Consider the following 144,179-nt stretch of genomic DNA (forward strand, 5'->3'; position numbering starts at 1 on the left):
CATCACCTACAGCTGCGCTTCGTAATAAGCAAACAGTATAATGTATAATGACATGATCTACACATGAAATCGCGGTCACCTTGTGGCGTGCTGTTTATCAGAACTCGGTAAATAATTTTACTAACAGCTATAAGGTTCACTAAAAATGTGAGCGACAAGTTAAACAAACAATAGCATTAATTAATGTAACAAAACATTTACAATAAATAGCATGTATCATTTTGTTCCATACTAAGCGCAAATTACATAACATCGCGAAAAACCAAAGCCGAGTAACAGGCAAATTTAAAAAAAAAAAGTAGCAGTCGTGCTCTTCATAACCTTTTTTCAATGTACCGCCTCAACAGTCGGGCCGACGCATTGCCGTGGTTTACTAGCCGACTAAGTAGGCTGCCGACCATTTTCCGAACGTCGGCCACAGGTAAATGGTCGGCCAAGGATGCTTGGGGAGGTGCTCGACGATGGCGGGCCTGCGCGTTTACGTGAATGGGCTTTCGGCACGCCGATCCGTGCTGTACGTTGGGCGGAATGACGTTGATAATGGCGACGACCTGCGGGAGATCGCAAGCACCGTCAAGGTAAGTATAAATTGCGCAAAATTATCTCGCATTTTGCTTATTTATAAGTGCTGTGTCGCTTATCTCTCCCCACGTGCTTCTAGGACCTCGTGCAGCAGCAGCTCGTGGCATGGACGCTCCTCGTGTTCAAAAAAAAAAAGAAAAATCTGCCACGGCTATGGAGACCTCCACGAAAACATCCGCCGTCGGCAACTAACCGCTGCCTGACTGCTATGCTGAGGCGCACGTCTGCCGTGCGCATTCTCAACCCTGATTGTGATACAAGAACGCAGATTTCTTTGTCGAAAGTTTTGTAATATGTTGCGCATTCATCAAATCGCTATGTTCATAATGCAACTTTTTTCTACTCGTTTACAGCACCGTTTCCTGTATGCTGCGAAGATGCCGAGGATTTTCTTTGTACGCAGCAGCCCATGTAAGGGATCGCGGCAACCCTCGTAAATGTCTACAGTGGAAGCATCGCTACAGCATCCAGGGCAGCATATAACCAGGCACGAAGAGTCGGACACGACTGAACGCCTGAACTGAACTGAACTGTGTACGACGTAGTGCACCACTGTTGACGGTGCACGGCAAAAGGCCACGGACGAGTGCAGAGCGTTGTGTTCGCCACGCCGTCACGTCGCTGCGCATCCAAACGGCCCTTTTCAGGGCCGCCCCAATGTTTCCTGGCAGACCGCAGACCTGAACATCCCGTACTCCTCTTCCCTCTCTACGTTGCATATGGCTTCGTATCAATCGTCGCGGCGACCAAAATAACTTGCGCGCTAGGCCTCTTTACCAGGCTATACGTAAATACACGCATGCATAATCGTGTCAAATTGATTTAATAAAGTGCTACAGTGCTTATTACCTGCTTCCCTCATGCATTCTTCCGAGTCTTCGTGCAGCAGCTGCAGAACACGTGGCAAGCGTCACTCTGCTGCCGCGACGAACGCTAACTAAGCCCATACAACAGGGTTAACAGCTAGAGTATTCTCAGTGTGGTGCGGCTTTGTTCAGCGATGTTAATGGAAGTATCGACATTTTATATAACAACTGCATAATCATCTTGAATGTTGCTTCATAAAGTACTGTACTGCTTGATTCTCACTTACCTCGTGCATTCCACAGCTGCTGGAGCTAGCACGTGGCCAGCGTCGTTCTTTCCAGTGCTGCAGTGACGACAAACTATAGGCCTCGCGATAGGCTACAATATACACCGCGGCTTTGTGCCGCTGTGTATTTTTCTTTATAAATGCATCACATTTCGAAGGTTATAGTCGCCATCCAAGGATCACTTAACTCGAGAGCACGGCAAAAGGCAGAAGTGTACGCACCTGGATTCGATGCTGTGTACAACACCGTGTTCTTTTTTTTTTTTTTTTACGAAAGCATCCTACGCGCTATTCGTCCTAGACAAGGTTCAAGTGCAGTGTGCCTTTGTATAGTAACCATGTATGGGGTGAGGGGCTGTCATGTTTTCAGTTCACTTTTGTAGACTGTTTCTTAAATAAAAATTGTCATTGGTCTCTGTGTCTGTCACTGTGTCTAAAGAGCTGCTCTAGCCGAACCACGTACCGATGGGTTGCACCTCGGCAGTATGGCTTTGTTCCAAGTTTAACAAAACAGTTGAGGCCAAATCAAAATCAGAAATGACCATTTCCAACTTGGATATTGGCCCCCAGTCAACAATTTGGAGTCCAATTCAATGGCAACAGTTCAGCTCTGTGCCAACATTTCGTACATTAAGGGAGTCGAAATTATGGAAATGGCATGCAAAATTTGTGAACATCAAACATGATTCACATTAAGTAATGCCGAAAGTTGGGCGAGTTGGTTAACATTCATGATGGAAAATAGCGCGAAAGTACACGAAGGACGGAAGGAAGTAAGACCGTCCTTCGTGTACTTTCGCGCTATTTTCCATCATGATTCACATCCAATTAACATGCAATGCTAATATAAAAGTTCAATATTCTATCAGGGAACTCTATGAAATCTGCTAGAGCATAGAGCACACGTTCGTAGATATATTTTCTTGAATTACCAGCACTCGCAAAGGTATTGGAAATAATTGAATCAAGTCCCATTCAGGGAATCAGATGAACAGTAACAAAAACAATCATCCTTTAAATATTTTGTTTAGTACCTCAATGAAAAGAGTATTAGGTACACTTTTGCTGAATTTGTACATAAAAGACATAATTCATATTGACAACAGTGTTCAGCTCATCATGTATGCTGATAATAGTGTGTTTATTACTGGCATTTTTTTTCCTTCATTTCTTAAGACTTCAAAGTAACAAGCATACCCCACAACTGATAATAAGCTATATTACGAGGGGCATATGTCATATTTTTTCTTTTCTTAAGAAAGGTGCATTTGTGAAGAACTAAGTAGAGGTTTTTGACATGAATTTCTAGATTGGGACCACTCAAATAAAAGTGCATATAAAAACCACAAGAATTGCAAACTTTCACAGTAACTAAAAAGTGGCAAAGTGTCAGATGCGACCAGGATTATAGCACGGTGCCATTGTGAACAATTTCGTTTACATCAGGCATAGCGCAGTGCCAGCAAAAGCCTTGAGAACTGGCCAATGTGCTGTATTCCAGTTCATATTTTTTATGCTTCCAAAAACTCTTCATGAGGACTGTTGAAAGCTTTGAACATGCACAAGACAACTGCAATTACATCGGCCACAGTGGCAAATAATAAAGTAAATGCGAACCAGCTAGAATGTTTGACTGAGCGTTCATATGCAAATATGGGCGTAGAAATGCCATTTGAGAAGTAAGCATGCTAATAGTGAAAGGACAACTCGAACACACAGAAGAGAACTGAAGTTACAAAAACAAACGAGCAGTCATAATTGAGGCCTTCAACAACTACGCTGTAAAAGACAAATTTTGCAGAGGAACAAGTGCATAATTAAGCCTGCCGCACAAATGAAATAAGCATACCCCTCGATCAATTATAGAAATCGCTTGTGTACAAAAAGTGGGAAACACTGAAGTCATCTTGCTTTGAGCAACTAATTTCAGATATTATAAATCTTGTTTTGAAAGCTGGTGTTGATCTAAAGAGCGTAAAGCAAAAAAAAAAAACCCGACATGCCAACATTTTCATTTTCCAGTCTTTAAGGCTTGAAAGCTACTACTCGGTTTGTCAAAATCAATGTTTTTTGCCAGCTCACTTACGAGAGATGATAATCTGAAAGCGTGCACTGACCCATCATAGGTCCTCTTCCTCACAGGACACAACCTCCTCCTCTCACAGGATACAACAGACACTCATATATTAGGAATAGTTGCAGGCTGGGGAGAGGCTCTAGAAAATTCAGTCTGGGGAACTCCAATACTGCCCAACTGTTGGCCTCTTCGAGTCCAATGCTTTCCACTTTAATTTGAGGTCTCTCCTCAGCCAAGGCATTTCAATGAAATGTGTTCTATCAGACAGCTTGTCGTAGAAGGATGTAAGCTTCGGAATACATACTTTAAGGCTTGAGAGGTCCCTCAGTAGAATAAAGAAATCTCTTCACTTCAAGAGGACAGGCTTCTAAAATCGCTTTTGATTTAATGCACAGCTCGGCATAAAATCTACCAGTGCAGTCAAACATCACCCCTTTTATTTTCTTCCTGCAATGAAAACCCTGAACCTCAGACACATTCCCCTAGCATACTCTTTTTGAACTTCTGGCGCCTGTCTACTGATATTCTGAGCTCATTTGATTTTATGAATTTCTGCTCAATAGCCTTGCACACTGTGGCCACACATCATCTTTGAGAAAGAGCTTTAAATCATCCATCTTTGCCACCACTTTGTCAAGGTATAGGTGCTTTGTCTGCAAATGAAATTGTGCAGCATTTACTACTTCAGATACTGCATGCTATAGGTGTGCAAGCAACATAGAAAAGCAATGGCACAGACTACTGTAGCCTCCATGTAAATAAAAAAGGTACCAATGAGCAGTGATGCCTTGCTAACAGAATACAATAACTCTCAAAGTGGTCTTCAGCAGCGGAGTGATAGTGGGGGTCGTCAGGTTTGATTTCATGATGGACTGACTTGTATCTCTCATTTTAACAATAACCTTCTCTTACAGCAACAAAAGAGAGAAAGCATTCTCTTGAGGAAAAGAACTTAAGGCCCACAGTGTTGCAGCATGTGAATTGCCTTGCATATATTTCTCTAACTGCACTTCCTAAAAAAGCATCCGTGCCTACTCATTTCTCTTTGCATTACCACCCTCTCACCCCCCCATTGCCAGCCACACTTTCCTGAGCACTGCACCCAGTGCAGTCCTCACACCCCTATAGGGTCAGCAAGGTTTCTAACCCCTCCTTTATGCTAAGAAAATGCCTTTTTATATCCTGAAAAGCAATCCCACAATGTCTGGACAGCCCGAAATTAAGCAAATACTCGTTTTACTCATCTCTGCACCTTAGTAATGTATAAGAAAGCTTTTTTTTTTTTTTTGCTGTTGACATATGAGTTGCATAAAAGGTGGCATATGCCCAGAAAATTTTGTTAAAAATTGGCTATAGTGCATGCTACCTTTCTCTTTCATAAGTATTTTGCAAACTGAAGTGGTGGACCACATCAACTTATTCTTCATTGCATTATGCCATCATTGTGCAATTAAAAAAGTGTCCACTTAGATATATTCACAAGTGTTTGATAAATAATTGTCTTTAAACTCTGAGGTTGTGTGAAAGAGATACTAAATGGAAGGAAAAATAGTGTAGCACATATATAACTTTATATGTGTTTGTAAGTGTAAGGTATAGCCAAATAAGAATGTAAAGAATTTCTGGACTGCAAGCAATCAATGTAACGAATGACAAACATTTACTCAAGGCAATGAATGTTATTAAAGCATTTCAATGTCTTTATGAACAAAAATAAATGCAGTGTTTGAATATATAACAAACAAATTTGTGATGGCAGTCAGCAGTCTGTTTCAGGCTACAGGTCCAGTTAAAAATCACAATTGACACATATGACGGATGCAAAACTTGTTGCTGTGAAAGAAATGCAGAAGACGTAAGATGCTGTTTATTAAATATTAGACATGCGAAGGCATGACAAGCTGAAATGGTCCATGCATTGCATTAGAACAAGCACTAAGTCATTAAAATATGCATGCATCACATGGATCTCAATTTGACAGCAAACATATGCTGACACAAAACATACGATGCCATTACTCTTCATGTGATATACGCTGCAATATTTTCATGTTTTTTAAAGGCTACGCACAGTTCTGTACTACTTAAAAAGTATACATCTTATAATGCTCCTATAGTTACCCATATATAACATGACCTCCTTAGTAACAATGTACAACATTTCTTCTTGTTAGCCTGAAATCCTGAGGCTGAATGTTCTGAAATCTGGTTGTATTAATTGCGACTTTATGGGGATTTGCTTTATTAAACTTAATCTAAAACAAGCCCTGATCAATGTAAAATGACTTACATAGTTTTATAATAATCATAGCCCAAATGAGAATAGGATATTCTTAGGCACCTAATTGTTTTTAACAACAGGGTAACCAAAACAGTGAGAGGTCATCCTTTAATACTACAGCTTATATAGATTTTTTTTCCTAATCAGCATATCACTCCCAGCATCACAATTCTCACCTAAAAAATTTGTAGAGTCGAATGACCTAGTACGTATCTCTATTCCCTTTGTCCTCAAAACTTTTTTTTTTTGCCCCCTACAGTCATCGACTAGCTAGCTATTGCAGCTAGGATGTGCTTATAATAGCGCCGGCGCCGCGGTGTTGCCGGCCGGCATCATATGCATTCGCGGGCGCATTAGTTTGGAGTGAGGAAATTAGGCCCTTTTTAGCCAATAAGAGCGGTCACCGAGCGCATTTCTGGTTAAAACAATTCATAATGAACTGTTTCGCTTAGAAAAAGACCGAATTATATTGGGACGCGTGGCAACGCGACGGACGACCATTGCCGACAGCCTGCACGCCTGAAAGACGTCGCACCTAGAAAGCTATTTTGCAAGGAGACGTTTTGCAAATATACGAAATGGGCAGAAGCTTCGGAATCACCGCAAACATGGTGTGCAGTTGTAACTGCAAAATTCGCCCGGCCGGCCTACGAACAGGTCACACTGCGTTGGCGAACCTCGATTGTTTTTGTCGCCGAAAGGTCTCACACAGATCTAGATAAAGGAAAAGCAATTAAACTGTGATTTCCCCCGGCAATTCGTGTGGTGTGACAAGCTGGTTCGGAAACCTCTTCGCGGCTCGAAGCGTGCATATGTTATTTGACGTCGCTGCCGTTTCCACGGTGTCCGCACTGCATGCAAGCTAGGCCTCGTGCCTCTCCGCCGACGGCCATCGACTGGGCAGCTGCCGTTTGCTTGCGGAGCCACTGTGCCGTTGTCAGATGGGAGGAGGTTTGGCACCAGAAGGCGCCGCACCTCAAGGTCTCACATAACCTATCTGGAGCCACTGTACTTGCGGCGCGCCGCCGACACCGCCTGCCATGCCGCCGGGTCGCGCCTCTGAAAAGCATGGGGAATCCAGGGACAGTCTAGGGAAAACACGTGCGCCCTACATCCGGACATGACATCATAAAATATCACGTGACACATGACGTTGCTTGTGACGTCACAAATTTTGGGCCAATCAGCGTTTTCAGCCGAGCTACCCCTAAACGCTTGTTTTCTTTCGCGCCGCTAGAAAGTATTCTAGTTCACTATACCTGCAAAGTCCTCTCGATTTCAATGAGCTCCGCGATACTACGTTGCACAAAGTCGCCGCTATGTGACGGTATAAAATTGTCACTAGTAGATAACGCTAGTCACCAGCTTCTGTCTTTTTTATATCTTGATTTCTTTTATTAATGCATCAACTGCCTCATAATTTTATTTACTATATGTTTACTTTATACTTCTAATCTTATTCGTTTTTATGCGTTCCAGCCATCAATTCCAACTTTTGCCTGGGTGTCTGTTAGCGCCACGTAGCGGCGACTTAGCGCAACGCAGAGCCCATTGAAATTGAGGAGACGTTGCAGGCAAGTTCTTCCACGGCCGGTCTCGAGGGAGAGCGCGCGCTCTTTCTTACGGCCTTCTCAATCGCCGCGGGAACAATGGGAACTTTTCTCATGTAGTTACGCTCTCCGCCGCCGCAAGGGGCGCGACCTGCTCACTGTTCGCTCCGCGTCTGCTTCAGCGGCGGCAGGGGGGCTTCTGCCTGGTTTCGCGCTGTCGCTCGCGGGTTTCGTGGCGAGTACAGCCCCGAAATGAAAGCACACAGGTAGATGCTGCAGCGGCATGTAGTCATTTACTACACATGTGAACGGAGTCTTTATTATATTTACACTATAGCTCAGCAAACGTTCGACAAGCATATGACATACATTGTGGCATATGGTAGCTACTTTTGTCCATTTTAGTCCGAATCTTCCGCAAGCCTGTACAAGAATCGGAATATCAAAAAAACTGAATGGGCAGTGAAGCTTCTTGAAGGCTAACATAACAACTCGTCTGCAACAGCAAAACCGTCTTTCAGCGCTAGATGCGAAACCATCCATGTAACATCAAAGATGAAAATAATTTCATAAAAATGTAATGTAAATTGCAAAATTCTCGCATGATATAAAGTATTAGTATAACAGTCAAAGTAAACGTTGTAGGGTTGAGTGTTAAATGTTATTACAATTAATATATTAACCAATGTGTTGTTTTAATTTTGCAAACAAACCTTGTTTTACTGAGATTTTTACATGATAGTTAGCTTATTATGAAAACAATCAAAAATAGTTTGATATTCATGACACCACTTGTGCTGGAAGTGGTAAAAGGAGGCCAATAAATGATGGTGATTGCAGTGACTTACTAATGAGTTCATCTGCTATATCGAAAGTATGCAAGAAATTTCTAAAGCGTTAAAGAAGGACATTCTCATTGAAGGCACATTTCAAGCCATATATAGCGACCCATTGAAGACTCTTCGGGACAGTAAGGCTAATGTGCGGAAGGGAACGACATTCTAGATACGAGGGCCGTAACAGCTAGCGGCACATGACTACATTGTCAAGACGGACGTTTCATCTGAGAGCAAAATCAAGGCACCTTGCGTCGATGCCAAAAAAAAAAAGTCATTTCTGCTGTGCCGCAATCAGTAACCGAGGAATTGAAGGAAGTGATGGCATCTCCTGCCATATCCCATTTCCCACTTTAGCTTACATCGGTTAATATATTGTTAAGTTAATCCACTTCGGGAGTGACGCTTGCGCTATTCTTCTTGAAACTAGCGAAAGAAGCAGCCCCATATGTAAGTACACTCTTCTACGAGAACAATATTCTAGTGGACTGCATTATCCGAAACCAGAGCTTGTCCTGTACGTTGGACAAGCTCTTTTTTTTTTTTTTTTTTTTTTTGAAAAAGCTGCCGTACACCTACTACAAACGTTATCGAAGTACTTAAGATACTGATTCAATCAGCACTCGAGAATTCAACACTGAGTTGCCCGAGAGAAATTGACAACAGCCATGTTATTAGGTCCGCTTCTTTGATATTTGAAAATTTTCTCAGAATTCTTCTTCTCAATTAATTATACCAAGAAAGTGACGGAGAAGAACGAGAGGCCAATTAACTCCTTGTGTGCACAAGCCGCGTAGGAAGATTTTGAGACTGAATTTTCTAGACGCAGGTACCATTTTGATGAATTGGTGAATATGAAGTGCAATTTTATTGTTTGCCGCTCTTTTCAATGCTGCTTAACTGTTTATGCCCATTTCCTTGACTGAAAGTAGTCGCGGGACTACTTATATACATCTTCGGTCTTTTAACCGACTGATATGTTTTGAACGAAGCTAGAACAGCCCACTCCACCACCAAGTGAAATTATAACTATATGAGTAAATTTTTGTTCTTTACTCTGAATTTGAGACGCGCCATGAATTTTCGCCGGTGCCTCTTTTGATCTAAACGGAAACGGTAGCGGTTGACAGAATCTCCACCCAGCAGTTCACCACGCACTCACGTCAGGCCGCGCTACACCTGCTTACAACATTCAAAGTCACATTGCATAGCCTGGTAAATTTATTTTCTGTACAAAACTTAGGGGCAAAAAATGTTGAAGTGTACCCGAATCTTCATTCGACCTTGCACGGCCGCACTGACGAAGGCGCGCGCGCGCGTGAGCGGATTGTTGACTGTAGATTATTCCTCGTACACGATAAATGCTCGATGCTGATTACGGCCTTTGTATAAACCATAAGGGGCGAAATGTTAGGACCATGCCGGTTGCAACTGACGCGGGCGGAGCTAAGAGCGAGCGTGCGTTTCCCTTGCGCGTGAACGGCTGTAGCGGAGGAGCAGCAGTGGGGCGGTGGCGACCCCACCGAGGCGCGGCGGGCGGTGGAAACAGACCCCATTGGAGAGGCCGTAAGAGAAGAGAAGCGCGCTCTCCCTCGAGACCGGCCGTGGTTCCGTGGTTCTTCAAGGGGGCCTCGGTTAAAAAGTATTTTGGCGCGATCAGGGCGAGATCGTTGTTGTTTCTTCATTTTGCATTTGGAGAAATTTTGGCTCTTAGAACCAGAGTTTGACAGAGTGGCCTGAAGCAGAGTGAAAACTTGTCGTGTCGTATAAGCGGCAGAACTACAATGTGAGAGAGGCTGACAACGGTCTTCAAAAACGGCCTGCATGCTCCCAGGAAGCAGCGCGGAGAGAACATCGACGAGAGAAAAAAGTTGACCGTAAGGAGAGAACCCGAATGACAGTGGCGTAGATGTCTCGTCCTGGCCCCGACGTGTCCCCTGTGTCCACGTTGAGACAGCACTGCGACTGCATGTCTCTGCCGTCAAGCCAGCTGATTACGCCTTCCATGGTTTTGCCTGCGCTTTGTGTTTCATCGTGAGTAGCCACCTCGACATTGGTCTGTATTATGATAGTTTCAGGTCGCTTTAGCCTGTCAGGTAGCTCTTAAAGAGTACGTTTTATCAAAGAACGGGCAGTGCATCGGTGTAAGCGGCACTGCTGCCTAATATTCACTTGACTTTTCACAAGTTCATAACAGACAACAATGCACTGTTGAAAACGATGCTGCGGAGTTGTAGGATCACGAACTGGAAAATTGATCATGTGGGTTCCCAGCGATGCAGTAGCGATGCAGACAAAAAAAAAAAAAAAAAAAAAAAGGTTGCCATTCTGTCTAAGGTTTGTGAAACTAGAAAAATGATTGTTCTCAATTACTGGAGCTTTGTGAACATAAATCATTTCACCTTAGAAAGGTCTGCATGGATATAGGAGTGTTGAATAAATTGACCGTTTTTAATATACTTTTGTCTTGTAGGTGCTTGTGTTCACTACGAACAGCATTTCTGCCCCAAGTGCTTGCTCACCATGTCTCTTTGTGCCTCTCGTTGCATATTGACCGAGGCCTTGTGTTGGTGTTCTTTTGCGGTTTGTCCATGCTATCAATCTCCTTCGTGTGTCATTCCGGTGGGAACGCATTTCTTCAACTAGCTGTATTTACGAAAGTTTGCTGCGGGGTAGCTTTGAGTAGGGGGTGTGTATGGAGTTGGGACGCCAGCATGGGGCTGAGAGACTGGCAGTCTTGAGTAGTCTGCAAATTTTGTTTTTTCTCCCCTTAGGGGCCCCCATCGCCGTGCTTCCTCTCACTGAGTATATTCACGTTGAGGTTCAGCACATGTGTCTCGCAGGGAGATGGAAACTGTGCATTGGTGCTTTGCATATACATTTTACTTGTGATTTCTGTTTCTGCTTTGTTTACTTTTTCTGTGTTTGGTGCGTCTGCTCTGCTTAGTTCCTTTCCTGCCTGCAAATAAACTTAATTTGTAGGCTCTGCTTAATGCTGTGTACCTTTAGCAGCTCCACGTGTTGGCCACCAAATAACTCCAGATTCCCAGATTCCTGGTGATACAACTGAAATGAAGCTTTGGAATAACATGCAGATGTAGCTCCACACTGTCCTCGACATGTTCTTTGCTCATACAGTTAGACTTGTGCGGTTACTGGTACAGAAAGGGCTAAAGTCATCTATTATAATGCCCGGCATTTAATAATTAGAAAACAAATTGCTATAGGCAGCGATTAATGCCTTTGTGTGGGCGAGTCGGTGAAGCATCGTGCAGAACAGGAGCGCAAAAAACAAGGACACAAGGAACACATAGAAGCAGGACTAGTCCTGTTTCTATGTGCAATTAATGTGCAATTAATGTGTGGTTTAGGCTTTTATTGATGAAGCTATCACTATAGCAGAGATGAAACCATCACCAAATTGCTGAGAACACAACTTTGGATATCTGAAGCAAATGAAATGCAGCTTCTTTAACCAGTCAAGCAAAGGTAAATGTCATACCTCTTACTTTGTGCTTCGGCCCTGGAATGACATCCACAAAGTGTTGTTCAAGTTAGATCTTTTTGAATAAGCAGTGAAAGACCTCACTATTGGGATTGTTTTCCTTAACTCCCAGGCAGGCTTATTTCCTAAGTCATCATAAACTTGTGGGCTTGGCTTGGCGGCACTGTATTGATGATTTGCGTTGGGTCTGCAATTAAATGTTTCCTGCACACTTTTGTGAGGACGGCAGGAATGGTTTCTAGTTACAGCAAGTCCACCCAATTGGACCAATTGTCATTATGACTTTAAAACACAGTTGTTTTTTCTGCCTTATGCTTTACACATACTCTGTGTATGGCAACACTTCAAAGGTATATATCATACAATTGTGAAGATATCATAATATGCATCATTTCATTGTCATATCATAATATCACGAACTTAATATACATTATATGTCTATAAGGATCTTTGTTGCAGAACAGCTCTGAAGTATTCGCTGCTGTGCTTGGCACTCAAAGCTTGTTTCACCAGATAAGTTGCCGCAACCTGTGGTATTCTAAGTGCATTTTTGCCATAACAGGAGGTTGTCCATTTCAAAACTCTGTGGCACGCTTGTGGCTGTGTAGTGCGGACTTTGCTGGGGCTGCTTGCATGAACATCCGAGACCTGTGGGCTTCTTGCCTTGTTTATACTTGTGTGCAGAGGATGACCTTGGCGGCATGCCTTGCTCAGTGCAAATGAGGAAGTGGGCTCCCACTGCGTCATGGACGACCACCTGGCATCGACATCTGCCAAGTGAGTAATTTATAGTTGAATCCGCCTCTTTAGCTCACGGTTTGGTTTCAACTGCCAAACAATGGCTGTGATGTTGGGTTGGGTTTCGATCTCATGAGGAAGGTGGCTTTGTGGTAGAGCTTCTGCCTTGTTTTCAGGAGGTACCAGGTTTGATCCCTGGTGCCGGCATGTATCCACTGGGGGGGGCATTGAAGAGTGGGGTGGTTTGCACCCCTCTTGCCTCCTCACGAGAGGGACACTGTTGGGGAGCTATGCTTGGGGGAGGGGAGTATTATTAATAAAAAAAAAAAAAAGTAATAATAATAATAATAAAAAAATTATAATAATAATAACATTGATAGGATAGGGGGAGGGAGGCGGGTCTGTTTGTGGCAGGGGGCACCTGAGCAAGGAGATGGAGGGGGCGAGGTCGATGAGGAGAAGCGGTACAGTGCCCACAGCGCGGAAAGTCAATCGGCGGCGGCACCCGAGGCAGTAGTCCGCGTGCCCGTTCCCAGGGCGAGGTGGTGGCGGCGAACTCCAGCAGTATCCAGGGTTTTTTAAGGACGGGTGGTTCAGCGGGGTACCTCGCCGCTCACTTGGCGCCCCGGCAATCCTTTCCCCTCCCCGGTGCCGGAATCCTGCAGCCAGCCCCGAGCACAGACACCACACCACCACAGTACCGTTGTCAGATGGGAGGAGGTTTGGCTCCAGAAGGAGCCGCACCTCAAGGTCTCACATAACCTATCTGCCCGTCATCATTCATACATCATCCCCGGTACCTCCCCCTCCTCCCGGATGTCCGGGGGGAGGAGGATTTTGATTCGGGATGACGGCCGTACCCTGGCAAGGGGGCAGTCGTGTGGTGACACGCACACAGCAGTCACCGAACACTATGCCAACTGCGTTTAAGGTCCCCGCTGTGACAGCAGGCCAAACACAGGGAGACCGGACCTTCTTTGGACTTCGGATGTCCTGAAGGACGACTGTAACATTAAAGGGCTTCATATTGACACTGTTACGGTACGCCCAGAAACCTCGCAAATAATCGGTGGCCTGCTCCACGTGTCTATGAACTCTTGCACGCTGCTTGGTCAATTGAGTAGCAGTGGCAAATAGTTCGAACTCACTGTTCCATGAACTCACGGCTTAGGTGAAACCAGACCTCCCTGCGGACTCGTGCGAGCACCTCATGAAGGCCCGGAACACTGCGCGAAAATGCAGCGGCCCACCTGGCAGAACAGACCTGGTACATGCACTCAATGAGCAAGGGCACAAACTGTTTCACAGCATGCCTGGGTAACGGGTTGAGGTAACTGACAGTTTGATATGGCACTCCTGGAATGCTAAAAGGTAGCCACTCGTCGAAGGAGGGCTGCTGGGAGAAGACATTGTGTAAAGATGTGCACAATGTCTTCACGACTACCACAGAACGGGCAAACTGGATGCAAGCTCGCTCGTGTGAATGCCTTGCTGCGGATGGGGAGCTGTCCGTGTGCAAAGCGATACATGAACGTTGCTCTGCTTGCATCCAAAAAGTTTGCCAGTATCAGATTCCAGCTTGGACGCATATTGGACAGATCTGTTTGAATATACCTAGGGGGGAGCTTCAGCGTCAAAAGATTGGCTAGATCTTTTAACGGTACTGCCAGAATATCTATGTCGGCCTGGAGGCCTCTGAGTCGCTCCAAGCAGTTAGCTGCTTGGGCGTAAAAGGGCGAAGGAGAGCCAGAACGGGGAACACAGTGGGAAAACGTGCTTTGCGAAAAAAGACGAAGGTGGGTGCTCAGGAAGAACGAGGTCAAGCTTTGAGTCAGGGACATGTCTGAATTCAGGGCTGTCTGGGTCCATCTGACGTGTAGCACTGCGGCTACTATGCCCAGGTCGGGGAGGCCAAGGCCTCCCTTGTCCCGAGGCTGTTTCACCACAGGCCTCCCGATTTGATCTATCATTCCGTTCCACAGGAAACGGAAGAGGATTCTTTCAAGCTGCAGCTTGGTACATGCCGGCAGAGGTGTTATGCAGGCAACATACGTGAGGAACGAGAACAGAATTGACCAAACGACAGTAGCCCGCGCCGTGAGAGGGCACGCCAACGTCCCATATTCTCCAACTCTCTTCTCAAGCTCCTCTTTAGCAAGAGGCCAGTTGGTCTCTGATAACCCGTCGGAACGGAAGTGGAATCCTAGTATACGAACTTCATCCCTCACAGGAAGGCCATGAGAGGGGTTTGGACTGGACGGTGCTTGCCTTATATACAGGGTGGCACTCTTGGATTTATTCAGCCTAGCCCCACTACCCTGCAGTACCCTTCTATGACGTTAAGGACGGAGCACACAGATGCCTCGTTCGGAACGACGATAGTCAGGTCGTCTGCATAGGCAAACATGGGGACAGGCGGAGAGCCTGGCGGTAACGGGAACCTGCCTATCTGGGAGTCTTTTGCTAGTCTTTGGAGGAGAGATTCGATTGCAAGCACATAGAGAGCAGGTGATAGGGGACATCCCTGTCGAACTCCACGGCCTACATCGAAAGCCTGCGAAACCATACCTTGAACTGTTACCGCAGAGGTAGGCCTTGAGTAGAAGACTCTGACCATGCTCTGAAAATCAGAGTGAAGGCCAGCCTCCTCTAACACTCTGAACAATTAGGCATGACTAATGATGTCGGATGCCTTTTCTTGGTCAAAAGAACAAAGAATGCCTGATACATTACGTGCCTGCGCCCAAAGAAAGAGGTCTCTAAGGGCGAAACCATGAAGCTGGGTGGAGCGGCCTGGAACGCAACAAGCCTGATACGGACCTAATAGGTAGCTAATGAACAATGTTAACCGTTTGGACAGGCATCTCGCGATGAGCTTGTAGTCGCAGTTTAGGAGCGTGATGGGACGCCAGGCTCTCAGGTCAGTGCGTCTCGACTCGTCCTTACACAGGAGAGTGATCAGCCCCTTCCTTTGAGTATCTGACAAAGCCCCCTCACTAAGGAGCGTATTCACTAATGAGGTGAAAGGACCCCCCAGTTGCCCCCAAAATTTGACGTAAAACTCAACGGGGAGGCCGTCTGTCCCTGGACTACGATTTCGATTGGAAGCCTTAATGGCTGCTAAAATTTCCTCTGCCTCTGAAGGACCACCTGGGACATCTACCATTTTTGACGGCCTCTCAAAGGGAAAAGAGGTCGCTGACGGAGGAGGAGCTGTGTACAAATTTACATAAAACTGCCTTGCCAATTTCAAAATGCCCTCAAGTGCATTTTTGCCATAACAGGAGGTTGTCCATTTCAAAACTCTGTGGCACGCTTGTGGCTGTGTAGTGCGGACTTTGCTGGGGCTGCTTGCATGAACATCCGAGACCTGTGGGCTTCTTGCCTTGTTTATACTTGTGTGCAGAGGATGACCTTGGCGGCATGCCTTGCTCAGTGCAAATGAGGAAGTGGGCTCCCACTGCGTCATGGACGACCACCTGGCATCGACATCTGCCAAGTGAGTAATTTATAGTTGAATCCGCCTCTTTAGCTCACGGTTTGGTTTCAACTGCCAAACAATGGCTGTGATGTTGGGTTGGGTTTCGATCTCATGAGGAAGGTGGCTTTGTGGTAGAGCTTCTGCCTTGTTTTCAGGAGGTACCAGGTTTGATCCCTGGTGCCGGCATGTATCCACTGGGGGGGCATTGAAGAGTGGGGTGGTTTGCACCCCTCTTGCCTCCTCACGAGAGGGACACTGTTGGGGAGCTATGCTTGGGGGAGGGGAGTATTATTAATAAAAAAAAAAAAAAAAGTAATAATAATAATAATAAAAAAAATTATAATAATAATAACATTGATAGGATAGGGGGAGGGAGGCGGGTCTGTTTGTGGCAGGGGGCACCTGAGCAAGGAGATGGAGGGGGCGAGGTCGATGAGGAGAAGCGGTACAGTGCCCACAGCGCGGAAAGTCAATCGGCGGCGGCACCCGAGGCAGTAGTCCGCGTGCCCGTTCCCAGGGCGAGGTGGTGGCGGCGAACTCCAGCAGTATCCAGGGTTTTTTAAGGACGGGTGGTTCAGCGGGGTACCTCGCCGCTCACTTGGCGCCCCGGCAATCCTTTCCCCTCCCCGGTGCCGGAATCCTGCAGCCAGCCCCGAGCACAGACACCACACCACCACAGTACCGTTGTCAGATGGGAGGAGGTTTGGCTCCAGAAGGAGCCGCACCTCAAGGTCTCACATAACCTATCTGCCCGTCATCATTCATACATCATCCCCGGTACCTCCCCCTCCTCCCGGATGTCCGGGGGGAGGAGGATTTTGATTCGGGATGACGGCCGTACCCTGGCAAGGGGGCAGTCGTGTGGTGACACGCACACAGCAGTCACCGAACACTATGCCAACTGCGTTTAAGGTCCCCGCTGTGACAGCAGGCCAAACACAGGGAGACCGGACCTTCTTTGGACTTCGGATGTCCTGAAGGACGACTGTAACATTAAAGGGCTTCATATTGACACTGTTACGGTACGCCCAGAAACCTCGCAAATAATCGGTGGCCTGCTCCACGTGTCTATGAACTCTTGCACGCTGCTTGGTCAATTGAGTAGCAGTGGCAAATAGTTCGAACTCACTGTTCCATGAACTCACGGCTTAGGTGAAACCAGACCTCCCTGCGGACTCGTGCGAGCACCTCATGAAGGCCCGGAACACTGCGCGAAAATGCAGCGGCCCACCTGGCAGAACAGACCTGGTACATGCACTCAATGAGCAAGGGCACAAACTGTTTCACAGCATGCCTGGGTAACGGGTTGAGGTAACTGACAGTTTGATATGGCACTCCTGGAATGCTAAAAGGTAGCCACTCGTCGAAGGAGGGCTGCTGGGAGAAGACATTGTGTAAAGATGTGCACAATGTCTTCACGACTACCACAGAACGGGCAAACTGGATGCAAGCTCGCTCGTGTGAATGCCTTGCTGCGGATGGGGAGCTGTCCGTGTGCAAAGCGATACATGAACGTTGCTCTGCTTGCATCCAAAAAGTTTGCCAGTATCAGATTCCAGCTTGGACGCATATTGGACAGATCTGTTTGAATATACCTAGGGGGGAGCTTCAGCGTCAAAAGATTGGCTAGATCTTTTAACGGTACTGCCAGAATATCTATGTCGGCCTGGAGGCCTCTGAGTCGCTCCAAGCAGTTAGCTGCTTGGGCGTAAAAGGGCGAAGGAGAGCCAGAACGGGGAACACAGTGGGAAAACGTGCTTTGCGAAAAAAGACGAAGGTGGGTGCTCAGGAAGAACGAGGTCAAGCTTTGAGTCAGGGACATGTCTGAATTCAGGGCTGTCTGGGTCCATCTGACGTGTAGCACTGCGGCTACTATGCCCAGGTCGGGGAGGCCAAGGCCTCCCTTGTCCCGAGGCTGTTTCACCACAGGCCTCCCGATTTGATCTATCATTCCGTTCCACAGGAAACGGAAGAGGATTCTTTCAAGCTGCAGCTTGGTACATGCCGGCAGAGGTGTTATGCAGGCAACATACGTGAGGAACGAGAACAGAATTGACCAAACGACAGTAGCCCGCGCCGTGAGAGGGCACGCCAACGTCCCATATTCTCCAACTCTCTTCTCAAGCTCCTCTTTAGCAAGAGGCCAGTTGGTCTCTGATAACCCGTCGGAACGGAAGTGGAATCCTAGTATACGAACTTCATCCCTCACAGGAAGGCCATGAGAGGGGTTTGGACTGGACGGTGCTTGCCTTATATACAGGGTGGCACTCTTGGATTTATTCAGCCTAGCCCCACTACCCTGCAGTACCCTTCTATGACGTTAAGGACGGAGCACACAGATGCCTCGTTCGGAACGACGATAGTCAGGTCGTCTGCATAGGCAAACATGGGGACAGGCGGAGAGCCTGGCGGTAACGGGAACCTGCCTATCTGGGAGTCTTTTGCTAGTCTTTGGAGGAGAGATTCGATTGCAAGCACATAGAGAGCAGGTGATAGGGGACATCCCTGTCGAACTCCACGGCCTACATCGAAAGCCTGCGAAACCATACCTTGAACTGTTACCGCAGAGGTAGGCCTTGAGTAGAAGACTCTGACCATGCTCTGAAAATCAGAGTGAAGGCCAGCCTCCTCTAACACTCTGAACAATTAGGCATGACTAATGATGTCGGATGCCTTTTCTTGGTCAAAAGAACAAAGAATGCCTGATACATTACGTGCCTGCGCCCAAAGAAAGAGGTCTCTAAGGGCGAAACCATGAAGCTGGGTGGAGCGGCCTGGAACGCAACAAGCCTGATACGGACCTAATAGGTCGCTAATGAACAATGTTAACCGTTTGGACAGGCATCTCGCGATGAGCTTGTAGTCGCAGTTTAGGAGCGTGATGGGACGCCAGGCTCTCAGGTCAGTGCGTCTCGACTCGTCCTTACACAGGAGAGTGATCAGCCCCTTCCTTTGAGTATCTGACAAAGCCCCCTCACTAAGGAGCGTATTCACTAATGAGGTGAAAGGACCCCCCATTTGCCCCCAAAATTTGACGTAAAACTCAACGGGGAGGCCGTCTGTCCCTGGACTACGATTTCGATTGGAAGCCTTAATGGCTGCTAAAATTTCCTCTGCCTCTGAAGGACCACCTGGGACATCTACCATTTTTGACGGCCTCTCAAAGGGAAAAGAGGTCGCTGACGGAGGAGGAGCTGTGTACAAATTTACATAAAACTGCCTTGCCAATTTCAAAATGCCCTCAAGTGCATTTTTGCCATAACAGGAGGTTGTCCATTTCAAAACTCTGTGGCACGCTTGTGGCTGTGTAGTGCGGACTTTGCTGGGGCTGCTTGCATGAACATCCGAGACCTGTGGGCTTCTTGCCCTGTTTATACTTGTGTGCAGAGGATGACCTTGGCGGCATGCCTTGCTCAGTGCAAATGAGGAAGTGGGCTCCCACTGCGTCATGGACGACCACCTGGCATCGACATCTGCCAAGTGAGTAATTTATAGTTGAATCCGCCTCTTTAGCTCACGGTTTGGTTTCAACTGCCAAACAATGGCTGTGATGTTGGGTTGGGTTTCGATCTCATGAGGAAGGTGGCTTTGTGGTAGAGCTTCTGCCTTGTTTTCAGGAGGTACCAGGTTTGATCCCTGGTGCCGGCATGTATCCACTGGGGGGGGCATTGAAGAGTGGGGTGGTTTGCACCCCTCTTGCCTCCTCACGAGAGGGACACTGTTGGGGAGCTATGCTTGGGGGAGGGGAGTATTATTAATAAAAAAAAAAAAAAGTAATAATAATAATAATAAAAAAAAATATAATAATAATAACATTGATAGGATAGGGGGAGGGAGGCGGGTCTGTTTGTGGCAGGGGGCACCTGAGCAAGGAGATGGAGGGGGCGAGGTCGATGAGGAGAAGCGGTACAGTGCCCACAGCGCGGAAAGTCAATCGGCGGCGGCACCCGAGGCAGTAGTCCGCGTGCCCGTTTCCAGGGCGAGGTGGTGGCGGCGAACTCCAGCAGTATCCAGGGTTTTTTAAGGACGGGTGGTTCAGCGGGGTACCTCGCCGCTCACTTGGCGCCCCGGCAATCCTTTCCCCTCCCCGGTGCCGGAATCCTGCAGCCAGCCCCGAGCACAGACACCACACCACCACAGTACCGTTGTCAGATGGGAGGAGGTTTGGCTCCAGAAGGAGCCGCACCTCAAGGTCTCACATAACCTATCTGCCCGTCATCATTCATACATCATCCCCGGTACCTCCCCCTCCTCCCGGATGTCCGGGGGGAGGAGGATTTTGATTCGGGATGACGGCCGTACCCTGGCAAGGGGGCAGTCGTGTGGTGACACGCACACAGCAGTCACCGAACACTATGCCAACTGCGTTTAAGGTCCCCGCTGTGACAGCAGGCCAAACACAGGGAGACCGGACCTTCTTTGGACTTCGGGTGTCCTGAAGGACGACTGTAACTTTAAAGGGCTTCATATTGACACTGTTACGGTACGCCCAGAAACCTCGCAAATAATCGGTGGCCTGCTCCACGTGTCTATGAACTCTTGCACGCTGCTTGGTCAATTGAGTAGCAGTGGCAAATAGTTCGAACTCACTGTTCCATGAACTCACGGCTTAGGTGAAACCAGACCTCCCTGCGGACTCGTGCGAGCACCTCATGAAGGCCCGGAACACTGCGCGAAAATGCAGCGGTCCACCTGGCAGAACAGACCTGGTACATGCACTCAATGAGCAAGGGCACAAACTGTTTCACAGCATGCCTGGGTAACGGGTTGAGGTAACTGACAGTTTGATATGGCACTCCTGGAATGCTAAAAGGTAGCCACTCGTCGAAGGAGGGCTGCTGGGAGAAGACATTGTGTAAAGATGTGCACAATGTCTTCACGACTACCACAGAACGGGCAAACTGGATGCAAGCTCGCTCGTGTGAATGCCTTGCTGCGGATGGGGAGCCGTCCGTGTGCAAACCGATACATGAACGTTGCTCTGCTTGCATCCAAAAAGTTTGCCAGTATCAGATTCCAGCTTGGACGCATATTGGACAGATCTGTTTGAATATACCTAGGGGGGAGCTTCAGCGTCAAAAGATTGGCTAGATCTTTTAACGGTACTGCCAGAATATCTATGTCGGCCTGGAGGCCTCTGAGTCGCTCCAAGCAGTTAGCTGCTTGGGCGTAAAAGGGCGAAGGAGAGCCAGAACGGGGAACACAGTGGGAAAACGTGCTTTGCGAAAAAAGACGAAGGTGGGTGCTCAGGAAGAACGAGGTCAAGCTTTGAGTCAGGGACATGTCTGAATTCAGGGCTGTCTGGGTCCATCTGACGTGTAGCACTGCGGCTACTATGCCCAGGTCGGGGAGGCCAAGGCCTCCCTTGTCCCGAGGCTGTTTCACCACAGGCCTCCCGATTTGATCTATCATTCCGTTCCACAGGAAACGGAAGAGGATTCTTTCAAGCTGCAGCTTGGTACATGCCGGCAGAGGTGTTATGCAGGCAACATACGTGAGGAACGAGAACAGAATTGACCAAACGACAGTAGCCCGCGCCGTGAGAGGGCACGCCAACGTCCCATATTCTCCAACTCTCTTCTCAAGCTCCTCTTTAGCAAGAGGCCAGTTGGTCTCTGATAACCCGTCGGAACGGAAGTGGAATCCTAGTATACGAACTTCATCCCTCACAGGAAGGCCATGAGAGGGGTTTGGACTGGACGGTGCTTGCCTTATATACAGGGTGGCACTCTTGGATTTATTCAGCCTAGCCCCACTACCCTGCAGTACCCTTCTATGACGTTAAGGACGGAGCACACAGATGCCTCGTTCGGAACGACGATAGTCAGGTCGTCTGCATAGGCAAACATGGGGACAGGCGGAGAGCCTGGCGGTAACGGGAACCTGCCTATCTGGGAGTCTTTTGCTAGTCTTTGGAGGAGAGATTCGATTGCAAGCACATAGAGAGCAGGTGATAGGGGACATCCCTGTCGAACTCCACGGCCTACATCGAAAGCCTGCGAAACCATACCTTGAACTGTTACCGCAGAGGTAGGCCTTGAGTAGAAGACTCTGACCATGCTCTGAAAATCAGAGTGAAGGCCAGCCTCCTCTAACACTCTGAACAATTAGGCATGACTAATGATGTCGGATGCCTTTTCTTGGTCAAAAGAACAAAGAATGCCTGATACATTACGTGCCTGCGCCCAAAGAAAGAGGTCTCTAAGGGCGAAACCATGAAGCTGGGTGGAGCGGCCTGGAACGCAACAAGCCTGATACGGACCTAATAGGTCGCTAATGAACAATGTTAACCGTTTGGACAGGCATCTCGCGATGAGCTTGTAGTCGCAGTTTAGGAGCGTGATGGGACGCCAGGCTCTCAGGTCAGTGCGTCTCGACTCGTCCTTACACAGGAGAGTGATCAGCCCCTTCCTTTGAGTATCTGACAAAGCCCCCTCACTAAGGAGCGTATTCACTAATGAGGTGAAAGGACCCCCCAGTTGCCCCCAAAATTTGACGTAAAACTCAACGGGGAGGCCGTCTGTCCCTGGACTACGATTTCGATTGGAAGCCTTAATGGCTGCTAAAATTTCCTCTGCCTCTGAAGGACCACCTGGGACATCTACCATTTTTGACGGCCTCTCAAAGGGAAAAGAGGTCGCTGACGGAGGAGGAGCTGTGTACAAATTTACATAAAACTGCCTTGCCAATTTCAAAATGCCCTCAGGTGTTTTTTCAATGGAACCTGTATCGAGGTCAGTTACAGCTGAAAGGGTGGACTCTGTGCGTGCTAAGTGGTGTCGGAGCAGATGCCTACTGCACCACGTCTCCCTTTCCCACTTTTCAGCGCGCAGTGTGGCCCTCAAACGATTTCATCTGCGCTGGAGGAGAGCGCGATATTCTTTTCGAAGTGACTGCAGTGCAGCGGTCACCCCCGGTCCCCCGGAGAGAGACGCGGAAACCAGGAGGGTCTCATCAGAGACTATTTTAATCTCCTCGCGCTCCTCACGTGCCCTCCGCATTCCCCAGGACCGGCAGCAATCGCGTACACTAGCCTTCACTCTATCCCAATCAGCACCATCGAGAGAATTATTCAAATCGGAGCTTAAAATAGACTTAATGTCATCTGCTACCTCCTTATCTAATAATAATTGCGGGTTGAAAAGCCACGGTCCCTTGCCGCGAGGAGCTAATGAACCGTGAGCAAAGCGGAGAATGACTAATTTATGATCACTAAGGGCTGTAGAAAATGTCCACGTGGATTGCATGCTGGGCACTAGCGACTGAGAAACGTAGAACCACCACAGTTGCAGCGTCCGCCGGCCGATGACACCGCACCGCTTGCACAGAGCATCCGATCCCGGCGATTCGATTCTCACTCCACCCAGTCTCACCACAGAAGGTCTCTTCGATTTGGCTTGCACTGGCTGCACTAGTTCTGAAAAGTGCTGCAGCGGTGCCAAGTGGTCATGTGACATATAGCGCCAATTCAGCTAGTGCAGATACGGCCCGGACACTAGCGCGCACCGACGACTGGCAAAACGAGGACGCAAGTGCAGGCCTAGCAGCCGCCTAGCTCGGCGAGTCGGCGCGCCCAATGAATGTTCTGCCGCTACACGACCGTGCGATGGCACTCTACGAAGCTGCAATGGAGCTGTTGGACTCTGAAAGTGATGATGACTTCGATTTCAGTGACTCAGAGGAAGAACTGGACGACGTGTGCATCTTGATCGCCTGCGCACTGGTGCGTGAAAATGCCAATCGTATTCCTGGATATGAGAACGTGGTAAGGAGGTACCACGAGTATGAATTTAAGAGATTATTCAGACTGTCTAGAGAGACATTTGACTGGCTGAGTAGCAGATTCAAAGCTTCAGCCTTTCATCCAAAAGCGGTTCAAGGGCGTTGTCAGATATCTGCCGAAAAGGCATGCTTAATTGCACTAGCGTACATCGGCTCGCAGATCTCTATGTACGCTATTGGAGACAAGTTTGATGTCGCCGAATCGTCGGTGCATGCTTGTGTGACTCGAGTAATCTACTTTCTGCATGCAATTAGCGGAGAGGTCATATGCTGGCCTAGTAACGCAGAAATGACTCTTATCAAGGCTGGTTTCCTCGCGAAGAGCGGTGGCAAGGGCCCAAGGAATGCTATCGGATGCATAGACGGGTCGCATATACAGATACTTACCCCAAGTGAATCGGCACAGTCCTACTTCAACAGAAAAAAGTGGCCGTCAATCATTCTGCAAGGAATATGCGATGACAGGAACAAGTTCCTAAACGTATTCATCGGATTTCCCGGATCGGTACACGATGCCCGCATCTTGAGAGAGAGCCCATTCTTCACACGTAGAGCTTTGGATTGCGAGGACAATTACATACTCGGGGACAGTGCGTACCCCTTGATGCCATGGCTCATGACCCTGTTCAGGGATAACGAAAGCACTTTTCCTGCTTGGAAAAAGAACTTTAACAAGAGACACAGTCAGCAAAGAGTGGCGATTGAAAACACTTTTGGACTGCTCAAACAGCGCTTCAGGCGGCTGTACCTTGTTGATGCAAAACGTGTTCCACATTGCTGCTACATAGTTATGGGTGCGTGCGTGCTGCACAACCTGTGAAATGATGAACGAGACTTCCTGCCCGACTTGACATCTTTGCCACAAGAAGAAGATGTGGGTAACGACGACAGTGAAGGTGCTTTTGACAGCAATGCTCCAGGTTACAGCCAGAGCCTGCGAGAATTCATACAAGGAGCAGTGTTAGAAACATACCTTGGCCCTGTGAATGCACACTGTAGTACTCCACACAGAAGTCATGGTTTCATTGAAAATAAATGCAATGTGCTGTGCTTATAAAATAGTTTTATTTGTTTCCCTGTTTTTCGAGGATATTCATAAGGCGGTCAAACCGCTCCATCCGATCATTGTGCCTCTCCTGCTTGGCTTGCTCCCACTTCTCCCTCGCTTTCAATTCTTCCTTTTTTGTCTCTTCTCGATGGTCCTTTTTTTGCTGCAGTTGTTGTAGAGCATCCAAGAGGGGTGTCAGTTGCGACTTGCTGCGCCGTTTTCGCTTTGGTGTGGCATCATTCTCTATTTGTATTGGCACGTTTTCTTTTTCGACAGGTGCTTCTGCAGTGCTTGTCCTATAAAGCATGCACATAAAGGGGCCAGATCAGTTAACGTTTTGTAGAAAATGAGTAATTTTCACTTACTCTGCACTTCCACTGGGCAGAATTACTCTCCCGGGTTCGAGGAGCAACCTCGGGTTCACACTGTGTTCTTTCTCGAGGACTGCAGCGAGTTCTCTGCGTGATACACAATTGATCAGTACCACTGCACAGCTCCAGGAACAACAGCAACTTACCCTTCATGCTCGCAGGTTGCCCGATGGCGCCCGGAAGAGCCGTTGTTTTTCTTTGTTGTCTTATATGCCCGGTCCAGAGACTTCCATTTGTTCTCTACTTGAATTGGTGTTAGTGAACATTGGAACTCAGTATTTATGAGTTCTGTAAGCTTCTGCCACAGCAGCTTTCTTGTGCTAAACAAAATAGACAATAGCAACATTACTGTGTGTCATGTAATTACTTTTTTTTTTTCCAGAAGAGCACCTGAAATACCTTGCATGCAGCCATTGCAAAGCTGCTTTTTTCTTACAGCGCACTAATACAAACAGGTATTATTTATTAAAACATGCATTCACACTTCAGTAGCCATGCATTTGAAGCAAAGTGTATGGGCTTAAATCTGATGTAATATTCAGTATAAGTGCACACTGCGAGGGATTCTTTGAAACATTACTGGAACTATAAACCACAGAGACAATATATTTATATGTATATTACACTGTAATACACATAGGTATTATTACTAGAGCATGCATTCACACCTTTGCTGCCATGCATTTGAAGCAAACTGTATGGGCTTAAATCTGAGGTAATGTTCAGTATAGCACACACTGCGAGGGATGCTTTGAAACATTACTGGAACTATAAACCACAAAGACAATATATTTATATGTATATAGTACACTGTAATACACATAGATATTATTACTAGAGCATGCATTCACACCTTTGCTGCCATGCATTTGAAGCAAACTGTATGGGCTTAAATCTGAGGTAAGGTTCAGTATAGCACACACTGCGAGGGATGCTTTGAAACATTACTGGAACTATAAACCACAAAGACAATATATTTATATGTATATAGTACACTGTAATACACAGAGGTGTTATTTACTAGAGCATGCATTCACACCTTAGCTGCCATGCATTTGAAGCAAACTATATGGGCTTAAACCTGAGGTAATGTTCAGTATAGTGCACACTGCGAGGGATTCTATATGTATATATTTCCAGTATTGTTCCAAAGAATCCCTCGCAGTGTGCACTTATACTGAATATTACATCAGATTTAAGCCCATACAGTTTGCTTCAGATGCATGGCAGCTAAGGTGTGAATGCATGTTCAAGTAAATAATACCTGTTCATATTACAGCGTGCTGCAGTTAAAAAAAAGAAATCTTATTATGCATAAAATATGTCAAGATATGATGCACAACACTTCAGAGACAATATAAGACAACGTACCGGAGTACTCTTGTTTTGCCCACTAAATGTTTCATTTCGGAATACTTCGAAATAAAAAATTTAGTCTCCGGGCACTCCAGAGCTCTGCTGCTTCATCTACAGAAGCGGGTGCCTCTTCCATATCAGGGATGGCATAAAAGTCTGCACCGTCTGCACTGCCTGTATCGCCAGCTGCATCATCGACGTTGGCGGGAGCCGGTGGCGGCGATGGTACCGGAGGGGTAGGAGGGGGCACGGCTTGCCGAGGGGCCTCGAACTGCACCGACACACGCTGACCGTCTGCAGAGGCAAAGACGGTTAGTTAAAATATTTGCACAGCATAGCGCGATGCCAAAGAAGAAAAACTCTGCTCTAAAGCACCCACAGCTACTTGCGGCCGCAACTAACAAAAGACGGGACTGGACTCGCGCTTGTCATGCAAGTTGCCATGCGTGTGTCTATTTGTATGTCTTCTCCCCACATCGTCACCTATCATGATTATCTTCTCCTGAACGTTCCCCTTCCCTAGTGCAGAGTAGCAGGCCAACCTCTATCTGCCATTCCAATCAATAAATTCCCCAGCCACGTGCTTAACGCCATCATGCAGCATTATTTACCTATTGCTTCGTAAATGTACCCATTTTCATCGGTCATGGCTGACCCGTCGGGTCCAAAAGCAGGCGAACTTCTTTTCTCATGCCGTTAACATGAACGTGGAGCGTCGTCTGCTCCGCGCTGGGTGGAACGCACGTCACGCCAGCCATGCTGCACTAATCTCAGCACTACCTTCCGTACAAGTGCAAGGTGTCCGAGAACTCGTGCGGAGCTAGGCTTGCACCTTGACAAAACGAGAAGAGTGCAGATGGCGCGCGCGTCACTGCAAAAACGAGGACGACGGTGCTTTACCATTGAACTAGTGCAGGTGGCTCAGCCAAATCGAAGAGACCTAGAGTGTGAGCGCGTGCAAGGCGCACTCTCGCCGCCCCCGCGCGCCGCGCGGGGGCCAATGATAGTTGCTGCTGTAGTGCGCGGACGGCACAGAGCGAGGCTCCTGTGAGCCAATCCCCTTTGAGGAGCGCCCCAGTCTATGCTTGGTTTCCGCCGCGCGCGGTCGCCGCCAAGAGCCGATGAGGAGCCGTGCAGGTCTTGGGCGCTGGCGAAGCAGGGGCGACATATTCCAGAGTTGTCGTGAGGGGGGTACAGCTGGCCACTCTGGTGCCCACTATGTGACCAGGCGTCCCTACCCTTCCCTGGGTCACGCCCGCTCGGCCAAGTCCTGCACACACACACACATCGGCACAGGTCCATGCGGCCGCGCGCACAGCGGCCACTTAGGTGCTCACATCGGGGATGCCCGCGCTCTGTCCGCGGACTGCTGTCAGCGGCTAATTGCGCCCGCGTTAAAGGCGGGGGCAGAGGTTACTGGCTCCCACGTAAGCCAGCAGGTTTTTGAGAGCTGAAGTTCTGGAGCTGGCTGGTCCGGCTAGGAAAAGGATGTCATCCAGCGTGGCGCTGGGCAGGCCCAGGTCGCGGTAGCTCCGCTGCATATGCGCACGCCGCTGCGCGGTGGCTGGGCACGTACACAGGATGTGTTCAAGTGTGTCCTCGTCACCGCACGATGCACACAACGCGGGGGCACCAGCTGGGAACCGCGTTCGCCGGTCAGCTGACCAGCCGCATCCAATTCGGAGATGCAGGAGAAGAATGTAGTCTCCCCGCGCGAACGTCCGAGTGTTTATGATTGCGAATAATGTTGAATTTGCAATCCGGGAGTCCGGGTGGAGGGCGCGGGTGCGTCTCCTTATGATGAGGCGGGCGCTGTCATGCGGCGTCACCAGCTGAGTTAGCGGCGTGTCCGGGTGGTGCGCGGCCCCCGCGAGGGCGTCGGCCGCCTCGTTGCCGTCGACACCGACATGTGATGGGACCCATTGTAGGGCCAGGTCGGACCCGTTTTCGGAGAGCTGATAGAGCTTGACGGCCACAACCCTTAGCAGCCGTGTGCCTCCCTCGGGGTTGCGCAAAGCCTAGAGGGAGGCCCTGGAGTCGGTGCATATGACAGCCTTTGTTAGGTTGTGCTGGCGGATGAGGTCCGCCGCGAGGGAGATGGCCGTGAGCTCAGAAGTCATGGACGAGGCCGTCATCCGTAGCCTGCACTGCCTCGATGTCCCCAGCTCTGGTGCCGTGCAGGCAGCAGTTGCACTGTTCTCCTCTTGGCGGACGGAGCCATCTGTAAATACCAGTGTACGCCCTGCGTGTTCCTCGTAGAGCACCGCCGCAGTCTCCTGCTGCAGCGCGCAGCGTGGTGTTTTGCGCTTGGAGCGGATTCTCGGTAGCTCGGTTATTATACTGAGCGGGCGAGGGGAATGCGACGGTGGGGGAAGCGGCCCTGGTGGTGGTGGCGGGCCGAGCAGCTGGTCGTAGAGTTGCACCGTTTTCCCGATGTGGGAGAGGGGCTGCGCTCGGAGGTGTCCGATGAGTTCCGTGCAGCTATAGTGGTGCAGCTGGATGGATGGATGATAGTGGCTCTGCCCTCTGTATCGGACGGCAGCTTGCGCCGCCTAGCCAAAAAATTTAAAGAAATATATTTATCTCTTCCCTATTTTTAGCTTCTAATTCGCCCATATCTGCCCCCTCCCTTTTTTTCTTCTCTTTATTCTCTTGACTTTTTCCACCAATCCTCTAACCTCTCTTTTGTTATCAAAACGCGTTCCTCATCCATTCGTCCATCTTCCCCAGCAAATCCCAGCGCTCTCTCCAGATCTGCCGCTTTTCCCGCGGGAAGGGCAGGACGAAGTTTTTGGCACCTTAGAACAACATGTTCCGTTGTTTCCGCCTCAGTTCCGCACGCCGCGCATAATATATCTACTTCCTGGAATTTTTTCCTGTATGTTTTTGTTCTGAGGGCCCCTGTCCTAGCCTCAAACAGCAATGAGCTCCCTCGTGAGTTGTCGAATAAACTTTCTTTCTTTATATCCTGTTTTCGAGTTCTATACATACCCAATGCTGATTTTCCGTTCATTCTTTCCTCCCACATTTTTCTTTCTGCCTCCTTTACCTGCTTTTCAATGCTGCTGTTTTGCTGCGGTGCATCTCCAAACTCTAGGTACTTAAATCTGAGCTTTCGGGTTCTGTTAGTCCATTTCGTATTGAGGCTTTTCATGAAGAGGTGCTTGTACATTTTTCGTGCCCACCTTGATTCCTCCATTTCGGTTAGTCTCTGATCATATTTTAGTTTGCTAATTGCCTCTCTAACCTCAAATGATGCCCAGCCCATATCTCCCTGGACTCCTTCATTAGGTGTGTTGCCATGTGCTCCCAATGCCAATCTACCTACCTTTCTCTGTCTAATTTCAAGGCCTGACTGTACTTCTGATTTCATGCACAGGACTGCATTTCCAAAAGTGAGTCCTGGTACCATAACACCCGTCCATACCCCTCTAACAACCTCATACCTGTTATAATTGCAGAGGGCCCTGTGTTTCATAATATCCGAACTCCTTTTCCCTTTGTCTATCGTAATTCTTTCATGCTTTTGTAGGTAATTTTTTCCTTCATTGATCCATATGCCCAGGTATTTATAGCTCTCCACATGTTCAACCTTGGTGCTTTGTATTTCCAGCACATCCCCCCTTTCATCATTAAATACCATTATTCCTGATTTTTCGCTGCTAAATTGCAGTCCCAGCTTTTCGCCCTCTTCTTCACAGATCTTAAGCAGCTCCTGCAACCCATCCCTCTTATCTGCCAGCTGTGCAATGTCATCCGCGTACATCAATCCTGGTAGAACTTGTGTTACTTTCTGTCCTCCCTGCATATAGCTTGCATCGAATCCCATATTACTTTCCTCCAGGCGCCTTTCCATTTGGCTCATGTATATCATGAAAAGCAGCGGTGACAGTGGGCACCCTTGCCTAAGCCCCCTTTTTATTTTTGCTGGTTTTGTTGTTTCCGTCTTCCATACTATCACTGCCTCATTATCTGCATATACTTCTTGTATGAACTGAACCAGGTTTTTATTCAGGCCATATTCCTTCAACTGGTCCCACAGTTTTTTCTGATCTACACTGTCATATGCCCCTTTAATATCTAAAAACGCTATCCATAATGGTCTCTGACTTGCTGCTGCTGTTTCTATACACTGGGTAACCACAAATAAATTATCCTCTAGTCTTCTGTCCTTGCGGAAACCATTTTGTAGTTCTCCGAGGATATTCCCTCCTGCCCATTCCTCCATCATTACAAAATGTTCCTAACATTTTGCCTGTCGTATCGGTAGCTCCATCAAAAAATTCTATATGGGCATCCATATCCCCTAAGATTATCACTTCCTTATTCTAGCCAAATTCCTCTATGTCTTTAGCTAAACATCTGAAATGTTCTGAATTTTCCTCATTCGAGTCATTTCCTGTTTTTAGGTAAACAAGCCCTAGTACTGTATCTAGGTTTCCCACTCTACCCTGGAGCCATATATGTTCTCTGCAGCTTTCTGTTATCCTTTTCCAATCTTGGCCTTTGATTAGCGCCCCCAGGCCACCTCCTTTTCGGTCCTTCCCTTTTCTATTGCACCCCAGCCATGAGTATCCTTCAATGTGTGGAGGTTCTTCACTGTCTCTAAGGTGGGTTTCTGCTACACCATATACTACAAAATTTCCAGTTTGCAGCTGCTCCTGAATTTCATCCCATTTAATTCTACTTCTACCCCCTTGCATATTAATGAAGGCCAAATTTACGGGTTGTTTCTTTTTCCTCCTCCGTGCCTTCGTCCTGCCCTTCCTCCCTCCATCTTTGTCTCGCAAGGGTGGAAGAACGGGCTAGTTGGTAATTCATCTTGGAAATCAAACTAGCGCACTTCAAAACGAAGACACAGGGAGAGAACGACAACACAGCGCTGACTTCAACTGGTTTTTATTGTGTCACTCTCTAATAAAAACCAGTTGAAGTCAGCGCTGTGTTGTCGTTCTCTCCCTGTGTCTTTGTTTTGAAGTGCGCTAGTTTGATTTCCAAGATCTTTGTCTCCTACTTCTCGGTATGCAGGGGCAATCTGCTCGCCTGTAAAAAAGCTAGCGCCCTTCGCCCCATCCGTAGCCCAAGCTGCCATCCCGCTGGTGCGGTGTAATGGATGCCATCAGGAGTGAAGGGGAGGTAGTTCCTATCCCCATGTATCACCCTGTTCACATCCATGACATCGCACCTGAGGGCCTTCCCTACCTCCCAGATCATCTCATTAGCCCTCAGTACTTGGTGTGCTACGTACGGGCCCTGTCCCTTGACTGCCGGCACTGTGCACAGCACTATGTGCACATTCTCAGCTGTAGCCCGTAGCTTCGCCACCCCTGTTCTTATCTGCCTGCCTAGGTTTTGCCCCCTGTTCTTCAGCACGTCGTTTACTCCGACATGGATGATTACCAGATTGTCTCCTCTATTTTCCCACAGCATATCCTTTGTCCTCTCCACTACCTGCCCAAAACACTCGCCCGGCCTGCTTTCCACTTGCACTTTCTCATTAAACTTCACTGTCTTTAAGACTGCCTTTTTAATTCTCGTGACATTAGAGCTCCCTACCACCCATACCCTCTTGCTGGCGGCTCCTGTCTCCTCTGTCAGTGCTATCCAGTCCCTGCTGCCTCGACCCCTGTGTCACCTCTTCCCTCCGGTTACCATCGGGGCTCGTGTCCCCCAGAATCGCTTCATTCTCCCTGCGCGCCCCCTGTGACGCGTCCGCCCCCCCCCCCCCCCCCCCCCTGTCGTCCAGGGTGGCATTACTGCCTGCATTCTTGTGAAGTGCTTTCCGTCCCTCTGCCTGTCTCTTTGTCCACTCTTCCACCTGTTCTTCCAATCTGGGGCCAGATCCCGCGCCGGTTCCGTTCGGGAACTGGTTCCTTTCACCGCTCCTAATTGGTTGCTGCGTCACGTCCGGCGCGACCCCCAAAACTTCCGGAGGCGGCTCCGCGTTTTTCGCCTACGTCACGGGGCGGGACCACCGCTCCGAAAGGAACCTTTTTGCCGGCCGGCGCAGGAACCGCGACGAGTTGGTCTGCTTCGAGATGGAACCGCTCTGCGCTCGCTGTGGCACCTCATGGCCGTAGTCGAGCGACGGCGCGTGCCGCGCAGCTGCTTGAGTACGGCCGTGGTATCCCTTTTTTTTTTCTGTGTGTGTGTGTGTGTGTGTGTTTTGGGGTAGCGCTTTGCGAGTTTAGTAGACTGACGCAGTAAAAAAAAATAAAAACGAGACGCCTTCTACATGTCTCAGGAGGTTTTGCGGCAACACTGGCTAAGGGTGCGTGCCGATCGCGAAGCGAAGTGGGGATGAAGGGGTATGCCTGGCTGCCGTCAGAAGCAAAGGTGCTCTACGCGCTTCGATCGCTACTTTGCGATCGGAAGCTCTCGGTCAACAGCAGTGCGACCATTTGAATCCGGCAGTCGTAGAGACTAATAATTCGCGTCTGTAAGTGCGGGCTGAGTTTTGCCTCCTACATCAGCGGAAGGGGAGTAACGGTGGCTGACTGGATCGAGTGCGGTCGGATTCCATGTGTCCATCGGCTGCGTCCTACATTGACAGCTATTCACGGAAAGGTCGCGCATACTCACGACGCTTGAGCGGCCGATAAGACTACGGACGCTGCCCCGCTACATAGGCAGGCGCGGACGCGCCGGCGCGGTGCCGGTATCAAGCAGCTCGTTCGTACTCGCAACGGCGGCAGCAACTCCTCCGTCATAGAGCTAGCGTGATTCGGACTGCATACTACGGGCGTTGTAGTCCTCGTCCTTAGGATATTTGCCACTCGGTGTGAAAGGCAGAACTTACAAAAATTTCACAGCGAGCGAGGAAGCAGACGACGCCGCCGCGCGCGCGACACCATCTAGCGGCTAAGAAAGGTACTCATGAGTCAAGACAATTGCTTGGCAGTTGTTAACAGGATGCTTCTAAGAATATTTTAGTCTATTATTCACTAGTTTGCATTACTATGTAATTATTAGACTTATTTCGTGCTTAACACCACTTTGGTACAAGTATTTGGTACCAGAAAAAGCCACATGTTCGTGGTGGACACGCCTACGATCTGGCGCCATCGCTGATTGGCCGCTGTCTTTCCCGTCCTCGCCGTGAGGTGGCGCCCGCTGCCTTGCTGACGTCAAATTGACGTCATCTCAAAGAACGGTTCTTGAAAGGAACCTTCGCTGGATACGGCCCCTGCTTGCCTTATCGTGCACCCTGACGCCCCACTCCTCGACTCTTGTCTCAAACTCTGCCCTTCTCGTCCTTTCCTCCTGAAGCTCCTTCCTCATCCGTTCTACCTCCTTGGTCAGCTCCCCCTCTACTTTCTCCACCGCCGTGCATATTTTGCATTTCAAGCTGGCCTCCTCAGCTTCCATCATGCTCTCAAACCCTGTCTCGTCCAGGAAGCACCAGCGCTCACATGTTCCGCACTGGACGAGATCCCCTGGATCCCCACCCTTTGCTTTCCTGGCCGGCCGCCCCATAGCTTCAACTCTGCGACAGAATTCGCGCTGCTCAGAAGATTTTTCCGAACTAGGCCTAAATACTTTTTACTAGCGCTGTTCTATGTTATTTAAGTCCTATTGGTCGAAATTGTTTTTTGCTTGTTTTCACTTCCCTGTCTGATCTTAAGCTAAATTATAATCTAAACTTGCCGCCACTATACGATTACATAAAAAAACTGGTAAAAGAAAAGTACTCAGCTTCGGCTTCGGTCGTCCTTCGCCATCCGCCATCTCGCCATCGCCAGCTGCGAGATGGCGATGGGGCCGCACCCTTTGGAACGGGCGATCACAGCATCACAGTCTGAGCTGAATCTGGCCAAAAAAAAAAAAAAAAACAAGGAGGGGGGGGGAGAAAGAAAGAAAGAGAAAAAAAGACTCAAAGCGTTTACGGGTTGTCCGCACACACCACTTTTGTCCATCACTATGCCACTCGCTCATGTCTCCCCGGCCGCTGCGCCCACCAACCCTCCAGGCGTCTCTAATACCTTCTTTACACTGGCAGAGTTAACTATGGTTAGCGTAACTGTGGTTACGCGAAACCGTGGTTAGCCCATTTACACGGCAGACCAAACCATGGTTACACCCCTAACCGCGGTTATAGCAAACCGAGTTTGGCGACCTCGGTTTGCGTTGTTAACCGAGGTTATGGCGGCGTCTGTTGACGGAGGCTGCTCGTCGGCAGCCGAGTGCGCAAAGCATACGAGCATGTCTGCTTCAACAGTGTGTACTCCTTTGCCCGTATTGAATAGGCGGTGTCTACTGTACCACCCGGCTTCTTCGGTTACTGCCTACAGCCAAGCGTCTGCGTACTGAAGCACCGTCCTGTGTCTGCAGTATCGTTTGCACGGCTTGGCGCTGAGCGCGCAACGTCAAAAAATGCGCGGTGTTAGCTTTATCATGAAAGTGCACGAGTTTGCAACGCTTACAGCGCGGGATGCTGCTAGCAGGCTGATGTACGTTACACTTACCGCGGCGGTGAAGCGTGCGAGCGCGGCGAACGACGGCGGGTTGTGTAACCCCCTAGTCGTCGATAGGCCTAAATTATTCTCTTCGGCCGCGGCGGTCGGCGCTTTGATCAACGCTGTCGAAATGGTGTGCTCATGAAACTTCCTTATTGTGAATTCTATTCTGCCGCCGTAAAATAACGATATGATTAACTTTGGCGACACAATAATCGCAGAGTTAGTATAAGCAGAGCGGTGAGCCGCAATGCACCGGCGGCAGCTGGCTTGAGCAGAAACTTGATAGTATCGCGGTTATCGGTCTTGCCAGCAATTTGTTGCTGGTCAGTGATCCTCAAGAGTGATTCAATTCAGATATTCGGCTCAGTATTCAAGATGCCAATAAATTTAGCACGCTTTGTTTCTGACGTCAGCGCTAGCGAGCCGCCGTGTCGTTCGCGTACACACTAAACACGAATCCATCCAAACTGGAGTAAATGGCTTGTCCTCTAACGTCCTCCCTAAACGAGGTTCAGTTTAGAACGAAAAGTTGGGGTAAAATTTTACCCCAAAAGAAACGAAGTACTTTTGATAAACGGGGGAGTAGAATTGGGATAGAATTTTACCCCAAAAAAAACGGAGTACTTTTGGTAGACAGGGGAGTAGAATTGGGGTAGATTTTTACCCCAAAATAAACGGAGCACTTTCGGCTTTCAGGGGGAGCTGATTTGGGCTATATTTTCATGCCACAAAAACGGAGCACTTACGGTTGGCAACGGGAGTAGGCTTGGGGTATTTTCATGCCACCAAATACGGAGCACTTACGGTTGTCAACGGGAGCAGATTTGGGGTAGTTTTTCACGCCAGAAAATGCGGAGCCTTTACGGTTGACCACGGGAGTAAACTTTGCATTGAAAAATCGGCGTTTTTGCGGTCAATAAAGGGAGCATTATTTTACCGTCATGTCCGGTATTTTTAAAGTTCCTAAAGGGAGCATTTATTGCAGTTTTTATGGCCAGTTTTAGCGTGGACTTGTCACTAAGTCACGGCCCCCGCAGCCTTGCACCATGCTAGTTTGACATTGCAGGCGCCGAAAGGCAATCGGCCGCAATGTCGTGACAACTTGACACCATAGCTCAAGGGCCTCGCTGAGGCACACGCTTGCCGGTCGTACTCTAGAAACGTCCACTATAGTATGGTTAAGCTTTGAGGAGTTTACACGTCATTTGAGGAACATTCTCGTTCAGTGTTTTCACAGCGGTATCGAAATAAAATGAGTGCAGTCACATACCAGTAGACTTTCATAAGCAAATTGGGAGTACTTTTCCACTAGTTCAGTCACTATAATCACAATGTCTATGCACTGCTTTTTACCAACATGGACGCATAAAGCAACACAGGACCTGTGACACTGAAAAAAATATTCTTGCAGAAAACGCTGCTTTAAAGCTTGAAGCAGCTAGCAGGAAATTATAATTTTATTTCACATACAGTGAACATATTTAACAGATGAATGTCAATAATATTCAACTCAGGTCCGCTATAAAATATCACTCAAACATTATAATCACAGGCACATCATTTGTTTCTGAAATCAAGTGAATCAGTAGCTTTACCTCATATTTAGCTGGACTGAAGGATGCTTGATCAACCAGCAAATAGCACATGGCTATTCATGTATGGTATTTTCCTTACACATCACTACAGGGAATAAATTATGCAACTAAAGTTAGGTAAATATACTCCTTTAAAAATAGCATCAATATTGATACTATCACAGAAAATTTTACTCATAAAATGCAGCATCAACCCCAATACTTTTGTTGGATGCCAAGTACATAACTACGCACATAAAACCGGTTCTATACATTTTAGCAGAGAGGTTTAAAACTTATAGTTCAGGTTATAATTTGTAAGAAAATCACAGCACGTAACAATAACCTGTAATCTTTGCATGTTAGCCTAACCAACAATGCTGGTGAATGACTAGAACAATGCACTGAAGTCTGGTACTAGACTGTCAGTATGTGATGCACAAAAGGAAAAGAAAGCATGTTCAGGATAACCAGGGAACAGAAACAAGTATAAGGAGTCTTCATGATTAAAAGATGTTTCAAGGATAATGTAAATGTAGTTCTCTGAAAACTTCTTGGCAACGAAGCAGCTTAATGTGCACCATATTAAAGAAAATCTTGGATAATGTAAATGCTTCTCCCAGGAAACCTCTATGGCAACAAAGTCGCTTAAGTAATTGAAGTTGCATGCCATATTTAACAAAACTTCAGCAAAAATTCCTTAAATATCGACATTTACATTAGTCAACATTACAACTTATCACTGTACTTTTACAACATATTATTGGATCACATTGCACAAAAAACAGACGAAGCACAAACAGAAACAGCACTGAAAGTGAATACCTTCACCGAAATTGAGATGGTGAGGAGGCAAGCCCTAGACAGAAAATATTGCAGCACTCTGGCCAGTGGGAGTGTTATGTTTTCTTTCATATTGTCTCTGATGCAAACAGACGAGCAGCAACAACCGATTAGGCAGCCTGCAGTTACCAACATACTTCGTTCTCTCCTTCCCATGAGGGAACCACACCGTTGGCAAGAACTCATGCCATTTGCAAGAACTCATGCAGATGAGGTTAAGAAGTTTGCAGGGGTCAAGTGGATGTAGCTAGCACAGGACCAGGTTAAGTGGAGGCGTATGGTAGAGGCCTTCGCTCTGCAGTGGGTATAGTCTGGCTGAAGATGATGACAAGGAATTATTTAACCAAAATTAGGTGCATGTAATTCTTTAAAAACAATGTTAATTGTAAAACTATGACAGCAGCCGAGTTGTGCGTAAAACGCAGCAGAAACTCCAAATGTCCTTTGTGAGACAAAAAAAAACCTGACTAGACATAAAAAGCAGGTCCACAAATTCATTGTATACTGGCCCTGAAAAAATTGATCAATTTAAGGGCCTTGACACGAGGTTTGGTTTGTGTCAGGCCTAGAAATCCGTGTTCCAAGAACGTAAGTATTCGGTGTGCTTTTTGCGGATACTCGATATGGAACACCCAAAATGCTGCAAACAGGCAGCATATGCCTCCCAGACATGATGATGCCTCTGTGATGAGAACTTGGTCCACGTAGAGCGCCACTTTCCCTTCAGTTGTGCGCAGGCATGGCGTCAGTGGCACCTCATCCTGTGTAAGATTAATTATACATCACTACACTGCTCACAGATGCAAAGAATTCTTCCTGCAGTGTTAACATTTCATACATTACATTCATGCAGTAGTCTACACTACCCACATATTTGTACCTAACATTCTGTACACTTCTGAGAAAGGGAATACATTTGTGCTAGACTAACTAAAACACTAATATAGAACACCAATAATTAGTTTTATGCATACATGACTTGCTCACCTCAGCTAAGAGGATGTTTAATGGGCCCCACACCGGTTCGCCAAAGCTTTCAGCAATCCTAAGATGGTTTCCTCTGCAAACATTAAAATGCAAAAGGATGCCTAAAATATAGTTCAGCACAAGCAAAATAGGTCCGTCCACAGCCGTGGTGAGTTGCTCCGCAGCCACTGGGGACTGGAAGTCGGGTTTGTAGAGTATTCATGGATGGTTGTGGCCCATTACTACACAAGGGTGGCCAAATCCTGCTCTTGTGAGGGAATGTATTTTCCTTGAGTGTTCACTGGAATCAGTTCGCACACGACACCTCCTTATGCAATTCCAAAACTAGAAAATGTTTCAAGTCAGCTAGATTTACTTTTAATTTGCATGCATCTAAACCAGCAAGCCAGATTTAAACTGAAATCGCTAACTGAACATATGAGATTATTCTTAGTATGAGCTTTTGATCTTGCACTGCCTGCTATTTTTATTCTTTTCTTCATACATGTTGCATGCATTTTTTTCGTTTTTCTTTTAAATGCACATGTTTGCATTCATGCCTCTTTAAATGGCACTAAGTATGATGTCACTGGGTATCTTAATTACACATCTTGCTATGTAAACTTTTGGAGGACAAAAAACTGGCCGAGCTGGTTTCGATACAGATCAGACATAATCTAACAGCGCAAAAAACATGGACGCAGAGTAGAAGTGAGACAACACACTCAGCGTTGTCTCACTTCTACCCTGTGTCCATGTTTTTTGTGCTGTTAGACCATGTCTGATTTGTGTTGCTATGTAAATGCTGAACCTTGCAATGTCTGGCTCAGCATGAGGTGCACAGATCGTTGTCCTTTTTTCATTTTGATTCTCATTGTTGGCTAGTGTGATAGTCTGTCTTATTGTTTAAGCATGATGCTTGCTGGCATTGCCTTATCCACATTTTCCTTATATCACTCCCTGAGAGATTTATTTCCCTTAATGTACATTTATTGTAACACCCACTGCTACTAAACATCCTTTCTACAAAGACTGGCAGTAATTCCTAAAATAAAATACATAAACTGATGCTTCTTACTTGATCTGTTAGGCTCCTACTCTCAAAATTAAGATAGCCATTTTTTTTACAGCTCAATGCACTGTTAGCACATTGATTTCATTGCTGCTTCTTTATCTCTTAAATCTGTTTATTGATTTTATTTATACATTTTACACATTGGGATAAGAATATGCTATTTAGGTGGTTCGAATCCCAGTGCCCTGCAATTCTCCACTGGATTAAAAAAATATCCACGTGTCGATGGAATTGCTAACAGGTTTGGGGTGCGACCTGATGCCTGTGAATACCTCCAGCAGCGGACTTTCTCACCAGAGCACGTGTTGGCCACTCTGGTGCAGCAATTGGCCACAACCTCCTATTAATAGTCTAATAAACCCCTCGCCCTCAATCACCAGCGGCTGCGGAGCAACTGACCATGGCGGCAGTCATACCCGTGACGCAGCGGGGGGTGGTAAGAATTTCTGGCTCCAGACAGGCCGCCATTGGAAACTGACCTTGGCAATGTTTAATGCTAGAACCCTAGCTAGTGAAGGTAGTTTAGCAGTGTTGTTAGAGGAACTAGAGGGTATGAAATGGGATATCATAAGGGTTAGTGAGGTTAGAAGGCCAAATGAGGCCAGTGGTGCTCTCTTAGGTGGTCATACACACCTTCCAGTTTGGCCAATATATACTTTGCACAGGCAAGCGGGATAGTGTACACGACTCCCGTTCTACATGTCGCAAATTTAGTTTGGTGTTTTTTGCTGCAGCACTATTCCGCTTGCCTGTGGCAAAGCATATATTGGCCAAACTGGAAGGTGTGTGAATGACCGCATAAGAGAGCGCTGTACGGCTGTTCAATCACTGGCCGGAGGGTCGGAATTGGTGAAGCAGTGCTAGAATTGCAAAGATTGTTTTCCAGTATGTGATGCTACGTTCGTGATGTATGTGGGGGCCCAGAAAAAAGAAAGGGAAATTATTGAAGCCTATCAAATTGACAAGGCGGGTGGCGTATGTTAGCACCCCTTCCCTTGTGTTGACAGGAAAAGGAATTATTTATCTTCGCGATTGCATGTCACAAAGGAAAAAGAGTAACGTATGTGTACAGTAAAAACTAGTTGCAGTCTAGCGAGTGTCCCTTGTGTATCGTGTTCTTTGTGTCCGTGTTTTTACCGCTAACAAAATGATTCCTTCAAGGAATTACCAACTAGCCCAACTTGAAGCTTTAATGAGGCATATACTGTACTGAAGGGCGGGCATGTACTGTGTTGTCGAGGTTTACCGGAGATACGAGAACAAGGAGTGGGTTTCCTTGTCAATAAGGATAGCTGGTAATATAAATATGAATTCTACAGCGCTAATGAGAGGCCAGCAGGCATCATAATTAAGCTTAATAAGCGGTATAAACTGAAGATTGTAGAAGTATACGCGCCTACATGTAGTCATGATCATCAGGTAGTCGAAAGCATCTACGAAGATCTAGAATTGGCAATGGGGAAAGTAAAAACACAGTATACTTATACTGATGGGCAACTTCAATGCCAAAGTAAGCATTGGAGACCAGGCAGTGGGCAACTGTGGTGTTGGGTTAAGGAATAGCAGGTGGGAGGTATCACTTAGTTGAATTTTCTGAACGCAATAACTTACGAATCATGAATACCTTCTTCAGTAAATGAAAGAACCGCAAGTGGACATGGAAAAGCCCTAACGGGGAGACTAAGAATGAAATTGACTTCATACTCTGTTCTAACCGTGGAATTGTGGAATTGTATAAAACTGAACTGTAATTTCAGAGACAGCATTACTGAGTACACGGTATACAAGTAGGCGGTAGAATATTTAGATAGGGTACCAGTAAACTATATCTAAGGAGACGAAAGATTTGATTAGAAAACACTAAAGTAGGAAAATCTCCAACCCAACAGACTGGATAGAACTGGCAGAGATATCAAAGCTAATCAATAAGTGCAAGGTGGCCGACATAAGGAAGTATAACAAAGGAGAAATTGAGCATGCTCTAAACAATGGTCACAGCCTGAAAACGGTAGAGGAAATTAGGCATAGGCAAAAATCATGTATTCATTGAGGGAAAAGGCGGGCAATGTCATTAGTAACTGAAGGGAATAACGGCGCAGAAACGCGGGCCAAAGAAGGAAGACAACACGGCCATTTTTTTTAGACAACAGTGCCCGTGTTGTCTTCGTTCTTTGTCTCTCGTCTCTGCGGTTATTCCCTTCAGTATGTACCAACTAGCTCAACTCTCCGTGTCATTACTAACATGGACAAGAAAATCACGGTAGCCGAAGAGTTCTATACAGACCACTTCAGTAGCCAAAGTAGTCGGGAGAAAAATGAGATTGCCTGCAGTGAAGAGCAATCAGACGTTCTGCCAGTAATGAAGGAACAGGTTAAGAAAGCCTTAGAGGACATTAAAAGAGGGAAAGCTGCTGAGGAGGATAAGATAACTACACATTTGTTGAAGGACGGAGGGGGTATCATGCTAGAAAACTGGCCCCCCGTACGCAATTCCTGATGATTCGAAAGTACTGGAATCATGGAAGAATGCTAAGATCATCTTATTTCATAAAAAAGGGGCGCTAAGACTTGAAAAATTACATATCAATCAGATTACTATGTGCTAACTGTATACGTTACGTACAAGGTATTTACTAAAGCAATTGCAAACAGGATCAGGACAACCTTAGACTTTAATCAACCAAATAATCAAGCAGGATTTTGGAAAGGGTATCCTACTATCTATCATATCCAAACCGTCAACAATATCAACCAAGTGATAAAAAATTGCCCAAAATATAAACAGCCCCATACAGCATTCATTGAATACTAGAAATCATTTAGCTCGGTCGAAACCACAACAGACATTGCGAGATCAGAGTGCAGTTGAGGCATATGTGAAAGCACTGGAATGGCTGCACAGCAACCATTGTTTGCATAAAGGAAGTGATAAAATTCCACTTAAGAAATGTGTTAGGCAAGGAGACACAATCTCTGCAGTGTTTAGAGAGTGCATTCAAAGTAATGAAATGGGAGCAGTTAGGCATCAGGGTCAATGGAGAATATCTCAGTAATCTGCGATTTGCTGATGATATTGTATTGTTAAGATCAGGGGAACCACTGCAACTAATGATTAATAATCTAGACAGGAGAAGCAGAAAGGTAGGCCTAAAGATTAATATGCAGAAGAAGGTAATGTTGAACAACAGCCTGGGAGAGGAACAGCAGTCTAAAATAGTTAGCGAAGTACTGGAAGTCATAGGCAAATGTCTACTTAGGAAAGGACCACAGATCCAGACCACGAAAGGGAAATAACAAGGAGAATAAAATTGGGATGGAGCGCAATTAGAAGGTACTCACACATTATGACTAGCAGCTTACCGGTATCACTCAAGAGGAAAGTGTATAACAGTTATTGCATCCTACCAGTACTATATCCCTATGAGGCTGAAACATGGAAGTTAATGAAAAGGGCTGTACTCATGTTGAGGACAACGTAGAGAGCTATGGAATGAAAAATGGTAGGTATGACGTTAAGCATTAGGAAGCGTGCAGAGTGGGTCAGAGAAATAACTTGAGTTACTGACATTCTAGTGGTAATCAAGAAGAAGAAATGGGCATGGGCAGGACATGTAGTGCGAAGAGAGGATAACCAATGGTCGAAACGAGTAACAAATGAGATACCAAGGGAAGGAAAGCATAGCAAGGGACAGCAGAAACTTAGGTGGGTGGATGAGGTTAAGAAGAATGCAGGGGTCAAGTGTATGCAGCTAGCACAGGACCGGAATAATTGGAAGAAAATGGGGAAGGCCTTCGCCCTGCAGTGTGTATAGTCCGGCTGATGATAATAATTTAGGTGTTCTTAAGAGTACTTTAACTTCGCATATCTTATATTCAAAATATTACTGAAAGTTCATCCAATTCCCTATTACAGTGAAACTGATCTTAGCCCAAACGAGGCTCATCTCCTGGGAAAATTTTAAAGTGCGGCGCAATACACCACCCACGATAAAAAGTGGTCCATTACCAGCATTGCTAGAAGCGAAGTATCGACAGGCAGATTATTACCTGGGGGTGTCTGTGTAAATATTGCCACTTCACGTTCATTGCCACACTTGAGGATGGCATTGCAGAGGTTGTTGAAGCCAGTTTGCATGCAATCCTTGATGGATTTTTGAAAAATGATGTCAAATTCCATTAGCAACTGAAAGAGTATGAAAATTTCATTATTGCTACAATGTCAAGATCTGGTAAAGAGAAAGGAGCATGTTTCATTCAGTAAGGATCAGTTTGCATGCAAGTCTGCAAAATACATACCGTTGCCTGAAAACAAAGAAAAGGGAATGTTGAAACTGCTTCCAACAGCGACATTCCCTTTAGCTGCTCATGCCTCTCAATAGCTGTAGCAGGCAGACAGATTTCCAGGGCACGATCATCACATGTGGCCCTTAAAGCAGTATCCATAAGCCACTCCTTGTGACTAGCTAGTGAATCGGGTGTCTCTCCATACACAATCAGGTGTCTGTAGTCCTGCAGTGGGATGGTGCAGTATAAATGCTCTCAGCACAAGAAAATAGTTTCAGCAAGTAGAATTAAGCCAATATAGCTGTGCTCAAGCAATGGATGACTAAACCAGTAAGTGCCATCATCTAACAATATTCACTTGTTTAGTTTCACATATCTTTAATTAAAGAGGAAAAACATATACAGACACAAGATGACATACAAGACTGAGTGTCGCTTACAACTGCTTTATTTGGAGGCAGAGTAAATATATATAGAGTCATCATACCCACAAAAAACACCATCGTGCTGCAGGTATGATACGATGAGATAATGAATGAGTGAAATATAGTTGCTGTCGGTCTTATACAGTGGCATGGATGTGTCACTGATGCACATGCTTCTCTTTCGCTAGCCTTGGTATTTTTACTTAATTTGCTGACGGAATCCTTGCATCAGTAAAACATGGCTCATAGTAGTGTTATGGGCAGGACCTTATATGCTTGAGTAAATTTGGGCCATCTTTTTCTTGCTCAGTATTTCTTTTGTGCCCCCAGATTTGCTCATTCGTGCAGTGACCTAGCTGTTTGTCCTATGTAGGAGTGGCCACAGGAGAGAAAGATTTCATATACACCCTTTTGGTGCACTTAATAGATGGTCGCCGATGCTCGATACTACGAACTTTTTCTTCTCTTCAGATGTGACAGCAAAGGCTTCTGAGCTCCCTTGGGGCTTTAAAGACAGCCATGCCTGCTTGCATGCTTCTTTAAACTGTGGGCCAGTTGCTGTACGGAAGGCACCACCGCAGGTCTCACCCCTTCATCTTGAAGAGCATCTATCTCTTGCTCTTACTGCTTTTCTCATTTTCTGTAGGAGCCTTTCCATGACTCTGGCAACAAGCTAATTGGAGAAGCTACCTGAAGACAGCCTAGCAGCTTGGTTTTGAAAACATAACTGCACCTTGTGAGGGCATAATTTCCTGTGGGTGCATTCTAGACAAAGTGAAGCTATCCCCCTTTTTTTAGGTTTGAATAAGCATAGTCATATGACAGAATTATTCTCCTTTTTTTGCATGCGAAACTTCGTCCATATGACTGCTCATTGCAAGCTAATAAAAATGAGGATTGTATATAATTTGAAAATTAAAACCACAGCAAACACAGGACCGAGTAAGGCGACAACACATATCATTTTGCCTAGAACGCATGCACATGAAATGTGCCCTCACACGATGCAATTAAGTTTTCAAAACCAATCTGCCAGGCTTTCCTCAGGTGGATTCTCTGATTAGCTTGTTGCCAAAGTCATGGAAAGATTCGTACAAAAAATGAGAGAGGCAGTTAGAACAAGGGTCAGATGCTCCTCAAGAGGAGGTGGCAATTGCTGCAGTGGTGCCCTACTTACAACAGTTAGCCCACGGTTTGAGGAAGTGCACAAGCAGTCATGCCTGTCTTTTCAGCCCCAAGGAAGTTCAGAAGCCTTTGCTGTCACATCAGAAGAGGAAGAAGAAAAGAGTGCACCAGAAAAAATTAAGCAACCAAAAGGTTGGTATAGTACATCTTTCTCTTCTGTAGCAACTCATACATGGGACATACAGGGCACTGCATGAATGAGCAAACCAGGGAGTATGAAAGAAACTCTGAGCAAGATAAAAAGGGCCGAATTTAATCAAATATATGAGGTCCTGCTAATCACTCTTTTATGAGCCATGTTTTGCTGATGTACGGATTCCATCAGCAAGTAAAAATACCGAAGGTAGCGAAAGAGAAGCATGTGTGTCAGTGACACATCCACGCCACCGTATAGCACCAACAGAAACTATTTCACCTGCTCATTATCATATCGCATCATACCTGCAGCACGATTGTGTTTCTTGTGTGTACGATATGACTATATATTTGTGCATTACTTTGCCTCCAAATAAAGCAATTGTAAGTGACACTCAGTCCTGTATACGTTCCTTATGTCTGTACATTTTGCACCTCTAATGAAAGTTGAGCAATAACCAACTAGTCGAACAAGGCAGTTTTTGTTTCACAAAACTTGAGCATACATCAACTGCACTTGAAACTACAAAAATGACGAGCCACTTGCCATGGAAGTATATAGTAACTATGGAATTCTTGTCTGTGCACGTAGATTGCAACCTACCTACTGTCCTACCTGCAGTCTGTGCAGATAAATTGCACAGAAAGGTGGCATTATATTATGTACATGATAGAGCTCTGTGATTATTTAATCAACTTTTTAAATTTTGCCTTTAGAGGCCAAAATTATGTCAGATATTGAAGGCTGTCAACATAAAAAGTAGAGTCCAGTTTTTAAGTTTGCTTTATTAGAAGTGGTTTGAAATATTTAACACTGAGCATACAAATTTTTTTAGCTGGTAAAGTCCACTGTCTGCTATGCACTTTATTAAAACAGCATCACTCTGCTTTTTAGTACAATAAATATCGAGGCTGTTTGTCTAATTTATGCTACAGAAACAGTTAGCATAAATTCTGAAACAATACTACAGACAGCAACACCATTTTAAATATGGGCAATCGCCGGAAACCAACTTTATGAGCTAAAAAAGGTTTTTTTTTTTGTTTTTTTTTACATTTTTCAAAATGCGTTGCCGGTAAAAAAAATTTCAGAGCTGGACTCAGCTTCTATGCTGACAGGCTTCAATTTGTTATTATAATGTTTTCTCTTAATGAAAAAGCAAAATGATTGATTACTTAATTTTAACTAATCATTTAATCGCTCAGCTTTATCACATACAACATCCACCTTGCTCTACTGCAGACTGGAGTGACATATCTCTCGCAGGATTTAAAATAATGGCCTCTAAGTAGTTAAAAAACACCTAGCATAAGAAAGCACACTCTTGTACTTGCTATGAAATTTTGCTACAGTGCAACAAGGCAGACAAAGGACCCATTTACAGCTTGATTACTGAAACAATGTACCCAATCTTTCCAGCTAGAAACCATGCCTTTCCAGCTGAAAAAAGCTATTTCAGTTGAAATGACATGTATCTTTAGCTGGATTATTGAGTTGGAAATCATGCCCAGCTGGAATGTTCCGATTTCCTTGGAAAATTTACACCTCTAGGCAAGCTGCTGGAATGGGTACGCTTGAGGAAAGTTTACCGAGTGTCCATTTTCATCTGCGTAAGCATAAGTCTGCCATGTGGAACATATTTTCTTTCTCCACTACGAGAACGCTCTGCCACCATTAATTTCTTCTCCAAGATTTGATTTGCAAACATGAGCAGGACAATTAAGAACTATAGCCTGCCATAAAGGAAAAAAAGCAGGGGTTGTGATAGACAAATATGAAGATAGAGAATACACAAAAGTGATGAAATAATGAAATATTCAACCAAGTACTTTCTGCACTTGACAGCATGCCATGACAGCATACCCTGGAGAAATAGCAATAAGATCAAAAATCCATATTTGCAATGGCAAACAAAATTTCATCAAAAAAGGTAAAAAGCGAAAAACAGCAGTCTTGCATCAGAGTCTATTGAGCAATAACGGATATATATTTTGATTACCAGTATTTAGTTTTTTTGGGTAGCAGTAGTTTTGTTTTCTGTAAATCCGCTTTCTGTTGAACCACCGTGTGCTCGTGTTTGTGTGGGCTCTCGGCATGAAATGAAGCTTTCTAGGAACACTGCAGACTACTGTCAGTGAGTTCATGACCATCAACATTCTGAGCAGATGGCCAACCAGGACTCCCATAGGTGACACAGGTGACAATGCCTGCCTTGGATCTGCCCTTCAAGATAGAAGAACTGACCTCGCTATCTCTTGGTCAAAGAAGTACATGCATATACAGGCCATGGCAAAGCAAGCTATGAGGTTATCACAAAGCTACCTGTAGCTCTCACTTCCGTATATATCTTGACGACTGGTAAGGCACCTGTGGAGCAGAAGCTAATGAAAATTGTGCCGGAAAGCAGCTAACGAGCTTATACACATTTTCATGGTAAATCGCTCTACTGAGTTGTATAAGGTTTTTAGAGTGAATGATCAACAAATGCATCAAATCCAAGACTCCTTGAGAACAGAAATTAGCACTCCTAAGAAATGGGTGTGCCAAAACAGGTCTGCAATTGATAATGTCATCACCCTCATCTCATAACTTCAAGTGAACCATCATGCTGGTCGCATCACGTCAGCTGTCCTTCTTCACCACTTTTGAGAGCTTTTCACCATGCCGTACTTGCAGTGTTTGGCAATCTTGGTTGCAGACAGAAGTTATAAGTAAATTGAAAACTACTGCTGCATCTTCCTATAATTTCACTCAGCCAAGGAAATGGCTGCCTACATGAAAATATTTGCGTGAAGGGCTGCTGCATCAGAAAAAGCCTTTTGTACCACGTAGAAGTATAAATATGAATTAAGACTTGCATGCCACATGCAGTGCTACTGCAAGGTGCGCCGACTTTCTCAGCCTAAAAATACTTGCTCTGAAGACATCCACATGTCTTCATCAATGGCTCAACTTCACAGGAATCTCTCTTATTACCTTTATGTGCTCTCAACAGGCAAGATATATTACCATCACCTCTGGCGGAAAGCATCCTCCACGACAGCGGAGCTTCCTGGGATTCAAGAAGCTGCCTTCTATATCCTATGCTGAATGAAGCCCTATAGTCACTGAATTAACTTCAGCAACTTCAAAACAGTGCTACAGTATCTGTCAAACCTATTGAAGAAAACTAATCACCAGCCCGTTTCTCTTAACACAGGCTACCTACATCACCAGGCTATTATAGCAGGCCATTTATTACACCTCAGTGGATTACAACTCGCCATGGAATCATAGCGAATGACACTAATTAAGCAGCCCATAGATGTCAGAAGAATTGGAATTACACGCCAATTTAGTTCACGAATGCTGAGGCTTCACAAGTGGTTAAAAGTTTGCTTCTTTTGCCGCCAGTAGTGTCGCTAGGGTCACCCGCACCTGGTGCAGAGGCGCGCCCCCCCCCTCTGTCCCTGCGTTGCGCCATACTGAAACTTTCTACCTCCTCTGTCCTCATGGTTCGCTTTCAAATCAAGTTCGCTCTGCATCAGTGCGAGTGAATTGGCATTTTTTTCTTTTTAACACTCATGCAGCGATCGTGCCCCATGACTGATAATTCAGGAAAACATCACATCAAAAGCACATATTTCCATAAAAGGCAGAAACACTAGCACGTGTAAGTTGTAAGGACATTCACTGAGCAAGCGGCTTAATACAGGTGATTGCCCAGTACGTATGAGATCATAAGAACAAAGGGGCCTCCTGAACTATGCATTGCATAAGCATTCCATGCACTTCGTGCCTTTCGGCGTTTTTAAAGTGTGAGGCAGATGTGCAACTAGGCCGAGAAGTGAGAAAAGCACAGGATATAAATGAACAAGACAAAAAGTGCTGGAGAGATACAGCCGGCAGTCCTCTCTTGGGAAAAGAGTGCACTGCACATACACCAAAATAGGCGATGCGGCGGCGCGGCTGCCGGCGGCCGTCGTCTAACGCTCCGGCGCGCAGGGGTTTCCAATGGGTATCGGGTTAATGCTGGTGTTTACAGGGCATACACACACATACAGTCTCGGCCGTAATAATATGTACGGAGCAAACCTCGGAAGTAAGATATTTGTCACACATAACCCAGCCAATATTAAGAAGTACCTTACATACATGTAGCACAAGCTACTGGTGCGCACACATGTGGGCATGAGTAACCACTATATCTTCTCCAAAGAAGGAATGAGAAAATTTCAAACACGAGAAGCGTGCTCCGTAATATTATGGCCGCACCTGTACACAGGCCCGATGCAATGTTAAAATGGCGTGGAGTCTCTGGCATAAACTTAGGAATGTGTCAAGCACTCTCACAACAGAATAATTCATTCCACGAGAAGATCACACTTGCCAATCAGTGATTCAGCAACACCAATGCGCGCCTTTTCGCGTCTTTACACAATAATTCATTTCGCCCCCTGCCCCTTCCTCCCTCTCACTGCCCAGCTGCACCCCCCTGGGCGCTGCACCCGGTGCAGATCGTACCATCCCCTGCTGGGCCTCAGCACTATTTTCTTTTTATTTTTCATCCAAAAGTACAGATGGTGCTCCTGCACCACACGGGCATTGCTATGACTAAGGAGTGAGTCTGCCAGTACTTTTCTCTTTTCAAAGAAACTAGCAGATATTCAGAATGCTTCAAGAGGTTTGACAATGTTGTCAAAAGCTGACACATCATATCTAGTGCAGTTCAGGTTAAGCTGCGTTATTGCCCAAAATCATCCTTTTATTAATTATCAGGTATAATAAAAGGCTATAGCTGAGTCCCTGACAAAAACGGGCTTCTTAGTACTTCTTAGAACTAGTTGGATTGCATTTTTTATTGCGAATATATTTAAGCACCGCCCTAATATAGCCACTCGAACTGGCAACAATCCTTACATCGGGGTCTTTACTATAGTTGTTGGTGATGATATGGCCCTAAAGATGCTGTGTAGTAATTAAATGACTACTTACTAAACAAATCTTCTTGCTTTATGGAAAAAAAAGAACACTCAAAAGTACCTTCCATCCTTCTTACCATATTTTTGTGCATTTTTTTATTTATAAGATTTTTTCGCTTACATCGTGTGGAAGTACCTCTTTAGCATCACTACAATGTGGCTACAAATACAGCTGAATTTGATTTTTGTGTGAAAAGCAATGCTTGCAAGAACATGGCACCAATTTCCACTGTTTAATATGCAGCGAGTTGGGCGTGTTGGTTCATATTTTTCAGAAAAATCAGCGCAGGAAAGACTTGGGCAAAGACTCATTTAAGAGGCAATAGAGAAGTGTGCACAACAGTTGAGCGCCCTCATGCTTCGCACTGCACATGCTGAGAACATTCAGCTGTTTCTTCCTTTTCCTACTTCTCGCTACACTTTTACTTTCTTATACCTTCTGAACGAGTCCTCCACTACAGCATCTCTCATAGCCTGAGTCGCTTTGGGACGTTAAGCCCTACATACCAAACCAAACCATTCTGGACAGACTGTGCCGCCTTCTCACATTCGTAGCTAGCTTTACTTTTTTTCGCTACTCGATGTGTGCTTCGCCTCACAGCTTCAAAGCCCATGTAAAATTGAAATCTTCTCGGAGCTGCCTAGCCTACTTAAGTCATTAAAAAAACACGCGGTGTTATTATTTTTTTTAAATAAAAATTTGCCTCGTGATCCTAGGTTGCGTGCATGCGGTGATGTCATTTCGTGGAAAGAACATCACCGCAATAGGGACTTTACTGTAGCTGATTTTTCATCAAATATGTCTACTTAAAAGGACAAATGTACAGTCCTATTGTGCCACTGGTTTCTGGTTCTACTGTACCAGAAATTCCTGAGCACATTTTTAGAATTCACATTTGCCAACCAGGAATGTGAAATTTTGATTGCAGAACAAAGTATGAATATTTACAATATTTTGCTACAGGCAGTGGTATGTTAATGGCGAAATCAGTGCCCGTGTTTCTTGTAGAAACAGCAAATTTCATAAATATTGCATGCCGAGTATTTATTAAAGGTGTACATGGTATAGGTTACAAAAATAAAAAAATTGCTTTAGTTCAGGCACTAGTCTTTTCATGGTGTGCTTAAATAAAACTGCCTTGATGTGTCATATTTTCTGCTAAATTAGCAACACTAGCCACAAGTCAAACTCAGGACCTCATGTGCAGTTAGTACAGTTTCTTGGCTAATGAGCTATTATAGCCAAAAATCATGAGGTAAGGCATATTCATTGCCAGAATGATTTACCTATAGTAACATGAAAAAGCTAACACAAATCAGAAATGAGAAAACTGGAATCGACTTACAGACAGGCGACATAGCTTTTTGTTTGGCATGACTGGTCTGCTGCTTTCTCCATCTTTCTGCAATGTGTGGCGACTTTTCTTTTTAATAAGTTCCATTTCTTCTGACACAGTTTCTGCTTGTTTGCGGGTATTTTTGAACTTGTTTCGCAGTGCCTGAACCCAGGAATCCTGTGAAGATAGTAAAGGTGCAAAAATAACTGGATAATAAAATGGAGATAGTTATGAGGTAGTTAAGCATATCAGAAGAGGAAGCACCCAAAATTTTCTTCTTGCACTTGTCGTAAGACTAATTTGCCATTCACTTCTTTTACTTGGCATCTCTCATTGTCTGAGTCGCTTTGGGATGTTAAAGCCCACAAATGAACTTGTTTTACCATAAATAAAAGGTAGAGCAGGTTAGCATTGCATGCTGCAATTAAATTTTCCTGTTTGAAGGTGTCAATCTCTTAGTCTATAATCAAGAATCAGTTTTGGAATAACAGGACTCTGCATCAGCAACACAAAAGTTGAAGGTCAGAGTGCTCACCAGGCCACTTCCACACTCAATTCTATCAATGAGGTGTGGGTATTTTGCGACGAGGCACTCTGCCGCCACCCGATACAGATTCCGAGAGGGGTACCTACAATGAAATGAAACAGCAATTCGAAACAGTGACAATTAAGCATAAAAGTGCCTTCAAAGTAGAAAACTAAAATATATGCTAAACTGAAAGAGAACACTGCAAGTAAGCTCATTATCTATAATTGCAGCATTTTTTTTAGTTTCTTTCAAGTTTTACCTTTGAAGGGCAAAAATGCCTTTCCTTGCTTCAAAACCACCCAACAAATATTTCACTTAAATGTGCGCATGGCTTGCATGAGCAGCTTTGTCTCACTCTCTCCTTGGTAAACATACATGAACACAATGCCCCATCCAGTATGTATTCTAAAGTAAGGCAGTGCTACCTAATAAGTTGGGAAATTAACTATGGCTAAACTTGAATATGTCTCAAAGCATGTTCTGAAGCAAATTAGAATGTGAGGTCAGTACATACCATGCAATTCCAAAGCACTGCTGGAACAGCTTGGTGACTATGAATCGTCGCAGCTGTGGGCTGATAGGAGTTCTTCTCTGGAGCACCGACTTGTAAGGTTCAAAGCTGGGCAGCTTGAACTCTAAATAATCATGCGTTTTCTGAAGTGGCACAGTGTGGTATGACACCACTGGCAATCTGCAATGACAGAAAAGGTCATATAAACAATGCTGTAATCATTACGAAAGGCAGTCAAGACTCAACTCACATGACTTTGGACTGTTCCAAATGTGCACCATCAGTTAATTTTAAAGTGGATTCCAGCAAAAATTATCAAGTCAATATTTATGTTTTCCTGGAAATTTAAGCAATAGTGATTGCAGGCAGTGTGGAGCTGTGCAGGAGGTCACCTGTGTTAAAACAGAAACATGCTGTGAACAGGGTGTTAACATGGAAACAGCTGATATAGCTGCCAATGTGGGAGCCATATTAAGTGATTGTGGATATGAAAATGAAAGCGTTCAATTAAATTCTTGCATAAGTGCAAAGGTTATATGAGAATATTGTTAACTGGCATACCCCTGATGATCACCCCATCTGCTTCAATTGTTCCCATGTTGGCCATATCCATCACTGCTGCAACCGCTGGTATGTTGTCCTGCCCATTCTACTATGTCAACCTCAGTGGAGTCTCTGCACCGCACCGTTCCTAGTCCTAGGCGGCCCACCCACATGTTCTGAGAATACTGAATAAATAAAGATGTTTTCAATCAATCGCCTCAACCCGACCCCCGACCCCCCCCCCCCCCCCCCCCCCCCGCTGATCTTGCTGCAACTGGTCATGTTTCCAGCCAGTTGCCTTCCCCGCAAGCCTGACGTTCCCGCTCTCCTCTTCCTTACTACAATTCTTCACCGTCCATGCCGGCCGCTTCTCAGAAAACTAGCCGATGCAGTTCCCACTTGGTTAACCCTGCCTCTGTTCAGCCTGACCCTGATAAGATTCGCGCTATCCATACTTTTCCTATGCCACATTCATCTAGTGACGTTCGAAGTTTTATCAGCTTGTGTTCTTATTTTTCACGCTTCGTCCAGAACTTCGCAGCCCTTGCTTGCCCTCTCACCACCCCGCTGAAAAAAGATGCACCTTTCTCTTAGGGCCCGGACCAAGCTGCAGCATTCTCCGAGCTTATATTGCTGCTGTCAACAATCCACCCGTCTTGGCCCATTTTAACCGTTCCGCCCCTACCAAACTCACACTGACACAAGTGGCCACAGCATTGGAGCTATCCTTGCTCAACAACGCCACGGCCGCACAAGAGTGATTGCGTATATGCCAGCTGCCTATTATCTATGGTGAACAAAATTACTCTAGAGGGCACTTGTTGTGTAGAGGGCACTGCCTGGCACTTGTTTGGGCTATTACGAAATTCTACTCTAATTTGTTTGGGCGACCCTTACTGTCATCACAGACCACCATGCCTTGTGCTAGCTTTCTTCAGTCAAAGACCCTACTGGCCGTTTGGGGCGCTGGGCGTTACAGCTGCAAGAATGCACCTTTCCTGTCGTTTACAAGTCTAGTCGGCTTCACCAAGATGCAGACTGCTTGTCCTGCCACCCTGCCGATCCTCCTAGCTGTACGGATTGTGACATTGACGCATGTGTCGTGTCTTTACCGGTTTTTCCCCACATTACCATTAATCACTGCCATTGACATTATGCTACCATTTGTAACATTTGCCTACAACTCTTCTCATCCTGATGCCGCTGGCTACTCTCCCTTTTACCTGGTCTTTGGCCGACACCCTTTACTCCCCTTCAATACATCATTACCCGGTACTGACGCCACCACCAGCACTTACGCTCTTGAAGCCATTGCCCACGCTAATGAAGCTCGCCAGATTGCTCGCGACAGGCTCTTTGCCTCCCAAGGCTCTCAGGAATCCCGTTACAATAGTCGCCACTGCGATATGTACTACGCTTCCGGCTCTCTCATTCTGCTGTTGCTCCGATCCCATCGAGTGGGCTTGTGTGGAAAACTTCTCCCATGCTACACAACTGCCCTTACCTTATCTTGCGCTGAGTCACCGACATCGTATACAAAATCGCCCCTCTAAATGAGAAGTTTTATGTACCACTAGCCTCGGACATAGCGCACGTGACACACCTCAAGCCGTATCATTCATGCTCTGCTTCGTCCATGAAGAACGCACCGGAACTGTACTTTCACGGAGGGGGTAACGTCAACATGGCATACCATGCTGACATTCAGCAAGTGAAAGATGAAGTCTCTTGGTTGGCTGACGAAGATGACGCAGAGGGGGTAGAGTTAAGCGGTGCCCATCGAGCCTGGACTAGTGTTACACGTACTACTCTGTGATTTTCAGTCGTAACAATATGCTGCAGTTACTTCTCATGCTGGCCATGCCATAAAATTTGCGAGGTAAGCTTTAAAGATGACTCAAACAAATCAAGTACGGATAATACACGCAGAGAAGACTGCTACAGCTGGATTCATTGCTTCTGTCCCTCACTCAGTAATTCATAAATTTTCTAATTTCACTGACTAGATACAATCACGACTTCCCATGCATAGAATAAGCAGACAACTCTTTGCCAAAATTAAGGGTGAATTTCTAACAGTGGACATAACAGACTGCATTATTTCAACAAGTTGAGAAACTGCCTACCTTTCACTGTTCGGCAGGCTTCCACTTTGGTCGTCAGGAACACTGACAGCGGCACTTTGTGTACTTGCACACTGCATTAAATGAATGATAGTATAAATATAACTGCACTGACAAGAATATGGAACTTATGCAGCACGCTCTTTAGTGGTGTAAAATAGAAGCCACCTCCACTGACAGCACTTTATACATTAATGAATCTATGCATCTACCAGCAAAAAAGCATGAAAATTTGTGTTTGCTTGAAATGAGAATAAGATTGCACATGGTAGAAGCCAATTATGATGACTGTCAAAGGCAACAGACAAAAAACTCAAATGCAAAACAGTTGTCACAGGCTCAACAGAATGAGTCTCCTTGTCTTACAGCTATATAATTAATTGGCTCACTTTGATGAATGTGAAGCCTAAGTTGATTTCCATGCATGCTGTCGTCGCAATGTGCCTCTTGACTTGCCCCTGCTGACAGTAGTGGCTCTGTATTCCACTCGAGGCAACACCCTTTGCATTGCCTTCAATAATTTAAAAGATCATGCAGTACCATTATGAAAGTGCTGCTGCAGTCTATCATTGAGATAGCGGCTTTGATCACTGCCACATCTCGGCAGGAATTGCATTAACACCTCTTCTTGGGCTAGTGGGTGCATACTTGAATTAATGAAAAAATTTGTTGTGCCTTACAAATCCGCACACAACTCGAGGAACGTGGGCAACCGGCATGGCGTGAGTGTCATCTTTTCGGCTCATGACAAGCTGGGAAAATTGTGCCCCTGAATCTGCAACTCAAGAAAGGGGGGTTGTCGGATAAACCGGCTCTCCGTTTACAAAGTATTCTGTTGGTGTGGTCTACACTATTCCCTTAACGTGTGGAAGGCTTTATGTTGGCCAGTCGGACTGCTGTATCAATGGGACCATTCCCAAAATGTGTGAGAAGTAAAGGACAAGTATGCAGATTTGGTTGCGCATGCAATCAAGTGCAAGGGATGTGAGGCGCAGTTGAATGAGACAAAGATTCTTAAAAAGAGTAAGAACAAAATGGCACGCGTTAGTTTGGAAGCATTCCACAATAAAAAGTTTGGCAGTGTAGGTGTATCGGCACGCCTTCATTATCTCTTTTTGCTTCTGAATTCAAGTTTTTAGAAGCTGATACCTACTAACCAATATTTTTCTTTTGTTTTTCTGGGCTCATTCCTTGCATCTGCGTTCTTAATGGTTGTCTTTGTTCATCCCTTCTTCTGTTCTACCCTTCTTTCCCCTTGAACTCCACCTTATATAAGTGCGTCCTGAGTTGAATAAAATTTATACGAGTAGTGCGAGTCTGTATTTTTTTTGTCTTCATGGTTCAGTACAATTAGTTCCCCATTTCAAGTATGGCAGGAACTGGTCAAACAAATTCATGGCTCAGCTAGGCACGTACATTGCTGGTCTTACAAGCATCTCTGTGCTTTTTGCAACATGCACAAATAAATCAATTTGCAAGATAAAAACATTGATTGGATACCTTGCTTACTACTCATTAGAGCCTTCAGATTATGGACCAGCTGGTACACAGAGGGCACAAACTCTGGCAAGGCTTCATTCTGAGCGACTCATGGTTCCTGCCTATACACCTTGTAACACAGCTTATACTTCAGTGGCGGATCAGCCACAATATGAGGAAGAGGGGGAGGGGGGGGGATGCAATCAGGTGAAATTTTTACATTTCACATCAAAACTTGTTCCTGTCTTATGTTGATGTGATTCCAAGAGAGCAGACCTTAGGCGGGTCAAAGCTATCCCTCTTAAATAGTTTGGTACGGGAAGGAGACGCCTTCTTTGGATTTTGGTAGAATTCCTCCTTCAGTTCACCAGCCTTACAAAAATTTTGCAAGAAAGTATAAAATGTAAAGGTGAATTCTGAGCAAGATCACCATCAATAGTCTCAGTAAAATACTCGCATCTGTTGCCGGCGCCACCCTTTTCACCAGCTTCAGTTTCGCCTTATTTGGTACTGCTTGTTGTTCAAGGTCGATGTAGTCATCAAGTTCTTCATCATAGATTTGTATCTGCATTCATTGTAGTCAGTGCATAAACAGCTGATTAGGTCCCCTTTCTACAAAATAATAAAATATTTGTCCTACAGCAATGTAATGCATGTATAGACATCAACAATAAGGATTGAAACTGTAGTGCTCTTTTCAGTCTGTTCATGTGGCCTTAATTGTCAGGATATTCAATATATTTACTCGAAACATCAATGCCAAGCAGTGATGCAATGTAATCATGGACTGGCTGCAGTGCTGCATCCTGTTACAGTGAACCTTCTGACATCATAGTTTCTTTATTGCAACCCCAAAGAGTTAAGTGAATAAATGTATGCACTAAATAATAATTTACAAAACAATCTATAATATTTAATTAATATGATGCATTGCCAAGCATCTCAGATTTTTTTTTTATTATTTATGGTTCCAGTGGAGATGGTTCAGCCTTATGGCCACAATTAATGACCCAGGTTCGATTCTGTTCAGGTTGTTTTTAAGAGGCGGAATACAAGGTATTTCAAATAGTCAGCTGCTTGAAAACAATCAGCTGCACTGAATGAAAATTTATGCATTGTGAAGCTACACTTGTCAAACTTTCGTACAATGGGGACAGAATTATAAGCAGTTATCTCACCCAGATCTACAAACATTTTTAATGTGGCAGCTATAAATTTGTCCTTAAATTCAGTGCAATTTTGTTCAAAGTGAAAGGCACAAGTTCCAAAATTCAGTTTCAAATGTTTTATGAAAGCAACTTCAGTGTTCTAAAGCAGGGGCAAGTCGATTCTGCGTTTGGTTATTGCAAGCTAGAGCAGGAAAGCGGCAGGCGCGCGGCAGGGGAGGGTGGGGGGGTATGTGGTTTGGTGACCACGAAAATTCTAGCACTGCATACTGCTGCCCCCGCCCTCCATTCGGCCCTTTTTCGTCATTTTTTTTCTCGATCGGCGACGTATACCCCCTCCGAAATATTAGTCTGATTACGCCATAGAGCTAAACAGGGCAATTAAGTAGGCAAACTGTAGTAGTTCCTTTTTCGCCTAAAATACAATAAAAACATTAAAAAATTATCACGTGACTGAGTTCCCGCGTCGCATGTAAGTGCCCTTGCTAAAGAAAATTGATTGCTCAAAGCCGCAACGAATAAACAAGCGGTGGTACAATGGAGCAGTGGTTCTGCGATAGATGAGTATTCGTGGACCGCGACAACGCTACGGAGACCTTTTCGCAGTTCAAAACGGCGAATCCTGCATAATGATACGTCCGCGCTCATCGCAAAGTGGTTATGACCTTGGTGTAGTTTATTCTTAAAAGCTTTGTGCAGCCGATTTCTTTCGGTCGAGTAACAGCGAGACGCGGAGGACAAACACACCATGTGATAATTTTTAAACTTCGCGGGGTTTATTTTCGGCGCGAAAACAACAACCACCCTGAGAACTACGATAAAGTTACTTTCAGTGAAACGGCTTATACAAACACATCTTTACTTAACTCTTCTACAGTTTTCAGGAATTTTGAGCTAACTTTAATGATTCCAACATTCGATAATTCGTATTTGCGAACTAGTACGAAGTAGCTAAGCGAGGACAAAGCAAATGTACAAAAATTTAACGGCGGGAAAGTTCCGACTCGTTCAAACGGGCTTTAATAGTAATGTCATAGATGTGATGCAAAGCCACTTACCAAAGTGTTGTCGGTGAAGGCGGCAAATGGTGACAAAGAGCTTAGCAACTCTTCGTAAGCGCCCGTTTCCAGTTGTATTTTCTTCCTCTCCCCTGTCGGGAGCACGACAAGGCAGACAAGTCTGTCTGCCATACCTCGAGTTGTGTATAAACTCTATGCCTCGAGTGGAGATTCGTAGTCGCGCTAATAAACAACACAATGGAAGAGATACGTGCTGACCGCGGTTCAGCCTATAGCTCGCTCTGAATGACTGCGCGCCAAAAGTGGCAGACTGTAAAGCGGCGCCGCCTGCTTCCAGGGGAATCTCCATGCGAAATCAAAACCCAAAATCTGAAAACCAGCCTAGGTTTGTGAAAAATATCAGTCAGCAAGTTGAGCTTTGAATTGTTTTTCTCACTCTTCTTTTGAATGCCACATACCTTTCAATTAAGAATGTTGCAAATATTTAGTGAAGAAGAGAAAGGCGCTGTAATTGTCGCTTAGAGATTCAGTTCCAGTTTGCAACAGGCAGCGCCATTTAGCGCCTGCCACTAATTTTGGCGTGCAGTGCAGTCATTCAGAATGAGTCCAAGTATAGTGAACTAGAATACTTTCTAGTGGCGCGAACGACGACGCTCGGGCACGCCGATTTTCATTGACGCCGCCAGACGGCGCCACTGCAACATCAACTAGTCGACTTTTCAATGCCTTCTTGCAATAGTGCGACATAGTACCCATGCTTTTGTGCTCCTATTCAGTAAAAATGGTGATTTTTTCCCTCTGCCGACGTATGTGAACCTCCACCCATGATAGAACGCGTTTCATTCGACATTATTCGGGTTTTCGCCGTTGCACTAGGGTGAAAGCGCTCTTATTTCGCTGGCGTCTGTTACAGCTCATGCGGGACGAGTTATCGCGCACTGTAAATCGTTACAGCACATTCATTTGTACGGGACGGGTATTTTTCTGAGCCCTGCAGAGCCCACTCAACAGAGCCAACTCAACTGTCAGCAGCAGACTGTTAGCAGAGCGGCCAGGCATCGTGCGCAGGCACGGGTTCTCGCATCTCTCCAACCACGCCGCAGTAACTTTCCTTTAGCCAATAATGATGATTATATTACACTGCGCTATTCGGTATCCACTGGTAACCAGGAATGCTCATGTTAGCTTGATATCTGCTTAGCGTTAGGAAATTTGCCAACTGGTAAAGTGAGGAGCAGCTTCAGGCTGTTACATATATATTTTTTTTTTGACAAAGTGGTCATGAAAAAAAAAACAAATTTTACGCTTTGAAACGAATCATCCAGCAATATTCTGTGGCGTCACCATTATTCTCTGTTCACAGCAACAATATCTGTTATAAATCATCGCTGTAAGCCAGGTGCTAAAATCTTTTCATCATCTCATATGCATAACATATATGCCAAAAATACATACATGAGGAGGGCAGAGCAGTTTTGTTTAGGTACTTCACAAGGCTTCTCCACTGCTTTTTTATTTTATTTGAGAGCATGGGACAAAAGCCATCAACAATGAGTTGTTTTGTGAAATTATTGACTGCACAAACAGTCCTAAGAGCATCCATCTGCTCATCTTCAGGTGCTTTGAATCTTGACATTGCGCTGGTTAATGCATTTTGTGAAAAAGTGTATGCGGGTAGTTAAGCAGTGATTTCAGCTGCACCAATTTGACAGTGGTCAGAGCACCCAAGTTAGCAGGCCAGTAGCATACTGAGTACAAGCTGTCTGCTTGAATTTAGGCTGAAGCAGGTTGTAAACACATTCTCAAGGTCAGCCACAAACTGGTATCACGTGAAGGGTACAAAAGGTGTCTGTTGTCCTTAAAATTAGTAAAATTAGCCAAGTTTAATACATGTGACTTATCTTTTTCTTTTCAAAAAAAAAAAAATTAAAGCCTTTATTACAGTTAGTTTGAGGTAGGATTTGAGGTAGGATAGAGAGACCACAATTGTATACAGCTGCCAGCCAACTGGCTCACCCCAGGGAATTTTTAATTTTGAAGTAATTAGTAATTATTTTTTCTAATTGACTAACTATTGCCTTTAGACAATAACTGGGTTTGCAGAATTCGAGAGCGCCTTCTAAAACCTCCATTCCATTTATTTCCTATAAAGAAAGCCTCATCGTTTTTCCAAGCTCTAAAGAAAGACCGCGAAATACAAAAATTGTCAGCCTGTATAGCCAGTATAGCGCTGAGACTGGGCTGTTGAGTCACGGCCGCAGCTAATTTCTGTCACTCAAACCATGCACGGTTGGGAGCACCACAATATCGTAGCACATGAATGCGTCAGTCACGGGATTTTTTTATTTTATTTCGCGGGCTTTCTATAGAGGTGGGAAAAACTATGCACGTGAGGTTTTCTTTATCGGGAATAAATGAAATGGGGTTTCAGAAGGCCCTCCTCAACTTTGCAAATCACATTTATTTGAAAGCAATACTTAGTAAATTAGAATTGCAAAATGAAAAATTGCCTGCATCATTTTTTTTTATTGATATTTATTGTCTTGGGACATCAGTAGGGTATGATATGAAGAATGAATAAATGATTAAATAAATGTTCCAGCTAGAGATCCAAGGACATACCATGACTACACGAAATTGAATTTAATTTAATCTCAGCTGTCTGCTTTATTGAGCCAGTGGTAGTATTCGAGATCACGCAAACAGCCGAAGCTTTCTTCCCCGAAGTCTTCCTTTTGTTCAGACCTGGTGCGCCAGGTGGCTGCCAGCAAGTGGTTTCTCTGGCCTATCTCTAATGGTTTATTTTTAACACTTGGCTGAAGTTAGCTTGGACACGCGGTATAAAATATGTCGGCTATCGTTTGGTGCCACAGACTTAATAGCAAGAATCTGCACTAAGCACAACTCTCTGCAACATCAATATTGCCCACATCCAGCCTTGGCTTCACGGGCTTGACGGTAATATATGCCGGATAACCCGGCAAGAGTGTATAAACAAAGCATCAGGTGCCAGTGATGGATTTCACGCGGTATATCCTCACTTCTGCCATTGATCATATATGTGCGTAGTCACGCAGCAGGATGAGATGCGGCTCGAAATGATGCTCACACACTGCCGATGTTTCTGTGAGAGGCTTTTCCTGCCTTCACAAGCTTCGTTTCCACTTTGTGCGATGTTTGTTGTCCCTCGGAGCAGCAAACAAAGGTGACTGGAGCACTCGGATAGCCGCACTTCGGCATCTCGGAGCAAAACAGTGCGAGTTGGTCTTTTTCCTGGCCATTTCGAACTGCGCATGGTGCTTTTGAAGAGCTGAGATGTCTTAGTTGCTGTGATGAAAGGCAGAACTGAAAGTTCGAGGGCAAAATCGCAAGAATGTGCAGACTGCATGGCGCGCCAAGCCTTGACTTCCCTTTGAGGAGGGGCACGCGGTGCTAGTAAACGTAACTGCAGCGCCACCAGCGGCGGTCAGTGGCGTCCGGCGTGCAAGAGGCGCCCATTTTCCTTCCGTTCGCGCCACTAGAAAGTATTCTAGTTCACTGTAAGTCCAAGTATAGATGCAATATCTCACTCTCGGTAGAAACTTGATATATATATATATATAATTTTTATTTAAAGGAGCGAGCAGTCTACGAGCGCGAGGCAAACGTTGGGGATTTTTTTTCTTGTTATACTGTTAGCATTTTACAGGAATTTGTCTTATGGTGATTATTCGGATAAAGAACATTAAATGCAAAGTGGAAGGAAAAGCAACGCGCCGATGGTGGGGATCGAACCCACGACCTCCGAGCCTTGCGCTCGTAAATTCCCTCTCAATTGTCTCCTATATATATATATTTGAAGGAGCGAGCAGTCTACGAACGCAAGGTAAACGTTGGGGATTTTTTTTTTGTTATACTGTTGGCATTTTACAGGAACTTGTCTTATGGTGATTATTCGGATAAAGAACATTAAATGCAAAGCGGAAGGAAAAACAACGCACCGATGGTGGGGATTGAACCCACGACCTCCGAGCCTTGCGCTCTAAATTCCCTCTCAATTGTCTCCTATATATATATATATATATATATATATTGAAAAAGACCGGGAAACGTCGAAATAAATCCACCGTATGTTTTTAAACTCTTGGTGATTCATTTTACATTTATTAATCAGTTGTCATCAACTCTTTCTGATATATATATAATAACTCAAGTTACTGACATTCTAGTGGAAATCAAGAAGAAATGGGCTTAGGCAAGACATTTAGTGCGAAGAGAGGATAACCGATGGTCGCTTAGGGTAACAAACTGTATTCCAAGGGAAGGAAAGCGTAGCAGGGGCGGCAGGAAGTTAGGTGGGCGGATGAGGTTAAGAAGTTCGCAGGGGTCAAGTGGATGCAGCTAGCGCAGAACCGGGTTAATTGGAGAAATATGGGAGAGGCCTTCACCCTGCAGTGGGTATAATCAGGCTCATGATGATATATATATATATCACGATGAGATTCAAATTTCTATACATTAGATTAGAGCACTGCAGGGGCTGTAATAATTATCGGCCGGGGTCCGGCCCGGCTGCCTTTTACGTTACCCGCCCAAGCCCGGCCCGGCCTTCTCCGATACAAACCCGGGCCCGGCCCGAGCCCGTGGACACTACGACCTACCCCGACCAGCCCGGCCCACCAAGTGGTGGAAAAATACAGCGCAGAGAAGGACGAGGACAAAATGAAGACACATAGGACACACGAGCGCTCTCCGAGCTGCGGGGTAGCCCACACATGTCATTATCAGTGTCGCCGAAACCCTACTTAAACGCTTGTGCTCAAAAGAAACTAGTAAATCACTGCCGCCTACTAACAAGCGGATTGCTGTGATCCTGTACATTCATGGCCTGTCTCATCGCCCGAAGAAGATCGGTGAACGGGGGAATGTGAAAGTTGTCTTTTCTGCCCCCGATAAGCTGTAGAAGTTGTGCAGGCTGACAAGGCCCGGTGGTTCGAGAAACCCTAATTGCAAGAAGAACCACCGTACAAAGTTTGTAGAATGTTCGCGTTCAGTGGTGTACAGCATCCCTTTGAAATGTGGGAAAAGCTATGTAGGGCAAAGCGGTAGGTGCTTGAACGACTGCCTCCGGGAACATTGTAACAATGTGTCTGAAAAGCGAGGAGGGTTTTTGGATGTACACTGCAGGAATTTTAAACTAAACTGTAATGACTAAAATCGAAACCAACATGATCCAGATGAAATGTCCGTGTGCCATCCTGATTATGCTCTGTTATCGCGAAAAACCGATGTCAACTGACTCGTGAGATTATAGAAGCAGAGATGATAGATCGGTTGGGTGGGTCTTGCGTAGCCAAGCCTTCTATTGCTCTTACTCCGTAAGGAGTTGATATACTTAAGACAAGATATGAATGTATCGCCTACCGCGCATGTATGATGTTGGGTGTTTTCATCTGTATATTGCTCCGAGGCTCGAAATAAACTGTTGCAAGTCAGCGCTCGTGTGTCCTGTGTCTTCATTTTGTCTTCATCCTTCTCTGCGCTGTATTTTTCCATCATGAATAACTAACATGCCCGGACTGCTACGGTATTGAACCGCCAAGTGGGCTGGCCCGGTAGAGGCCCAAAAAACGAATTTATGAGCTAAACGCGGATCAGATGCAGATGTTCCTGTTATTTCCTCTTTCCATGAAAAGATGCCCTCTTATTTCTATAAGCGTGGCATGAAACTGGTGGCGTTGGTTATAATGTTTCTGTGTCCGAAGAAAGCACAGGGAATTGGATTCCATGGATGCGAATTTCCCGAACTTAATGCTATCATAAGATGGTTTTAGTTCTGGTACTGCTGGGTACAAATTTCAGAAGAATATGCGAAAAAACTTCTGAGTTTAAAATCGGTTCGCTGCTAGAGATCATGCGATCATGTGATCAAAGAAGCCTGCGAAGCCGCTCCTCAGTCAGGTCAGACGTCTGCACAGTGGATTTCGGTGTGTATTTTTGGGGGGAAGGGGGCGGGGCTCTGCTGGAAGTCCTCGTTTTTATTGATTAACTTACTGAAAAACAAAGACTAAGGGCAAAATCGCAAGAGTGCATCCAACATTCCAGTCACAGCCTCAGTTGCGGTCGGGTAAAAATACTAATAATATAATGTATTCCTCATTTCTACGCGCCTATAGTTGCTGCCTAAGTCCTCTGTTCTTGTGATATGGGCTTCAATTATTCTGTGAGTCAGCAACAATTATCAAAAAGCACAACCTCGTTGATTTCAGCTGTTAATGCGGTCTGCTGCTGCGAAAATATTAAATATGAAGCAGCTCAGTGTCATGCGATGAGCATGAACACGTACCAATTCTCATAAAATTTATTTAGACATCTCCGCTGATCAACAACAAAGCAGCAGTACCTAAGAACACTCTGTCCAAATGGCAGTTATTCAACTGTGGTAACTTGTAAGTGTAGAGGTTTCGTGCTCTGCGCATTCTTATGGCGCAGTTCTTTAAAGCCTCGTGTACACGTATACACCTATGAAGATTTGTGTCTGTCACGGTGTCGTCTTCGTAGGTACTATATGTTGCGCTCAGGAAGTTTGATAGCCTATCATATGTTCAATGGTCGATTACTGCAGACTTTTCTTCAAATCGCTTGCGGATGAACTCAAACGCTGAATGTCGTGCTGTCTTCTGCAGAGCTATATTCAACTGGCACTGCCTTCACCTAGCTGTTAACCACGTAAAAGAAAAGCAGTGGGTAGTCGGTTAAACTAGCCGGACATCTGCAGGCCCAAGCCCGGCCCAGGCCCATCCTTTCACAGGCCCTCGCCCGGCCCGGACCCGCTGCTGTAAAGCCCTTGCCCGGCCCAAGCCCGCCAATAAAGTGGCCCGGCCAGGGCCGGGCCGCGGACTGGGCCCCGCCCTCCATTCGGCCCTTTTTCGTCATTTTTTTATCGATCGGCGACGCATACCCCCTCCGAAATATTAGTCTGATTACGCCATAGAGCTAAACAGGGCAATTAAGTAGGCAAACTGTAGTAGTTCCTTTTTCGCCTAAAATAAAATAAAAACATTAAAAAAATTATCACGTGACTATGAGTTCCCGCGTCGCATGTAAGTGCCCTTGCTAAAGAAAATTGATTGCTCAAAGCCGCAACGAATAAACAAGCGGTGGTACAATGGGGCAGTGGTTCTGCGATAGATGAGTATTCGTGGGCCGCGGCAACGCTACGGAGACCTTTTCGCAGTTCAAAACGGCGAATCCTCCATAATGATACGTCCGCGCTCATCGCAAAGCGGTTATGACCTTGGTGTAGTTTATTCTTAAAAGCTTTGTGCAGCCGATTTCTTTCGGTCGAGTAACAGCGAGACGCGGAGGACAAACACACCACGTGATAATTTTTAAACTTCGCGGGGTTTATTTTCGGCGCGAAAACAACAACCACCCTGAGAACTATGATAAAGTTACTTTCAGTGAAACGGCTTATACAAACACATCTTTACTTAACTTTTCTACAGATTTCAGGAATTTTGAGCTAACTTAAATGATTCAACGTTCGATAATTCGTATTTGCGAACTAGTACGAAGTAGCTAAGCTGAGAAAAATCCTCGTAATGTTTTTTTTTTTTTTTTTTGAACCGGCCTGTTTTCGTCACTGTTAATCCGGCCCTGGTCACGATTGTGCTGATCTCAACCTAGGTTTCAGTGAACGAAATCAGCTGCGGCCTTGGCTCCATGACCCCGTTACAGTAGTTACAGCGGTTTCTTCAGGCAGTCAGTCGGCGCACGTAACAATGCAAGTCGCAGCGAGCTTACCGCGCTGGCTGCAACCATTGCCAACATATCAGCCTACCACTGGGGCTGGGCTGTCGAGTTACGGCCGCAGCTAATTTCGTTCACTCAGACCACTGCGATTGAGAGCGCGCACCACAATCGCGGTGCATGAATGCGTTAGTCACGCGATATTTTTGTATTTCGCGGGCTTTCTTTAGAGGTTGAAAAACCGACACACGTGAGGCTTTCCTTATCAAAAATAAATGTAATGGGGGTTTCAGAAGGTGCTCTCCAACTTTGCAAATAACATTTATTGTCTAAAAGCAAAACCTAAAAAGTTAGAGAAATTATCTTAATTACTGATTAGTTAAATGCAAAATAAAAAAAATTTCTGTGGTTTTTAACCCTTAGCTAAAGGCGTCGCGCCAGTGTGGTGTGGTTTGTTCCCATGCTCGCAGTTGACTCCTGCATGAAGTAGACTGGGATGGTTGGTTGGTTGGTTCACAGGAAGGGAAAGGCGCAGTATCTGTCACACTTGCTCTGTGGACACCTGAACCACGCCCTAAGGGAAGGGAGGAAGGAGGGAGTGAAGGTGGAAAGAGAGAAGGGGGAGCCGTAGTGGAGGGCTACGGAGTAATTTCGACTACCTGGAGATCTTTAACGTGCGCTGACATCGCACAGCACACGGATGCCACTTCGTTTCGCCTCCATCGAAACGCAGCCGCCGAGGTCGGGTTCGAACCCGGGAACTCCGGCACAGTAGTCGGGCGTCTTACCACTGCGCCACCCCAGCGGGGCAGTGGACTGGGAATAGATGGTAATTGTTACTTTAATATTTCGTGTCCACTGCGTATCGCTTCTCCACGTTGTGTGCCGAACCTTTACATTTTGGGCTGCCCGGGCGCTGCCATATTGTTCACTGGAGAGTCGTGTGCACCACGCGGAAGCACTGTGGAAACTGCAGTGAAACCGTTTTCCGACTCTCCAGAGGAGGAATTTCGACAACTCCTTCGCCCGATGCAAAGAAATTCCTCCTCTCTGGACAGTCGGAAACCGGTTTCACTGCAGTTTCCACAGTGCTTGCGCGCGGTGCACACGACTGTCCAGCGAACAATATGGCAGCACCCAGGGAGCCCAAAATGCACCGAGCGAGAGCGTTTCACCCTGCTCCGAGCGTCGTATTTCGATCGTTGTCGGTACCAGCTGTTAGTATAATAATACGTACATACATTGGACAAAGTCAAGGTCCTCTCCATTCGGATGCACCTCTCTCTCTCGCATGTCTGTCCTGCTCGATATCGTGCACATCAGGGTTTTGGTTCAGACCCTGGTCGGTCAGATTTGTTCAATTTTATATGAACTAAGGTCATTTTTCGAAGCTATTACTCCATTCAAGTGAGTTCCCGATAGCCGGTATGTATTATGTTGATGAGGGGTTTATTACTGGAGTACTGGAAACGGCGACCGGTGGCGAAAGGCGATCGAGTGTCGAAGCACAAGACCGGGTCCGACAAAGGCAGCTTGAGTTAAAAGTGCACGCGACAGCTGATCGGAGAAGAACCCAAAAACCTCCATCGTCAATTGTGTCGGCGCATTGTTACCTTCTTTACAATGTGTCATAGGTTCACCTGCATGTTAACTTGAACGACGTAATTCTGCAACTATAAGTTACAAAGAAGCTTTTCTCAAATGGGTGCCCGCGAAGCTATTTTCGGAGGTCCGCGAAGCCCACGCCCACATAAGAATGAAAGGTCGCGCGATCCATGGCAAGATATCAGTTTTGCATGTTTAAAAGCACGGAGGTTGGATGCAGACTTTTGTTTCTGAAGGCGAAAGAAACGCGAGAGTAGTGTGGGAACAGAACGCTCACGAGAAAAGGAGGAAGAGAGCGTCTAATTTTTTGAAGCCAGCATCGGTGAAACTCTAGCTCTGCCTGCACTGATGGACGATCTGCAGGACAAGCGAACGGCGCCGGCGCCTGGTGCCGGAACTGCTGCAGCAGTCGATTCCGCCCCCCCCCCCCCCCCCCCCCCCCCTCTGCGTCTCAAGGCGTCCCGTGCACCACTTCCACTGGTCCACAAGTGGTCACCTGCGCATCCATGGCTGAAAGCCATTGAGTTTAAAGAAATGCAGCTTTGTCTGGTCGCATGCATGCATATGATCTATTGCCATCGTGTTTCTTGCATGCAGGCCGCTGGAATTGGTGTATCAAATTTCTCCCCTTCATCCCTGCCATCTAGGCTGTCTGCTTCTGGCCCTATGGGCCTGGGCTCCCCCGCCGTTTGAGGGGGAGGGGGGGGCTGAGACTGATAACTTTGAGCTGCATAAACAGCTGTTGGACACACCATCGAATGTGGCACGATCTGCGAAAATATGTCCATGCAGTCTAAAACATCACGACATTCCAACCATTTTTTTGGGTAGTCACATTGGGTTCGACTGCTCAGAATGCCATATGCAGGGCTAGCTGTTTAGCAAATGCATAAAGTATCCATACTTTTTAGCACACATCTATTCATTGTTAAAAATAATGGTTAGGTATATGTATGCCATCAGTTGGCATGAATTTTTTATGTTGTACCATGGGGAGAAGAAATTTGAAGTAAGCAGTTTAACACATACTTAACTTGTTCATATGAAAAAGAATCTTGTAGTTTGTAATAAGAGAGAAATTACTCATAAACATCCACCAAAGCGCAGCCAAACGGCTACAAAGAGCTTTCACAGAAACTTCGAACTCAAACCCACTTCGAGTTATAGATCAATTCGCTCTCGCCCTGCCATCTGATCTGCAGACCGTCCTGGTTAGCTCTGTTGGTAGAGCGACTGCCCTGGAAAGCCGATGGTCCCAGATTCGATCCCCGGACCAGGACAAATTTTCTTTAACTACGAAGTTTCTGAGAAAGCTGTATAGCTTTCCTTTGTAGCCGTTTGGCTGTGCTTTGGTGGATGTCAATGAGTAATTTCTCTCCTATTACAAATCTACTCCACCTTTGGGGATTTCCCTAAATATTTGACCAATCTTGTAGTTTATCTGTACTTTGCAAAATGTATTGCTGATTTGCAGTGCTTAGCAGCACGTGCTAACAACGCAGATCATATATTCACTGTTTTTTTCAAGAGCCCCATCTATTTTACTTTTCACACTACTAATATGTCCACATCATCTTTTGTTGTTTGGGGTTTATTACAGTGAAAGGTAGAAAAATAAAATTACCATATCACTAATGTCTACAAGAAGCTTAAGCACAACTCAAAGAGATATCTCGCAGCCATCACAGATAAAAATTTGTTCTTTTTCTTTCAAGAAGAGACATGTGGAGCCAAGATGCAACGTAAACATTGCCAAGAGAGCATGAACTTCAAAGCTAGTTTTTGTTGATGTCGTTCATAATACTTGCATTTTTGCAAGTGCTAGTGCATGCAGTGACTTTTAATTACAAGCACTCAATCTGACGTAGCCGCTTTGAAAACAGATGCTCATTTCGTCATTGTGTGTTTAATTATCTCAGATGGAGGTCACCACATACCAGTGCACGCGGTGTCACCAAAGGACCCCTTCTTTACCTGCACTGCTGCACCATTATTGCACATGGCATGGCACAGAAAGTGACTGGCATTTAAACTTGGAAGGTTGCATGAACACTTACAGACTGTACAACTCATTTCGGAAGCATGTCAGCCGCCATCATGGACACCTGTTTGCATCGGGGAGCAGCAGTACTGCACCTTCTGATAGCCCAGAGCTCACTCAACCACAAGATGAAAGAGAAGGAGCTTCTACGAGTCGAGCTCATCAGATAGATGACCAGGATGCATCAGGAAGCAGCATCACTGCGCTACCTGACAACCGACAGCTCACTCAACCACAAGGTGAAAGAGAAGGACCTTCTACTGGGCGAGCTTATCAGATAGATGACCGTGCTGACATTGATGATGCTGGTGCAGCTGACCCAAGTGATCAGTACGTCAAAAGACTATCTTCACTACTGTTGAAGTGGCAAGAAGGTAGACACCTATCTGAAAACGCAGTCAATGAAATAGCCAATGATGTGATTGACTTTACAGCTGAATTTAAAAACACATTGAGCTCAGTCGACACTTCCAAACTAGAAGTACTGAAGACAAAAAGGAGCCGAGAGAACTTGGAAAAGCATGTACAACTTTGTAGCTCCCATAACAATACGTTGTTCAGATGAAGCATCTGAAACCTACGAATATGTGCCAATCATGGAGACTATCAAGGCTATAGCAGGAGTTCACAACTTACTTGAAGAAAGGGAAGCTCAATGCTCAAACTTACTTGAAGATGTTCATGATGGAGCCTACTTTAAACACCACAGTGTATTTAAAAATGCTGGCCATGAAAAGCTATTGGCTCTTCAACTTTACTTTGATGAGTTTGAAGTCTGCAACCCCCTAGGGAGTAAGCGCAGAAAACATAAAGTTCTTTCTGGATATTTGACAATTTTGAACTCATCACCAAAATTCCGCTCGCAGCTAAGTGAAAAGTATCTAGTTCTTCTCGCAAAAACATCACTTGTGAAGAAATTTGGGCTTCATAAAATCTTCCAGCCTCTCCTTACTGACTTGCAAAAGCTAGAAACAAGTGGGGTAGAGCTAAATGGAGAAATGGTGAAGGGCTCACTTTTATATGTATGTGGTGATAATTTATCAAGTCACCAGATTGGTGGGTTTAGTGAGTGCCTTTCGTCAGGTTCCATTTGTCGGTACTGTATGGCAACTAGAGAGGAGATCAATAACAAATTGCATGAAGAGGAATTTACTTTCCGAACAAGAGAAATGCATGCACGGCATATCGAGCTCATGAAGACTGATCCCAATTTGTCAAAGATATATATGGAATCAACAACAAAACCTGCCTTACTGAACTGAAATCATTTGATGTCACACAAGGCTTTCCCCCTGATGTCATGCATGACATGTATGAAGGTGTAATACCCTTCGTTATGAAACATGTTATTAGTCATCTCATACCCAGCAAAGTAATCATTCTCACTCAGCTAAATGACAAACTGAGATTATTCCCCTTCCAAGGTGCAGACAAAAAATCGAGACTACCTCCTCTTTTAAAAGAAGCAGTGTCTGGGAATGCAACCATGAAAGGTTCAGCCGCTGAGAAACTCTGCTTTTTCCGTTTTTTTCTCTCTCATAGTTGGCAGTGAAATTCCAAAAGACAACGCAGCTTATTTGGTGTACCTTGCTCTACGTTCAGTAATTGACATTGTCGCACCAAAAGTATATATCAGCACGATTGGCTATTTGAAGGCACAGGTTGAGGACTTTTACTGGAAATTTAAGAACACCTTTCCAAATGTAAGTATAATTCCAAAAATGCACTACCTTGTCCACTACCCAAGACTGCTCTCCGTGCATGGCCCATTGTCCAAGCTTTCATGCATGCGTTTCATGCATTCGTCCTATGAGGACATGGCTGCTGGTACAAAGAAAGTTGGTTTGGTTTTATTTTATTGGGCTTAACGTCCCAAAGCCACTGAGGCCATGAGGGACGCCAAAGTGTTGCTAGAAATTTTGACCACATGGGTTTCTTCACAAAGCATGCATGCCCTTGGCCAGTGACATTAAGCCAAGCAAGTTGACCGAGATTGTTCTGAAAATTACTGTATGCCTGGCAAACATGCAGTTACATTCCGTGTGAATTTGAGATATTTTGGAAAAAAAAATGTGTTTGAGGTAAAAGTTAGTGCATTGGTTTTTGAACACCCACTTTTATATGTGTGATTTTATTTTTGTTTCATTGCATACGGCAACCTTGGCAAATAGCAGAAGCAAACAGTGCATGTGTAAAACTGTATCCTCATCGTCCTCCTTTGGAACAGCCATTTGAACAGCTTTTTTATTGTTTTCCAAAATATTGAAAGATGCTGAGTTTTGCAAGTGCCTCAATTATGGGTATGTCATTGCCCTAATGAACATTCTCTTCTTTCGTGGCTGTGCATCTCAGTGTGACAAAGCACCTCATTCTGTTTTGTATTTTCTTGAAATGCAAGTGTTAAAGCTGTCATAGCCTTCAGTTATAATACTGCCATTTGTTTTGTATTTTAATCCACTGGTCAACTGCCTGCTCACCATTCTGCTCATTTTGTGTTATTTTTGCTGCTATTTCAATTTGTTCTGTCATAACTATTCAGTTATTTATTTATTTACAATACTTTACAGGCCTTTGGGAAGGCATTGGTAAGAGGGGGACGCAATATAGATATACTGTATGCATAAATCAGTGCCATAAGAAAAGAACAGCAAATTCCACACAAAATAAACAAGATTATTTTAAGAAAATATTAGTTACTGCATGCCAACAGTTACAGCCAAGCAGGAAGAACAGTGGATCATGGAACAAAATATTTAACGGAAGAAAAGATACATGAAAGTATCCAGGCAGTAAAAAACAAGCATATCTAGCTAATATCTATAGAAATGGAAAAAGCAAGCAAGCCAGCTACAACATGAAAAATGGAAGAAAAAAAAATCTAGGGACAACAAAAGTTACAACTCGTGAATACCGATGTACAATTGTTAAGTGTAGTTGTCAAAGAAATGTTTTGCTAGATGATAAAGTAAAGTTACATGTTTGTGGTGCAAGGCAGTGTGGTTTGGAAGATTATTCCACAGGTGTATAACATGCGAGAGCCCAGAGAAGTTGAAGGCATGAGTGCTGCCATAAGTGCATGTGTAGCCCAAGTCAGTGTTTGAGCTGGTTGACTATAAGAGCGTTGTTGCCGGTGCAGTAATGGCGACTGTCCTCTGCTGTTCCGATTTGCATAGGGATAGCACCATGATATAGCACCAGCACCATGGCACCTATAGATAGCACCAGCGGAATGGCATGAAGAAAAGGGAAGCAAAGCCTATCTTAGACAGGTGCAATGCCTTTTTATGCTACTTCTCACAGCAGTCAAGTGAATAAAATAGAGTGGGAACAGTTTCGCATGAGTCACAACCACTGCAGTGAGGTTTCAAAATGTAGGCTGCATTATAAGAAAAATTACCCTTTGTTGGGGCCTGAAGCAAATTTTTGAGGTGGTAGTGGTGCCTACTCTGCACTGTCTTTTAGCTCAGTAACTGCATCAGTGCTTCCAGCTTTATTGTTATTGTTGTTTCTTCCTCGTGAAAACGATGCGCATTGATATATAAGATGTTTTAGGTCTGTTGTACACTGTTCCTGACAGTGGGTGCGTATGTTGTGTTTGAGTGTTTTGTATCTGCCGAGAAACCACTTGTCAAGTAAATGTGCTGTGGAGGCTGCGTTTGTTATTTGTCGAGAAATATCTCTTGTGATCGAGTGAGCCCTTCAAATAGCAGAAGCATAGTATAGTTTAGAAGTGACACAGCAGTAGTTGAAAGTGGGACCAGGAAAAAGTCTTCAAACTGTATACAAATTGTATATACCATGCATAATTTCTCTCACTACAGTGAATATGTCGGGTATAATATATAAAATGCATGTGGTATATAAGCATGCCATAATGATCCTCATCCCTTGCATGGTGCTTCTCAAATATTCTTCAAATGAACACACTGGAAGTGGACGTGGAAGAGCTAGATTATTGAAACTAAAACTGAAATAGACTTCATTTTGTGTGCATTCTGTTAAGGACGTAAAAGTGGTCACCAAGGTGAGGTGCAGAGAGCATAGAATGGCAAGGTCTCAGACTACATCAGACTTGAGAAGGAAGCGAATGGAGGAAGCTTCTGCGCATTATGAAATGCGCAGAAGTAGTGGGTAGGGCACCAAACAAAATACTGAGAACCATTCTCAGTAGACGAAACATCTGATTACGAATTGCCAAAGCATGAAAGAATCGTGCATCCTCCAAAAAATCTCGGTAGCTTGAAAGCAATCGTGAGGAAATTTGCAAAAGAAAAAATCGGGCGAACAATCAAAGAGACAAGGAGAGCATTGCCAATATGGATAAGAAGGTGAAAGTACCCAAAGATTCAACACAGATTCATTATCATTACCAGCAAACTATACTCGCTGCAGGGCAAAGGCATCTCCCATATTCTTCCAATTAACCCGGTCCCTTGCTAGCTGCATCCACTTGACTCCTGGAAACTTCTTAACCTCATCCACCCACCTGACTTTTTGCCACCCCCTGCTATGCTTTCCTTCCCTTGGTATCCAATTTGTTACCCTTTTCGACCATTCGTTATCCTCTCTTCGCACTACATGCCCTGCCCATGGCCATTTCTTCTTCTTGATTACCACTAGAATGTCAGTATGGAGTTATTTCTCTTACCCACTCTGCATGCTTCCTATCGCTTAACGTTATACCCACCATTTTTCATTCCATAGCTCTCTACGTTGTCCTCAACTTAAGTAGAACCCTGTTGTATACATTCCTCTTGAGCAATACCGGTAAGCTGCTAGTCAATCTGCGAGTACTTGCAAATGTGCTCCATACTGCAGCATTACTCTCCTAGTTATTCCCCTTTTATGGTCCGGATCTGCAGTTACTACCTGTCCTAAGTAGACATATTTGCCTACCACTTCCAGTGCTTCGCTACCTATTGTAAGCTGCTATTCCTTCCCGAGGCTGCTGAACATTATCTTAGTATCTGGTATATTGATTTTTCAGGCCTACCTTTCTACTTTTTCTGTCTAGGTCATAAATCCTTTTTGTGCAGTTCATCACCAGAGTTACTTAGCAAGGTAATGTCATCAGGGAATCGTAGATTACTGAGGTATTCACCATCAACCCTTGTTCTAAGGGCTTGCATTGCAAGTCTGTGAATACTTCTAAGCAAGCTGGTAATAGTACTGAGAAGATTGTAGCTCCTTGCCTAAAGGCCGCTGTAAGGTTGCTTTTTCACCCGCTCCGCACGTATGCTCACTTGCATTCGTCGTCCGCAGAAAAGTTGGCTCAGGTCCGTTCGATTCGCCTGCACTGCCTGAACTAGTTCACTTCGTGCTGCACTTCGCCATTCGTTTCCTGAGTGCAGCTTAGCGCCTTCTGCTCGATGGTATTCGTTTAACGCAAGTGCAGATGTCGTGCAGACCTAGGATGGAGTGAGCATGTTAATGTTGCCAGTGTCGCGCTACGCCTGCACGTCTGAACTGAACTGGCGCTGCATGAGTGTAGCACTTGCATGGCACTTGCTGTGCACTGCATGAACTAGTGTAGATCGTGCAGGGTGAATCGAACGGACCTATCTCAACTTTTTGCCGCGGCTCCTCCTCCTCGATCTCGCCAGGGCAACATGGCCACCAGCGGTGCGAAGCGAAGTGACGAGCGAAGCGTAGATGGTGGTTGTTGCTTTGCCGCAAAAACCAATATACTTAACGCGCATGGCTAATACTATCGACTGTGAACAGTTCCCCTCAAGTCGGATCATCTGCGCCACTGTTATCTGTGCTGAGCTGAAGAGAGTGATCTTCCAACCGACAAAGTGTACGTGGCACCGGTGTCATGATGTGTTTGTGATTATCGCAAGTGTTTCTAATAGCTGCGAATATCTTCACGGCCGACGGCCAGCAACAGTAGTTCACGGTGATTTTCATGCGTACGAATTGGCTCCTTAGCGCATCGAAAACTGCCCGTGCATGTGTTGCGAAAGTGTTTACGATTTGAGCGACTGCCTCCTAGCAAGAAAGAGAACTGTCCATGTTTGTGCACAGTTCGTCACACACTGTGTTTTCCTAATGCTGAAATTAACTTGGTGACAGCTAGTGTGGCACCCGTTCCGCTGGTCGCAGTGACCACAACAGAAACGAGCACACGACGTTGTTTCCGCGACGTGTCGATCACCTGTGTTGATCGTGGTTCGTGCGTGTGCTGTGCTTGAAAAATGCCGTGCGTGCGCCGAGCCGTTCGAAAACGGCATTGTGCACAAAACGACGTTAGCTGCACGGCTTTCGAGCTACTTGCCACTACTCTGCGGTTTGCGCTTTGTGCTGATATGGATGCTCGACGGTACTGTGTAAACTGTGAAAGTACTTGTGTACTTTCACGGCAGCTGTCAGTTCGAGAGTACCTTCCTGTTTCGGTCGAGTGAACATAACTTCTGTATGTGATGGGCTAAACACTTTATCACTACATCGGGTCTTTTTAGAAAAAAAAAATTAATTTGATGCCGTGCAAAAAAAAAAAATAAAAGTACAGTATGGCGGCAGGTTATGCTTATGAAAAAAGGCACACCATATGCAACTGTGCCTCATGATATAGACCTTTGGTGTACCTAAGGCATGTTGAGCATACAAACATAATGGGTTAAAAAGAAAAAAAAAATTAGAAAGTTATTGTAATTACAATCTGCTTTCTTCCTGCATAACTTGGATGAGTTAAGTTCATTGACAACTGCTTAGACAAATGATGTGATGTAGGCTTTATACTGACATAATGCTGTTATGGAGTTGCACACATTACATCCCGTACTTGTCTTTGACAGCTCTACTCTTACCAGACTACATGCCAACTCAATTTTATTGGTATTGAGTAACTATTCAGCTGCATTTCTTTGCCAAGGTGCACTAATTGAGATATTTCCAATGCCATCAAAATCAGATGTCGTCTATGCACATGTAGTTGCCTATTTGCTGCTTTAATTTTGCTGTGACGCCCACAATTACTTGCCTGCTGAGTGATATCGATGGTGGGCATGTGCGAACCTTACGTTTTTCAACAATGTAGGATGCATTACAGATTTCTTTAGTCCTTGTTGCATTTGCTGCTCATCTAAATTTGTTTGCACCTTACACAGTGATCAACTGGGCTGTCTGGTGCACATATCAGTTCACATTTGTTGTATGGTCAACACTGTACATGGTCTCGTATCACATTTGCAAAGATTAATTACCTTATCTTTTCATCGTGTTAAGCATTATCACATGGTTATTGGTTCTATAATGCTGATGTTGATCCATTCTGAAAGCTCTGAGGCATGGATGTAACATCTGACTTGTTGACACTGAGGTCACATGTAACTTAATCTGAATTCCTTCTTTTCCTGCTTGGATTGGATTTGTTGTTTGCATTCACAGATTCACTGCTCTGCTTTGCACCTATGCAGACTGTTACGTTAGCATTGCAGGATAAGGTTATAACAGAATGGTTACAATCTAAGTGGGTAGCTTAATTCATTTTGTGTAATGACTAGCAAATGAGCTGCTAAGCCTTGCAGTGGTGACTTACTGCTAACTATTTTAACGTAAGAAAAAGTGATTTGGGAACCAGGGAGTGTGAGCTGAAGGACTCAATGTGCCTCACAGTTCATGGGTTCACATAAATATTGTGCACAGTGCAATGAATGGTATGATGGCAGTTTCACAGAGGAACAGCCATGTAATTCAGTCTGTTTTACTTTCCTACGCAAATACAAAAAGCCTTAAAAGCCCTCACACACTATAATATAAACCTCCGTACCACAGTGGCAGTTTTGTTTGCTTATTAATGAAAAATACCTGGGTCACAGGGCCCCAATAGGCTTTTGTTTAATGTCCGAACAGCAAACTTCCATGTTAATGAAGTGCAAAGGCATTGCAAGTTTCATTTGCAGAAAATCTTTCCGTAATATGAGTCGTACATGTTCATATTAACAGGGTCCATGTTAACGAGGCATAGCTATGTTAACTTATTTCTTTTTTAGTTATGGTAATGACACAAACAGCCAGGCTGTGTGTTTTTATACTGTGGGAATCAAGGAGTATGTTTCTCTCTGGAAAGTGTGCAAGATAATTATAACACTGTGTTTCATGGAACAAAAATTTGTTGAGTGGAAATTATGTCAGCTTAACCGGCTCTTAAAACTTTTACACAACACATTAAAATGGTCTTGTGGAGCTTGCAAAAACACTGCTAAAGGACAAGGAAAGTAGGAAAGAATAAATGCCATTGTACTAGGTAGCAGTTCTTGTTCTCCTTGTTTCTTCATGCAGTTTCCTCTTTTCTTTTTCCACAAGCTATCCCTACAGTGCACTCGGATCAAGCCCTTTAGAATTTGCGTAAAGTGGCGACAGGACAAAGCGTAGGAAGCAGTGCGTATGTGTACTTGTAATGCATACTATAGTTACCCACTTCATATACATTGGCCTCAAAGTGCTGTTTATTCTCATCATGGTCCCAAAAGCATGCACCCCCTTCCAATACAAAGCATCTGATAAGAGACTACAGGAGTATTTGAGCACTGCATATGACAAACACGTTATTTATACTGACTCTACCTATTAGTCTAAATGCATTACCAACCTGTATAAAGAATGTATTACATTGGCAATTAAGGATGGCACTTCATTTCATATTGAACACAATGTATGTTGTGCAGTAGATTTCTAGAGATAAAATTACAACTGGCATAGCTCTTGAATCCATGTAATAGCAGTGACAAATGCAACATACATTGTTCACGTCACTGAAGAGGCATATTGAACAGAATTCTAAATAGTAATGTTGATGAAGCCAATTTTTGAGGCCTCTCTCTAGAGTGAAAGCAGATGCCGGAAGCAAAGGTTCTGTCGTAGATGAAAATGCTGCAGAATTTCTGCTAGTTTGTTCATGAGAACATTGTTACATGTTGTATGTATTTCCAATGTCCAATGTGACCAAAGTGGACATCTGTTTTCCTTGCATAGCAACCTTAAATCTACACCTCAAGTAAATATGACCTGGCAAAGCATGACACGTTCCATGACATGCAGAACATGTTAATATAATATCTGCCGCGTAATCAATGCTTTGCATATCACGGTGGTGGCAGCCCCAGCATTTGGTTCTAGGGGGAGCAAAAGGGCTTCCTTTTAACCAAAAAAGAATAGCAATGATTTCCTTGCTTACTTTTTATTTGTCAAACAATACCAGGCGCATTGTTGTTGAGCAATAAATGGCAAGCAGAGTAAATGTTTTAACTTAACTCATGCTTTGCGTAGAAGGGTTCTGTGAGCAATATTCATATATAATCATTTTTATATTTAGCTTACAATATTATAGCTTGAATAATAGTGTTCTGCTTCCAAGGTCTTTATATCTTGATTTGAAAAATGACCAGAATTCAGCTTCCACCATATCAATCAAGACCACAGCTGCATTATGACCGTTTCAATTGAAACTGACCCCAAGAGGAAAGCTTACCCGTTCTTATGCCAGCAAACCATGCATACCAAGTATATCGGCTAAATTTAATCAAACTTTAAATTAGGTAGAGTGGTCTAGGCTAGTGAAACCAACCGAGAACTATTCAGAGTTGATTGCCCTAGTCTCCAATGCTTTCCATTTGCCATGGTTTCTCTGCAGTTAGTAAAAACCAATCAGTGACTTCTTTATTTATTGGCCCCAGGAGCAAAGCATTAGTTCTAAAGTTGCAGATAGTGTTGAAAAACAGCTACCCGCAATGTTTGCATCACGGTATGATTTCCAAGCTTTATTCACTGGCTTCCTAATCGAGCTACCATATGGCTAGCTGCTCAAACATATCTCTCACCCACATCATGTAAAGACACTGAAGTGGAATTGCTGTCATGCAGACGCCTCTTTTATTGGGCCTGTTGCCATTTAAGATCGTGAAAAAAAAAAATTATGCAAAATACAAACATGTACAAACATTTCTGTCAGCTGTTTTGGAAGACAGTTTACTACTTCCGTATTGATACTAATTGTTCTTGAAGCCAATAATTTAAATGCTAACTATATAGTCTTAATCATTATAAGGTTCAATAATGAAAACCAAACTAGGCCAGGCAACTTTCAACAGTCCGCAGCTAGATTAACTCACTGGGCTAGGGCAGATCGACTTTTTGAAAGCTAGGACCCCCGTTATATAGCACACTTCATGGTCTCTTTATTTTTTTTTGTTGTTTTAATGTCACAGTCACCTTCTGTCTTAAGTACATCACACAATATGCTAGGATTTGATTTCAGGAACTCTAGGATTAAAAGAATGTGTTTTATTGCACAAGCATTTCTCAAATGAAAATAAACTGCAATCACCAAACATTAATGCTTTCGTAAAGCAGCAGCACAAAGAGAGGCCTGTGGAATAGACATGTAGTAACAACAGGGCAAACTGTAGCTAATGTAACTACCTTAATTGCCGTCCTGGGCAATAATTACCCTGGCTCTATTGCCACATAGCAATACAACAGCTATACATGTTTCATGCCGAAATGTTCATGCTTTAGCTTTTATGTTACAGCCCTGAACTACATCCAAGAAATCAATCAGTTGTGAGTGAGCTGTTTTTCTCTTCAGGTCATGCCGCTGAGTCTCCATTTCCTTTTCACACATCTGTCCCATATTTCATTTTAATTTTCCTTTAGGGGGATGTGGTGGAAGTCGAAAAAGAACTTCCATTTGTTCACACCTGAGGCTATTAATTGCTAGATCCTATTCCATAATTGGTATCTTTCTCGAGTTTCGCTGGTTCAGGCTTCATTACACTTTTTTTTGTAGCCCTTTTCTAAAGTATACATTCCCAAGCCGTTATATAATTCCTTTTTGAATGTTTCTTTCAGCATTTGTGATTTTAACGCCTGGTGAATGTTGCCATTGCAGATTCTCGTCTTTTATCCTCACTGCACACATATACCTTGGCATCAACGGGACCGGTGCATGCTACTTTTGCAACTATAACTCTTTATTGGGCTGACTTGGGCCCACAAAACAATAAAGCAAATCAGTTGTCAAACTATGAATGCACGTTCATTCGACAGCGCTCAATTTAAATTCGGCGTAGAAACATCCAGATAAATCAGTGAAGGCATACTGGAAAAGTCAAAGTGGACAGACGATTGTGGCGGCCGCTACTAACCGTGCGAGCAAAGGCCAATTCAAATTTACGGTGGTGGCCATGTAAGCACTCAAGAACTCTACTGAAGCGCTACTCATTTGACAGCTGACGGGAGCCCATGAGCACAGCAAAATCCATGCCATGATGATCCCGAGGCAAGCGAACTGCGCCGAGGTGCCGAAATCGTAGCACTAGCTTTGAAAGTCATTTGAGGGAGCATGCTACTGGACAGAAGGCGATGCCAGGGCGCACCAATTGGGACACTGGAACCGTCCGGCTGACCGGCAGTTGGCAAAACGATCGTACAACACTCCTTCCGCACCACGTCCTGAAACGGACAGAAAACGTGCGGACCGCAGGCTTGCGGAACTGGGCGAAAAGCGACCGTACAGCGGCCTTAAAACCTTTCTTAATGGGAATTTTATTACTTTTTTATGTAGACCAATGGTTGCTGTGCATCCGCTATAGATATCTACTAGTACCGTCATATATTGCTCACCTACACCCTGATCTCGCAATGCCTACATTACTGCTGAGGTTTTGATTTGGTCAAATGCTTTTTCATAATCAATGAATGCTATGTATAAAGGCTGATTATAATTCCAAGCATTCTTCTATCACCTGGTTGACGGTTTGGATATGACCGACAGTAGAGTACCCTTTCTAAAAACCTGCTTGATCCCTTGCTTGATTGAAGTCTAAAGTTGTCCAGATTCTGTTAGCGATTAACTTAGTGAATACCTTGCATATATAACGGATAGTAAGCTGGTCAGTCTATAATATTTCAAGTCCTTTGTGTCCCCTGTCTTATTTAGGATAATGTTTGCATTCTTTCATAATTCTGGTACCGTCAAGGTCATCAGGAATTGCGTATACAGGGTGGCCACTTTTTCTAGCACAATATATCCCCCCCCCCCTCGAAGGCATATAGGCCAGTCCTTTGCAATGCAGTGGGCTTTTTTAGGTTGATGATAAAACTTGAGTCCCAGCTAGTGTTGTATTGCTCTCATATAATTAACTTCACAATAATCTGTCTCGCGCGTCTATATTGAAAACACCAGAAGTGAGCAGCATCAAATGTGAGATGCTTTCAGCTCTAACACGTTTTCCAGAACAGTCGCATCTCCCCCCCCCCCCCTTAGACACACACACACACAGCAATTGATTCCACTTTCCACACAGCAGATGGTGTGTAATTGCAATGCAGATAACATTACTCTCAGCCGCGAGGAAAATTGGAAGCAAGTCACAATGACTCGGAAATAGTTTGTCATGTTTTCAGCAGTGTACAAAAATGTTCCCTATATGAAAATTAAAAAAAAAAGAAAGCGTTTCCCCAGTTGATTACATAGTAGTCTGGCGAGTGAGATATGCACGAAAAAGTGTAAGGAAACGTTTTATTGCTTTCATGCGTGTACATGATTTGTGAAAGAAGAGAAGAGGAACAGTGTGAAACCTTGCCCAACCATGAAGTTGCGTAAAGTATCGCGTAAAGAGCGGTTCAGTATATTGTTCGTGCTGCGCGATGTTGATACTGCCAGAAGTTTCACGTGAGTTTAGCCTAGTTCAAAACTAGTGCGAAGTACATTTTCTTAAAACCGAAAACCCAATGCGCATATAAACGGTTTGCATTCAAGGCAAGCTGAAATTCGTTCAACATTATCTGTCACCGATAGCAAACACGCTCTAAAGCAGCTAGCGCTTGGCGCTTCCTAACGTAAAAGGAAGTGACGCTAACATTGATATGTCTGGTCTTTAGGAAAAAACGCAGTCCCATCGTGGCATGCTTGCAATGCTATGTATTGTAGAGCGAAATTCTGTAGCATCACTACAACAGTGTCGGGAAAGAATACACATGCTACGAAAGTATGTTTGTACCTTGGCATGAATTAAGGGATGGCCATATCACAAAAACCGTTCAGCAGTTGTGCTTACTTGAAACACTCACGAGGCGCCGAGTACACCATCAAACAGCACACAAATAAAACGATCGCGCACTATAGCAGCTATGTTCTCGCAGCCGTGCATGGGCGAAGCGGGCGAAGCCATGGCGGCCATGGCGACACCGGCTTGACCAGCGCCTCCTTTATTTAACTATGCCTGTCAGTTCCGGCGCAACACAATGGGACCGCCGCGGACGCCTCGGTTCACGCGCCGCTCGCTGCGCGGCGCTGCCAGCTGCCACTACGACGCCGCTCAGAACGCTGCTGGAAGAGACGCGCCGCGCATGATTAGCGCTCCTTATGTTGATAGTTGAGTACGATGCGCAGCATCTTATATAGTTTGTCAAATAGTCTAATGAAGAACTGCTAAAGTGCTCATATCGATTATAATTCAAGTGATATAGCAATATTATTGTGTGCCATAGCCGCCGCGTCAGTAGCAAGCAGTTTTGTTTCCTCGTTCAGGTGTTCTGTTGCCGACTCACTGGAAGAGGCCAAAATGTAAGGCCACGGCCTCCTCTGTTGTAAGGCACAATAATTGCCATTAACGGTACTCCTCCTCGATTTTGTGATTTGCCACGCTTTTGTAAAAGCTGAGCTTGCTGTCCACCTAGGGCGAATATTTCACGACTACTCTAGATAAAAGTTTCTCTCCCAGGGCCTAAATTTTCTGACAAGTCAACCACATGGGGCAGTTAACAATCACTATTTATTGCCATCTCAACATGTCAAGAATGTAACAATTCACATGATTTGCTACAATTTTAGCAGCTTCCGTGACAACGGCTTCTTTGCATACATCTTGGCAACTGAATTCTTGTCAGTAATATTGAAAGCATGATTAGTCAGCAGCGGCTTGATGAATTTGCGGCACAAAATTTCAAGGAACATCTTCCTGTGGCCTGGTTCTTCATTCGTGCACATCAAGATGGGGACATCCATAAGCACGTCAACAGCATGTTGCACACTTGTTTCCAGAGGTTTGGATATGGACTTCCTGTAGAACAACATAATGTCTACAAACCGCTTGAGACCTATTAACACAGAAACCAACTCCTTGGTTGGATACTTCAGTCCGCCACGGTCTTGGTAAGCAATCAGCCCATCAACAGGGGCGTTGCCCTTTGGTTTTTTCCACGAGCTGAATGCAGCTCTCGCAGCTTAGCCTTTCTGACAGGACTCTGGCCAGATATCCGCCAATCAGGGCAATACTAGCCACTTCGGGGTTGGGGAGCCATGGTGTAGTGCAAACGTCCCGCAATCTGTTTTTTGCTGCTGATGGGAAAAATCCTTGCTTGTAGAGCTGCCTTTCTGAGTGTCTGCACTGGAAAGTGCTGCATCAGTACAGAATGAGTTCGAGCTGTTGACGTTGCTTCGAACTGATACAGATACAATGCCAGTCTTCAACATCTTCTCAAGTCCACAGAGTACACTCTTCACATCCATGGCATCATTACAACCTGCTGTCCTTCGAAGGAATCCGAAGAGTGCTTCAATAGGATCACTCGAGAACTTCAGAGTCAAAACAAAGATGAACTTCTTTTCCTTTAGAAAAAAACGAATGCACTCTACATTCGATTTTGTTGTCAGGACTAGTGCCTGGTACGTCTCATTGGTAAAAAAATTGTCAGGTCGGCTGTTTTTTCTCAGCCTTTCGACGTAGTAAAGGAAATCGGCTTCTAGCCACTGCAACCTCACGTCGTCAACATCACTGAAATGCTGGCTGTCAGGGTCGTTCCTGTGGATGTGCTGCTGTGTGTTGCTGACATCCATCAGTGTAAACCATTTGTGCATCATACACAAATTCCACAGTTGGGCCCACTGACCTGAACTACAAATTACAGGTGTGGCCAGCTTGGTCCTTTAGATACTGCAGCGCAGCTGTAACTGGCGGAGAGAAGATTTGCACTGCGTGTCTCACACTCATCTTCTCAATATTTGTTGGATAGAGATGTTTCCGTGTTAAGTATCTTATTGGCTTCACAGTCGATCCTCGCTGCAACCTGTACAATTCTTTCAAAGGTGCTGCCCAAATTTCCTTTTCACCACCTATGTCCTTTGCAAGAAATTGTGATCTGACATTCTTAATAATATGGGATTGATCAAAGGCAAGGTAAAGGCGTCTTGAAGGATCCACTGGATGTGGAGCAGATATTTTGGCTGTTCCCTTGCTTAGAATGTCCATGGCGGCGACGTTTGTTTTGTGGTTGTCGGTGACAAGACGAACTATTTCAAAACCGAGTTCCTCTGTCTTCCTGATGACGTGAACAATGGTCTGCGCCAACTCTGGTCCCGTGCAAGCTTTAGTAAAAAAGTACCCAATAGGTATCTTGAAGCGTGTTGAAAGGCCACAGAGCAAGAAACAAAGCAATGAATTTGCTAACTGGTCACTGTTATCTGGTATCAGATGCTCCAGATCAACGCTCATATTGACATCGCCAACAAAAGCATCTCCTTTATTATATTCAAGCTTTTGCTTGATGTGCATTTCATCAACCACCAAACTGCACGCTTTTGCTTGTGGTGTTGTTAGGCTCTGAAGCTCTGTCTTGAGCCGGCAGCGAACCAGAGGGCTGAAGCCAATTTCTCCAGTAGCTGATCCAATATACTTTTGCAAAGTGTTTCTGCAAGGCAGACGCAGATGTTCAGACCGCACATACTCATAAGCTTTAGTAGAGAGATTCCTCAGAATCACGCAGTATCTCACAGTAGTCTCAGACCATGTTGGCCTCTTTCTACCGTAATTTGAAACCTGATCCACAATGAATACAGCTTTTGCCTTATTTTGGTGCGCATCGGCGACATCAACAAAGGCACTCACATTACAGTCCTCCTTCAGCTTGCGGAGTTCTTCTTTGTACCTATCAACCGTCTGTTGCAACCTGACGATCTGTAACCGAAGGGCTGTTTCTTTGGCTCTCTGTTTTCGGCGATCTACGAAGTTGCTTGAACTTGTGGCCTTGTCTGTCTGCGTTGAAAATGTTCGTTTCGCAAATGCCGCTGTTCTGTCACCTAATGCTTCGATGCGCACTGCCATCGCTACCGCGCATACTGTGTCACTCAAAGTTGTAGTGGTTGTAGCTGCGTTCGAGCATGTTGGGCTGTTGATTGGCGACGGTGCAAAGGCTGGTCGCGGGACAGCAACTGATGCGGTGCCAGGGCAGCTAGGGTCTTCATTATCGTCGAAAGGCCGTGTGTCATCGAAGCTGGCAGCAGTTGCTACTTTCCGTATTTTGCAAGCCTTCTCATGGCCGCATTCGAGCTGTAGAGCGCGCTTTCGACTACTTGCATTACTTCGTACCTTGGCAAGTGCAGGCTTCATGTAGGAGGCCGGGTAGCACGGGAACACGCTGGGCACCGCTCCCTTGTTCAGTTGCCGAATTTTAGTATTCTCCCTGAAATCGGAGGCAAGGAAATGCTTACTGCACACGACGGAGTAATTCGACGTGGTGTTGGACTCCCAGTTCTTTCGCGAGATCACCTTTAACCACCGTTGACGCAGCTCAAGGTCCGCAGGAATCTCGTGGAAAGATACACCCGCGTCTTTCTTCCTTGCGCTTGAAGTGCACATTGGCACGCAACAGTACCTCATGATGGACACTTTCCGTACACAAAACAGAAGTAAATAAAACTTCACGGCATCCTCCTGCGCACGTAGACACCTGCAATTAAAAAGCTGCTTTGTTTACTTCGCGCGAACGCGTCTCGCATGCCAATGCACACCCGGGGTAAATTATCTAAGGTAGCGCACCAAATCCTTTCTTCCACAAGCGAGCCAACAAAACAATGCACTCAAACACTAGTGTGGATTCCGGGGCATGCAGGGGTCACGGGGAATTTGTACGCAGACAGGGTAGCACGAGGACATGCAACCTACCGTGCGCCCAACAGTCTCGGGACAGAGGACCTGATTCCGCTTGACCCTGACTACACCACAATACTACAACACTATAGAGGCTTGCGGAAAGTATATCCGGAGCCGCATAAAAAGCTCAGCAACGAGGAGGCCATAGATCTGAGGCGGCTACAGACGGGCACCTTCATTAATTTACACATATTACACATGATGCATCCCACGACATTCAGAGACGAGTGCCCGTGGTGCGGGAAGACCCCTACCCTGTACCACATAACATTGGAATGCAGCTCACATCAACTACAAAAAATTGAAAACCCAAATGAAAGACAGTGGGAGGCTTTGCTGGCCAGCTCTGACCCGGAGGCTCAGCTCTACCTGGTCACAAGAGCTCGCAAACTGGCGAAAGCCAGTGGTGCCCTGGACTGGGGGCGCCAACCGCTCGTCAGCCTCGGTTGAAGAGGCGAAGAAAAAGATCCCCGAGCAGTTAATAAAGTTCACTCACTCACTCACCCGGGCCGGACGGGACGCTAGTGTTAAAGCCCCTCTATCTGGAAAGTAGCGAAACTCTCCTCCCTTCGGCTGCTTTCCTTCTCAATTCTCCCTGATTTCACTCTCCCACCGGCGGGAGCGCTGCGCACGGCACGCTGAACCTGCCTGCGCTCGAGGGGCGCCGCGGAAGGGTCAATGATAGTGAATGGCGGGGGCTTTTTGTGCTGCCTTTTAAAGCGTTCTTTTAAATCTGCTTTGCACAGGTAACTACTAATCGATTTGAAAATGTTATGTTTGGTTTTAGCGGCACATATTGTTCGCAATAACAAAGAAGGAAGGAGAAGACATGCTCAAAACGGCAAGAAATGTTTGCACTCAGCATCGCGCTCGGGTACTCTGAAGCATCAAGAACGGGAAATAAACTGAGCAGGCAATTATGGTGTCATCTGTGTTGGGTGACAGATAGATGACCCTGAATGAGAGCCAATGGCCCCTTCAAAAATCTTCTGCACCTTTGCGCGTGAGCGGCAAACCGGCGAATTCTAACATCGATCGCTTCTGGCTAACCTATAAGCAAAAGCGTCGATTGTTGTATGCTTTCATTTTCAAATCACATCTGTAAGAAAACGATGAAGCAGTGTTCCTACAGCTGCTAATCAAAGGTAGTGTAGGTGAAAAAAGTGGCTTTTATTTCTTCGCAAAATCAATTGATCGGCAAAGTGACTCAGGCAAAATAGGGTCTTATTTTATTGTCACAATACTGGTTTGCTTTAAAGGTCGTAAGATGTGGCGCATACAAAATACACAGTTCCAAATACAGAAGAAATGTAGCGATAAACACTGTTGCACATTGGAACCAAGTAGCATCTTTGATTTTACTGACACAGCACTGGTCGCTTTGAAAAGGGTCCTAAGACTGGCGCAGGCACATTAATTGAAAACACACATTTTCAAATAAAAATAAATGCACAGAAAAACACTGTTAGGCAATTGGAAGATGCTGAGAAACCTTAACGAAATGAAAAGATATGAAAACGAAGTGCAAGAAAATAATTTTAGTAGAAACATTTTTCACACACGCTACAATCCAATGTTAATTTCAATGATTATAAGCTTCAGATATGCACGAGAATATCTTTAAAAAATGCAAGCAGTTACCAGAAAATTTGAACAATTTACAGATTCATTCAGGCGACAGGCAAAATATTAATTGTATGCAGATTTTCAAACCACAACTTTCACAAATGTTTCAAATTAATAAAACATGAAATTACGAATGCATACTGTCACCGAATCTGAGCTGCAGCGACCCGCATGCCTACGCCTTTGCTACCGCATTTACTACTAGTCACTGGAGATATTTTGGAGGCTTCATCTCGGACAAAAATCTGGATCCGTACTTTCACGAAAATACTCACAATCTCTTTTACAACATCGTGGCAGGCTGGGAAGCAAGATACCAATGAAATGCTATCTTTTATCCGGGCCTGCAGTTGTGCAGTGCTGATTGAATTTTTGAGGAGACCCTCTCTGTTACTGCGGAAAAAGTTCTCAGCAATTTTTACAGTTTCGATTACGGCTGGCGATGGGTTCGTCAGTGACATGTGAGACTGTGAAAAGTTCTTTAACTCAATTAACCTTGCCGGTGCCGTGTTGGTAATCAGCGAAGCGCGGCAGTCGTTCTGTTTTACTATTCTATGCTCTGTTTCTGTTCTACTTGAACACTGAAACGCGCAGCAGCACGGCATCGCGTGCTCGAAACTGCACGCGCGCAAGCCACAGGAACGGTACGACGAGGCAGTTTAATGGCGGCAGCGAGAAAATAAAAAAACAAGCAAAACAAGATTTTGCGCGCTCTGATGACGTATGGTGACGTGTTTGTCACGTCAGGGGGCCTGGCAGCCAACGACAAACCAGAAAACCTGCCCTCACTCTCTCTTTGGAGAGGGGAGCGTAGAGGAGCGAGGAGGAAAGCGCTGGAAAAGGGAAACGGCGGCAAAGATCTTACAATTTCGCTACTTTCCAGAGATAGAGGGGCTTTAGCTAGTGTCAGCCGGCAGCGCCACGAGCGGCAAGCGCTTGCAAATAGGAAAGAGGTGTAGGAAAGGGTGTGATTTGGCGGGAGGGGCTGACGCCAGCGGATGACTTTGTTGACGGCTTGAATCCGTATCAAAATCCAACTTACACTTACATTAATCCAGGGTAAAGAAGGATATAGCGGAATGAGCGACTCGACTGCATTTTCCATGCATTTTTCTTTCGGTATTCATATAGCTGCCGGCGTTTTTACACTCTGCTCACGAAATGCCGTTGAAAACACCGTATCACCTCCGTATGTAACGAACTGCAATCGTCCTGATTCACGACTGCGCTCCGTCGTTTGTCGGCGGGAGGCGTTACGAGGTTTTGTGGACCTCGCGCTCCGTTTTGACGGAGTTCGCATTTTGCTAGGCGTACTTATAACGGCGTCGCATTCCAGAATAACCTCCATCTCGTGCATTTCGTGTTTAAGTGTGTACGGTCTGCGGGAGGAGGGGCCAACGCGGCGGTGTTTACGGTGGTCAAGGAGGTGCTGCCATCGTGCGGGGAATGACCGCGCTGTAGACGCCTTGTCGGACAGCACTCCGGAAACTACGTTATAAATAAGTTATTTGTACATGCTGCTTCGTTCCGCAAATCACCGCGTCGCTTCGGTTATACTTTATGGGCAATGGCGGCCGTAACCGAGAACGGTGGCGAGCTGTGTAAGCACAGCTAACTGCGATTGGTGGTTAACCGTAGTTAAGTTCGGTAACCTCGGTTAAGCGTAACCGTGGTTAAGCCGGCCGTGTAAAGAGGGTATTAGTGACCTCTACCGCTGCCGCCGTACCCGCTCCAACGGAGAAACCCAGTGCCTCTGGAAGCGACGTCGCCCTCGGAACTGGGACGATGTCCTTGCATTGAAGAACCACGTGCTCCATGGATTCGTCCTCAGCCCCGCAGATGGCGCATGCTGTCTGGCATTCAGTGAACCTAGCTCTCCACTGTCGCGTTCTCAGCGCACTACAGCGAGCTTCAGCCAGCAAACCGCTTCCCAGAGAGTTTTCATACCACGGCTCCGGGCGAATCACCAACTTTTGCGAACTGTACAAGGCCAGGGATGACTTTCCACCGACCGCAGCTATCCATTCCGCTGTTTCAGCTGCCCTCACTTCCTCCTTTATTTTCTTCGCCCTGCTCCCGGCCGGTCTCTGGGCCTCCTTCGCATTTGCAAGGCACACCGCTGGCAACTTGTATCGTCGCTGCAGCTTCGCTGTGCGCCTAGTCCACCGTGTAGACTTCTCTGTATAGACCAGGTATGCCCACATTTGATGAGCCAGGTGACTGGCCGGAAGGCGCATTAGCCTGTCCTCAAAACTTGTCTTGGCCACCGCCTCTCTCGCCATGAATGAAGACCATCCCACCTCTCCTTGCACTCCTTCTACCGCTGTGTGCCGTGGCACCCCCAACGCTAATCGGCCAACTGCTCTCTGTTGGCGCTCGAGGAATTCCCTGGTGCCCGTCGACAGGCACAGTACCGCATTGGCATATGTAAGGGCTGGTACTGCCACCATCTTCCAAAGCGCTCTCGTCACTTCGTACCGGTTAAACGACCAAACAGCCTGGCGCCCCAGTACACCCCTGTAACGAGCAGTTTTCCCCCTGAGCTCTCGTTCGTGTTGTCCCAGGTAGTCTGCTCCTGCGGACAATCTGACTCCGAGGTATTTTGCGGTGTCTACTCTAGTGACCGGTCTCCCTTAAATCTGCCACGTGGATCCGCTGTGGTGGTCTCCCTCGCCCCAGGCCATCACTACACATTTCGTGTCACTGAAACTGAGACGTCGCTCCGCCATTCCGGATGCGCAAATGTCCAGGAGCGTCTGTAGTTCTGCGGGTGACCCTGCGAAGTCATCCGCATACACCAGAGCGGGTATATGTCGTACAACCCTTATCCCTTCTTCGAAGTGCTCCAGACGAAAACCAAGCCCCGAGGCCTACAGCTGTGCTGTGACACCTGCGACATAAATCATAAAGAGCAGTGGTGACAACGGGCATCCCTGACGCAGTCCCTTCGGAGTATCCATGAAGCTTGTCACTTGCTCTGCCCACTCCACCCGCGCCTTGACTCCGTCGTATAGAGCTCGAAGGAGGTCAACGCTGTGTTCCTCCAATCCATACTCTCGCAGAAGTCTCCACAGTCGTTCCCGGTCCACATTGTCATATGCCTTGGCTATATCCAGATATGCAACATAGAGAGGGCAATCTGCCTGCAGAGCTGCCTCAATACATTGTGTAAGGACAAATAAATTGTCCTCAATCCGTCTCCCTGACCGAAAACCATTCTGCGGCTCCCCAAGGATTCCACATCTCTCCGCCCACCCCTGAAGGCGAGCCTTCGCTACTTGCGCCGCCACTCTGTATAGGATTGGTGTCACTGCAATAGGTCTGTAGTTTTTCAGGCATCCGCTCAACATGGTTGAGGACGGTGAGCTGCGCGCGGAGCGAGACAGGCCATGAGCGGGTCTCAGCATATGTTCGTGCGCTGTTCGAGCTCCGCGGCAGCCCATACAGCTCTCTGATGGCACAGCGATGCACTGTGTCTATGTTATTCCACTGTGCGGTGGAGAGGCCGAGCAGGGGGAGGGCGTACAACTGCCTTGCTGTCGAGACCGCCTCATGAAGTCTGAGGCAGTGAGCTGGTGAGTAGCCCTCTCCCCTTACCAGGAAGCGTCTTGCGAAGCGCGCTGTTGTTTTAGCTGCCCGGCACTGCCGCTTGACCTCCTGGTGCCACTTGAGGTGTGCGTCGATTCTGACGCCGAGGTAGGTCACTGTCATCTTCCAGGGAAGAGGGCTGCCGTCTATTGTGAGCGGCTTGTTGCTTCTGCGCGCCGCAAAGTTTTTCGGGTGCGTGAGGAGTGCTTCGCACTTGTGTGCTGAGAGCACCAGCCCAAGCGCCCGCAGGTGACCCGCTATCGCATCGAGCGTCGTCTGGAGTGCGCTTCTTGTCTTGCGTGTGTGCCGAGTTGGGCAGCGCGCGAAGACCGCAATATCGTCCGCGTACAGGGCAACGCGCACCACTTTCCTGGCCTTTTTGGGGATAGAATTTGGGAGTTGCGCAAGAGCAACATTAAAGAGGAAGGGACTGAGGACACTTCCCTGCGGCACTCCACAAGGCACTGGGTGGTCTGTGCTTGTCGTCGATCCCACACGCACACACATTGCTCGGTCGGAGAGGAAGGCTTCAATATACTTGTATAGCCTGCCGTGCACACCCATGGCAGCGAGCGCACCCGTGATTGCCCAGTGCGGCAGCATGTCGAATGCACTTTTAACGTCAAGGAGGATCAGGAACCCGGCCTGCCCTGTGTTTCTCGCCTGTTCCAGCGTTGCCACGACGTCCGCAATGCAGTCCGCCGTGGCGCGATTTCGGCGGGTGGTGGTGGTGGTGGTGAAAACTTTATTTCTATAAAGAGAGAGAGAAAAAAAAGAAAGACATTTGCCAAATGATCAATGGGCTTCTTTCCGTTGGCTTCGTGATGTGGCCGTCAGACCGTGTCTTTCGGCGACTTCCAAAGCCCAGCTCACCGCCCGCAGTTGTACCACAGGTTCAGAGCTGGTCACCGCAGCCTCCCATTGCAGTGGGTTAGATAATAGCCATTCGGCTTTGGGTTGGAGCTCAGGGCACATGTGTAAGATATGAGCTAGGTCGGCCTTTTTGGCATCGCAAAGCGTGCATTCGGGGGTGTACAGCCTTGGGTTGACCAGTGATAGTTTGAAAGGGTTAGGGAAGGTATCCGATTGGAGCTGCCTCCACGTCACTTGCTGGATTTTACTGAGGGATTTATCCGGGGCTGGGTATTCTGGTCTGCTATTCCTGAAATACATGGTGATTTCTTGGTATGTTATCATGCGTTCCTTCCCCCCTCGCAGGCACGATTGGTCCACTGCCCGGTTGACGAATCCTCGGGCTATATTGTGTGCCGCTTCGTTCCCCGGGTGGGACGAGTGCGCAGGGACCCAGATAATTTTAATCTGGCGGGGAGAGAAATGTGATTTTTTTAGGATTCTATATGCCGTTTCGTGAATTTTGCCTTTTCCAAAGTTACGCACGGCCGTTTTTGAGCCGCTGAAAATAATTCCACAGGCAGGATTGGCGATTGCAATTGCTATCGCGGATTCCTCCGCTTCTTCCGCGCGTCTGCCGAGGACGGTAGCGGCGGAGAGGTGTTTAAATTGTTGGTCTACGATGGCGACCGCGAAGGCGTCCCGCTCTTCGTGTTCGGCCGCATCTACGTAGACTGCCTCCTCGTAGTTCCCATAATGCTTGTGAAGAGATTTGGCTCTGGCCTGTCTTTTCTCTTTGTGGTACTCCGGGTGCATATTTTTGGGGATCGGGTGCGTTACGAGGTGCTTGAATATATCGCGGGGTACGGATCTCTCGTTCGTTTTAGTTGTTTCAAAACATATTTTTAGTTCCCGGAGAATGTGTCTCCCTGTAGGTGTGTTGGACAACCTCTCGTATTGGCCGATCCTGTGCGCTTCGATTAGCTCTTCGAGCGTGTTATGGATGTCCATTTTCAAGAGTTTCGTGGTTGGTGTGAATCTCGGCAGATGTAGGGCTGCCTTGTACGTTTGTCTTATTAAGCAGTTGATCTTTTCCTTTTCTGCTTTAGAAAGGTTTAGGTACGGAAGAGAGTAGATGAAGCGGCTTAGCACGAAGGCCTGAACCAGTCGTCTGAGGTCCGCCTCCTTCATTCCCGCATGCTTGTTGGCGATGTGTCGAATAAGACGGTTCGTCTGGTTTACGCATGCCGTGAGTTTGTTGATTGTCGCTGTGTTTTTGCCATTGCTTTGAAGGTGCATGCCTAATAATCGAATCGTTTGGACTTCGGGAACTAAGGTGTTGTTTACGTAGATCTCTATGGGGATAGGAGCTGTTCTGGCCGATCCTCTCGGTTTGTAACGCATGACCAAGATCTCCGACTTTGTCGGAGAGCAGGACAGGCCTATCGCCTCCGCCCGCTCCGAGACAATGTCAGCTCCCGCTTGCAGCGTCACTCCCTCTAGTCGTCCATAGCGTGATGACGTCTGCGTAAAGGGAGTGCGAAAGGTTCGGAACTCGCTCTAGGATTCGAGTCATTGGTATGAGTGTGATATTAAAGAGCAGGGGTGAGAGCACTGATTCTTGCGGGGTGCCTTTGCTGCCCAGTTTGAAGGTGTCCGATTTGAGCGGCCCGAAACGTATCTCCGCCGTCCTATTGGATAGGAAGGCTTTGATATAGTTGTGGGTACGCTCGCCTACGTCCAAGTCTGAAAGTGCTGCCGTTATGGCCTTGTGTTCGACATTGTCGAAAGCCTTTGTTAAGACGAGGGCTATGATTGCTCTTGTCCCTTTGTTATACCCTTGGCTTACCACGTCCTCTGACAGCCGGAGCATAATGTCCTGCGTGGAGAGATGTGGTCTGAAGCCTACCATGGTGTTGGGGAAGAGTTCGTGTTTGTCCATATGTGTTTGTATTCGGTTTAGGATGACGTGTTCTAGGAGTTTGCCTAGGCACGATGTGAGGGATATGGGCCTCAGGTTTTGAATTTCCAGGCTCCCGGCTTTGGGATGAAAGTAACTTTCGCGTACCTCCAGGAGGCCGGCAGTTCCCCTTTTTCCCAGCAGTTGTTGAAAAGTTTGGTGATTTCTTCGATCGAGGTGTTGTCGAGATTCCTAATTAGCTTATTGGTTACCCCGTCAGCTCCCGGTGCTGAGGAAGTGCGCAGCTGGAGCAGCGCCGCCCTTACCTCCGCTACGGTGATCTCCTCGTCCATTTCTGGATTTGGCGACCCGTCGTATTTGGGGAGTTTTTTTGGCACGGACGTGACTAGGTACTTGTCTCTGAGCGATTCGAGGAGTTTGTCGTCCTCGAGCGGGTGTGCGTGTATGATTCGGTTAATGTTTTTGTTGTGCGTCGATTTGCAGTTCTCCGGGTCTAGGAGGTGTCTAAGAAGGTGCCACGTGTCTTTGAGTCCGAGCTTGCCGCTCATTTGGTCGCACGTTTGGCCCCATTGTTGTTTAAGCAACTCTTGCGCATGTGATTCCATGTCGTTGACGAGGCGCGCAATTTTAAATTTTAAATGCCTATTATTCTTTTGTTTCGTCCACTTCTTCTGGAGGCTTTCGTGCGCCTGCCACATGTGTAGTGAGTGGTCTGCTGTCCACAGATTGCGTTTCCGCCGTGACCGGTACTGCCTCAGTCGCAGTTTGGACGTCTTTTTCTAGCTGTTTTAACCAATCTTCAAGGTTCTCTATTTTACCCGCTTCGTTTTGAGTTGAACGATTCGGAATTTATTCTAGTCTGTCATTTTGATTTCTTTCCTTCCCTTTTTCTTGAGCGACGTTGCCGGGATTGTAGTTTCGATAATGTAATGGTCGCTGCCTAGGCTACACGCGGTGTTTTTCCACTGCCCGTTTCCCACGTTCTTGCAGAGCGTAAGATCCGGGCTAGTGTCAGCTTGCACGCTGTTGCCTATTCGTGTAGGTTGTAGCGTGTCGTTTAGCAGTGTTAGACCTTCGTCTTGGATGTGGTTCCAGATTGCTGTGCCTTTCTTGTTGTTAATATTGTACCCCCAGGCCATGTGTCTAGCGTTGAAGTCACCCACAATAATCAGTGGTCTGCGTCCATTAATTTTGAGAGCTTTGCTTATGGCTTCCGTTACCGGAGGGTGTTGCGATTTCGGTGCACTATATACGTTTGGAATAAAGAGGCTCGCGTTTCCTCTTTTTGTCGGTATGAGTTCTACGAGGAGGCAGTCTGCGTCCGTCGTATTAATTTCGTGCTCAACGGCTGTTACGTTTCTATGGACCAAACGGCTGCGCGCGAGTTTTCATAGGTTTTATAATTTCTGAGCTTCACTTTGGTGTTGATTTCCGGAAGTGCGATGACGTCCGGGATTTCCGAGACGCTCATATTCTGGATGTGGAGCTGCAGGTTCTCTAGCTTTTGGCGGAAACCCCTGCAGTTCCACTGCCATACTCTGATTTCCTTAAGGTTTCCCGCCATATTGGAGCTGTGCCTGAGAATTAAAGGGGTTGGGTCCTGAAGTTGTTGAGGCTGCAAGAATTTCCGCATGGTTCTTGAGTTGGGTTTGCATAGCAGCCACTCTAGCCTCCGTTTGGCTGAGTCGTGCTTCAAGGGAGTCCGTGCGGCTGTTTAGCTGGGTGGAAAGCCCGCCTATCTGGCCTTTTATATCGGCTCTGTTTTTCTCAGCGGTTTTCGTAATCTTCTCTTCCAAGCTAGCGTTAGAGCTTTGTATGAGTTGAATTATGTCTTTTAGGGTGGGGTTCTCCGACTCAGTTGTCGTTTCCATGGTTCGCTTTTTAGCCGGGGGGCTGTTACGCTGTGGCGAAGTGGCTCGCGAAGAGCTCGCGGATGCGGGTACCGAATTGTTTAGGTTAGCCCGTGGGGCATATTCTATCGGAGGGCTCGGAGTCTCCTTTCGTGGGGGGAGGAGTGGAGACTTCTTTTCTTTCTCGTTTGAAATCATCGTCCTAAGTTCACTGATCGCCTCGTTTTGCCGGTGAATTATTGCCCTGAGCTCTGCCATTCCCCCTCTATCTTGGGAGTTGTGCTGCGGTTTCCGGCTCACCTGTTCAGGAGGGCGCTCTTTGCTCTCGGCTCTCGGTAGGGGCGGGAAAGAGTCGGATCGGCCTCGGCTCCTCCGGTTTCTCTCGTTGTTGGACTTTGATCTGCTCCGGGGCTCGTGTTGTCCCTGGCTGTGTTGAAGTGGTTGTTCGTGCAGCCGCGCGTCGTTGAAATCGGTGGCCGTTTTTTTTCCTCGCGGGGGGTTCCCGGGTCTCTCAAAACGCACCATGCATTTCTTCGTTCCAGTGAAGTGATCTCCGCTGCATATGATGCATATCGGTGTGCAATCTGGTTCTTTTTTTGCCGGGTGCTCCTTACTGCAGCGGTTGCATAAGTTCATCCCAAACGTCAGCCCTGTGGCCAGCTCGTCGGCAATTAAAACAGGCTTCCACTTTGGCTCTGAAAGGGTAGCACGGGTAGAGCCCTCCGTAGAATCGAATTTGCCTGGGCGCTCTTTTGGTCCCTGTGAAGGTAATTAGCAGTGCCGATGTCTTGCCCAGCCCCCTGTTCAGGTCTGTGATGTCCTTGAGGATTTCCTCGTGGGTTTGGTCGTCCAATGCGTTGTAGACGATCCCTTTGATGGCTTCGTCCGGGGCCGCCACGTAAGTGCTGACTTGGTAAATTTGGTCTTGTATTTCCAAGTTCTGAAGGTTCACATATTTGCTGGCTCTCTCTCGCAACGGGGTGCTCACGGTGAATGAATTGTTGGTTGGATTTATGCGTACTTGGTCTTGCTTTCTGGCAGCGGCGAAATCTACTTCGGAGCCCAGGCAGACCTTCTGCAGAAGGTTGTTGGCGGTTTGGGAGCGGAGGTCAAGTCCTCCTTTGGGTCTGAAAACCACTTTATAGTCCTCTGCCGGGAGGCGTGGAAGCGGTTTCCTCTTCCATATTGGTCGACGCTTCGGGGAAGAAGTCTCCAGCTTGACGGTCTTGCCGGGGCCGTCCTTGGGTGTAATATCAGCGTTTGTTTCTTTCGGGTGCACCCGGTCGTGGGCCTTGAAGGCGTGGGTCCATAAATCGGGGTTGTCATATTCTTCCGGAGGAATCTCCTCTCCTTGCACGGTGTACTGCATCTCGCTCGGCTAGACGTAGACCGGCGGTGGGTTCCCTAGTCGTGCTAGGCCTAAAATAGGCCTGGCTCGCCCATATGTGGGTCGAGTGCAAAAGTACCCGAAAACAGGCTAAACTTGGTGGTTCCTCCCAGGAAAGGTGACGGGAGGGTACTAGGCACCCTTACTGACCTCGGTAAGATGTTTCCGGGTCCTTTCGGTCCGTATTTTCGCCCAGTGATGCGCAAATCTCCGGAGCCCATGCGAAACACGTCCGCACTGCTCGGTGGCAAGATGGCGACCGCTCTGCTGGGAGGCGATTGTGTCGCTCAGTGTTGCCACCTCTGGTGGCCAGCATTCCGCCAAAAGGACCCAAAAATCCGCTAAAAACCCGCTAAATATTTTCGAAAAACCACCAAAATAACCGCTAATATGTACTGCGGTGCTGGATGTAAAAATACTTGCACTGGACCTCCTGCATGGCTTACAAATGGAAGGAAATGTAATGATTCGGTGCCACAGCCTTCAGCAGAACACGCTAAGCAAAAGCGAAACCAGAATACGCAGCGCCGTCGGAAGTAGCGTCTGCTTGTGCGTGCATTACAAGCAGCCCCGAGCCGAAGAGCTGGCAAATTGTATCGCATTAATGTGGCTAATAAAGAAAAAAGGTTTTTTTCGAGCGTATATTTGGACTAATTGTAGCGCATATAGTTCCCGGCCAGCGTCCAATGCAGCTCACTACACAGTACTGTTCATGCCTTTCAGCGAGCGTTCTTTCCTCAATTTTTTTTCTCATATGCAAGAGAAACTAAATAGGCTGGCAATTGTACCGTTTTTAAGCGTAGTGCGCAGTAAATTGCTAGAAGGGAGATGTGCATTTTTTCACCGGTTTATTATGAACATCTTGAAATATAAATGAGGATTACACCAGACGGGTACGTATATCATATCACACTGCTCGTAATTACAAACAGAACATGAGGGTGTGTCCAGAGAACATTAGCCAAAAGCAACGCTATGCAAGCCTTGAAGCAGAGTCTAAACCAGTCAAAACACAAACGAATCGGTATCATCATCGGAATCCTCGTCATCCACCTGGAGAACTGGCTGACACACAGCACTTCCTGATGTAGACGGCTCGCTCAGTCCGCTGTAAGTGGTATCAGTCCCAATGAGTCGGGTAACCCTTTCTGGCAGCTGATAATCAAAACATCCTTTGTTCTTCCTCTTCAGCCCCGCTCTGATCACCATAATGGCGTTCACAGTAGCTGGCGCGAGCCTGTTTCGTAGTTTTGTTTTCAGCAAGCTCAATTGGCTGAATGATCTTTCCACTTCCGCGTTGGAGTAGGGTAGCACCAGCATTGATATAGCGAAGTCCGCTAATTGACTGAACGGGTTTTCGCCAGAAGAGTCTCTATAATTTTTTACTTCACACCAGAAGTTCTCAGTCGATGATGTATTCGTCCAAGGGACAGTTGTGATGCTCTTCCATTGGCTTTCGGCCGCATCTATCTTGGCTGGCGGTACACCTACTGCTTCCATGAGTGGTACTAGTGAAGGCTTCAACACAGACAAGGCTTTCTCAACCGCCAACTGTCCCACGTTTTTTAACGTTTCAATGTTCTTAGGAAGCCTCTGGCGTATCTGCTCGATGAGAGAAACCAGGAATTTGATGCATCGCTTTCGCAATATGTCTTCATCTTCGGAATTAAACCCCGCTTCCTTCATTTCCTGCATGTGTTTTTCAAACAAATAGCCTAAGTACGGCTTTGGATCAAGATGTTCCTCTACTTTGGTCGTGATTATGTCGATGTTTACAGTTGGAAGCACCACTTTTTTGATGAGGGCAGACAGAAGTCGTACGAGGTCGTCCAGAAGCTTTGTCTGGTCTGCATTCTTAGCTTCAAAGGACTTGTTCACTCTTTGGATATCCTGAAGTATTGGCTTCAGGAAGAGCAAATAAGCTTTGTTGGCGTTGTCAGAGTACATAGAGTGCAGCACTTCCGCGTTGTAGCATTTTTCCGTCAGCCTAACAGTTTGGAAGTGCACCTTCATCTCATCCCATTGGTCCAACACTCGCTCCACTGCTGTCGCGATCGAAAGCCATCTGGTCGAACAAGCTTGCACGATCTTTAAAGGCGCTTCCCCGCTATTTAGCAGGCCGTAAAGTTTCTTGTAAGCTTGCTGCCGGGACGAAGACCTAGCAAACCAATTGTAAGTCTCACTAACAAGGTAGTCTAAGCTTCTTGGGAGCCCTTCTGCCACGGCGGCTGATGTCGCCAGTTGAAGCGAATGGCAGACGCAGCGAATTAAAACTAGGTGTGGCACATCAGCTTTCAGCAGCTGATGAACGCCGTTGTTCACACCTGTCATCACACTTGCGTTGTCTGTTCCGATTCCAACCAAATTTTCTAGTTTCATATTGTGGTCCTTCAGAGCACATTTTATGGCCTCAACAATGCCGCGCGCATCGCATGTTTCTAGCACGCAAAGGGACAGAAACGTTGTCACTATTGATGACGTTTCTTCACTGTGGTAAATCACACAAACTGACAAATACTTTGTCACCGAAATATCGGTTGATTCATCAACAATGATGCTGTACTTGCTGTTGCCAATATCACATGCAAGGTCTTCTTTAAAGTGGGGGTAGAGAACATTTTTGAGCACTGCAGCACATTTAGTTCTCTTCATTCGGTAGCCTTGGGCAGCCGCACTGTCTGGGAATGATTGCTTGATGAATTCTGCGAGATGGTCAGCAGTGATGATGCTGCAATGTTCAGCTATGAACAACGCCGCCTTGCCTTCTGCTGTGCTCGCTGCATCGCTTTCAGCTCTTTTGGAGAAAGTAATCTGCTTTTGAGACGGGCCAAATATTTTAGCAGCATTCTGGTGCTTTTTTGTGTCCTTGTGCGCCTTCAAATCGTTGTATTTGCATCCAAGTTGGCAACGGCAGAACTTACATTCGGCAACCTTCAGTCCATCGGATGTTACCTTGCAGAGAAGCCAGCTGCGTAGGTCGGGGTCTTTAAGCCATTCGTCTCTAAACTTTTGAGCATACTTCACTTTCGGCGTTTTTGGCATGATGTCCCTTGCACGTGTTCACCGGGTAGCCAAACTGGGACTTCTGGCCAAGAACCACAGACAATGCACGGACTGCTTTTTATTTTGCATCGATCACATATATAACAGTGAGAGCAAGGGAAGGGGAAAACACAGTGAGAGATAGCGTTGAAAGTGGAGTGTTTGAGAACCATTACGGCAGAATAACCTGCGCTTTTACGAAGCAGGCGAAGCTGGTACGCGTGTCAAGTAACTGCGGACCGATCGGCGTCGACGTGTTTGTATCCGCGCGCCTCGCAGGGTCGACGCACTCGGCGCGCTCGGGGCAATGCATGGGATCGTTTGACACCTTAGAGCAGTCGCGCGCAGAGAGGCAGCAGAAGCGAATATATACGCAGGGGGCACTACCCCAGGCGTATCATATAACTGCCCACGCCAACCAAACTGCATCGCGCGAAAGACCAGGCGCGGCTGCCGCTGTTTCAGATCACCCCCGTAATTTCTCGCCCATAACCTGCAGGCATCTTTTAAACCGAGAAGAATAACAGAACTTAACATTTCGTTCAGATCCACTAAAAATCTGCTGAAAAAGCTTGAAATCCACCAAAACAACGAGACCCGCCAAATAAAGATTCATAATCCGCTAAAAAAACCGCTAGCCGCTAAATTCAAAATTTTCCCGCCAAGGCTTCAAAAAAATCGCTAAATTTAGCGGGAAATCCGCTAAAATGGCAACACTGGTGTCGCTTGCTGCGGTGATCCAATCGAGCCGGCGCAGCGCCATGGTCTCCATCGCCTTCCCCGCTGCTGATGTCAGCGAAATCGGGCGGTAGGAAGACAGATGCCCCCTTGGTTTACCTTTTTTAAGGATCGGGATGGCCATAGCTCTGCGCCAGCTCTCCGGGAGGGTGCCGCTCTCCCACGCCTCGTTGTAGGCGGCGAGAGGGGCAGCTCGCTGTGGGGAGTCCAGGTTTCTGAGCATTTGATATGTGATTCCGTCCTCGCCCGGCGCGCTGCGTTTCTTCTTTGAGGCTGCAGCGCCCTGTCCAGCTCTTGGGGGTTGAATTTCGCATCGCACAGGACGCGTACTCGCTCGCGCACCTGCGGCGTGCGATGTAGCGCTGGCAGTGCGAGCGCCGAGGGAGGTGGGCGTGTCGCTGGCGCCGTCGGGAGAAACTGCGCCGCCAAGCGCTCCACCAGCTCCTCCGCTCCGATGCTGAGATGGATGGCCACTGCGAGGACGGGGCACCTTGGTAGAGTGGGCTCCAGAAGTGCTCTGTAAACACGCCATGCGCGCGACTGGTTGTGTGGGTCCTCTAGGGTGCTGCACAGGGCGGCCCAGCTTTGGTTTCGCCGTTGTCGCGCGTGGCGTCGGCAGACAGCATCGATTCTATTATAGACTGTTCTGTGCGGCGCCGTTCGCGTGCGGAGGAACCGTTCCTGTGCGCGCCCCCGGTCGGCCCAGAGGTTTAGAGTCTTTGTATCAGGGACGGGGGTCCCGTACGACATCCTGCAGGTCGTAGTGTCGCGCGCACACTGCGCCACACACCCGAGGAGGTCCGCGCCGGAGTCTATGTTAGCGCATAGTTCACGGAATCGCGACCACTGCACCACCCTGTATGATCTTGTTTTGGGGCGTGTCCCTGGTGAGACGAGGGCGATGGGGTAATGGTCCGATCCGTGTGTATCCGGCGCGATTGTCCACTCGTAGGTGCGTGCGCGGTCCTGTTTTGCGAACGCCACGTCGATTGCGGTGGGCGCCGCTCCCTGCGGGTTGCAGAAAGTGGGGAGCCCCTTGGTTATTGGGAGGAGTCCTGCGGCTAGCGTCGCATTCAGCTCCTTTCCGCGACAGTCGTTGCGGCTAGAGCCCCAGGCGGCATGATGCGCGTTGAAGTCCCCGCATATCACACAGTCCCTGGGGAGCTTGTGTCTTAGCTTGCGCAGGTATGTCACATCCCAGGGTGTGCCCGGGCGAACATATATGCTTGCCACGCCGGTGTCTGTGTCTCCCACGCGCACCGTCACCGCCACACACTCAACGGGTGCACTCGCGATGTCGCTCACATCATGCACGAGGTGCGGTATGTCCGCGCGTACATATAGGGCAACACGAGGTTTTCCAGGGGGTGGCTGCTGTTGCGGCACGGGAAGTCTGTGCAGACTGTCATTCCACATTCGCTTTCACTGCTGTATCCTATGTACCCTGGCAGTTTTGCGTCCTCTCCTCGACAGTAAGCTTCTTGTAGGGCGAGGACGTCAAAGGGGTGCTGTGGAAGCCGTTCCACGAGCTCAGCCTGCCGGCGGCGCAGCGAGTGGCAGTTCCACTGCAGTATGCGCGGCCTCGACTGCGCGGTTTTACGCATTGCGGGAGATGGCTTGCTGCGCCGCCAGAGCCGCTACGCACAGCTGGTACTCTGGGGACGAGTGTGGCAGTTGCCCCATCAGAGCCCGTACTGCCGCTGTCAGCGCATTGATAACAGCATCCCTCTGATCGACTGAGGGGGGAGGAGCCCATTATCCATCTGCGCTGGCTGGGAGTCAGAGGCCGGCTGCTGCGCGTGTTTGCGTGAAGCTGTGTTTCGCTGCCAGGCGTTCGTGCTCCGTTGTTGCGGGGGTTGTCGTTGGAGCAGGTTGGGGGGGGGGGGGGTTCCCTCTGCCTCTCCCACAACCTTCTTCGCTTGTGTGCGGGAGATCGGTGCATCTGAAGCTGTGACAAGCACCGAGATGCGCCGCTCCTGTTGCCAGCGCGGGCACCTCGGCTCTGTCGCCTTGTGGCCCCCACCGCAGTTGATGCAACGGGCTCTAGGTGCCTCGCAAGTAGACGACTGGTGGCCCTCTCCGCATCGGAGGCAGCGCCCTTGCGACGTGCAGGCTGTTGTGGCGTGTGTGTAGCGTCCGCAGTTGAGGCGCTGTAGCGGGCGGGGTCGCGAGGCACGCACCGGTCTTAGTAGTTTAAATAGGGCGACCTCTTTGGGGGGTACCAACACCCCCTAGACTTCAAGGCCGTAGCGCTCGCTCCGTGACGTCACGAGGCGGAGGCGGGTGCGCGTCGGCGTATACTAGCATGAAGTGAAAGCGCGTGCGAATCCGCGCCCATATTTGCGGAAGACATTTCAGCATACTGTGTGCTTCCGTAACATCTACTATCTAGTATGAACGACACCAGTCGAAGCAAATCCCTCCAAAAGCTTGTTTTGTGGACCCGCTTAGACACTTTTTTTGCTTTATGTGACCGATGAGAAGAGTGTCCTTTTAAGGCTGGTTTTTGTCGCTCTTTCCCTTACAAAAATGCATGTAGGGTTTCTATAGAAATTCGAAAGCGTTGTGTCAATACACGCTGTTGAAAGTCTGTCGATAATCGGCAACATCTTCAACATCGGCAACCAATCAACAATCCTGTCTGATCAGTGCTGGTTAATGATAAGCATAGTGAGGCATAAGAGAACAAAACAGATCTTGATCTTTTAAGCCCCATTATACTTACTCACTCATTAACCTACACTAAACTGACTAAATTGTTGATTGGTCGAGCAGAACATAGAATGTGTTGACTGACCGCAGCAAGGATATGTGCTGTGCTACTTTTGCATTAATGTAAACCACCTCGTGCCTGCTCCTGGCTAACCGTTGATCACGCAGCATTTTCTGTTAATCCGCAGCGGAAAGGGAACACAGAATAGAAAATACGCGTTAATGAGAAAGAAAAAATATGCATCTTTGGTGAACCCATAACATGAGCTGGGTTGTTTATTTGCTTTATTTCAATTCATGTGCAAGGTATGACGCCAGGCTGTTCTTTGCGTAAAACGCTGATACGTCCGGGAACTCCTCGCATGTGATGCTGAAATAAACAATATAAATCATAATTAAGTTGCGGTATATACTAACCTAAAAATAGAGCAAAGGCATTTGTGCGCTGCTGCACGTCATAGCTCAAGAAATTTCCTGTCTAAAATTAGTTGTCACTGTCTTTCACTGCTTAGACGGTATCGACCGCCGCCTCCACAGCTCGGCAGCACTACCACATCGTTCATTTCTCCCTGATAAACAATATATGCTTCCGTCAAAGATCCCATTGTGAATATAAATAGCAAAGCGCAGGTCACACGCATTACTATCCAGAAAACTTGGAGCAAAATTACCAACTATAGGCACTAAAATGAGTGGAAACAAAAACAAACACTGCAAAAATGGCGGAGCTGCACAGATTCAATAATCCACAATCTGTGACAGAGGCATATTATGATCTCGATAATGTGTTCGTCTCAGCGCGAGTAGCGTATCGAAAGAGTACAGCACTGTGCCGAACAATCCGTCAAAAACGGTCACCGGTTAAAAAAAAGAAAATGTTGCCATTCCAGCTGGCGTTCCATCGGCCCCAGCGTCCACGTAGAGACAAGCCTCGTTCTCTCTCTCTCTCTCCCCCTCCTTTTTTTTCCGACGAGGCTGGTTTGTCTGCTAGAAATATTTACATGCGGGCTTCACCTTGTAGCACACACTGTACAAGACTGGCACAAACACAAATAGGAAAAAGTAAAACACTCACCAAAGTGCAGACGCTCCCTCCTCCCGCGCCGGCTTTTCGCCTAGAATCCAAAACGCCTGCGACTGTTGAACTTCTTAAACACGTCCTCCTTGCGCAGAAGCTGCCGCCCAAGAGCGGAGTCCTCCGAAGACTTAAATTCGTACGTTCGCGCTCCAATTTGAACAAAACGATCTTCGTGATAATCACCAGCGAAAAACCTACATACGGTGCTTCGTTCACAGTGCAAGATGCGACCACGGTGGCGGGAACACTCCAACTGAACTGGCACATCGCCGCACTCAGCGTACCCGCGTCTGCGTGCAAAGAAAACGGGGCGCAGAAGAACAGCTTCGGTGAAAAGCCGCCACCCCCGCTGCGCGACTGCTGAAGCCAAGGTCATCTCCGTGAAAACAAACCACGGTGAAGGCAGAGAGCGGAGACCAAGCGGGAGCAACCCCTCCTCCCTCCCCCTTTTTTCCCCCCAGCCGACAGGAAGCGACCCTCGACCTCTCCGGACATGCTGGCGCCGTTCGCGGGGCACGGGGGAAGTGGGATGCGGACAGGAGCAAGGCGGCGGCCGAATGCTTCTTTGAAAAGAAGAGTCGCCGTTAGAAGACGCATGCAATCTTGTTTTTTTCTTCTTTTTTTTTCATACGCGAATGTTTTTGCTATGCGTGTTAACTCTATAGTATGCGTGGGGTCAATCCGTGATTATTAGAACCCCTCAATGTTTAAAGTGACTTCATTTTAGCATGGTGTCCACTAAGAAAGGACGGAAAAGAAAAAAAATAACAGTAAAATTCTTCAAAGACATACAGCGGTGGAGGATTCCAATACAGACTGCACCTCATTTTGCGGCAAAAAGCTACGGGCAAAAATACCTATGCTTGGGCAGAATGTCAGACCCTGAAGCATATATATAGTGAACTTTGGAACTGGTTTAAAAAAGCTCTGTCCTGCCCTACATGGTAGGTTCAATCTAGGATCCTGTTTGTTAGTATGATGACTCACTGAACTTGTTTTATGATAAATATAAAATATGTCCTACCACTAAAGTTACCTTCTGCGACATACAGAAGCTGATCCATTGCGGATTCTGATTGACATTCAACGATGTATTTGCATTATTAGTGGAGGCTTCGCCATCATGAAGTTTTTAGGGCATATTTTCACTGTGTTGCGAAGCTTGAGCTAAGTGTGCACCGTTAATATGTGCTTTTATATAACATGAATGAGCACGCAACTGCATGCTGCTCTTATATTTCCCTTTGCAGAATGTGGCCAGTAGTTGATTACAAGTGAGACCAAAAATTCGTAACGAAATTGTCACATCATGCTCTTATCATTTGTGCCTAAAACTACTTAAAAACATGGGTCAGCATAAACAGTACACGCTAATTGTTCGTGAACGTTGAAAACTGACAACAAAAAGCACATAGAAAAAATTGCACAAAAAGTCTATTGGGTAGAACACAATGAAAATTCTGTTGGCCCTGTAAAGATTGCATTCAGCTGGGGTTGAATGTCTATCGAAATTCAGTAAATTCAAAAGGCGGTCAATAGTCCAACAATAGAGTTTCAAAACTCATTTTTGTAAGGGTTAAGCGCCAGTGTTGATATGCTGGCCTTAATTTATGGCACAAAATACACACGTAGAGAGATCCAAAACTGACATTTTATGTCACTATTGCGGCTGCCCACCTACTTGCCGCTTAGTGTTTTCAGTTTTCTCTCTTTTGATTTTGCGCTGCCATCAGCAATATTATCATTCAACCTACAGCAGAAATTTTTTAGTAGTATATTGGTGCTACACCACAGCACATGCTTCAACACCAGTTCACTTGTGTGTCCGCAGTCACAAGTGTCAAAATCATGGCGGTCTTCACTCGTGAGAAGCTCCACCGTCAGGTCTGTCACAACTTTGCGCTGACATGGCATGCTAAGGAAGTCGCTGTTCTTAGCAAGTTGCTCAACTACTGCGTAGTTGTGGGCGACAGCATTGACCACAAACATTGCTGGGTGCACAAGACCTCCTCGATCCATCTCTCTGATAAGTTCGTAGTGCTTCTGCTCCACGTTGACTGTAATTTCCTTGCTCACAGTCAAGGCGGCCTGGCAACTCTCACACTTGAGCTTTTTTAGCGTGGCGTAAACGGCATAACCTGCGACGTATACCAATACTGGAATTAGGTCTTTGATTTTGGTTAGTGTCTGCTCAGAGACTACCACATTGCAGTTTGGCCGTGACCTTTGATTTTCCTGTTGAAGTTCATCCCACTGCTGGTCTTCGTCGGTGCAGTTTCTAGATTTTGTGGCCACCACCGGCAAGGTGTTCTGCAGGCGGAGCTTGTTTTCGCATTCGTACACTTGCCGAATGGATATGTGGTACTGAGCTCCTGCAAGCTGCCTGTACTTCCCAAAGCGGTCCTCCAGGCCATCCGTTTGAATTTTGCCGAGCAGTACGTAAGATAGCTTAAGCTCATCAAGGCAGTACCTGGCAAGCTCAATGAGGCCGTATGTCGTCTGATGAAGAGCACCGTGTGTTTCTTTCGTAAGTTTACCGGTGCTATAATTTTTGGTTCCTTCTTTCCACTCGTCCAGCCAGTTGAGCAGGGAAAGAAAAGCTATCTTTGGATCGTTCATAGAACACACTGGCTCTTGAAATGGGTCCCTTAGTCTAGTGCCTTTGCATGGAGTTTTCACGTTTACAATTTTCCACCATTTCACAATTATCTCTATAAAACTGGCGGTCCCTTCAGCATGATTCAAAGTATGCTTGTCTGCAATGGCTCTAAGGGCGGGGGGCAAGGTATCATTAAATACTTGCAAAGCAAGTTTTACATTTTGTTTTTCGATGTCAGATGGAAAGAGCCCTTTTCTTGACAAGGTATAGGCATGCCTAAGGAGCTGGCCGAGCATGCGCCGTTCTTCAGTCATTTCTTCGTGGAATTCCGGAAATGATAAGCAGTGTTGGTCATTACGTTGCCGAATCCGATTGTTGCGGATGCACTTTAGTAAATGTACAGTGTCTATAACGAAAAACAATGGCCTCTCAGCTGAACATGGATGCGGATAAAGAAATGTCGGGTGATCGCCGCCGAGACAAGGTGCTGAGCTTTTGAACTGCTCCATTGCCTTCCCATTCACTTTGTTGTTGTCGGTTACGACACACACTATTTTGTAACCGATCTTTTCGAGTCCACATATGATGCGCTTCAGTAAACCATGCAAGAAGTCACCGTCAGCACCACGTACGGGCACAATGTGAGCCACTTCTTTGAACTTGCAGGTTAGGCTCTGCACCATAAAAACGAGGGCACTGTTAGCAGCTTCAAGTGAATTGTGGGCGACGCCAGCTATGCCCCCACCTTTATAATCATAGAAAGGTTTAATATGGATTTCATCTACCATCAACGTGCCGGTGCGTTGGTAGTTATCCAAGTCGGAAATCTTTGTGGCCATGTACCTCAGGAATGCAGAATTTTCGTGCTCTAGCTGTGGGTTCATTCCGTACGATGAGCATATAGATCTTATAGTCATGGGGTGCGGCAAGATGACGTTCCCGTAGCTACGCATATATTTGTAGACATGGGGCGAAATCGTGAATAAAAGGCAACAGAAGACCATAAATTCAGGTGAATAACGCCTCCGAATCTTCTTCACTGGTATCAACTTCAACTGCTCACGAATGAACCGGACGGCACGAGCTCTGTCCACTGTTTCTGAGTCACACAGCTTATCGAGCAGGACAAAGATGGCTGTGAAGATTTCTTCCGATTTCTCAGAAGTTGAGTCCAGTTTGTTGTCCCATGTTTGGACACTATCTAGAAATTCTTCTAACTCCCTCTTGCTCTTTGCGGTAGCTGGGACGTGTAAGCAAGATCCAAGCTTCGTCGTTAAGCACTTCATGAAGCGGAATGTAACAACCAAGTCCGCTTTGATGGTGACAGAGTACTTAATACACGGGGCCTCATCTTCAACTATGTGCAAGAGAATGATGCGCTCGTTGCCCTCAATAGTGTGCCATAATGGGGATTTCTTTAGCCGCATGTGAGCAACTATGTCCTGAATTTGCAAAATTCTATCTACGTCTTCCTCTTGATTAAATGTCTCAACGGATTCTGCAAGGGCTTTCTGCATAGCTGAAGCGTCTAAGCGGATCCTCTTTGCCTCTGGGCTTTCCCTTCTGGCGTTCTTAGTCGACAAATACGTCGGACAGTCCGGGAATTTCGACGGCACAGCGCCCTGCCGAAGGCGTGGATAGGGCAAAGGAGCTGTGACCGTTCTCCCTGAGGCATCATCCAGGTAGGAAGTTTCCTTCAGGATGTCCTCTGGGCAGAAATGTGCCTCGCATACCTAAGGAAAAATATCACCGCTGATGAGTGAAGGCTCTTTCTATGCGCTACAAATGCAAATTTATCAAGGGGAGGTATTCCAAAAACAGCGTTTTTCTTAACTTTTTCCTTATCGCATGCACATTTTAGTTAGTGACATAGGATAAATACGATATTCATAAACGTAATGATAAATGAATATACGATTTTTGTTCATTGCAGCATATCAAAATACGCACTTTCCTAGGTGTACGAAAGAGGGATAGTAGTCCGACCTATTATAATCAGTGTCAAAAAATTCTCTCGACGAAGCAGAATCACGAGTTATCCGTCGTTTTTCGAACGGTGCCGGCGCTGAATGAAGACATCATGCTTGACTCGATCTCACCGACGGCAATTTTTACGAAAAAAAAAGCCTTCTCCAGGCGTCAAGAAATTACTTTATTTCAGTTATCAAGTCAAGAAAAAAGTTGACCACGACTCCTATTTCACAGAATAAATTACTACTCAAGAATATGGAGATCGCTTACCCTAGAGTTCTGCGTAGGGAAGAAGCCCTGTCGCGGTATTGCACGTATCCATTTGTTGCGCAGTTCATCATCTTGCGGGAACCTGAATACGTGGGCTTTGCACTCTGCCGTGTAGTTTCAGCGGCAGCGGGGTACACAACACTTGTTTGGCATAGCGCATTCACAACCATTCCATTGCCGCAGCAACCAGCAGTAAAGGCTCGAAGTCACAGTAGGCGCACAAAATCCCGCAACAGGTGAAGCGCAACAGCAGCCAGATGCCCACAGTGCCCTGCCACGACAAGAAAAACTGAAATGCCGAAAAAAAAAAAGTTCGGCGGACACAGCCGCAGAACCCTCTTCCGCGTGACAAAGTACAGACCAGAACGCGTGGAAACAAAGAGTTTTGTGTGTAACTGCGAGTTTTCATTGAGAAAAAATAATCATGTCTGAAATTATCCAGCCATTTAGTAAACGTTGTTTTCGAAATGAGAACTCAAAATCGTCATGTTCCTCGGCCGCGGATGAATATCCTGCAAACGCGGTTCCTTCGGTAGCCGGTTCCTTTTGTCACTTCCCTTCCTTCCTACAAGAGTTGTCAAAGATGTCAACGACCCCTTCCTCCGTCGGCCCCCCGCAGCCGCCTCCAGACGATGACGCGCATCACGTGGTCAGTAGGAGCGCTTCGGCCTTCAAGTCTAGGGGGTGTTGGGGGTACCTTTCCCTCAAATTCGATGGTTATATTCTCGCCGCTCCTTTTGCAGCTGAGGAATGGAACACTGCTTTCTAGTCCCTCCAGGATGTCCTCTGCAAAGCCGGTATCCACTCCAAATATCACCCCATAGGAGGAATTGTTTCCGGCGATCTTAGTGCGGACCCTGACCTCACAAAGTGTATTGAGGGCCAACAAGGGCTCCGCGTTGGTTTGCGGAAATAGGTCGACCGCCGCCACATTGCGCCTGATATTGACGCGAACGTGCGCCACTCCTGGATGTTTGGAGAGCTCGGCGGCGATCGCATCCCTTGATGTCTGGAGAAAGTTGGCCCGTCGACTCACCGGGTGGATAAGGATCGTTTTGGGGCCAGCCTGTTGCGTCCGGTCATGTTGTTTCGGCGCCGCGAAGCGAGCCGGCGGTGCAAGGAGTTGTTTTGCAGCAGTAGCAGACGACGCGCTGGAATGCGGCCGCTGGTGGCGCTGCAGCCGCTGCTCCGGTAAAACCCCTCAATAAACTAAAAGTAGCGCCAACATGTGAAGTTTGCCGCCCGCCTCCTCTCCTGCGCTCTCCTTCGTCGTTCGACCCTCTCATTGGCCGAGCGCCGTCACGTGCGCGCGCGCGCGCTTTTTTTTTTTTTTTTTTGCTGGGAGTGCAGCTTCCTCCTTTCCAGCGGGGCGGGCGGCGCGCGCGCGGCACATATTGCCATGTGTTTTGCTGCCACGCGGACTGCTACTAAATCGTTCCCGCTGGCTATTTAATTTTTTTTTTTTCAAGCATGTTGCGCTCTTTGGCCGGCGGCTGATAGAAGCACGGTGGTGAAGGCGAGTTCAACCAACGCAGACATCGCGTACAAATGGTGTCACGCACTGACAGTTAAAACGGAACCGTTTCAGCGCAAAATATAAAAAAAAACTGCTACCACGCTTCTCAAGTTTCACGGTAGCTTACAATTCAGTCCAACCTGCAAAGAAACCACACAGACTGCAGCTTCCGCAGCCTAGTTAATTTTTTTTTCAAGCATGTTGCGCACTTTTGTCAACGGCTGATGGACTCAAGGAGGTGAAGGCGAGTTAAATCGGCGCCAAAATCGTGTACGTATGGTGACACACCATGGCAGCTGAACACGGCACCGTCTCAACGCCAAATATAAAAAAAAATAACTGCTACCTCCCTCCCCCAGTTTACCGGTAGCTTACAAGTCAATCAAAGCTGCAAAGACTCCACACAGACTGCAGCTTCCGCCGCCTATAGTTAATTTGATCTGCAGCTGAAGTTGAAAATACATGGAAGACAGCTGCTGCCACACTTCTCAAGTTTACCGGCAGCTCGCAGTCCAGTCAACGCTGCGAAGAAACCATACACAGACTGTTCCAAAATTGTTCCTGTCCGCCGCCTAGTTACAAATTTTATAAAGCATGCCGCTGAGTGGCCAAATGTGACGAACTACGGACACACGGAGATGACGGCGAGTTGAACCAACGCCGAAATCGCGTATATGTGGTGTATGACACTCACAGCTGAAACTATTCTGGCGGGAAATCCCTGTCAACATTCGGTAATTATGTTTCAGCAGTGAGTAATATTTTAACCTGAACACATTGCGACAAAATGCAAGGCTCTGGTACCGTTGTCAGATGGGAGGAGGTTTGGCACCAGAAGGCACCGCACCTCAAGGTCTCACATAACCTATCTGCCCGTCATCATTCATACATCATCCCCGGTACCTCCCCCTCCTCCCGGATGTCCAGGGGGAGGAGGATTTTGATTCGGGATGACGGCCGTACCCTGGCAAGGGGGCATTCGTGTGGTGACACGCACACAGCAGTCACCGAACACTATGCCAACTGCGTTTAAGGTCCCCGCTGTGATAGCAGGCCAAACACAGGGAGACCGGACCTTCTTTGGACCTCGGATGTCCTGAAGGACAACTGTAACTTTAAAGGGCTTCATATCGACACTGTTATGGTACGCCCAGAAACCTCGCAAATAATCGGTGGCCTGCTCCACATGTCTATGAAGTCTTGCTCGCTGAGGTGACGCTGCTCACGGCTTAGGTGAAACCAGACCTCCCTGCGGACTCGTGCGAGTACCTCATGAAGGCCTGGGACACTGCGCGAAAAAGCAGCGGCGCACCTGGCAGACCAGACTTGGTACATGCACTCAACGAGCAAGAGCACAAACTGTTTCACAGCATGCCTGGGTAACGGGTTTTGAGGTACCGGACAGTTTGATATGGCACTCCTGGAATGCTAAACAAGGTAGCCACTCGTCGAAGGAGGGCTGCTGGGAGAAGACATTGTGTAAAGATATGCACAAGGTCTTCACGACCACCACAGAACGGGCAAACTGGATGCAAGCTCGCTCGTGTGAATGCCTTGCTGCGGATGGGAAGCCGTCCGTGTGCAAAGCGATACATGAACGTTGCTCTGCTTGCATCCAAAAAGTCTGCCAGTATCAAATTCCAGCTTGGACGCATATTGGACAGATCTGTTTGAATATACCTAGGGGGGAGCTTCGGCGTCAAAAGATTGGCTAGATCTTTTAACGGTACTGCTGAGACCCGGCGCACGGCCGCCTCGATCGGCGCGCGCGCGGCGATGATCGAGACGGCTGTGAAGGGCGCCTGCTCTGGAGAGCGCGCGCTAGCAGGGTTGCCAGGTACTCACAGCGTGACCCGCCAAATTTTTTGCTCGATGTAGCCCAAAAATAGCCAAACGTCGAACCATAAAAATAGCCCAAATAGCCAAAACAGAAAACTTCATAGTTACAGTACACAGTTTATTTCAAACATTTATTAACATGTCTGCTGTGAAGTTTTGAATTCACTTCCAAATGAATGTAAAAAAGAGTATCCAAACATCACTCACTGTACATTGCGGCGGTATTGAAGCGCTCCAAAAAAATATCTGACGGCACAAAGTCTTTGCAGCATTTACCATTTTTCAGCAGTGCAAATTTCACATGCAAAATATTTTCCAAGGTTTCCAAAGACATTCTGTTCCGCAAGTCGGTTTTTGTTAGAGTGACATGGCTAAACACTCGTTCCACAGCAGCATTGGATACAGGCAGCGTGAGTAGAGAAATGGCTAGCTCCGACAGCAACGGAAATAGGCTGACTCCAGCACTGTTTTTGGAACGCAGAACGTTTTTCCAAAATACTGTCACGGAGTCGTCTCGGAGTTCACTAAGCTTACATTGCAAAAGGCAGTATTCGGATTCCATTGCAGAAACAACTGATGGATCTATGAATTTTGCAAAGGCCTTGTAGAATGCATCAAAAGAAAACTTGGCAATATTGTTGCAGTGCAAGAGGTGAAGTTCACTTAATACCTTAAAATTTGTTGGAAGGCGCTTTAATGTGCTTTTGATGCAAGCGACCAAAAAGTTTCGGCAACGCTCAAGAATGGCGATTTTCTTGTCGTCGCCGAGGGAAGACTTCTCTAAGGAGTCGCGAAAGACGCTTCCCAGCTGACAGGCTCGAACATGCATCAAATGGCTTTCCCAAGCTGAATCGGGAGATGCATGATCGGGAAGTACGATCCGCCTAAGCAAACACTTCACAAACGAGCTTAAGTCTTCGAAAAGTTTTGATGGATCAGGGTCCTCACTCTGAAATACTTTGTTGAGTTTGTCAAATTCGTTAACAATGGGGCTCAAGAACTGCACATACAAAAAGTTCTGGTCATCATTGTACATCTCACTCAACATTTTAGCTAAGTAACAACGCTCAGCTGTTTTTGCGACATCGAAGTGCGCCTTCAGTTCCAGCCACTGGTCAAGAATTGCACGGAGAGCACCAGCAATGCTAAGCCAACGCGTCGCACACACACCAACCAACTTTTTGGGGGTTGATCCAGAGTTAATCGCAGCATAAATGCTTTTATAAAACTCTTGACGCTTTGGAGAGTGGGAAAACCAGTTAAAGGTTTCCCGAACAAGGTAGTCAATCTGTGTGGGTAGTACATCCACTGCCTCGTTACAAGCAAGGTGAAGGGAGTGACATACGCATTTTACCAACACGATGTTTGGGTTAACTTCCCTCATTCTTGTGTACAGACTATTGTGCTGCCCGCACATCACACTGGCTCCATCAGTTCCTATACCCACACAGTCACTGACAGAGAGATTAGACTTGTCGAGGAAGTTTTTCAACTCACAGAAAAGTCCTCCAGATGATGCGTCCAGAACTGGAACTAGTCCAAGGAACGCAGTTACAATTGCGCTGCTCTCGCTCGAGTAGAACCTTGCCACAATGGCAAGCTCTTTTGCCGAAGACACGTCTGTGCTTTCGTCCAGGATCAACGAAAATTTTCTTCCCTTCAGCTCATCCAAAAGCATCTGTTTGAAGGTTGGTCCAAGTACCTTGTTCACTAACGCCGTACACTTGGTTCTTCCCATGGATAGCGACGACGCAGTGGTCGAATCTCTGAAACAGTCGCTGATGAGCGGCGTCAGGTGGTCAGCGGTAGCAAGCGAACCATGTACGGCGACATACGCCGCCAAACGCAGCTCCGCAATCTTCGCTTCATGTCTGTTGCTGGCGGCCCTTGGCTGCGAGGTGACAAATCTATCCATTTGCCTTTGTTCGGGTGCAGTCGACGACTGCATGCTTCTAGCATGCTTTTCGGTTTTTCTATGTGCCTTCAGATCTTGCACGTGTGCACGTAGCTCTGTTTTGCAGGCTGTGCAAAAGGCCATATCCCCTGAGGGTGAGCGCGTAAGCCAATCTGTAATCAAAAAGAAAAATTTGTCACGCGCTAATGATCGAGACTGGCATGGTCACATGGAATGCACTCCGAAAAGCGGAACATAATTTTTGGACTGGTACAAACAAGCACTAAAACATTAAAGATGGTCAACGTACCTTTGAATGCAGGATCTTTTTCCCATTCTTTTCTGTACGTCCGCGCGTACTTCGCCCATTTGCCCATAGTGGCGTCGAGAAGCACGTTTCACTATATGCGGACTGTTAAACCTCCACCGCTGTGCTCAAAGTTCTTGCTGCGGAATCAGTGGTTGCCAGTGGTGCAGGGGAAATTAAAACTGCGGGGGTGATAGATGGCCGAATGTAAGATGGACAGGACTGCCTTGAATTGTCACCAGTACTTGCTTTTCGTGTGTTTGAATGGGGGGTATGTTGACGGTTTCAGCGAACGAACCGAATGCACAACTTGCGGAATTCTTTTCTAATCGAAAAGTCTCGTTCACTCCCAGTCTTTGGTGAAATGAAAAGAAGCAGGCACCTCTTAAGGGGGCACTCACAATAAGTCGCGAACGTTTCGCAGGGCGGAAGTGCGACGAATGGTATTCAGTCATGCTCGAGAACCAATTGGCTGCTGGACAATCCTCATTCTTTATTTCACATAGAAAGGGTATTCAAACAATTTTCCCATCCGACCCCCTTTCCCCTAGTGATCTTGAAGGGTTTACTTAGAAAGGAGCTAGACTTCCGTCTGCTCGTTTCTTCGAATAATGAGTGGCGCATCTTGGAACGAGAAATTTCTGTTGGAAAACAAGCCTTACAGAGAAGCTGAGTTCTGCAAATTGTCCATTCAATAGACCACTTTAACACCATCGGCAACGCCGGGAAGCAGGAAAGGGAAGGAAAAGAGCTTCGAGCTTTTGTCCAGGCACACCTCACTACCAACCCCGTCATGTGCGAAGTCCCCCATTCACTCATCTGTACCCTAATCCCCTATGCCGAACATTCATCGAACCACAGGCTGCGAAGGCCCGTCTTTCTGACAGTCGAAATATATACTTCGTCTCACAAGAATTTTGCAGCACTGTGAGGCAGGGAAGCCCTGGCCCATTTAGGATCTCGTGCATTAGAATAGGCAATTGTGCTCGGCGCACTATAATAGATAATTTGTGCTCCTACTATTACCCCCACCAATTCGCAGGGCGAGAGATGCACAGAAGCAAATTACCTATTGTGCACATGATCTGGGTTGGACAAGGTTACCTCTGCCTTTCGCAGTGCTGCAAACAGCTTGTGGGACCAACACCAATTCGCAGGGCGAGAGATGCACAGAAGCAAATTACCTATTGTGCACATGATCCGGGTTGGACAAGGTTACCCTAGCTGCCTTTCGCAGTGCTGCAAACAGCTTGTGAGACCAAAGTGTGGGCCTAGAATGTACACTGGCAGTATCTTCTAGGAAAGAAAAGTGCGCTGGTTGCTATTACTGTACACACAGCATCGCGGCCCACTGCTAAACCTTTCTGGAGAAAAGGCTTTTGAAATGGTTTGGACCTTTCAAGCGAAAATGCACAATAGCCCAAAGATAGCCAAATAGCCAACCAACAATATTTCCCGCCAACCACAACATAAAGTAGCCCAATTTGGCTATTTATAGCCCAACCTGGCAACCCTGCGCGCTAGTCGCGCACCCCGTAGGTGGAGCCACGGTTGAAATGCGAAAGGAGGAGCGGCGCCGCCGGAGGAGGAGAGAGGAGATGGCGCTACTTTTAGTTTATTGAGGGGCTTTATGCTCCGGGGGAGGAGGGGGCCGATCGGCCTGTTGCTTCACGGTGAGAGCGGAGAGAGGGGGAAAGGAGGCCTCCGCGTCACTGTAGGCGGGGCCTTGTCCCCGGAATTTGCATGTGCGCTTTTTTTTTGGGTGCATAATGTACGCTTTGATAAGGAGGGGCGGGGTCCGCTCTCAGGCGCGAATTTTGAACCCGCTTTCCCTTTGTGTTGTCGTTCGTGCCTTGCTGGCTGTGGGGGGGGGGGGGGGGGGGTTGTTGGTGGTGGTTTCTGCTCTTTCCTGCGCGTCTGGAGCTGTTGTTGAAAACTTTTATTGGCAAAAAGAAATAGAAGAAAAAAAAAAGATGATTATACATTTCGGGTGGAATCCTTATTTCAGGATCCCAATGACCACCGCTGTGGCTCTGGCCTGGACAACCATTTTTCTTTGGAATCTCCAAATCTGAGCTCAGCAGGGAAGTCTCCCACTGTTCCTCGGAGTTTTGTGTGTCCAAGCCGCGGGGTTTATCGCCGAAGCATCCCCACGTGATGTGGTATGTGGTTGGGGTCTCGCCACACCAAGGGCAGACGTCTTTATATTGATTAGGAAAAATGATGTTAAGCTTATGCAGGTTTGGGAAAGTGTTTGTAGTTTGCGCCAATCTCTAGCCTCTCCCCCGGTGAGTTGGCGGTGCGGAGGGGGAAAGACTTGTCTCTGTATTCGGAGAGAAAGTAGTCTTTCGCCATAGGAGGGGGGTAAGGGGATAAGGTCGGGAAGGTTGCCTGCTCGGTTTGTGTATCCTCGAGCTAGGCCATCCGCAGCCTCGTTACCCTCAAGACCCTCGTGACCGGGAGTCCAAGTGATTTGATGCTTGCTGGTGGATTTTTGAGTGTACTCAGTGTTGAGTATAGGTGCGATGGGTTTCGGGATTCTGCCTGAGAGAAAGAGCCAACAGGCCGACTTTGAGTCTGTTACTATATTGAGGTTCTGTCCCAAGGTGTCTCCATGTTGTATGGCCAGCGCTATTGCGGCTGTTTCAGCTACAGTTGGGCTACTTGTTGGAATAGAGGCGCTGGGGATTTCCTTGAAATTGGTGTCTAGCACTACCGCCACGGTGTGAGCTGAGTTTGGGTATGTGGCAGCGTCAATGTAGACTGCGTTTCTTGTCTGTCCGTGAGTTTCGACTCGAGCCTTTCTTCGGCCATCGTGCTTTTCTTTTCTGGCCCCTCTTGTTCGGAATGATTTCTATGAAATTATAGTCAATGTTTACTTCTTCCAGTCTGTGTTCCATTACCGTAATGTCTTTGGATACGAAAGTGGCAACCTTCGGAGTAGTAGTACTGTGGATGGTGTAATATCCTGCAAGAGTCGGCGCCGTGTCAGCTCCTATTTCTTGCAGGTAGATGATATCGGGTCTAATGGGGGTTACTTGGATGAGTTGTTTCAGGAGGCCTTGTTTCCTCCGAAAACCTCGACAATTCCATTGCCAGATCTCTAATCGGTCGGGGGTGTCTGATTTAGAGCACGGAGCCATCTTGGAGGCTATTTAGGCTTCTGATTGACTCATTGTCGCTATTCATGGCGACGGCTGCGGGCTGTGTTATTGCCTTGCTCTTTTGGAAGAGGGGGAAAGGAGACCTCGTCGTCGCTGGGAAGCGGCGCCGTGTGCCCAGAGTCTGCATATGCGTTCTTTTTGGGTGCATGATGTAGGCTCTGATGAGGAGGGGCGGCGTCCGCTCTCAAGCGCGAGTTTTGAACCCGCTTTTCCTTTGCCTTTTCGCTTGTGCCTTGCTGGCTGTGGGAGGGTGGGGCGTTCATGGTGGTCGTTCCTGCTCTTGCCTGCGCGTCTGGAGCTGGGTTGTTGCCTTGCTCTTTTGGAAGAGGGGGAAAGGAGTCCTCGTCGTCGCTGGGAAGCGGCGCCGTGTGCCCAGAATCTGCATATGCGTTCTTTTTGGGTGCATGATGTAGGCTCTGATGAGGAGGGGCGGCGTCCGTCTCAAGCGCGAGTTTTGAACCCGCTTTTCCTTTGCCTTTGTCGACTAGGGAGCGGATGACAACCTACAAAGAAACTACTACCCACTTCAAGAAAGAAAGACAAATCTTCCCAAAACCACATCGATCTCTAAGTAAAACACAACAAGTCACCTGGCGCCAGCTTCAAACAGACACTTTCTTTAATCCGTACATGTACTCCATATGGTTCCCAGAGCAGTTCAGCCCTGTCTGTTCTCTCTGTGGACATCAAAAGGCAGACACACCACACATCCTATACTCATGTAATCAAGACAAGCCATCACAGAGTCTGCAGCTCTCTACCCAATCTCAGTGGGGGGCCGCGCTGCTCAGCTCCGACCCGGAGGTTCAACTCCGAGTCATGGAGCGAGCCGAAGAGGTCGCCGAACGACATCGTCGGTCGGCCACCTGGCGTCCGGCCTAGAAGAGGAGCCTACCGCGGGGACGGGAACGCCAACCCACCCCGCGCCTACGACCTCTTCTTTAATAAAGTTTACCTCCTCCTCCTCGCTTGTGCCTTGCTGGCTGTGGGAGGGTGAGGCGTTCATGGTGGTCGTTCCTGCTCTTGCCTGCGCGTCTGGAGCTGGGTTGTTGCCTTGCTCTTTTGGAAGAGGGGGAAAGGAGTCCTCGTCGTCGCTGGGAAGCTGCGCCGTGTGCCCAGAATCTGCATATGCGTTCTTTTTGGGTGCATGATGTAGGCTCTGATGAGGAGGGGCGGCGTCCGCTCTCAAGCGCGAGTTTTGAACCCGCTTTTCCTTTGCCTTTTCGCTTGTGCCTTGCTGGCTGTGGGAGGGTGGGGCGTTCATGGTGGTCGTTCCTGCTCTTGCCTGCGCGTCTGGAGCTGGGTTGTTGCCTTGCTCTTTTGGAAGAGGGGGAAAGGAGTCCTCGTCGTCGCTGGGAAGCTGCGCCGTGTGCCCAGAATCTGCATATGCGTTCTTTTTGGGTGCATGATGTAGGCTCTGATGAGGAGGGGCGGCGTCCGCTCTCAAGCGCGAGTTTTGAACCCGCTTTTCCTTTGCCTTTTCGCTTGTGCCTTGCTGGCTGTGGGAGGGTGGGGCGTTCATGGTGGTCGTTCCTGCTCTTGCCTGCGCGTCTGGAGCTGGGTTGTTGCCTTGCTCTTTTGGAAGAGGGGGAAAGGAGTCCTCGTCGTCGCTGGGAAGCTGCGCCGTGTGCCCAGAATCTGCATATGCGTTCTTTTTGGGTGCATGATGTAGGCTCTGATGAGGAGGGGCGGCGTCCGCTCTCAAGCGCGAGTTTTGAACCCGCTTTTCCTTTGCCTTTTCGCTTGTGCCTTGCTGGCTGTGGGAGGGTGGGGCGTTCATGGTGGTCGTTCCTGCTCTTGCCTGCGCGTCTGGAGCTGGGTTGTTGCCTTGCTCTTTTGGAAGAGGGGAAAGGAGTCCTCGTCGTCGCTGGGAAGCGGCGCCGTGTGCCCAGAATCTCCATATGCGTTCTTTTTGGGTGCATGATGTAGGCTCTGATGAGGAGGGGCGGCGTCCGCTCTCAAGCGCGAGTTTTGAACCCGCTTTTCCTTTGCCTTTTCGCTTGTGCCTTGCTGGCTGTGGGAGGGTGGGGCGTTCATGGTGGTCGTTCCTGCTCTTGCCTGCGCGTCTGGAGCTGGGTTGTTGCCTTGCTCTTTTGGAAGAGGGGGAAAGGAGTCCTCGTCGTCGCTGGGAAGCTTCGCCGTGTGCCCAGAATCTGCATATGCGTTCTTTTTGGGTGCATGATGTAGGCTCTGATGAGGAGGGGCGGCGTCCGCTCTCAAGCGCGAGTTTTGAACCCGCTTTTCCTTTGCCTTTTCGCTTGTGCCTTGCTGGCTGTGGGAGGGTGGGGCGTTCATGGTGGTCGTTCCTGCTCTTGCCTGCGCGTCTGGAGCTGGGTTGTTGCCTTGCTCTTTTGGAAGAGGGGGAAAGGAGTCCTCGTCGTCGCTGGGAAGCTGCGCCGTGTGCCCAGAATCTGCATATGCGTTCTTTTTGGGTGCATGATGTAGGCTCTGATGAGGAGGGGCGGCGTCCGCTCTCAAGCGCGAGTTTTGAACCCGCTTTTCCTTTGCCTTTTCGCTTGTGCCTTGCTGGCTGTGGGAGGGTGGGGCGTTCATGGTGGTCGTTCCTGCTCTTGCCTGCGCATCTGGAGCTGGGTTGTTGCCTTGCTCTTTTGGAAGAGGGGGAAAGGAGTCCTCGTCGTCGCTGGGAAGCGGCGCCGTGTGCCCAGAATCTGCATATGCGTTCTTTTTGGGTGCATGATGTAGGCTCTGATGAGGAGGGGCGGCGTCCGTCTCAAGCGCGAGTTTTGAACCCGCTTTTCCTTTACCTTTTCGCTTGTGCCTTGCTGGCTGTGGGAGGGTGGGGCGTTCATGGTGGTCGTTCCTGCTCTTGCCTGCGCGTCTGGAGCTGGGTTGTTGCCTTGCTCTTTTGGAAGAGGGGGAAAGGAGTCCTCGTCGTCGCTGGGAAGCTGCGCCGTGTGCCCAGAATCTGCATATGCGTTCTTTTTGGGTGCATGATGTAGGCTCTGATGAGGAGGGGCGGCGTCCGCTCTCAAGCGCGAGTTTTGAACCCGCTTTTCCTTTGCCTTTTCGCTCGTGCCTTGCTGGCTGTGGGAGGGTGGGGCGTTCATGGTGGTCGTTCCTGCTCTTGCCTGCGCGTCTGGAGCTGGGTTGTTGCCATGCTCCTTTGTATGGGCTGCTTGAGCGGCGTTATCCAGCGATCCAGTGCTTTAGGAGTTGGTGGCTGGTCGGGTAGAGACCCTTCTGTTGCAACATAGATGGTCTGTATTCCCGGCGGCGTGGTGGTGGCCTGCGGGGGACGTTGTTGGACCGGGGACTCTGCTTCTGCCTCCTTTGTGGCTTTGCTCTTTGCCTTGTTCTTCGGGCGGAGCTTTGGTGTTATGGGGTTAGGGGGGTTCAGGAAGAGAATTGAGCTCATATCCCCTGCCTCGATCGGTAGGGTGGTGAAGACCGTTGGTGGTGTCTGCGGCGGCGGTGCGGGCGTTTTTGTGTAGTGCTGGCTAGCGAACTGAAGGGCGGTTGCGCCGGTGTGCTGTGGTGTCGGCGGCTCTCGGGCGAGCGGCGTGGAAGTGGCAGCGTCTGCGTGCTGTCCAGGTCTCTCCGTGTTGTCATTGGGGATTCTGCCTGGTGGGGTTCCTTGCGCCGCCGTCAGCAACCTGCGGGCCTTTTTCAATGTGTACAAGCTATCCCCCGGCCTGATGCTCGGCTCTTATAGGGCGAAATGCTTGGGAAAGAGGTCATGGCCCAAATAGTTGCTCCGAGGGGCTAGTGATTCGTTCCGCCATCGGACAACCATAAGCCTGCCTCGCGCGGCAGAAGCCCACTGAATGCCAAACTAGTGTTACTTCGGGTTCTGTTGTGAAACCTGCAATGGCTTGCCAGGTTGCTGTTTTTGTTTCAAAGTTTTATACCATATTTTTTGTTTTCAAGATATCCCCCCCCTTTCAAAGTGCCTTCAGACGCTGCGGACACTCTAAATCAATAAATGAAAGGTCCACTCTAATGGTGTTTTATTCAGTAGCTGGTAGTTTAGCTCTATGGAAAGCTTAGATCAGGAGCAAACTGCCATAATTTGCCCCATACTGTGTCCAGAGGTGATGTGACTGTTTATAATCCGTTTGAAGCTGATGAAGGAATTGGCCTCACGGTTATCTGAGTGATCCCTTTTGCCTGAGCAGCGCACGGCAACATCTTTGGCATGTGAATTGTGTGCCGGAAATACGGCATGGAATACCATTTGGATACAGTGGCAGTGTGCTTGGGTGTCCTGAAGGAGTGATAGTTAGAACATTAGAAATGTTAATATGGTGATATTTTTTGTGCAGATTTGTAATGCCTGTGATATTAGTGTAAAATGTCGTAGAAGGGAGGTTATAGGAGCAAAGTCAAATTAGTTGCTACAGTTCACAATTTTCGTAAGGTTGCAAGTTCATTATTTTTTTAATGTATCATGCAAATAAATTGAAAGCACAGTGCACAATTGAGCAGTAAGTTAGTAGCTTCATTCTGAAAAGAAAGTTACATGAATTTGGTGTTAATTCAGAGGCCTTCATTTTTTTTGTCGAGGAGACTAGCATATCTGATCAGGATGATTGCTGGGCTAATTCAGGCAGTGTACTTAACTTTGCACAGTGCATGAAACCTAGACAGCCAGTGATACAAAGGGCAGTACATGACAGCAGAGATGTTTTTTATTTAATTGCTGTACTGTTGCTTTTGTTCTGTATGTTCTGGGTGTTGGAGAGATGTTTTAACCACTATATTTTTGTAAAAATGAATTCTGTAGTTAAAATAATCCCAAAGTTCGTTATGTATTCAGTGCATGTTGATGACCTACAAGGTAGCCTATACATCTTGCATACCAGCGTCTCAGAAGTAAATATAAATAACATAAAATAAACTTGCATAAACAAGAATGGATTTAAATTCTTTACATAGAAAACTGTGGCTGTTCTTTTCTCGCTTAAGAGAGGGTATTGACCTCACTTTATTTCTAAGTGAAATCCAACTACCAATTAAACAAGAATAGATTTTTAGACTTGACTTTTCATAAAAAGCTCGCATTCCTGCCACACAAACATTTTAAGCAATCTACCTCAAGCTTTCAGTGTTCTAAAGAGGTAATAGCACTGCAGTCGCTCATTGCTATCATAGACGCTCCTCTCACATCAGTTAGTGTTTTATCGTCATGAAACTTGTGGAGTTGTGCCAATTATTCAGCACTGGCTAAGAGATAGCCGCGAGTTTGTTTCATCAAGGTCCGCCACCGCTACATGTTCAGTTTTTAAATGCATGCACTTCAGAAAGGGGGGGGGGAGGTAGGTTGTGTTCGGGGAATTGAAAAACAACATAATATTTAGTAATATTTAGGAATTCCCTACATGGAGGTTCGTTACATAGAGGCTTAATTGTATGTAAATTTACTGCACTCATTGCATAACTTATGTTTTTGTTTCTCAGTTGATGCATACAGACATCAATAAATAGCCTCTCTGTTGGGACCCGTGAACCGCCGCACGTGCACAGAAAATCCATGCTTACTTATGTATACATACTGGAAATAATGTCTTTCCTGAAAACCTCTATCATCATCATTACGATGGCATCACCCAGAACCATACCTTGGCAAAATCATGAGTGCTCACTCGCAAAATTTTGATAAGCCCACGGGCTCGGACTCAGACTCACACAAGTTCAGGCTCACTGAACTTGAACTCAAGTTCGTTTAGACTCTCCACTCACTCCGACTAAGAACTCATGCATAGCCAACCATTCGTTGCGGCTCACGAATACTTAGACTCGTGGCTTATCTGGGCATTACTCATGCCGACTCACTTTGGCTAACTTAATCATTTAGACTCACGGCTGTAATAGCAGCTCCTCGGCAAGCCCCGGAAACATAACCTTTATTCGTTTTTTGGTGTCTAGTACAGCTGTATTTTTTCCACATGCGAAATTTAAAAAGCTAAAGTAGGCATGTTTTGTTATCTGCTGACAAGAACGTCTCGTAATTGAAATAGCTGAAAAAGCTCGGAAAAATTTGTTTACAGATCTACGGGTGTTTAGGCACGGGAGCGCATAGAGAAATCTAGTGACTGCAATGCCTTCATAGAAGTGCAGACCAAGGACGAGAGCAGCCGTCGCCCTAGGCCATGAGCTTGCTAGCTGCAGACGCTACTTGTTTGGCCTCCTTTCTGAGTCGACTGACAGCTGGTTACCAAGTGAGTTGAAAGTCCAAGGTTAGGCCAAGGTATTTGGTAGTCCGCCTCCATGAGATGGCCTCTTCATTGAGTTGCAGGGGAGCATTGAGGCTTCTTGCCACAGGACATGGGTGAAGCACCATGGCTATCGTTTTAGCAACTGACAGTTTCATGCCGACCGATGCTAGAAAAACCTGGTGCCGAATCCACGAAAGAGTTCGCTTTGGAACGCGTTCACTTTCTTCCTCCCCTCCTCTCTCCATTGGTCGCGTTTCGCCGCCGCTGGCGGTGACGCCCTTTCACGAAGGCGGGACCACGGATTTTGTTGACGTCACGAGGCATGTCAATCAAAAGAAAGCGAATGCGTTCGGTCGCTGTGTGTGGAACGCGGTAAGTGGCATTCGGTTCAGCGCGAGAATCATGCCGTACGTGCCCCCCGTCGCCGCGCTGTTCGCAGTGCTCAGCGAATGTGATCGGTGGCTTCGGCGGTCGCGCGCACATGACGATCCTTTTGACATGCCTGACGATGCCTTCCGAAGGCACTTCAGACTGTCGAAGGGGCTTGTACGCCGGCTATGCGAAGAGCTAAAACCCCGTCTTGGTCCAACGAGGAAAGACGCGCTCACAACAGAGCGGAAAGTACTCGGCGCGCTGCGGTTCTTTGCTACCGGAGGCTTCCAGGCGGCAGTCGGCAGCGAGGCAACTATACGGTTCCCGCAGTCGTCGGTGAGCCGGACAAATTTGGCCGTCGCTCAGGCAATCGTGCATGTCGGCACAGAGAAAAAGTGTTGTTTCCTCCGACTCCCGAGGAGAAGGCCCGCGCCAAGGCAGAGCAACCGAGATGGGACCGCCCAGCAAAGCCGATTGGCTGTTCTCTGCCCCCAGCGTTCATGCCACCCTTCTCCTCCCGATGCCTACGTCAAATTGACGTCACGGCAAAGCGAACGCGTTCCAAAGCGAACTCTTTCGTGGATTCGGCCCCTGGGTGGCATTAAGAGCATGTTGCAGGAAAGTTTATGGCCTCCACCGATGGACACGATTCTGCGAATTTTCAGCCGACTGCAGCGACATAGAATTCTTAGACACATAGCTGTGTGTGCCTGGGCGGCAACAACGCTATGCTCGCTGCCAGGTGCAGATCACAACGCAGGGCTAAACGAACTGGCGAAGCGGAGCATTGCACGCTCTGTAACCGCCTAGATGCTTTCTGGCACTCAAAGCACCTGCACGGACGGAGCTGGGCTCGGCTCTTGAAATTGCTTCATAGTACAGTCTCATCAGTAGTACGAGAGATTGTACTATCTTGTACAAGATAGTATGATCTCTTGACAATACAGCCGCATTTAACCTTGTCTTGGCCTAAATATAGTTATGTCAGAGACGCCTTTGCTACGTAGAAGAGCAAATGGAGGGCATTATTCAATGCCTTATGTGACCACAGTTATATTCAAAGGATGTGGCAGTTTTATGCAAGAAAAGCAATGTTCTCATCTGCAAACAATCAATTGCAGCTGCCAATGTCAAGCTTAGAGCTGTGCTTGGCGATGATGCGTAACCAGCATACTTGCCAAATGTGACCTGCCAACTTGACCATGCCACATGGTCTCGCGATGCTGCACAAGCTGTTGGTGAATTTTATAACAGATGAGGACACCACTGGGGTTTGCTTCCCTGCCATGAGGCATCTAATGCTATAGCATTAATATTGCCATTGTGACTTGAGCTCGGACCCTTCAAGGTAGCTTTTGGTCACTAAAGTGAAACGCAGCAGCAACTCCTAGGTGGTTTGTCTGGTGCATAGTCGCTGCTTAGCTCCTTTTGCTCTCATTGTACAGGGTCATGTTCTGTGCCATCGCTCAGGCAACACTTGTGTGCATGATGCAACAAATGCATCATAGCCTCTCTTGGTTCTTCTCTTCACCTCCTCTTCACCTTCTTCAAAACTGAAGAAGAGACGAGCGGCGTTTAATCTGGCCATGACCTCTGCAGTGGAGGGCCGCGCTGGTGCTGCGCTTCCGACCTGGCAGATGATGTCCTCAGCCGTCAGCGCACCACACACAACTGCACTCGTGTCCACATCGACGTAGTCACCAAAGGATATGTCCTCCAAAATGTCCACCATGGGGGCGGGGACGCCATCTTCGAGCGCAGGTGGCTGGTTTCCTTGCATGCAGAAGCTGCAGTAGTGATAGCATGCACAAGCATGTGTAGTGCATTTAGGAGCATCACGTGGTAGTTGTTGCACAAAATAAATTGTTCCAGCAGATAGTGCCGATAACATGATTTCAAGTTTTTCATGACACCCTGGTCCATAGGGCTGCAGCGCCGCTGTTGTGTTAGGTGGAATGAAGGCTAGCTAAGGGCCTTTGTCTGAGCTTCAACCTTATGAGCCGAACATTTGTCAACAAGAAGCAGGGCTCTCTGGCCATAGCAGTCACACTTCTTGCTTCTCTTCGCTAACCACTGTGCAAACAATTTGCCTGTTATCCGGGCCTGTCTGTTCGCCGTGTAGTCCACTGGGAGGGACCGGATGTTTCTGAAGCACTGAGGACTTCTTGACTTGCTGATCACCAAAAGAGGCAGCTTTTCACTCCTCCATGTTCGCTGCAACGATTACAGTTATTCTCTCTTTACTTCTTTTCCCTCCAGTACACTTGTCGCTTTTATATGTGATTGTTTTGGCAGGCAGCAATTTGAAAAATACGGCAGTTTCATCCGCATTAAATATACTGCGGATAATACTTTTCCATATATCCTTGCAATACCTTGGAGCTCCAAGCTTCACATATCTCAACGTTCACAGCCTTTGCTTCTCCTGACAGAGCACAGAAAACAAGGTAGTACTGCTTATGCTTGGGAACGTGAAGGAAACAACAAGCTGCATTGTATAAAGCGCATTGTAGGAGAATGCAAATCATGCCGACATCAGGAACATTGTATTTAAGTTACTTTTGCCATCTACGCATAGGACACACTCATATCACACATAATTTCCTCCTAACAAATAAAAACAAACCAGTGTGAAATGTGCGGTGACGAGCTCTCAGTGAATCATATTCTAATCTCATGCCCGCGAATTGAGGATCTCAGCAAAAGATATTTTACTGTATCTTATAAGAAGACATTCCATTTCATCCTGCATTGCTTTTAGGCAAACAAGCGTTCGTCGATTTGTCTCTTGTTTGTGCGTTTCTTAAAAAAGGCAATGTTTTGAAAGAAATATGAATACCATAACTCTAGGCACTTCATATAATAAATCATCTAACCTTGTGTTTGGTGCATCATAGCCAGAGTTGCTTATGCGCCAAAACACCCCATATAACTAACTAGCTTAATCCAACTCCATCCCATGGCCACAGCCGCGACAATACTGGCGCCTAGCATTTAGAAGTGAAGAACTAGCTGGTAAAAGATGAAAACAATTTAAAACATTTAGGTTATCAACTGCAACACATAGCATGAAAGGCCATGGGGATGACAGCTCTAAGGCATCAAAAATAAAAGTTGCTCTGCATGAGCTGCCACTGGTTCGAATACCACGTTTCAGAGCAGTTTTGTTTTTGAGCCCCAGGTTCAGAGTCATCCTAATTCCAAATTTCCAAGTCATGATTGCCTGCACTTGCTATAAGCATTTCAGGATTGCAGTTTTAACCGATTCTAAAAATGAGGGCAAGTCACTACCTCGCCAGTGGCCTCGATGAGAACACCTAGACTCTGGCCACAGTCACTGCATACTATGCTACCTCATGTGGATAAAAAATACTCATACAGGTTAAGAAAATGCCAACACACACCATTCTTGACTCCTTTTTCGAAGACGTGCAATGAATCTGATAAACTGGATCTATAGTAGCTTTTTATACCTCTGTGTGGAAAAGCCCCTAGCAATGGAGCTGGCTGCCAAATGCTAGCTGCTGTTTCTGTTGCCAACTCCTTAATGGGCTGGTAGCAAGGTGGTCCCCCTGCCACTTGCTGCAGCAGTGAGGCTCCTGCTGGCTGTGCAGTACTAGTAATTTCCTGGTGGAAATAGAGAACATGGCAAAAATGCTCTGCCTCATTGAAGAGTCATAATGCAATGCAGGAATGCTTTCTTTTTGTGACTGCTGTAAGCAACCATATGAACAGAACTCCTCTTAAGAAAAAGAAGGCAATGGCCTAAAACCAGACAGCTAGCTCCGCTAGCCAAGTGGTGATAGCCATTAACAGCAGCAACCTACAAGGTCTGTTTGTTTTAGCTACACTTGTTGCTCCAGTCTAAATAGCACAGCTCTTTCGTATTCATTTTGCCAGTTCTATACATGCCTTCTGTATTCATTTTCTAGAGGTTCTCACTTGGTGCAGCACAAGTTCTTGGCTGGTTCGTACTCTCTGCAGCTACTGTTAAGGAAAATGGTTCCACTTAGTGTGTGCATCCAGGTCGGAAAAGATACAACCGGCATCTTATTGAAAAGCAGTTTTTCCTTGAAAGAAGGCTAGATCATGTGTGCGATATATGCAGTGACCTTTTCAGGAAAACAACCACTTTCTGGGGCTAGTTTACAACTATACTTCATTGCAATTCACTGTCTGAAAATTGTTCACACAGTTTAGCACATTATAACGGCTGCTGATGTGAGCAGCGCACAGCTGGCTACAGTTTTCTGTCAATGCCAAAGCAAGCAGATGACCATGTATGCATGGTCATAGCTGGTAACATCTTTGGATTCTTATTCCAAGGCTTGTTCAGCTTTCAAGATGCTGATCATCATGCTTTCTTCTAATAGAGTGGGTTTTCCCATCTGAACATCAACTTTAGCTTTTGACTTCCATTTTGTGGAATAGAATCTTTCTTGTGGCAAAATATTTGTAGTTCTGGGTTGAAATTGTTGAGGCTCCTTGCTTGTCGAAGGAGTCAATCTTTGAAGAGCTTCTTCCAATGTGGGCTGAAACCAGGACGAGAACCCTGGATCATCTGGCTTGTCAGTAAATGACTTCTCATAGCATCCATTAGCAGGATGCACCATTGTGCACCTGCAGGTGCTTCGTGGACATGTTTACAGAGGTTTTTCCTTGTGTGGTCTGTGCATGTGATGCTATGTATGCACACTGAGGAGCAACCTAGACATGAACAGCTACAACTTCCTTTACAGGCTGCACTGTCGATCTGCAGGACTGTATAACTAGCTTGCGGGTAGAACTGTGAACATACAGTCCATTTTTTTGTCCATTGCATTCAGTCTTTTTGTGGTATTTTCGCTCCCACATCATGCCTAATTCTGGTGTCAAGGGCAAATGGGCTTTCTGCATTTTTTGTTCAATTTAAGTCAATCTTTCGTATATTTTATCTCGCATTAGTCTTTGCAGTGCAGAAATCAACTTGTCTACTCTCCTCTTTTGTTTACCACCGAGGTAGCCATATTTTATCACTCGGTGGACTGCTTCAAGTCTCATGTTCGTGTTGATATTGGCTTCTTTGCGGTAGGTAGCAGGCAGCCCGTGCTTCTGATCGATGGAAGTAATGAATGGCAAAGTTCATTTTGAATGCAAACAATCCATTTTGGCTTGTGCTATTGGCATCGCAAAATTCTGCAAAAGCATCCACTAATTTTTGAGCTCGTCTTCTCCAGAGTCCATCATTGTCCTGAGCGCCTGTAGATGAAAACATAGCAAGGTAGCTTTTCTTTTGCAACATTCATATTCAATTGTGAGGAAAGTCGGTGCTGTAGTATTTCGATAGGAATTTATTTTTCCACTGCATCACTTATGTGCCGTTGCACTATCTCATTTCTTTTTGTGGGCTTTTATTCACGGTGTTTTCAGATTGTGCTGTTTTGCACATGAAAAGAAAGGTGAGATTTTTGGTCAGAGGATAATAAGTTAGCAGAATGAGGAATCATCTGTCAAGAAAATGAGATTGGGAAAAAAAAAATTATGCGGATAGAGGCTGGTAGATTTACAAGTTGTAAGTTCTAAATCTAAAGAAGTAAACCTGGAGGTTCTGCAAGCTATAAGAAAGCCCAATATTAGGGACCATCATTAACCTAGTCTTGGCCTAAATAAAGTTATGTCAGAGACGCCTTTGCTGCATAGAAGAGCAAATGGAGTGCATTATTCAATGCTTTATGTGACCACAGTTATATTGAAAGGATGTGGCAGTTTTATGCAAGAAAAGCAATATTTTCATTGCTCTCATCTCCGCTTAAGGGGATTTTCTCCTATGGTAGACACATGTGTTGCTGTCTAAGTTCATCTGCACACAATCAATTGCAGCTGCCAATGTCAAGCTTAGAACTGTGCTTGGCGATGATGCATAACCAGCATACTTGCCAAATGGGACCTGCCAACTTGACCATGCCACATTGTCTCGTTATGCTGCACAAGCTGTTGGTGAATTTATAACAGGTGAGTACACCACTTAGGGTTGCTTCCCTGCCATGAGGAATTTAATGCTCTAGCATTAATATTGCCATTGTGACTTGAGCTCGGACCCTTCAAGGTAGCTTTTGGTGACTAAAGTGAAATGCAGCAGCAACTCCTAGGTGGTTTGTCTGGTGTATAGTCGCTGCTTAGCTCCTTTTGCTCTCATTGTACAGGGTCATGTTCTGTGCCATCGCTCAGGCAACACTTGAGAAGTGTGCATGATGCAACAAATGCATAATAGCCTCTCTTGGTTCTTCTGGCAGCATTCGCCTCTTTGAATACCTTGTGATCACAGCTACAGATAACATTAATTCAGTAATTGCATGTGTTTCTTGTTGCCTTATTCAATATTAAGCTTATTAATACATGTTGAACATAATATATATAGATGATTTCTTTTTTACCGAGTTTCGATTTGAAATATTATCAGTTCAGTTCAGGCATTCAGCCGTGTCCGACACTTCGTGACCCTATGAACCATTTCACGCCATGATTTCCGGTCTCTCACTATCTCCCTAACATCACATAACTTCATCTGCAGCGCCTCGAGGATGCCATCTAGCCATCGCGTCGCTGCCTACCCCTTCTTCGGTGACCCTCAACCTTTCCCAACATCAAATCTTTCTCCAGCGACTCCTCTCTTCTCATCAGATGACTAAAGTTGCTGAGCTTTAACTTTAGAATTTGACCCTCCAATGAGCAGTCAGGGTTTATGGTCGACAATATTGACTGATTTGATCTTCTGGCAGTCCAAGGAACTCTCAAGAGTCTCCACCAGCACCACAATTCAAACGCATCAATTCTTCGGCGGTCAGCCTTCTTCACAGTCCAACTCTTGCTTCCATACATCACAACTGGAAAGACCATAGCATAAGTTATACGGATCTTGGTTGGCAGCCTAATGTCTCTGCTCTTTACTAGGCGATCAAGGCTAGCCATGGCTCTCTTTCCCAGAAGCAGGCGTCTCCTGATTTCGTGGCTGATCTTTGTCCTTTTAATGTTCAGTTTAAGCCCAAACTTCTCACTCTCTTCTTGTATGCGCATCAGAAGTCTCTTGAGTTCCACTTCACTTTCTGCCATTAAAGTGGTATCATCCGCATATCTAAGATTGTTGATACGTTTTCCAGCAATCTTCACTCCAGCTGAAGACTCGTCCAGACCGGCCTTCCTCATGATGCAATCAGCGTATAGGTTAAGCAGGCAGGGCAACAGTATGCAGCCTTGTCTCACTCCTTTCTCAATTGGAAACCAATCGTAAGACCATGGCCAGTTCTGGCTGTGGCCTCTTGCTCTTCATACAGGTTCCTGAGGCGACAGATGAGTTGAATTGGAACTCCCATCTCTTGGAGAGCTTGTCACAACCTGCTGTGATCTGTGCAGTCAAACGCTTTCACATAATAAAGCAGAAGTAGATGGGTTTCTGGAACTTTCTTGCTTTGTCCATGATCCAGCGAAGGTTAGCAATCTTGGCTCTAGTTCCTCTGCCTTTGCGAAACCCAGCTTGCACGTCCGGAAGCTCCTGATCCACATACTGCTGCAGCCTACCTTGGAGGATTTTCAACATCACCTTGCTAGCATGCGAAATCATACTGATACAGCATGATGTATCATACTGCCCATTAATGCTGCTTTTTATTTTTCGTTACTTTTTCCAGAATAGATTTGGGGCACCATTTTCTCTTCTCGATTCTTGTAGAACTTTCTGAACTGTGTTTTATTTTGAATCAAGTTGTGCATTTTGATAGAAGTGAAATGTGCAATGTTAATGCATGTTAGAGATTCCCACATAGTCAAATTAATGGGGAGTCCTCCACTACTGTGTCCTTTTGAGGAGGCCATGCATTGAGTGGATCTTAAACCTCACATAGGTTCAGTACTTGCTAGATTCAGTACTGTTCTCATGATAACCACCCTCCGGATGTCTATTACATTGCTCTCGCCATATCCTCTTCCTTCCACAGTGGGTTTCAATCTTGTAAAGGATTCATTGAAATGTAATGCTACTTATAGAAACATGGAATTTCGTCACTGTAGGCAACTTTTAAGGAGGAAAGTGTGTTTGGGACAAAAAAAATCTTATAAATATGAACCAAGAAATAGCAGTTCTGATGTCAGCTGCTTCTATTATACTACCTGTCTGTAAAGCTTATTTGTGGGATCAGATATTAGCTGTAATTACATTTCATACCTCATTAGTGCTCATTTTTGCTCATTTCCTCCTAGTGGTTTTTTTACTATTATGTGTCTGGATAAGGTGCAGCAAGTTTATATTTGGAGCTTTCTGCTAAATGAATAAAGCGTGCATTATCAGGGTCGAATTTCCCAATTCGGACTTATATCAGCACCTAAACTGACTACTCAATAATCATTTCTCTTGAACTGAACGTCGCCATGCTATCAAATAACTGATAATGCTTTTCTTTGAAAAGTACTTCATAGGTTTCATCCTTTGTACGTGTGTGGACAAAAGTAAACGGAGCACGCCATTGGTTTCAACCATCTTTTACACACTGCCCAATTGAAACCGATAGCTGTTGTACATGCAGGCTGGTTGTAGATGCTATCTCCTTTCGTTAAAGACAAGTTGAAATGTTTCGAATAGGAGACAAGTAAATTCCGCTTGAACATTATAGAATGCTCGGTTTATTTGTCACCGCATCTTTATATATGCTATCAACACGGATATATGTGAATATTTGTTTAGTTAATAGCTTTTGCCTAGATTCATATGCCAACAAATGAGAGTACATGTGTAACATCTTAGAAAATAATTAACTACTGAGAAGACATTACAAATCAGCACAAGACATTACAAATCAACACACAAGATCTTAGAATTTGATTACGTTTGACCTCAAGATAGGGAAAACAACTCATAAAACTTCCATTCTCACTAAAGGACTATAAGCACTGGAATTTTCCTTGCATGATTTCTTGTTTGAAGTGACATTTTAGACATTAGACATTTTAGAACATAACCTAATGCATTTCTGTAACATTGTCGTATAATTTAAAACTGCATTTACCTTAATGGAGCTTTGGTTTCATTTTCAAGAAATGCAGATGGCTGTTGCATGTAAGTTAGGTTTAATTCGTGAGGAGTTTAGGAATAAATATAATATAGTTGCCTTCGCCTTGTTTATTGTCTCCTGTCACTTGAGGCAGAATTCCCTTAGCATTGTAGTAACAAGTAATGCTTTGTATCAGCGATTGTATTGTTTTGTAGTGTAGTTTATTGGCATTCTGGTCATGGGCCAATGTGTGCATTTTAATGTGCTTCTCTGTGTGCCATGATTTGTGTCAGTCACAAATCATCTTTACACGAAGCCTGCACATTTGTAAGACTGCTTTCAGGGAATGCTATATGACATGCCTGCTAGCATCACTGCTCTACGTCACTCTTTCCTTGTAAGAAGTCAGCTGCTAACATAAAACAGTCTGACCAACCTTTAGACATCAATATAGCTGTAGAATCAGTCAAATTGGCTTACCTGAAATAATATTTTCATCATTGAATTCATAAAGGGTAACAAGTAAATCCACAGCCACAAACTTCTAATGTAATGTGATTGGAAGTTTGTGGCTGCAGGGATGTAAAATTTTAAGCCTGCTTTTAATAACCCATATTGAAAAGTTGTTCTGCACACTCGCCAGCTGTTCCATGCATCCCATCTACACAGAGGAGATCACTTCCTAGTTCACGCGCTCTTCTTGTGGCTTGGTCATAATTACCAGCATGAAGTCGTTATCCGACAAGTATTCATTCCTCTTCAGTGCTTCCTTGTCTGGTTTCCCTTGCTGCTTATAGAAGAGCACAGGGTTTTCATTCTGCAATGCCGAACGTTGGACGAGTCAGTGAAAGTTCATGATGAAAAATGTACTTATTGTGCTATTTTTCATCATGTATTTTCATTCTACCTCTTCATGCTTTTCACCCACAGCATTCCACTTGTGACATCATTATTGTGCAGGCGTCCTTCTGTACTGATGTTAATGTCTCTGCAGACATTGTGCAAATCCATCCTTGTCAAAAGATGCAGGAGTTCCCAGGATTTATCAACCTTGCCCCACATCGAGTGCAATATTGCTTCCATAGTTATGCTAGCCTGTAACTTTGCTATGCTAGACAATGTGCCTGGAGTGCCGGATGTCCTCCAGTGTGGACACCAGGTCAACTATGGCATCTCCAGTACATCGGTGCCGCCTGAAGCCCATCTGCTGTTCCTGGAAATAGCCTGCTGCGATGGTCACCCAGGTGAGGTGCTCCAGAGCCATGGCCTCCATGATCTTGCCGGGCGCCGAGGTCAGGGAGACCGGTCGTTAAGAGGCCAGCTGCGTGGGCGGCTTGCCCGCCTTGCGGATGGGGATGACCATGGTTGTCGTCCAGTTCTCAGGGAGGTCACCAGTGCTCCACACCTGGTTGTAGCACTCTAGGAGGTCTTCCCGTACTGCCTCGTACAGGTTGCGGAGCATCTGGTAGGTGACCCCGTCGATGCCCGGGGAGCTGCGGCGCTTGGTCCACTGGAGGGCCATGGCGAGCTCTTGAGCAGTGAACGGGACCGTGCAGATGGCCGTCAGGTCAGCAGGGTTCACTGGACTAAGGTGGTTGGAACAAGGTGATGTCGACCCGAGGACAGGGGGATGGAGGTTCTCAGGAGGAAAGAATTCATCTGCCATTCGCTTGGCCAGGTCCTCGAAGGAGTAGCCATGGAGGACCGCGATGGCCAGATGAGGTCCTCCAGGAGGGAGCGGAAGAGACACAGGCCCTGGAGGTGTTCCTTGTAGTGACCAGGGAGGAGCAGATTCCCTCCCAGGACTCTCTGCGGCGACGGTTGTCGGACCGCCTGCACTGGGCATCCGGGCGGTTGTAGTCTGTCCGGTGCTCTGGCCTCTTCGCCCACAGGGCCCTCCTCTGCACCTGACGTTTCCGAGCACGGAGCTGGAGCAGCTGGAGGTCCGGGACAGGTTGGCCAGGCTTGACCTCGCAGGTGATGGTGGCAGCATTGGCACATCGGGACACATGCGCAAGGATGTCCCCTTGGAAGGGGCTGTGCAGAAGGCTTCTGAAGCGGTCCCAGTGGACTACTCAGCACAGTCGGCCCGTCACCCCCTTCCCAGGTTTGGGGGTAAGAGCAATGGGGTAGTGGTCCGAACTCCACGTGTCCAGCGCTACTCATACACGCATCGGCAAGATACAATGGTGAGGTCGATGCATGTACGTTCCCCCCCCCCCCCCTTCGCCGGACAAAGGTGGGAACCCCTGTGTTCAAGATATGGAGGGCAGTGCTGCGAAGGGCCGCAATCAGGTCTCGGCCACAGCGGTTCGCCCTACAGGAACCCCATCGCGGGTGGGCCGCGTTGAAGTCCCCGCAGAGCAAACAGTTGCCGCCTATGAGGCTGGCCAGCTGTGGCAAGGACGTGGCATCCCAAGGGGTTGTGGGACAAACATATATGCTTGCGACAGCCCTGTCCAGTGCTTGTAGGTGGCCCGCTATTGCATCGAGAGTCGTTTGCAGTGCACGTCTTGTTTTGCGGCTGTGCCTAATTGGAGAGCGCGCGAAGACCATGATGTCATCTGCTTATAGGGCCACACACACAATCTTCCTGGCCTTTTTGGGGATGCATCTTGGCAGCTGCGCTAGAGCAATGTTGAAAAGGAATGGGCTGAGGTTGCTTCTCTGCGACACTCCACAGGGCATTGAGATGTCTGTGCTCGTTGTGGATCCCATGCGCACTCACATTGATCGATTGGAGAGGAAGGCCTCGATGTACTTATATAATTTCCGTGTATTCCCATGGCAGCGAGCGCATCTGTAATTGCCCAGTGCGGCAGCATGTCAAACGCCTTTTTTACGTCTAATAACACCAGGAATCCAGCCTCTCCGGTTTTCCTTGCCTGTTCCAATGGCACCACGAGGTCCACAATGCAGTCCGTCGTGGCGCGGGTTCGGCGGAAACCGCTCTGCTGGGAGGCGATTGTCTCACTTGCTGCAGTTATCCACTCAAGCTGGCGCAACGCCATGTTCTCCATCGCCTTTCCCACTGCCGATGTCAGAGAAATCGGGCGCTATGAAAACAGCTACTTTGTTTTCCTTTTTTGTGAACCGGAATGACCACCGCTCTGCGCAAGCTCTCCTAAAGGGTGCCGCTCTCCCACGCCTCGTTGTAGGTGGCCAGTAGGGCAGCTCGTTGTGGGGAATCCAGATTCCTGAGCATCTGATAGGTGATGTCGTCCTCGCTTGGTGCACTGCGTCTCTTCTTTGAGGCCAGTGCCCTGTCCAGTTCTTGCAGTATGAATTCCGCCTCGCACAGGACGCGCATTCGCTTGCGCACCTGCGGCATGCAATGGAGCACTGGCGTGCCGCTGGCGGCGTTGGGAGAAACTGCACCGCCATGCGCTCCACCAGCTCCTCCACTCCGATGCTGAGGTGGATGGCCACTGCGAGAATGGGGCACCTTGGAAGAGTTGTGTCCAGTAATGCACGGTATATGCGTCATGCACCCGATTGATTGTGGGGGTCCTCTAGACTGGTGCAAAGGGCGGCCCAGCTTTGGTTGCATCGTCACCGCGCAACGAAGTCCGAGGGAGGCTTAAAGGAGAAGGGAGCCGCTTTTGCTTTATTTCTCTGCCGTGCCAAGGCCTTGCCCCATCGAGGTTGTGATGCATAATCAACTTCGGAAAAGGCACAGTCAGTTCAGTGAGTACATAATCAGCTCCGGTCATCCACTTTTCTGGGACTGCCTCTGCAGGGGATTTCAGTTGGCCGTTGGCCGAGGCCGTAGCCCGCTGTGCTACCTGCCTGGGTGCTTGCATGGGGAGTGGATGAGACAGCCGTCGTGGCTTTCTCTTGGGCAAGTTTGGGAGCAGCTGTCTCCATTGAAAATGTTGTCTGACTGGCCAGTGTTGACATGCCAATTAGAGCATTGTAGTCAGGGCTGCAGCTCTGGTGCTGCTCTGTAGTGGGCCTTGGGGCTCCCCAGTTTCATTGGCGGGGGGATTGTCCCAATAAATGACGGCGCTGTCATTTGGCTCTTGCTGTGCGGAGCTTGAGGAAGAGGTAGGCTGCAGGAATAGAACCAAGCTCTTGCTTCAAGCTTATCTATAGTTGCACTGTTGTCTGGGTGTATTGTTTGCATTTACAGATTAATTTTGAATGCGCTTCTTGATCATGTTTCTGCTTTTCAACCATTTAGTTTGTTGCATAAGTATCTCCCACTGCTTTCTCCTACCTATATTGCGAATCATTTTTGTTTTTTGCAGTACCCACCAGATATCTATTATATAATCTTGCGTGTGCCATTCATCCCTCACTACTTTGTTACAACAATATATTCGGGGTCACAACTTCCTGACCAGGGTGTGAGCCCCATCAAGCCTTTATAATCTGGCTTTTTGGCTACATATCCCTTCCAGCGCTAATGTTGTTAGAAAAATATTGAATAAATCAAATAAAATGAAATGTTTATGTGGCATACTCACGCATGACTTGATAGCTCTGTAGGCGAGCCATATGTTTTATCCTCTTCGAAACTATGTGCCTACTTGCACATTTCCATTGCTGCTGGGAATGTAGCTGGTGAAAGGGTTTTAGGGTGTCAGAAAGACACCAGTGGCAGTGGCAATTGATGATAGCATTTATTATGCCCTATAATAGGCCCTCACCTAGATGTAGATGGTCACTCCTGCCTGTCATAGAGCAAAATATATGCCATTGTAATGAGCCTTGACCAGCCATGAGGAGGCGATGGTCATAGCCTGCGCCGTAAATGCCTTATACAATCAAGTAAAACTGAGCTTGGTACATATTTTTCTGGTACTTACGTTGTGTATGAGTGCAAGTCACGAAAAAACCACTAAATGACTTTTCCATTTGCCAGAATACTGGCCAGCGTGATGCTGAGCTATGTTTCCAGCAATGTCAAGAAGCACAATTATTAGTTTTTGCATGCAGTGCGCATAACAACCATTGGTGTCCCAGTATGGGAAATGACAGCAGATGATCACCGCCGCCACTTTCAGTCTTTCTCCATCATTGTCACAATGGGCATGATAGCACATTTTTACTATCTCCCCTTACAACTATGATGCTTGCTTTATTTTGTATCAATATAGGCATTCAACTCCAATTCATACTACCCACTGAAGCACGGAAGTAATGCAAGTGCACCCTGCTTTTAGGAACATCAGATAAATTGTTAAGCTGAGTTCAGAACAACAGTGACAGAAAATAGCGAACAGTGACTCGTGCGTGATCAAGATTGTAGCCACTGGTGCTAGTCATGTGCACCACAGTCAAGAAGTGTGTTTTGAACATAAATAAATTGGCTAAAAAAGGTGCAAATAGTAAACCGAAGCAAAAGGTGCGCAAGAAAAATGCCCAACTGTATCACAGGTTTGTCAACAGCCTAAAGTTAAGCTTGTTCTATTTTAAGTTGTAATTCCGTACTCTAGGCACTCGAGTGCACAGCATTATGAGCTGCCCTCGAACAAGGTGGCCCCGCAGGTTTTTTAGCAGATGTGGTGCATCTGCTGAAAAGTACAGTCGTTTTCCTTAGCTGCAAGGGTGAGAGCAAGACATGCTAGGTTTCCCGTACTTGGTGAGTTGAATGCCACACAGGCGCGATATGGCCAAGATTCCTGTTTCCATATCAGTCGCAACTGTACCAACGATGATGCCCAAGTCTTTTGCACTACGAATAATCTCGAAAAGGTAGCTTTTTCCTCCTCTGCATTGAAAGATGAGCCTGCGAGACTACCATAAGGCCTCATGTATGGAAGGACCAAAGTGACACTGTCAGATAACATAGCTTTCCAATGGATTACTGAAAAAATAGCATGCCCTTTGCTAGAACGCAGGTGTCAACACTTTCAGGGTACAATGTGTTTCAATGTCTTCTTGAGTAACTATAAAGTAGAATTACACCCTGCCAAAAGGCTTCTTCTAGGAGTAAATATCTGTGTGGCTTTCACACAAGCCCAATGTGTATGGAGCATAATGGGCAAACATATGTCTTGAAATAGTTGACAACCACCTTTTCCTTTCTTGACAACTATTATTTTTGTAATTCCTGCCTTAATAAAGCATTGGCAAAGTGCTGCTGCAGAGTTCAGAAGAATACAATAGCAAAATTTACAAGTATCTTCTAAAACATTCTCCTGCAAACCTAGATCAGAAATCAATTTTTTGCCCGCGTCCATTTTAGCTTGTGCAGACCCTTGCGGAAAAATTTGCCCATGAAGTGAAACTATCTGATCACTTAGATGTAAAATGGTTCCATCTGCTTGTTATCTCTGCTGGCATAAAGACCAATGCATGGGTGGCAAGTTCCTCCTTGGTGGTTGAGTTTGATGTGTTGGTTTACCTGAAAAATGCAAGAACGGAGTCTAATCGGAGTGCCTCACATAGTAGTATTGATACAAGGAAACTGAATTTTAAGACACTTTTTGTGCAAATTATGTACCACTATTGAGTATTTCTGTGGATGTTGTTATCCCAAGTGCTAAATGCATTCATTATGCCACATGAGGTAATACTCAGTAATTGGAAATGAGTCTTAATAACAAACTACAATACTCGGTGATAAGCATTTTGCCTAAAATATTTTTGGCAAGTCCTAGCATGCAGCAATTTCTGAGGTTTCGAAAACTGAATAAATGACATTCATCCATGGTGTTAACATCAATACAAAGCATGGGGCCGTAGAAAAACCACTCAATATCGTCAGTGTATAGACCTTTGCAACGAGGGCCTCCTGGGCGTCACCATATTGCTCGCTGGGCTGTTGTGTCCACCTCACGTCAACACGGTGGAGGTGGCAGCAGAACTGGTTTGCAACAGTCCAGAGAGGGGTCTTTTCGACAACCTCCTTGCCCGTTGCAAAGGTCTATAGGCATACTTGGACTGGGAAAATACAATTTTCCAGGATGAGGGTAGAGAGTCTCATCTTGAGTAAATTAAACAAAGGGGCTAAGAACGCTTCCCTGTGGTACTCCCGAGGAGGTGAGGGGACGTGATGCACTGAAGTCTCTGCTAGCCTTGACCTTAAATCGCCCAGTCGGAAATGTCGATGAAATCATAAAGCTTGCCTGACACACCTATAGATCGGGCAGATGTGAGAATCGAATCCTGAGACAAGCTGACAAATGCACTGTGAACATCTAATAGTAGGAGGTAGGTGCCTTCCCTCTCGTGCTTTGTTTGCTTCAAAAAGGCTGCGACATCTGCGATGGCATTTGTTGTGGAATAGGAGTTTCGAAAGGCGCTGTGCTCTTGTGCAAGTGCCCTAGTCACGTCTGCAATCCACTGCAGTCTTTTAGAGCCATTGATTCCATAATTTTACAGGGCACAGAGGTGAGAGAAACTGGCCTGCATTTTGACAGGAGTCTAGTTTGCATTCTGTTGCACTGCTATACCCAGAGAAAATGTCCTGGCAAAATTATGTGTCATCTATAAACAGCTTCACTACATCCAAAAAGATGTGGGAGCAAGTTCATAAACTGGACGGAAAATACTCCCTCTTTGCAATTCCACTACTGACAGCCCCTGGCACACAAACAGATACACAGGAACAAGCAGACATTAGGAAAACATTTTGCTGCAGTTTCAAGTTCCGCACGCTATACATATTCTTTTTTAAAGTACAAATCAATAGCTGAAATACAAAAACTCCCAATGACTGGTAGGGGAGATGAAACCTTTAATGCTGGCATTGCTCTTGAAAGAGTGCTGTTATCAGGCAAAAACACTGCTCCAGGGCTCGATGAAGTCCATTACGAAGTGTTAGCTCATTTATCTGAAACCTCAGTAGAAGCACTATTGAAACTGATAAAATCTGGATATCTGGGAAAATTCCCGAGGCCTGGAAGAAAGGTATTATAGTGCCTCTGTTGAAGCCTGGGAAGCTACCAAACCCCCAGGCAGTTATAGGCCAATAGCTTTGACGAGTTGTCTAGCGAAGTGCTTTGAAAGCATTCTAAATATGTGAGTGATTTTGTTCTCGAATCTCGAAAACTGCTCGACATTCACCAGTGCGGTTTCAAGAAAACATGTTCCGCCACTGATTACCTTGTCTGCCTTTAAAATACAGTTCGAGAAGCGTTTGTACATATGCAACACTGCCTTGCCATCTTTTTGACCTCAAAAAAGGCTACGACACCACATGGAGGTTTGGGATCCTAAGGGTTGGGAGAGCTTGGAATTCGCAGCAGGATGCTAAAATGTCTAGCTGACTTTCTACATAACCAATGTTTCCGAAGGCAGATAAGCTGGCAGCATGGGCAGATAAAAATCGTTTCAGGTTTTCCACACAAAAGTCAGTAGCCGTCCTTTTCTCTCTTAGACGAGGACTGCACAATGACCCCAGCATCTGCCTTAATGGAATTACACTACCAGTAAAGCAACGAACACAAATTCCTCGGTTTAACTTTTGACAGAAAGCTCTCTTTCCTCCCCCATATAAATGTCCTAAAAAAGAAAGCATCTAAAGCTCTCAATATATTAAAGGTCCTCTTACATAAACATTGGGGGTCTGACCGGTTGTGCCTTTGCATATCTATCGCTCTATAATGTGCTCTTGCCTTGATTATGGTAGCATAGTGTATGGTTTAGCAAGACCCTCATATCTGAAACGATTGGACCCTG

General features: G+C 46.6%; 3 protein-coding genes, 1 long non-coding RNA gene and 3 pseudogenes across 5 annotated transcripts; 3 read left to right on the forward strand and 4 right to left on the reverse strand.

The window, feature by feature from the left end:
• Positions 1-454: 454 nt before the first annotated feature.
• LOC146174572 (uncharacterized) lies at positions 455-997 on the forward strand. The gene is made up of 3 exons (XR_014702339.1): positions 455-578; positions 662-766; positions 986-997. It is a non-coding gene; the product is annotated as an uncharacterized LOC146174572 (long non-coding RNA).
• Positions 998-9,930: 8,933 nt separating this feature from the next.
• LOC146174573 (uncharacterized) lies at positions 9,931-81,905 on the forward strand. 2 transcript variants are annotated; one of them, XM_084583728.1, is made up of 6 exons: positions 9,931-10,453; positions 12,609-12,701; positions 16,069-16,161; positions 19,531-19,623; positions 72,235-72,395; positions 81,584-81,678. In XM_084583728.1, the coding sequence occupies exons 2-6, from the start codon at positions 12,626-12,628 to the stop codon at positions 81,659-81,661; spliced, it is 501 nt and encodes a 166-aa protein (XP_084439854.1). In that variant the 5' UTR covers positions 9,931-10,453; positions 12,609-12,625; the 3' UTR covers positions 81,662-81,678. The 2 variants fall into 2 exon arrangements, with proteins under 2 accessions (XP_084439854.1, XP_084439855.1); XM_084583729.1 differs by lacking the exon at positions 72,235-72,395 and having other exon boundaries at positions 81,584-81,905.
• On the reverse strand, positions 24,982-27,458 carry LOC146174574 (uncharacterized; annotated as a pseudogene).
• LOC146174575 (uncharacterized) lies at positions 28,095-59,560 on the reverse strand. Its single transcript, XM_084584271.1, has 9 exons — positions 59,355-59,560; positions 57,588-57,695; positions 52,989-53,197; positions 52,481-52,574; positions 51,955-52,122; positions 43,914-44,126; positions 43,665-43,800; positions 38,086-38,342; positions 28,095-28,718 (listed from the first exon to the last, which is right to left on the reverse strand). Exons 1-9 carry the CDS (start codon positions 59,484-59,486, stop codon positions 28,095-28,097), a joined length of 1,941 nt encoding a protein of 646 aa, XP_084440397.1. The 5' UTR covers positions 59,487-59,560.
• LOC146174576 (uncharacterized) lies at positions 70,697-72,211 on the forward strand (annotated as a pseudogene).
• A 10,536-nt stretch (positions 81,906-92,441) lies between the features above and the next one.
• Positions 92,442-99,040, reverse strand: LOC146174577 (uncharacterized; annotated as a pseudogene).
• Positions 99,041-107,826: 8,786 nt separating this feature from the next.
• Positions 107,827-110,536, reverse strand: LOC146174578 (uncharacterized). Its single transcript, XM_084583731.1, has one exon. The coding sequence runs from the start codon at positions 110,534-110,536 to the stop codon at positions 108,098-108,100; it is 2,439 nt and encodes an 812-aa protein (XP_084439857.1). The 3' UTR covers positions 107,827-108,097.
• Between the last annotated feature and the right edge of the window lie 33,643 nt (positions 110,537-144,179).

Source organism: Amblyomma maculatum, chromosome 11 (genome assembly GCF_055883805.1).
Source record: "Amblyomma maculatum isolate TAMU_Amacu chromosome 11, ASM5588380v1, whole genome shotgun sequence".
NCBI classification, from domain to species: domain Eukaryota; kingdom Metazoa; phylum Arthropoda; class Arachnida; order Ixodida; family Ixodidae; genus Amblyomma; species Amblyomma maculatum.

Bases quoted from the DNA above. Each gene is read 5' to 3' on its own strand.
- LOC146174573 (XM_084583728.1), top strand. From the start codon at position 12,626: ATGCCTTGCTCAGTGCAAATGAGGAAGTGGGCTCCCACTGCGTCATGG. The intron at 16,162-19,530 runs GTGAGTAATTTA...ACTTGTGTGCAG, and splicing joins CTGGCATCGACATCTGCCAA to AGGATGACCTTGGCGGCATG. The intron at 72,396-81,583 runs GTAAGTATAATT...TTGCCATTGCAG, and splicing joins TTAAGAACACCTTTCCAAAT to ATTCTCGTCTTTTATCCTCA.
- LOC146174575 (XM_084584271.1), bottom strand. From the start codon at position 59,486: ATGGCAGACAGACTTGTCTGCCTTGTCGTGCTCCCGACAGGGGAGAGG. The intron at 52,575-52,988 runs GTATGTACTGAC...ATTTCATTGTAG, and splicing joins CAGTGCTTTGGAATTGCATG to GTACCCCTCTCGGAATCTGT. The intron at 28,719-38,085 runs GCCAGTATACAA...GCCTCCCTCTAG, and splicing joins AATTGATCAATTTTTTCAGG to GCTTTGCGCAACCCCGAGGG.
- LOC146174578 (XM_084583731.1), bottom strand. From the start codon at position 110,536: ATGCAGAAAGCCCTTGCAGAATCCGTTGAGACATTTAATCAAGAGGAA.